The sequence below is a fragment of the Nelumbo lutea genome, chromosome 1 (assembly GCF_056320005.1).
Source record: "Nelumbo lutea isolate HS-2025 chromosome 1, American lotus-T2T, whole genome shotgun sequence".
In the NCBI taxonomy this organism is placed as follows: domain Eukaryota; kingdom Viridiplantae; phylum Streptophyta; class Magnoliopsida; order Proteales; family Nelumbonaceae; genus Nelumbo; species Nelumbo lutea.
In genome coordinates, this window is record NC_142684.1 from 20,539,186 (window position 1) to 20,677,360 (window position 138,175).

At 38.5% G+C, this 138,175-nt stretch overlaps 4 protein-coding genes and 2 pseudogenes across 5 annotated transcripts; 2 read left to right on the forward strand and 4 right to left on the reverse strand.

Annotated features, from left to right (window-relative positions):
- Positions 1-717: 717 nt before the first annotated feature.
- On the forward strand, positions 718-12,955 carry LOC148873864 (pentatricopeptide repeat-containing protein At1g62350-like). The gene is made up of 2 exons (XM_088941334.1): positions 718-1,147; positions 12,009-12,955. Exons 1-2 carry the CDS (start codon positions 770-772, stop codon positions 12,420-12,422), a joined length of 792 nt encoding a protein of 263 aa, XP_088797460.1. The 5' UTR covers positions 718-769; the 3' UTR covers positions 12,423-12,955.
- Positions 12,956-20,208: 7,253 nt separating this feature from the next.
- LOC148873865 (telomere repeat-binding factor 1-like) lies at positions 20,209-22,511 on the reverse strand (annotated as a pseudogene).
- A 2-nt stretch (positions 22,512-22,513) lies between these two features.
- LOC148873866 (adenylate kinase isoenzyme 6 homolog) lies at positions 22,514-33,243 on the reverse strand. 2 transcript variants are annotated; one of them, XM_088956014.1, is made up of 3 exons: positions 32,786-33,243; positions 23,017-23,162; positions 22,514-22,931 (listed from the first exon to the last, which is right to left on the reverse strand). In XM_088956014.1, exons 1-3 carry the CDS (start codon positions 32,978-32,980, stop codon positions 22,745-22,747), a joined length of 528 nt encoding a protein of 175 aa, XP_088812140.1. In that variant the 5' UTR covers positions 32,981-33,243; the 3' UTR covers positions 22,514-22,744. The 2 variants fall into 2 exon arrangements, with proteins under 2 accessions (XP_088812140.1, XP_088812134.1); XM_088956008.1 differs by having other exon boundaries at positions 22,514-22,934; positions 32,786-33,238.
- Positions 33,244-42,268: 9,025 nt separating this feature from the next.
- On the forward strand, positions 42,269-56,271 carry LOC148873867 (BTB/POZ domain-containing protein). The gene is made up of 2 exons (XM_088963667.1): positions 42,269-43,018; positions 55,502-56,271. Exons 1-2 carry the CDS (start codon positions 42,728-42,730, stop codon positions 55,967-55,969), a joined length of 759 nt encoding a protein of 252 aa, XP_088819793.1. The 5' UTR covers positions 42,269-42,727; the 3' UTR covers positions 55,970-56,271.
- Positions 56,272-60,486: 4,215 nt separating this feature from the next.
- LOC148873868 (putative methyltransferase PMT11) lies at positions 60,487-88,755 on the reverse strand. Its single transcript, XM_088963668.1, has 9 exons — positions 87,753-88,755; positions 85,621-85,770; positions 85,244-85,514; positions 84,863-84,973; positions 77,540-77,699; positions 64,496-64,753; positions 64,202-64,324; positions 61,321-61,398; positions 60,487-61,095 (listed from the first exon to the last, which is right to left on the reverse strand). Exons 1-9 carry the CDS (start codon positions 88,422-88,424, stop codon positions 60,891-60,893), a joined length of 2,028 nt encoding a protein of 675 aa, XP_088819794.1. The 5' UTR covers positions 88,425-88,755; the 3' UTR covers positions 60,487-60,890.
- Positions 88,756-108,729: 19,974 nt separating this feature from the next.
- Positions 108,730-109,495, reverse strand: LOC148873869 (putative calcium-binding protein CML44 pseudogene; annotated as a pseudogene).
- Between the last annotated feature and the right edge of the window lie 28,680 nt (positions 109,496-138,175).

Below are 138,175 nucleotides of genomic sequence, written 5' to 3' on the forward strand. Positions count from 1 at the left end.
ATTTTACTAGTTAAACATTATATAATGCCAAAACCACCCTTCTATCAATTAAACTTATATAGTCTCATTAATACCATATATGGTATTAGTCATCATGGGAGAAGTGGCTAGTTTTGGCATTATGTAATATTTAATTGACTAACAGAATGGACTCAAATGTCTATTTTTGAGAGTTTAGGGTATTCAAGTATTGTAATTAAAAGTTAAAGGTACCCATATCTCACTGCCTTTAAAGTATAAGGTACCTATCCATAATTTACCCTTTGATTTTCTAAACTTATCCCAATACATCCGTAGGGCTGTTCATAAAATAAAATAAGCTGACCAAACCAGCTAAACCAGAGGTGGGTCAGCTTTAAAATGAATCAATTTGGTTGCGGGTTATATTACAGTAAACCAAATTGAAACTGAACCGAAGTAATAACCTATATTTCCATTAAAATATGTTGATATGAGATTCAAAAATCAAAATTTTATCATCTCTTACTATTTTTTTTTTGACAGAAATATAAAAAAGTTCAAACTCGGTTTTTTGCAATTATTGATCGGTTTCGGTTGGCCTAATAATGAACCCGACAGTGTCGGTTTGGTTGGCACAAATAGGTAAACCGAACCGACTCGATCCGTGTACAGCCCCAAGACGGTTCAGTTTCCGGGTCGGCTCCTGAACCTCGGTCAGGACTAATAAATGGGACGATACTTTTTCCACTTCTGTATCATTGTATGTGTATCTTCTTCCTCTTTTCCAACATCTGATATACTGAATGCCATGCTGCGTTTAGCCCGAAGTTTACTTGAGAGAACAACAAGTGGGCTTGCAAGACATAGAAGTTCTGCCTTGAAATCCCTAGCCATTGGTTTTCTTCAAAGGGATGAAGGATCAAAAAATGGAAACAGAAAACAGGAAGAAGGCTTTGTCTGTCATTTCTCTGGGTCGGCTTCAAGCCCTAGCTTGTCAATATGGAGGCGGAAAAAAGAGATGGGAAAGGAAGGTCTTATCATTGTTAAAGAACTTAAGAGGTTAATGTCTAATGCAATTAAGCTCGACCGATTTATGCAGTCACATGTCTCTCGCCTCCTTAAGTCTGATCTTTTTGCGGTTCTGGCTGAGCTCCAACGCCAAGATCAAGTTTTTCTCTCTATGAAGGTATGGGTTTTAGTGAATTTGATCATTTCTAGTTTGTCCTTTTTGGAAAAAACAATGTGGAGTATGGTATGGATTGTTTTCTTAGTTGTTGAATTCTTTTTTGCTGTTTTTTTTTTTTTTTAATTTCATTTGTTTTCCTTTTGGTAACTAAAGTTTTTCGAGTTCTTTTATAACATGGCAAAAGAATCGAGTGAATCATTCACTGGTCACCAAGATGGTGTTGTGACTATTAAGCTTTTTCCTTGTTCCTCGTCTTCCTACGTGAATTAGTTCCTATGCTTTTGGCATCTGGGATATGGTTGAGGCGTTGCAATTCAGATTTTCCCTTTTAACACTTTTCTTGAGATCTCTTGACTGTGACTGTGATACTGGAAATTTGGAACCCTCTACGTATCCTAGCTTGTACTCTCCTATATGATAAAACACTAACAATGGACTCAAATTGTTAAATAACAATAAGGTTATGATTTATGCAAATGTTTTTGATCCCCTGCACACAAAATGAAGTAGTTAACCTTTCTTGAGAACTTAACTCAGCTATGCCTTATTCTAATCAATTTGGCTTGACTAGACACATCCTCTCCCACCAGTCTACATTTCATTTTTCAAAGTATCAAGTCCTCAAGGTCCTTAGCAAGCCTCCAATACGAGACGTATAGGGGTTTTGAGTCTTTTCAGGGGGTTGGCAGGCCAAATGCTGATACCCCACCAATTTTGGAAAAAAAATACTAAAAAAAGTTATAGGCTGTCAAACACCTCATACACAGCTTCATGCATATCGGGTGTATTGATACTTTGAACCTTGGCCCTAAGTTCTTTGTTTCTATTTCAACTGGCATTCTTTTGCATCTTTCTTTTCCTTTTAGAGCCTTCGTTCAATGTTTTCTTAGAAAATAAGGAAATTATTTTAGGCATTATGATGATAAGGCCTTAGAGGCTCCGTACTGCTTTTACAAGACAAAGGAAGAGAAATGGAAAGACTTGATGTTAAATGAATCCTGAACATAATCCAGTATAATGGCTTATGACCTTTTTCCTCCTTTTTCTCCTGTATTTTTGTGGCATTCAGATAAATGCTTGATACCGTATTTTGTAAGGACTAAGGAGTTCCCCAATAATATTCTGTATGTAAGGACTAAGGAGAATAAAAATGAGACCCCCGCAGGAGACATATAATAGTAATATCAACAGTCCAAAGAAAATTTTATTACACTTGGAGGATGTTGGATCCACCTTTTGAATGTTTCAACCAGGGGTGAACCATTCCAAATACCAACAAATAGATAGGAACTGTTGAATTATAGTTTCCTATTTGTTAGTCAGCAAGTCATCAAATCACCATGTACAAAGTACAAACCATGCCAAGCAGCAGCTACAGAGTTCTCTGAATTTTCACATTGGTTCCATTGCTTATTCTAGAATGAGTCCTAAATATTTTCAAGTTCTCAGTTCTTCCAAGCTGTTCTGTTATGCCATATTCCAATCCCTTTCTTTCACTTTATTTTCAACATTTAAACTGCAACTGTAATTTGTAATGAATTTCAAACATTTTGTTCTTAATTGTATTTTTTCTAGCACTTGAGATATTTCTAATCCATACTCAGCCTTATTCATGTGCTTAACCTTAGATGTCTCTTTGCGTTTCTATTTGAGTATAGTATAGATCACATCACATATTTTTGTTTTTTGGATGAATAACACTATTCATTAATGAAACAATGAAAGCTCATTTCCCATGAATGAGTTTCTTGTTATTTGACTGGTTATTCATCCTCTTAATTTTGATTTATGAGGATTAAAGTTAGCTAATATCCTTTATGTGGATTTCTATGACTGGAGATTGCTCGTATGCTTAAATATATTAAATCAATTTAAGTTATCTAATTAATTAATTTATTGTGGATTTCTTTTGTGTTACTCAAGGCAGATTTATAATTTTGGGCAATCAGCCCTTTCTATGTATTTCCTCTTATTTGAGAAACTCAGAAAATCATAATTCATAAATAACATTTTTAATGCTTTAGCTCTTGACTTCTCAAGTTCTCATGACATGGACTCTGGTGCATCTCAGTTTTACAAAGTTGAAAACTGATTGGTTAAAGATCTTTGCAATCAGAACTCTTGCATTAAAATTGTTATTCTTTGGCCTAAACTAAGGATTTAAAGCCTAAGTTGCACCCTAATCCATGCTATTGATGTAGCTCAAGTTACAAGAAATAATATGGAAGATATAACTCAAAAAGAAATAAAAGAGAAGAAAGTGGATGGATTTTTTTTTTTTTTCGAGAAAAGGCAAAGTATAGGATTTCATTATCAAAAAGAAACCCTGCACAACTAGAGCTGGGTAATGGGAATGCAAGAAACATCCCTCCTATTTTGTTTAGACATATTGACCCATGGCTGTTTACAAAAAGAGTAGTATCATGTACAAAAAATGAGCTATAATAATTTCCTTTAAAGAACTTATGAGTTGCTATAATAATTTCCTTGTTTTGGAAAATTCTTTCATTCCTTTACAAGCCTTATCCCAACTATATGGGGTTGGCTACATGAATCCTGTTTTGCCAATCTGTTCTATTTAAAGCCATATCCATTGTTAAATTAATAGTGCTGAAATCATTTCTTACTACTTCTACCAATGTCCTTTTTGGTCTACCCCAAGCTCTTCTATCCCCTACAATGTGTAATAAATCACTTCTTCTAATTGGCGTAGTTGGTGATCTTCTACTCTTCTATGCACGTGCCCAAACCATCTTAGTGTACTCTCTCTCTAATTTTACCACCTATTGGAGCTACTCTTAGGTTCCTATGGATAACTTCATTCCTAATCCTATCCTTTCTAGGTTTTCCACTCATCCATATAAGCATTCACATTTCTACCACACTCATATTCTAGAGGTTTTATTTCTTGATCGCCTAATACTTTGCCCCATACAACATAGCCGGCCTTACAACAGTTTTATAAAATTTTCTTTTTAATCTAAGTGTTATTCACCTATCATATAAAAGTCCTACCCCCTCCATTTTTCTCATCCTGCTCTAATTCTTTTGGTGACAACCTCTTCAATTTCTACCTTGTTATGAATTATTGAACCAAGGTACCGGAAATGTTCACATTGAGTTATCTCTTTTTTGTGGTAATAAAATAATTGTTTTTTTGAAAAAGAAAGAAAGTACAAAGGAGAATGACCAGAAGTTACATTGAGTTATCTGTTAGTCTCCAATCCTAAGTGTATCCTCATTTACACTCTTATTATTACTAAATTTACATGTCATATAATCTGTTTTAGTCCTACTTATTTAAAAACCTCTTGTTTTTTAAGGCATTCCTTTCCTGCCATATATCCCAAAAAACCGATGTAGGTAGTATGCTCCATGCAGCCTTACCTTGAAATGTTCACATTGAGTTATCTCTTGGTCTCCAATCCTAAGTGTATCCTTATATATACTCCTATTATTACTAAATTTATATGCCGTATACTCTGTTTTAGTCCTACTTATATAAGAACCTCTTGTTTTTAAGGCATTCCTTTCCTGCCATAACCCAAAAAACCGCTGCAGGTAGTATGTTCCATGCAGCCTTACCCTTCATGCTTAAATCTTGCAACCACCACCTCTTCAAAATTCTGCAACTGATGTTGGCCAGCATGTACCCTTCTCCATTCTCCAAAGTACAAACATAATAAGCAAAATCACAGTGGATGAGAAGGTAATCAACAGTTTCCAATTAACCCTTACAAGACACACAATTTGTTCTGTTCAGATTCATTCCTTTTTTCATTAAGTTTTTTTTTTTTTTTTGGATCAGCAACACAAAGAAGATTTATTAATTATAAAAAGGAGTACAATAAGGAATTGTGGGCAAAGAGAAAGCCCGAAACCACTTTCAATATTTACAAAACAGCCCATAAACATGGAATATCTCTGAATGCCTTGTTTAGCTAACCCATCTGCCATGCTGTTTGCAGACCTCTTAATCCACTTTATTTGGGTTGTCATATCTTTAGAAACCTGCTTGAATCACCTGAATTCATTCTTTAACTGCCAAAGTACTCCTTCCCACTTTTTCAGCCAGTCAACAATTCTGGAATCACCTTCAATAATCAATCTGTCAATCCCCAATTCTTTGGCTTTCTCCACCCCGTACACAGCTGCCAACAGTTCTGATCTCACCGCATCTCCTTGTTGAATAGGGCCTGAAAACATGGCTAGAATATTTCCATTTTCCTCCCTGATTACCCCACCAATACCCGAAGGTCCAGGATTGCCCATGCAGCTGCCATCAAAATTTAATTTCTTCCATCCAGCCCATGGAGGTGTGTTATGGACGCCTTCCTCGGGAAGACGTACCATCGCTGCTGGCAGCAACAGGCCCCGGGCCCACCGCCAGCAGCAGCAAGGATTCAGTGATGCTCATCCTACCCAGTTCAGCAACAACAGCCTTATCTAGATTAGATTAGCTCATTTTGCTTGTTCTTATCTTATTGTTCTTATCTCTTATCTTATCTTGTTAATAGCTTATCAGATTAGGATTAGCTTAGCTTATCTTATCTTGTTAGTAGCTTATCAGATTAGGATTAGATTATCTTATCCTTAGCAAGATAAAACTGGAAGTCTCCCTATTCAGCAAGGAGACTCCCTTTGATTAGGACTCTTGTAATCTCCTATTTAAGGAGACCCCATTATTGAATGAGATATCAAAATATTCAGTCAAGAGTGAGTTAGGAGAGTTGGTGATCTCTTGGACAAATCACCGAAGGTGCCAAGATAGGTTCATCACGAGCAGGAAGGAACAAGGGAAAACAAGAGGTTTTCCCCGTGGGCCGACCCGTGACGAGATCCTATTCCCGGGCCCTCAACAACTTGGTATCAAAGCAAGGCGTCATGGGAGATCTGGAACAGCTACCTTCCAAGGTCCACGACCTCGAGCACCAACTCGTGGAGACCAGCTCCGAAGTTCGTGAGATCAAAGGTGAAGTGCGAGAACTGTGACGACTAATGGAGATGTTTCTTTCCAGCAGGGAAAGGAACTCTGACGGAAATACAACAGCTAACGACTGCCAGCCAGATCTGCCAGAGTCTTCCGGCGAACAGCAGTCCGTCGGCCTTGGAGCAACCATCATCCCCAAGTACAGCAGGCTGGAGTTCCCATCGTACAACGGCAACGGAGACCCCCTAGGCTGGCTGTATCACTGCGAGCAGTTCTTCCGGAATCAACGGACAAATGACCAGGACAAGGTAAGCCTAGTCGCCTTTCATTTAACAGAAGAAGCACAACTTTGGTTTTATCGGTTAGAGCAAGAAGAACCCGGGCTCAGTTGGCCCCAGTTTAAATCCTATTGCCTTCTTCGGTTCGGACCCCCATTGACCAGCAACCCACTGGGCGAGCTAATTAACCTTAAATAGACCGGAACAGTTGCTGAATACCAGCGACAGTTCCAAACCCTCCTCGCGAGGGCATCCTCCGTGCAACCAGACCAGCAAGTCGATATGTTCACAGCAGGGTTAGCAGAACCCCTGCGAGTGGATGTCGAGATGCAGAATCCCCCAAATTTGGTCACAACCATGAACTTAGCCCGCGCATTTGAGCGCAAGCTGCAACTCAGCCGCGGAATCTTTAATGTGGGTCGTCCACCGAACTCGTGGGTACCCCCAAGACCAGTAGCAACGACCCCCTCTTCTGCTACCAGCCGGGAAATGAAGCCTCCCACGACCACCACCTCTAGAGCAGTGACAAGTACAGGCAGTAACATGGTCACTCCACCCATCAAGCGCTTGACCAGGGCAGAAATGGCAGAGCGCCGAGCGAGAGGTCAATGTTTCAACTGTGATGACCTCAACTCGGCAGGACATAGATGCAAGAGGCTTTTTTGCCTTCTCATAGATGAGCAAGAGGAGGAGGAAGGGGAACCCGTCACATTCGAACCAGAGATCTCTCTCCATGCGATCACCGGTATTAAAACCTCTCAGACCATGCAGTTACATGCACAGATCGCAGGTCAGCCGGTGCGCATTCTTGTCGATTCAGGGAGCACACACAGCTTCATAAGTGAACATGCAGCCCTGCAGTTAAAACTACCAATGGAACTCCGGCTGCGACTACAGGTAGTCGTCGCAAATGGTGAAAAAGTTCACAGTCTAGGGATTTGTAAGGACGTCCCAGTACAAGTCAATTCTGAACTAATTCTTGTTGATTTATTTGTACTCTCATTGGATGGGTTCGATATTGTTCTTGGGGTCAAATGGTTAATTACCCTAGGCCCGATTTTGTGGGACTTCAGCGCACTCACCATGACCTTCCATCTGAATGGCAAGCAAGTTTCATGGCACGGTTGCAGGGTTAAAGAAAAGATACCGCAGGTTCATGCACTCCAGACAGAACCAGCAGCCATGGAAAAACTTCTCGCCGAGTTTTCAGATCTGTTCCAGGAACCGAAGGGCCTTCCCCCTTCCCGAGCTTGCGACCATTGTATTCCTCTGGTGGCGGGTTCAGCACCAATCGTTGTCAGGCCTTATTGCTACCCTCACTTACAGAAGGATGAGATAGAAAAACAATGTACAGCGATGTTGAACCAAGGGATCATACGCAAAAGTCACTCTCCCTTCTCTTCGCCGGTTCTGTTGGTGGCGAAGCAGGATGGAACGTGGAGGTTCTGTGTTGACTATAGAGAACTCAATGACCGGACGATCAAAGATAAGTTCCCTATTCCCGTTGTTGACGAACTGCTGGACGAGTCGCATGGTGCCCAGTATTTCTCTAAGTTGGACCTCAGGTCCAGATATTTCCAAGTTCGCATGGCTCCCGGTGACGTGAAGAAGACTGCTTTTTGCACCCACCATGGCCACTTTGAATTTTTAGTCATGCCATTCGGACTCTCCAATGCACCATCTACATTTCAGTCACTAATGAACGAGGTATTCCAGCCCCATCTGCGCAAATTTGTTTTAGTTTTCTTTGATGATATCCTCATTTACAGCAAATCATGGGTAGAGCATGTCCACCATCTGAGGACCGTTTTCGTACTCCTACGCCAACACAGCTTATTCCTGAAACGGTCCAAGTGCTCCTTCGGGGAGCGACAGGTTCTTTACCTCGGCCACATCATCCATGGGCAGGGTGTAACAGTTGATAGTTCCAAGATTCAGGCTATAACAGAATGGCCCAAACCTCAATCCGCCAAGGCCTTATGCGGGTTCCTCGGTTTAACGGGTTACTACCGCAAATTTGTACAGAACTATGGAGTGTTGGCATCCCCGTTAACCAACCTGTTGAAGAGAAACTCCTTCCGGTGGGACGACGCAGCTGATGAAGCTTTTCTGTCACTGCGAAATGCACTGTCTTCAACCCCTGTCCTGCAATTACCTAATTTCGCCCTCGAATTTACAGTCGAGTGCGATGCTTCCGGAGTGGGTATCGGGGCCGTACTACAGCAGCAAGGGCACTCGATCGCCTTCTTCAGCCGCAGATTGGCTGACTGGCATCTGAAGCTTCCAGCCTATGAGCGCGAACTAATTGGCCTTGCCCGAGCCATCCAGCACTGGAGGCCGTATTTGTGGGGGCGGTCGTTCATCGTCAAAACTGATCATTACAGCCTCAAATACCTGTTAGAGCAGCGTCTCACCACTTCCCCTCAGCAGCATTGGGTTAGCAAACTGCTCGGGTTTGACTTCCGGGTGGAATATAAAGCGGGATCCTCTAATCGCGCAGCTGATGCCTTGTCTAGGCGAGAAGAAGACGTGATGGTTCTATGTAGCATTTCCCAACCTCGGATCTCTCTGTTTGATGACATTAAGAAGGCAACACCACAGTCCCCAGAATGGTCGCTCTTACTGCAGAAGATCCAGACCGGCACGGCCGACCCCGATTGGTCACTTCACGACGAGTTGGTACTGTATAAGGGACGAGTCCATCTTCCAGCAGACTGCCCGTTGATTCCCACCATCATCACCAGCATCCATAACTCCACCCACGAGGGCATTCAAAAAACACTATACCGCGTCCGGACTGATTTCCATTGGCGAGGTATGAAGACTTCACTAGTGCCTTCTGGAAAGAGTTATTTCGACTACACGGCACCACCCTGGCCTACTCATCAGCTTACCGGCCACAAACCGACGGTCAGACAGAAGTGGTTAACCGCACTATCGAGATATATCTCCGCTGTTTCGTAGGCGATCAACCTCGACGGTGGTTGGAATGGCTTCCTTAGGCCAAGTACTGCTACAACACAACCTACCATTCCTCCCTCGGCATGACTCCCTTTCGCGTCGTTTATGGTAGGGATCCTCCCCTTTTGCTGTCCTACGAGCCTGGATCTACTCGCTTGGACGCAATCGATCACTCCTTACAGGACCGCGACGCCCTCCTCGCCGACGTCCACATTCGCTTACAGCAGGCCCAGCTCCGCATGAAGCTCCACTATGATAAGCACCACCGGGAACTGTCGTTCGATCCAGGACAATTTGTTTGGTTGAAGCTCCAGCCCTACCGGCAGCGCTCCTTGCGCCACAAGGCTGCCCCGAAGCTGGCTCCTAAGTACTATGGGCCCTACAAGGTTCTGCGACGGATTGGCAGTGTGGCCTACCAGCTGGAATTGCCAGAGACTAGCCGAATTCATGATGTCTTCCACATCTCCTTGCTGAAACCATTTACGGGTGTTCCCCCGAACCAAGTTCCCTCCCTGCCACCCTTGAAAGATGGCAAACTGGTCCCCCAGCCTAAAACTGTCACCCACTCTCGTTTTAATCGTGGAATCCTTGAAGTCTTGGTGGAATGGTGTGATCTACCACCAACAGAAGCCACATGGATCCCATTGGCAGAGTTCCAAGCCACATATCCAGCTTTCTAGCTTGAGGACAAGCTCATAGTCCAGGAGGGGAGTAATGTTATGGACGCCTTCCTCGGGAAGACGTACTATCGCTGCCGGCAGAAACAGGCCCCGGGCCCACCGCCAGCAGCAGCAAGGATTCAGTGATGCTCATCCTACCCAGTTCGGCAACAACAGCCTTATCTAGATTAAATTAGCTCATTTTGCTTGTTCTTATCTTATTGTTCTTATCTCTTATCTTATCCTGTTAATAGCTTATCAGATTAGGATTAGCTTAGCTTATCTTATCTTGTTAGTAGCTTATCAGATTAGGATTAGATTATCTTATCCTTAGCAAGATAAAACTGGAAGTCTCCCTATTCAGCAAGGAGACTCCCTTTGATTAGGACTCTTGTAATCTCCTATTTAAGGAGACCCCATTATTGAATGAGATATCAAATTATTCAGTCAAGAGTGAGTTAGGAGAGTTGGTGATCTCTTGGACAAATCACCGAAGGTGCCAAGATAGGTTCATCACGAGCAGGAAGGAACAAGGGAAAACAGGAGGTTTTCCCCGTGGGCCGACCCGTGACGAGATCCTATTCCCGGGCCCTCAACAAGGTGACTCAGACCTCAATTATTTTTTGTCTTCTAGAGGATGAGTGAGCTATTGATCCCCATGAGCTAAAAGCTTTAAAGTTTTCACCCAATGTGCCACCCTTAACACAGCTTCCTTACTCCTTTCTTCATTAAGTTTTCTCTGGTAAGTACCTGTCTTTTACCCTTTTGCCTTCTCTGTTAAGGTCCACCTGGCTCTGTCATGGGGTCTAATTCCCAGTCATTCACATTTCTTTTGAACTGAAGTGTGCAAACAATGCTTCCATTCTGAACTTGCATGCAGTCTGCTACTCTTGCATCTTTATCCACTGCTATTTCAAAAAGATCCAGAAAAAAACATCCTTCGAGGGACTTGCACCACACCAACAATCCTTCCAGAACTTGACCTTCTGCCCATTTCCAATCTCAAACCTCAATCCTTTGTTGAACAGACTATACACCTGTTCTATTCCCTTCCAAACAGAGCAACCATAAATTTGAAAGACATTTCCAGGTTCCCAGCTCATGTTTTTTTTTTACGGCATACTTAGCCTGAATGGCCCTCTTCCATAATTCACCCTCCTGTTCACCAAACCTCCAGGACTATTTGCTTAGAAGTACTTTATCGATTTCCTTCAATCTCCTTATCCCCAAATCTCTAGCCTTTTTTGGCTTACACACCTTTCTCCAATCAACAAGATGGAACTTCTTTTCCTTCTTCCATCCCTTCTATAAGAAGATGGAATTCACTCTCTCAAGAGGGAACTTATTGAACTTTTAAAAGAAAAATTTTGGATATATAAAAGAAAAGGCAAAATCTACATCTCTCATCTCCCATACTTGAAATTACATGGATTTTGTATGGAAAAAAATATAGCTGTTGGAGCATTTAAAGCAAAACCAGCTGTTGACAATTTGCTACTTAACTAAAGCCCACTTGCAAATTAGCTGTTGGAAAACCATTGACTAAAATAGCTGCTGGAAACCTACTAGTGAGTTCAAATGTGGTTTCATCTGTCCTCTCCTTTGGAAATGATTTGGTGCTTCTTGGCTCATGGTTTTAAGCTGTTTCAATTACCTATGTCAGCTTTTTCTCGGCAAAAAGCTGAAATATGTTTTTTCTTGTAATACCCTAGAGATTACTCTTTTGTGTTTCTTTGGCACATTAGTTGGTGTTTTCTGCATATCTTTTATGGTCAGCATAAATTGTTTGTTGAATCATGTTTCTTTCCCTTTAGTTGTAGGATATTACTCTATTTTTTCTCATAGATATGAAATGTAGAGAATGGCTCATTGTTCTGGTCTCACTCATCCTAGAATATAACAAATGAGCATTATTTTATTTTGTTTTTTTGCTGCGAGCATTACTTGAAAACTAGTTTAGTGCATTTTCAGTTTCATCTTGTGGTATTGTTTTTAGTGTTTATTTCTTTAATCTTTCTTTTTTTCCCCTACAGATATATGATGTGGTGAGAAAAGAAATATGGTACCGCCCAGACATGTTCTTTTACAGGGATATGCTTATGATGCTTGCTAGGAACAGAAAGGTGGATGAGGCCAAGAGAGTATGGGTGGATTTGAGGAGGGAGGAAGTCTTGTTCGATCAGCACACTTATGGAGACATTATCAGGTCCTTCTTAGACAGTGGATTGCCTTCTGAAGCAATGGAGTTGTATGAAGAGATGAGGCAATCTCCTGATCCTCCAATCTCTTTGCCTTACCGTGTTATCTTGAAAGGGCTCATACCATATCCTGAATTGAGGGAGAGGGTAAAGGAAGATTTCCTGGATCTATTTCCTGATATGATCGTCTATGATCCACCAGAAGATCTATTTGATAATTCAGAAATTGATAAGACAGAGCAAAGATGATTAAGGATGCCAAATTCATTACAGATGCACCCAAATTTTTCTTTCTTATGCAGAGTTCTGAAAGGCAAAGGCTCATCAGAGGCAGAACTTTCACAAGGGAGAGATAATATACGGGTACTTGGACATTATTCAGTGTTTATGAAGGCCTTGTAAGAACACACACAGAATCGTGTTTGGTGAATACATCCAATCTAGCAAACATTGTGGGTTGTGGAGCAAGTTATTGAGGGTGAGATGTCTTGTTGTGACAGAAGAAAAGAAGATGGTCAGCCCAATCTATGTTGCCTATACAAGGCAAGGACATGACTGGACAATTGTCTGTTTAAACTAAGAGTTGAAATATCCAACACAATACGACACCCTTGTACAGGTATCTGGGTGTCATAGAACCCAGTATGTTACTTTTAAAACAGTTCTCTCTCTCTCTCTCTCTCTCTCTCTCTCTCTCACTCTCATTTGATTACCTTAATCATTTGATAGGGCAAAGAAAAGTCGAGCATAAAAAAAAAGATTGAAGAAAGGTGTATTTGACATGATTTCATTGTTCTATTATTGTAGGAGAGCTAGAATGGCCTGAGCCAATGCAAATTCGTGCAATCATTCATCAAAAGAAAAAAAAAAAAGCAAATTCATGCAATCTTCTTGATGCTGGTTATCAGTGGATGCCAATTTCTTTGCACTCGAGTGTGGCATTGGCTTCTGCTCTCTAGGATGGAGCCAATAACCTAAATTGAAGTTGGATTTCGTTATCATCATTGGTCACATTATTCCAAGAAAGTTTCAAAGTAAAATCCCGAAGACAATTTTAAAAGATGTGTAATAAATTGGTGGAACTCCCAAAAATCCCACAAATACACCGTTAGTACCAAGTCTAAAGTTTAAATTACACCTAGGGCCTGTTAGATAGCGCTTAGCGCTGAAGTCTTAAAGAGTACAAAAAGTGCATTTAAGAGGGTTCGGTTCACTCTTTAAATCTTCAGCCTTAATTTACAGATCACCCCAATCCTTTCACACAATGTTGTTTTTGTTTTCCAAATATACTCTCGAAACACTTTCTACTTTGAGATCTCATGTGGACATGAAGCAATAATCTCTTTCTTCTTTCTTTCAATGATATTATCAATAATAATGTTTTAAACAAAAATAATAAAATATAAAAATAATATTAAATATTAACATGCTAATAAAAATAATAAAACAATAAAACCCAATGTTTTAAAAACTAACCCAAAATTGAAATCGCTTTGGCCATCAGTTTTTGGGTCAGTAGTTCTACCACCTGATTCGAATGGATGGCCCATCACAATTTAAAAAATAAAAAATAATTAAAATGAAAAACGATAAAAAACCATTCATTGGGTCAAACGAGTTGACTGTTTGAATTAATGAGTCGTTGACCAAGTCAACATTTTGACCATAAGATTGGGTTTGGGGCGAAATGGAACCGATTGCTTGGATGGTTTTTCGGCCGAATAGTACGATTGTTTGTGTCAACAACGGTTTGAAAACCATGACCAAGTCAACACTTTTCATACCCAAGGTTAAATGGTTATTTGTTAATTTTCAGAATTAGGGGAGTAAATGATATTCGAAAATCCAAATTTGTATTCGAGATTGGATATAATCGAATCGAGTTCAGATGATTCGAACGTTATTAACAGTCGGATTCGAATAAGACATCTGTACCGATTAATTTATTGAACCGAATTCGAATAACACTTGATTCGATTCGATAAATATTTGATTCGATTATATAGATTATAACTATATAAATTATACTTATAATAAATGATTATTATAATTATAATTATAATAAATAAATATATTATTTTATTAAAGTACATTGAATGATGGCTTTTAAAAAGCTTTTTTTTTATATTATTTTAATAGCAAAAGTTGAATAAAGACAAACTATTTAAGAGGCTATGATGATTTTTCGAATAAGAGGCATGTCTCATTAATTATCTCCCACCTGTTAGTATTATTTTAACATTTGTTATGATGATTTCTTAAATAAGAAGCATGCCACATTAATTATCTCCCACTTTTAAACATTATTTTAACATTGGTGCTTGTCCCATTTATTATCTCACACTATTTGCATTGGAATCATTTCAACTTTACTATTCACTTTCTTCTTCTTCTTCTTCTTCTTCTTCTTCTTCTTCTTCTTCTTCTTCGATTCAAGCTTGTGTTTCTTCTCAATTCTTCTTCGGTTCATGGCTGCATTTCTTCTTTGCCTTTTATGATTTGTTATAGCTTTACAAGTTTAAACCTTTTTGATTTTTTATTTTTGAATTGCATTCTCTCTTATTCTCTCTCTCTATGCATTTTGTAGAGCTGAATATGGAGATCAACAATCTCTCCATTGTAGAATACACCAATAGTGATCTCTCTATGCTTGTTGCAGAACACACCAACATTACAATACCAAATCGATGGCTATTATTCAAAACTTTTTTTTTTATTTGTATTTTCTTTTTGTTTCTTAGAGGTTGGATGAATAGAGAATGAGAAAAAAATTTGAACTGGGTTTCTTCTTATTCATTTGGTGAAGTTGGGATAGATTGACATTAAAAAAATTTTTGAATTCGAATATTCGATTATATAAACGAATTCGAATTCGACTTAGTGTTTTAAAAAAACATCGAATATCAAGTCGAATTCGAATGTTTATATTTTTAATCGGTTTCAAATTCAAATCAAGCTTGATTCGATTCCAATTCGCTCCATTTACACCCCTATTCAGAATTCAACATTCAGATTTTAGAACCCCATTCTCTACATTCAGACTTTAGTACTAAGAAAAGTTCACCAACTCCAATACACATCTTAAAGTAATTATTACAGTTTCAGAGGCATTCCGACTTCAGAATTCAATGCAAACGAACAAACCCTTAATATATTATTATAATATAATGTAGTGCCCTTTTTTTGAGAAAAGTTTAACCAAATTTCATTAAAGTAGGAAAGAAAAGATGAGAGGAAGTACAAAACGGGGGAGAACCCCAAAGAGATCACAAGGGAGGAAATTTGTCATTATACAACTTTTCTAAGCATGTACCTAGTTTAGCTAAGTCATTTGCAATAGGATTTAGCTCCCTTGGGATCCAAAACAAATTTGCATTTAGATAGTTCAAGGAATCCCTTGCTTTTGCCAAATAATGGCTCAACCTCTAAGGACCCCTTCCTTATCCCTTAGCCATTTAATGGTATTTGCTGAGTCTCCTACTATGGAGAGATTCTAAATACCCAAGCTTTTTACTATTCTGATTCCAGTGAGAGCAACCAACACTTTAGGCTTAGTTGAATTAGTAAATCCAATTGGGCCATTGAAAACCTAGCAAATATTACATCTTTCATCTCTTAAGGTGCCCCCAATTCTAGCTAAACTTGGATTAGCTACAACACTCTTGTCGAACTATAAAATCATCACACTATCATTGAATATTACTGGTTACCTTAAGGGAGTTTGAGTGGAGTGTGAAGATAAAAGAATAGTTTGTATATTTATGTTAAGATATTCAGTTGAGAGATCTTGGAACAACTCTGGATTAGCCACCCGAAAATTACAAAGATAGGAAATATCTGAAATTAACTCATTGAGAGTTCTGAGTTTATTTTCAAATAAACGCTTGTTTCTTTCCTCCCAAACTCCACAAATTACTGCATATAACACCACTTGCTAATAGGCTTTGCCTCTTCTACTTAGGTCATAGCCTTGCCACTAATGAATAAAGTCTTGAATGTGCTTTGGGAAAACCCAATGATAACCTGCTAGGTTTAAGAAGTGCAACCAAACCTTTTGACTGAACTTACAATGAATAAGAAGGTGATCAATTGTTTTTCCATCTTGCATACACAAGCAACGGGCATGAGGAGAAATGTAAAGCCTTCCCAAGATTTTCTTTGTAAGGAGATCACATGTGTTTATACCATGTAGACAAGTTTTCCATACAAAAAAAAAAGGGAACTCTAGAAGGGAGGTTTCTACACTAGATTTTCTTAGAAGGGAACAATGAGTTGTCTTCCCCTATTGTTAGAGCCTTAAATAGACTTAGAAGAGAAATCACCATTTGGGTGTAGGGTCCACACTTAGGTATCAGGGGAGTGGGGGGAAATGTAGACCTCTTTATGACTTTAATGAGGGCCACAAGATCTAAAAATTCTTAGTCCCTTAAGGGTCTCTTTAGCTATAAATTCAGGTTGTTGATAGTAGGAAGGTCATGGATACAAGAGGAAACACTTGAGTCTTTGCCTAGGGAAATGTTGAAAAGTCTGGGAATAGGTCTGCTAAGGTAGAATTCCCCCACCAAAGGTATTTCTAGAATTTTATTTTAGAACCACTCCCCACTCTATTTCTAACAAAAGGAAAGAAGACAGAGTGTGAAGAGACTATACCTTTCCAAGGGTTTGAAGAGTTTACCCAGTTTGAAAGGAGGTTGCTATCCCATCCATTGTTTAATCCATATTTGCTTGTGACGACAACTATCCAAAGAGCATTGGATTCGATGGGGAACCTCCACAACCATTTACCCAGGAGGGAAATGTTTTTTTTTTCTTTTAGACCCCTTCCTCCTTTGGCTTGCAAACTTGAACCTACCTTACAAATGATTTCTTTTTTCTCATCCTCCATCCCACAGAAAGTTTCTTTGAATTTTTTCAATTAGATTTGTTACTTTCATAAGAATTTGAAACATTGAGAGGAAATAGATAGGCAACAAGTTTGCTAGGATGGCCTTTAGAAGTGTAAGTCTTCCCCCTTTAGATAGATCGTTGATAACATCTCTTCTAGGATGCTAACTTCTTCTCACACTTCTTCATCATTGGCCCCTAAAAGTTTTAGGATCTTAGGTTTCCTCCAAGAAGCATCCCTAAATAGGAAATATGGAGGTTTTCCACTTTGCATTCCAACGCTGATTTGAACTATTTTAGAAGATCATCTGTTACAAAATTTATTGCTACAATGCTGCTTTTGCTAAAATTGACCCTCAAACACGTGATTATTAATTCAAAGCATTCAATTATCCTTTTCACACTGGTGGTGTTTTCTATGAAGGCATCTGGAAACAATATGATATCACCAACAAATTGTAAATGAGAAATATGAACCAAATTCCTCCCTATTTCAAACCCTTTCACCAGATTAAGAATGTTGGATTTTTTAGAGAGGTAATTGAAAATGTCCATCACCAGAGTTAAGAGGAAAGTAGAGAGTGGGTAGTCTTGTATGAACCCTTTATTTACCTTAAAGTAACCTTTTAGTTCCCCATTAACCATCACTGGAAACTAGGAAGAACCAATGGAGTCTTTCTTCCACATGATCCATCTACTACCAAATCCTCTAAGTTTTAAGCAGTATAAGATGCAATCCTAATCTACTTCATCATAAGCTTTTTTGATGTCTAATTTAACTAGAAGCTTGGGATTCCTAGAAGCATTTTTGTCTTCTACACACTCATTTTGCAATTAGGATGTCCACAATTTGTCTTCCTTCGACGAAAGCAAATTGGTTTGGGGATATGAGCTCTTAAGACTTCTTGAGCCTCCTTGCTAACACCTTGGCCAAGATTTTGTAAATGTTTCCTACCAAGCTTATTGGTCTAAAATCATTGACCTCTAAAATCCTCATTTCTTTTGGATAAGACAAAGAAAAATTGAATTTAATCCTTTGTTTATAATGGTAGAGGAATGGAAATCCCTAAAGAACTCTATTAGATCTTCTTTAACAATATCCCAACACTTCTGAAAGAAGTACAAGGGTAAACCATCTGGCCAAGGAGCCCTATTTCCATTCATGCTAAACAATATCCCAACACTTCTTTTTAGCTAAGCCTTATTTTCTAAAGGCAAGGTTAGGACTTCTCAATTCCTCAAGAAGTGGTTGCAAGCTCTTAGAGTACAAGCTTCTCAAGAAAAACAAAAAAGCTTATGTAATCTCCTCAACATTCTTCACTTCCCTTTGATCCACTTTCAATTTAGAAATGCAATTTTTACTACGCCTTCCTAAAGTGTAAGCATGAAAGAATCTAGAGCTATTATCTCATTCCTTTAGCCATCTCACTCTCCATCTCTTCCTCCAATAAATTTTTTTCTCTTCTGACTATCTTCTCCCACAATTTCCTCAAATCAACTCTTCTTACTTTACTTTAGTCATTTAGAGATCCATTTTGTTCCTTTATGTCTAAATCTTTTAGCTCTAAAAGAATATTCCTTTTTTCATCTTTAGAGGTTTTAAATTCTTCTTTTCCCCAAGCTTTTAACTTCTTTTTAGAAATTTCAGCTTTTGTAATAACTTGTAACCAACCCATCCCTCCTGAAGATCTTGCTGCAAGAATTGCTATCCATTTCTTACCCCTTATCCCCTACAAGGAGAATAAAAAAAGAGAGAGTAGACAGGAAGCTAGTATAATATAGTTCTATGAACCCGCATTTAAGGATAATTGATAGGAATTGAATAAAAAAGGGGAGCCCAATGCACGAAGCTCATGTCATTGCCGGGTTTGGGGAGTGAATTAAAAGAAGATAGATGGGGAATTAAATAACAAGAATTAATATATCTTAAAAGAAGAGTTAATTATGGGTTGTGGGTGTGAGTTTAAATTTTTAAAATTTTAAATAAATTAGAATCAAAGAAAACATTAAAAATGTAAGTGTCTATGCTTTACCTATAGTAATATGAACTTTAAATTTAGCATTATTAATGCATCTTTGAGATTCTTTGTGAGTTCTTCTACTGTAATCATGTGTATTCTAGTCATATCATTGTATTCAACACAAAATAGAGCTTTATCTAAGCTTTTACTCCAAACTTTCTCTTGGTGTTCAAAATTTGTTGTATGAGAATAGTCAGTGAGTGAAGTCTTAAGTATGTGTTTGGCTTAAGCTGCATATATGAGAGTGGAGTTGAATATGAGATTATGAAATTAGCCCAGGAGGGAAGAGTACTACTAGCCTGCCCCCATAAAGGCATTAAAGTTTTTTTTTTTTTTTTTTTGTAATTTGAGCTTAGTCCACTTCAGAATTTATAATGTGATTGTATAGTTTGGGTCAGTGTTAGGGGAAAAGATTCCCAATTCACCAGGGGGAGGAGGATAAATACATTTGAGGAATTAATTTATGAATTTTGAGGTGGAGTGGACTGTAAAAGGCCCTTTTTTTTTACATATCCTAAGTTTTTAGAAATTGACTTAAATATACCTTGTGCACTAACCCATTGGATTTAAAGATACCCTCCATCAATAAAATGTTACATGTGAATTCATTTACAATTTTTAAAATCCTATTTTACCCTTATATCCCTTTAATAGATGAAATTTTTTCTCTCTAGAATAATCCTCTTCTCTCCACTAGGGGTGGATTTGAGCCGAGCTTAGCCGAACATTTGGCTATTTGAGCTCGACTTGCCAAAACTCGAGCTAGAAACTTGAGCTCGAATCGACTCGACTCAAAAGCTTGTACATTCGAGCTCGACTTGGATTGAGATTGACTATGAGCCACACTTCCTATAAAAAATAAAAATTATTTTTTATTTTACATGCAAAAAATTAAGAATTATAAAAAACTATTTATCATGATACATATAAAAAATAAGAATGTTATTATACTATAGTAAAAATTATTGTATGTATGTATTAGGCACGATTATGTTTGCAAGCCTCTCGAGCTGACCTTCATTGGGCTCGAACTTGTCTCAAAACTCGGTTTAAACAGAACCAAATTGAGTTTTTCACGAGCTAAGCTTGAATAGCTTGTGAAAAAATTGATTCACTTTCACCCCAACTCTCTAGTATTTGCACTCCGAGCATCTTCTTTCTAAGAAAGATGATGACCTTAGTGCGATCATGCGCTTGCCCTTTACCTTAATCAATTTTCCCACTTGCTGTCAAAAACTTCAACTCCTCTGACAACAACCACTTGAAATTTGGCGATGCCCAACACCAGCAATGGTCTTCAATATACAAAACAATAGAAGTCCTGTTAGAATCAGTGGGCTCCTTCAAATTGGTTATAGCTTCCTATATAAGATCATCCAACATTTATGATGCTTTTTTTTCAGGCCTGCCATTTGCAATGTGTCACTACTATTAAATATTGCAAGAGTATTGGCATCATCACTTTGAACTACCGTACTGAGCGCCATTGTGTTATGATCATGCTTTGGGATCTGTTGGCTCCTTTTGAATTGCTAATCTAAGCCTTCTCCTTGAATCCCCACCCATTTGCCATGAAAACAGATTCCTCCATTTGTTTTGTCCTTCAGATCCATTTGAATGCAAAGCCAATGGGTTTTTCAATATTGTGCTCCATGTTTCTTAATCCCAGCCTTTAAGGGCAATTCCTTCTTTTGAGATTCATTTCTTTGGAGAACCCATTAGGAGAAGGCCAAAAATCTTTTTAGGTCCACCCACTAACATATTGAATAGTCATTAAATGTCTTTTTTTTTGTTCTTTTTGAAAATTTGAAATAAAATGAAGCACAGGGTATGTTTAAATCCATTTAAAAATTTAAAGTATGTTTAAATCTAGGGGTGCAAATGAGTCGGATCATGGTCCAATCCTATTTGGTTGAATTTGGATCACCCCTGTTTAGATCTTTGGATCAGATCGGATAATAGGATCCAATCAGAAATCAGATCAGATTTGGATCACCCCTATCCGATCTGAGAATATCCAACTTACCAATAGGATTTGAATTCAAATTGAAGCCTACCATATCGGATCAGAACTTTGGATCAGATCAGATCTGACATAAACAATGTCATAGGATTTGGATATACCCTGATTTAAATCCGATTTGATCCGTTTGCATCCCTATTTAAATCAATTTCTAAAAACTAAAGGTCAAGGTAAGTTTAAGTCTTTTACGGTTTTACCATTTTTCTTTTTAAATCTCCTAGGCTTGGCAATACGTCTGAATCTCATCTTTCATCAAAGGGAAAATCTATAATGCTGGAAAGACATGATACCCCAAGAGTTTTGACCAATCAAAACCCACCCATGAATTTCAATAAATTCCACTTGATTGGTTAACATGTTTATGATACCGGTTGGTCACAATTTATTGTTATAAAAAAAAATCATTAAGAATGCCCAAATTCATCACACTCAGTCTCACAACTACAGAATCCAATCCCATAAATAATTTGCATAAATTTATCACTCACACAACTATAAAACCCAATCTGCTGCGTTTGGTTTGAAAGAAAGAATAAATCTGTAATGCCAGAAAGAATTGCTCCCTGAAGGGCTTTGACCAACCAAATATCCCTGTGAATTTCGATAAATACCATCTGGTTGGTTATTACATTTTGTAACACCGGTTGATTGGTCACAAGTTTTTCTGGTGTCATAGTTGAACGCAATAGGAAAATAACATAAAAACAAGAATTGAAAAAAGTTCTTAAGGTTCAGTTTGGGAGGGGTACAAATACATAAAAAATAATACAAAATACATTATTTTGCACTCTACATATTTTTATTTATACTCCTTCCAAACTGAGCCTAAAGAATTTCACAGATTTTTTCAAGTATTCTTGCTCCGGTATATACTTGAAGATAATATTAAAATTAAGGTGATATTAATACATTATTCTGCACCAGAAAAGGGCTTTCCTATTTTTTGGCATAGCCTACATTACATTGTGGATTTTTTGATACCAATACTGTATCCAAGGTTCAAAATATTACATCGTACAATATATATCGATTTTGAATCTACCGAAATGATATTTACAAGGATCTAGGGCGTTTTCAAACATTACGACACATCCTATGATGTTTTATCATTGAAAGACATCATCATCATCATCCATGCCTTATTTACCACTTCTATCCATGTCCTTTTTTGTCTACCCAAGCTCTTCTAACCCCTTCAACCTGTGACAAATCACTTCCTAAAACCATGAGTTAATTAAAAATAGAAAAAAAGCCATCATTGAAAGTATCAATGAAAGTGGATACTTGCAGTACAGGTGACTCCAAAAACCGATACCTATTAGTCAACATGCACCAATACCTTTCAACCTTGCGGCTGCGTTTGGAAACGATGCAAATGGAGAAACAAATGTAATGCTGCAGGAGAAACATACTAATCCCAACCACCAGCCGAGATAAAACAATATATCAAATATAACCATCTAGCTTTGATATAGCAGACTACCATGCTTGCTTTAACAAGTTTCTCTTAGAGAAACAAACACAAAAAGAGGTATTCCATGCAAACAGCTTTTTTATAAATCTTCCTAGCACTGATAAAGGTTCTATGTAGCTGTTTTAGCATCATATAAGGATATGCCCAGAAGAAAATAGTGATGATGTGACTATGATGCTGGCTGCCAACTCCTCACCCAATCTGTCAAAGTGGCAACGTTGTTACTTATGTCATCAACGCAGTTGCTCTGCATTGCCACCACAATGTCCTCTTGGTAACTTTCTTTTGCCTCTTCCAGCAACACTTGAAAAATTTCACATTCAATATTGTTTGTAAGCTTTCGGCCCATGTAGCCTCTGCTGTGCATGTAAAATTCTAGCCATTAAGGTGGAACCAGAGAGGAATGAATAAAAGAAATAAAGAGAGGTACAAAGTTGTCACCTGTTGCTCAAGCGATCATACAACACTGAATTGTCAGTTTGGAGGACCACTACATGATCAAACCAACGTTCAGGGAAAAAATCACAACCATGGTAATCTATAATGTTTCCCCCTTCTTCCATCAAGTCCTCAAGCTCATCACACACCTGAAATAATTACTTCTCATTATTTGATGCATTAGAGAAGTAACCCCATGGAGGTGAAAGATAACTTTGGCTACTCCAAGATCCAAACAAGCTATGTTACAGATGATTAATGGTTGTTCATATCTAATTTGTAAATTCTAAGAAAAAGTAAAGACCATTAAGTTTTAGAACAGGATCCACTAGAATTTGAATGATCATTGTCAAAAGTAGATAAAGAGAATAGCTTCCTAAGCAGTTTTCATTCATTACTAATTTGGGGCAACTAATAGATGAAATTAAAAGAAGAAACCAAAATGAGTCAATTCAAAATTGAATGTTTACAAAACATAGTGAAGCTGTGGGGGTTCACTTTCCAAGTAAAAAAAAAAATATTGAAGGGACATTGAGAATCTATGCACTGTCTCTAAAGTAGAGGAGGAATCCATCCCACATCTGCTGGCTGCTGCACTGCCATATAGATATGAAATCTGATCTCATTCTCAACTGTTCAGAAGATTGGGTACATCCAGGAATCTTCAGTGCTAATTTCTTCCTGATGATTTAGGGATACAGTGGCACTACCGCACTAGCACCATTTTTTGGAACTTACTTTCATTTTCCATGTATTAGTGTGTTAGACACAACGTTACCTTTAATAGGAGTTCATGTCCTGGTGTTTCTTCTTGGGTGGATAGAAAGACCATCTATTTGTTGGTCTGTCATCCTAAAAGATATCTAGGGTCTAGCTACAATCACTTTGGAGATCATCATCAACTATATGGGATTGGCTACATGAATCCTGTTTCACCATTCAGTTCTGTTCAATGCCAAATCCATTGTTAAATTATGAGTGATTAAATCATTTCTCACTACTTCAATCCATATCCTTTTTGGTCTGCTCCAGTATACATGGGAAATTTTTTTCAAGTACATCTAGAATTGTTTTTTTTTTTTTTTTGAAAAGGTAAGGTAAATTTATTAGACTGAACTTTGAGAGTACAAACAGAAACCTGCCAACAAGGCAGGCCTGGGGACCCCCCATTACATTTACACGTTTGAATTCTGGGGTAACTGAAATCCAGGATATCAGTTTACTAACAGCCATCTGTACTTATTCCTCAGGCCTTCTCACTTTATGATTAAATATTCTGTTTCTCTCAGACGAAATAGCCCAAAGCACTGCATCCGGGATAGAAGTGCAGACCGGCTTCCCTCTTTTCTTCAAATTACTGATCTTCCAGCTACAGAGCATATCCTTAACAATTTTTGGCATGACCCAACATATCCCCACAGCCTCCAAGAAGTGGTACAACACCTGGGCAGCAATCGGGCAGTGAATACAGAGATGGTCCATAGACTCTGGATGTGTTTCACAAAGAGAACAAGAATTATCAGGGATCTGCAAGCCTCTTCTTTCTAGGTTAGTTCTGGACAGGCATTTATTTAAAGCCATGGTTCAGACAAGTAAATTTACTTTTGAAGGACTAATTGAATTTCAAACCTGCATAGAAGGAAAGTCCCTCACTGCTACTCTACTGTTGAGTCTATTGGCCATTGATTTCACTGACAAACTACCCTCATTGGATCAAGTCCAAAATTCCAAATCCACTGGTCATCCTGGTTAAGGTCAATGCTCTGAACCTGTAAGGTTTCCAGCAAGCTCATAGCTTCTTGTACTTCCCAATCAAAAAGGCCTCTTCTGAACCGGGGGACCCAAGTCACCTCATTATCCGAGACTGTATAAATCAGCCACTGAAGTATGCTGGTTGGAAACACACTGATAGAGAAGGGGAAATTCTTCAGCCAAAGGCAAGCACCAATGATCCTTCCAGAATCTAACCCTGTCCCCTCTGCCTACTTTAAGACTGATACCCCCTTCAAACAAGGGGAAGAGCCTCATTATGCTTTTCCATAAAGAGCAGCCCCAGTTAGGAAGAGGATCTCTTGTTCTCCAGTTTCCCCAATCAACCCCAAATTTGGTAGCTATCAGGCTTCTCCACCAGGCTCCCCTTTCAGTGGCAAATCTCCAGATCCATTTTCTAAGCAAAGCCAAATTAGTCACATTAATTTTTCTCAATCCCAGACCCCCTTCCTCCCTAGGGAGACATATTTGATCCCAAGTCACAAGGTGGATTTTCTCTATTTGCCGCTTTTGATGGGATAGGGAAAAGGGAAAGAAAATAAGTAGGAAGGTTGGAGAGGGTACTTTTTAGGAGGGTCACTCTTTCACCAAAAGAAAGGTATTTTGCCTTCCATGATGAAAGTTTCTTTTCCAATCTTTCGATTATCAGATCCCAAATGGCTGAAGAAGAGCATTTAGCTCCCAATGGAAGGCCCAGATATTTCATCGGAAGCAGTTCCACCCAACAAGCCATAACATTGGCACACTCTTCCAAGTTAGGAACCTGACCCACTGGGGTGATTTGGCTTTTGTTGAGGTTAACTTTCAAACCTGTCACTACTTCAAATCAACTGAGAATCCCAAGAAGGTTTTCCAACTGCTCCTGAGAGGCATCAATAAAGCATAAGGTATCATCTGCAAATTGAAGGATATTGACTTTTTCCTCCCCTGGGGAGATTGCAAACCCTTCCACAAACCAGAATCGGCTGCCTTCTGACTAAAGAGAGCTAGAATTTCAGCAATACAAATAAAGAGAAGGGGAGAGAGGGGGTCTCCCTGCCTAAGCCCTCTAGAACTCTCAAAGAAACCTGCTGATTGGCCATTTATCAAAATAGAAAACTTAGGAGAAGACATACAAACTTTCATCCAGTTTCTCCACTTTTGCCCAAAATTCATTTTTTTCTAGAACTCACCCAAGCATCTCCAATTAACATGGTTGTAAGTTTTTTCTATATCCAGCTTACACACCAAACCAGGAATCCCCTCTCTTCCTAGAGTCAATCAACTCATTTGCAACTAGAACCGAGTCAATCATTTGCCTACCTGGAACGAAGGCACTTTGAGTGTCTGATACCACACAATCTAACACCTCCTCCATTCTTTCAGCTAAGACTTTGGCCAGAATCTTGTAGAAGTTGTTCAGAAGGCTTATTGGCCTAAAGTCTTTTAAGTGCACAGCCCCTTCAATTTTGGGAATAAGAATGATAAATGTATTGTTCAAGCTCCTTTGCAGAGAGGCACTTGAGTGGAAGGTTTGAAAAGCATTTAGAATATCTTGCTTCACAAAATCCCAACACTTAACATAAAACATGTTGGAGAAATCATCAGACCCAGGAGATTTTTCATTGTCCAAATTGCTGATTGCCAACTTAATCTCCTCCTTAGAAAAAAGGTCTTTCAAGGGAGCATCTTTGATTTTCACTCAACCTTTTAAAAGAAAGGTTTAGGGGGAAAGGTCTGTATTTCCAACTTTCTTTATAAAGATTTTTATAAAAAGAAGTTGTAATTGCTTTGATTTCTGCAACTGACTCACCCACCTTATCATCCCAAATAAGCTTGCTAATTGATGAGATTCTGTTTCTAGCATTTGCCGACTTATGGAAATAATGTGTTCCTATCCCCTGCTTTCAGCCATTTGCCTACCTGGAACGAAGGCACTTTGAGTGTTTGATACCACACAATCTAACACCTCCTCCATTCTTTCAGCTAAGACTTTGGCCAGAATCTTGTAGAAGTTGTTCAGAAGGCTTATTGGCCTAAAGTCTTTTAAGTGCACAGCCCCTTCAATTTTGGGAATAAGAATGATAAATGTATTGTTCAAGCTCCTTTGCAGAGAGGCACTTGAGTCGAAGGTTTGAAAAGCATTTAGAATATCTTGCTTCACAAAATCCCAACACTTAACATAAAACATGTTGGAGAAATCATCAGACCCAGGAGATTTTTCATTGTCCAAATTGTTGATTGCCAACTTAATCTCCTCCTTAGAAAAAAGGTCTTTCAAGGGAGCATCTTTGATTTTCACTCAACCTTTTAAAAGAAAGGTTTAGGGGGTAAGGTCTGTATTTCCAACTTTCTTTATAAAGATTTTTATAAAAAGAAGTTGTAATTGCTTTGATTTCTGCAACTGACTCACCCACCTTATCATCCCAAATAAGCTTGCTAATTGATGAGATTCTGTTTCTAGCATTTGCCGACTTATGGAAATAATGTGTTCCTATCCCCTGCTTTCAGCCATTTTGATTTGGCTCTCTGTCTCCACTTTAATTCCTCCTTGACTGCCAATTTGCCAAATACAGCCTTTGCTTGGGCTTTTTTCATTCTTAACTCTTTGGGCTTGCTTCCTATGCTCTGTCAATTTCTTCAATTAGGCTAAGGCAAGCTCTCTTTTCTGTTTCTGAGTTCAGATTATTTTCCACTTTCCAGATTTTCAATTTTTCCTTAACTGCACCCAACTTTTTCACTAAAACAAATGAGCTAGACCCCGCCACCTGCACTTCACACCAAAATGATCTTAATAACAGAAGGAAGTCAGCCTCTTCAAACCATGCATTCTCGAACTTAAAAGGTGCTTTGATTCTGTTCCTACTGCCACAGATCAGCTGGATTGGAGCATGGTCTAAGACAGGTCTCGGAAGGATCACTTGCTTGAAATCAGAGAAGTAAAGCTTCCTCCCACTAGAGGTAGATCAATGAGCTCCAAATTGTTTACAAAATTAGCAAATAAGCTCATCCCCCTTGATCTCCTGCCTCTTACATGTTTTCTTCAACTGACAAAGTGATACAGAAATCCCCTCCAATTACCCAAGGGCAAGAAGTAGAGCCTCTCACCTCTGCTAATTCTTCCAAAAATAAGTTCCTAAGGTTTGCTTCAGTAGGACCATACACATCAGTCACTTGACATAGGCTTCCATTAGCAAGTTCCATTATGAGAGAGATGGAAAAAGAACCCACCCTATGTGAAATCACTCTACACACAGTTGGGTCCCAAGGGATGGCCAAGCCCCCAGCACTGCCCCTTGCCGACTTAGCTCTCCACCTCACCTGACCCTCCCCCCAAATACTCCGGACTATCCCTGCATCCATAGATTCCATCTTAGCCTCCTTAAGCATAAGAATCCGAATTTTCGCTTTTTTAACAACCTCACACACTACTAACCTCCTTCTGCCCGACCCCAGCCCTCTAACATTTCAAGACAATATTTTTAAATCCATCAACAACTTGACAGATAAAAAACCAACCGACCACTCCCTTTCTACTTCTTATTCCATCTCACCCCCCCCCCTTCGTAGCTCCCCGCCCTGTCATTTTGCCTCCGATTTAATCTCATCATTTCCTTGTTCTTTTTTGAAGCAGTGCCCCTTTTTTGGCTGCTAATTTTCCCCTTTCCATGAGAATTCTATACTCAATTCCCTCCATGAATGTAGTTGTTTCTTCCTTCAGACCCTCTAACGAAACTCCCAAAAATTTCCCTAACCCCAATAATTTTGAAGAAAACCAAGAAGAGGAAGAAGATGGTTTAGAAGACCTTCTTCCTGTGTCGCCAAGGTTACACCTTTTCCTTTATTGACGATGGGTGGGGAGCTACGAAGGGGGGGGGGGGTCTTCTTCTAGTTAGATGACTCAAACACTGCTATCAGCTGCACCTCCATAGGTTCCTCTTCCACCCGAATAATAGAGAGTTGGTTTGAAGTCAGTCTTGAATCCTCTGAATCTTGCCGCAACGACTGGTTAGGAGTAGAAATTAAACCAAATTCTTTGTCTGTGTTCTCCAAGGTGAAGGAGAGAGGGTTGGACCTTCGCCTTATTGGAGAAGAGTGATTACCTGACCTTCTCTGGGGTTGGCTAAGCCACCGGGGCTCGAGATGAACCTGGTCGCTCTTGACTTGCTCCTGCCAAGGTAATCTGGGTTCCCTTAGGGCTTTCCCAGCTTGAATGGTTTCATTTACCCGCACTGGGTGAGAAACTGGGCAGTTTCGATGTGGGTTTTGGGTTTGGGTATGCTCCACTGTGATCGGGTGTATTTGGAGATTCTCTTCTAACACCTGTCTCCCATCCTCCGAGGCTGCCAATTTGTCCCCCACTACCTTCCCCCTTTGTATCTCCTCAATACATTCTTTAATTAAAGTCTTTAGTTGGTCCACCACCATAAATCCCCTCTCTTGCGAAAAGTTTAAAATTTGAATCTCCCCCTCTTGGTATTCCCCAGGCACCATCTTGACCGTCCGTCTGCGTATAGATCTGACGGTTTGTATTCCCCACCTCTTCGTCTTTCTCCTCCTCCCTTTCACTGGCCTCCAACAGCCAAGACCTCTGCAACTTCCCAGATTGGATCGTTATGGACAGAGTCAGAATCCGATTCCGGGTAGAAGCATCCAACACTTGACCCCCACCAATCGAGAAGAAGCTGATTTCTTCCCATCTGCAATGGGTTGTTTCTAAGTATCCAATCCGCTTCATCTTTCGACGGGAAGATAAATAGGAAGAGATCGTCCCCCCACCAATCGAGAAGAAGCTGATTTCTTCCCATCTGCAATGGGTCGTTTCTAAGTATCCAATCCGCTTCATCTTTCGACGGGAAGATAAATAGGAAGAGATCGTCCACCATTTTCTTTATCTTTACACCTCCCACCTCCCTCCGTATTCTCTTCACCCAATCCCCAACTTCTCTAATCCTTACTCCCCACCGGAATCTCCCCACAAGGCAGCCTCTTAGAAACTCTCTCCTCTCATCTACCCCCTATTGATCTATGAGCACCACCAGATTGTCGCCACACTGTTTCAGCTCTGCTGCACCATACTCTAGCCAAGCTCCTGCTGCCGCCGCTTTACTATAGGAAAAATTCTTTCTCGTTCTTGCATCAAACTCTTCCCAACTATACCAGTTCTCTGACTCCCATCTCCTTCTCCCCACAGGAGTTTTTTGGGATACCCTCTTCGAAACATTTGAGTTCTCTCCCTTCACCAACCTCAAATTTCTCCAGCCTCAAATCTCTCACCGTTAGTCAACTAGCCCAAGTCTCTCCAGCCTCAAACCTCTGGTTTTCTTTTTCAAAACAAAACAAAAAAAAAAAACAAAAAGTGTACAGATAGGCATCCCAAAAGGAGGCACGAGATGCAGCCTCATGTGCAAATCAACTTACAAAAACTGAATTGTCTAACAAAAAACACGTCCCCAAACAAATCTTCCATTTGTGCAGAAGAAGAGAAACCACAGATCTATTCAGAGGACAGATAAGCTGTGCCAGATCCTCTAGAACATAAGGGTTCCACCAAGCTTTGCAGGTTGAATTGGTGCCAATAGCTGTTAAAAGAGCTTTTCAGGCTCTCTCAAGGTCCTTGTACAATCCACTCATGCACACCCTTCCTCTTTTTTTATTACAATACAAGTTACCTTCTTCCAGAAAAATATTTTTGATTTCTTTTGAAGGCAGCGGGGGTAGCCCATACACCCCCCAACCCAAGTGCAGGCGGGTTCGATCCCAAGTCTCCACTACAACCAGCAGGAGACCTTCAGAAAAATATTGGGACTGAAGATGACTACATTTGTTGTCTGGAGTAACCAAGTATGTTGAGCACTATTCTTCTACTGCCCTATACAAAGGTTCTTTAGTATGATTCCCCACTTCCTTTTTTATCTGACTCAATAGTCAATAAGGGAAAGAAGATATCATGAGGGTTATTTCCTAGGTGATGAAGGTGAAGGATTATAATCAGCAAAGGCTTTGCTATGCTGGCAGTTTTGGAAGTTTCCACAATAGGTGTTTTCTAGTACAGGGACTCATCCCAACAGGGCAGTGTATGCATATCATTAGTAAGGAAGAGAATCTGTGCGCTCATGGGCATTCAGTTGCTAATAACGAGTCTAAGGAGTACATGGATAATAGCTAAAGTGGCTGAATTATGACATATTGCTTTGTCTTTTAGTAAACAAGTTATCAAATAGGTTGCGAGTTCCTTAATGGATCAGGCTGAAGCTGGGTTGATTACTATTATACCCTTGAATATTTGTTATTTAATTATTTTATCTATTAAAAGAAAAAGCAATAAGTTGTTCAATTATGCTGCTTCAGTCATTATCAAATGGCCCCTAAGCCTCCAGTTGGCCAGTGGGAGCCTCTCCCATAAGGATGGTCAAAGATAACCTGTGTTACATCATGGACCTGTGAGAATTATTACTGGTTTAGGAATGGCAGTGAGAAACTGGAAAGACAGGGTAGTTTTGCATAAGGAGCCAGGATGAGATGTAAATCAGCCAAAATGAGGAAGAGCCAGGTGTTTATTGTTGTAGTACTAAATTTTGGAGGCTCACTGATGATAGTTGAAAGTAACTATCAACTGTAATATATATTCTAACAACAACATCCATAATCACAATAAACCACTCCTTTTTCAAAGCCTGTCTTCTTAGCTCTCATTCTGAATTCATCTTTGCCTATGCAAGAACAACAGGGGCTGGAAAATGAAAAATGCCCAACATAGGGGACAATAATGCTGCTACTCTGTCACTGACAAACCAAACCTGACATAGATCATCTGTCATGTCGTTGGTGACTTGACCCCAGCAAGGCATTTTGGCTGCATGAAAGCTTTAAGCTTGCAGATAAGCCTTATCCTTACAACTAGTGAATCCTATACAATGTAGATTGTAGGCAACACTACTTCCTCATAATTTGTGGATTCCACAACATAACATGTCTTAATACTAGTGCATTTTACATGCAAGACATATAGAGGTAATAATAGAATCAATTAGATGGAAGAAGTTCGATACATTTTTCTCATAAAAATAACAATCCTTGGATATAAAAGTAAAAGTTCCTTTTGCCAAGTTCAGTGAGTTGATAGTCTGAAATTCATCAAGTAGAAAGATGGTAACATGGAAGACCACATTTACATACCAAAAGAAATTGAGTTTTCATCTTCTCTCACTCATTATAAGAATCCAATCATTAGGCCGAACTAACAAAGGCATAGAAGAAAATACTTGTATTTGGGTTGTGTCAAGTTGCTCAAGGCCTCAATTCTAAATGATGTTACCAATTCAGCTTCACATCAAACTGGCTTAACCATGTTCAGGTTAGGCAAGGATAGAAAAAATCCTCTCAGGTGGTAGCCTTTTTGATTTAGAGAGGTAATCTTGAGAAAAGTGGAAGGATCATGATGTACTGTAACAAGGTTTTGATCTCACATTTGTTAAACCATTATCCTTCATATGCCAGATGAGTTCTAATGCCCTTCTCCATGTTCCCTACAAATACCATCTCTATCCATTTCCCTTTATAAACCTTATCGAGTTATCCCTACGATCAAAGTGCCTATACAAAAGGGAGTTCCCATAATTTCTTTCCTCACCTGTTTCAGCAAATGGAACTCTAGTAGCTCAACCTTCTCCTACTGCACTACTCCCCAAGTTAAGAAGCTTCCGTCATCACTTGCACATCCAACAAATAGAATGTTCTCACCAACCACAACATAAGCATTATTTCCCCTTTGTATCATCAAAAAATCATGAATTTTGACCATCTAGGAGTCACCAAAGATTCCCCGAAAGCATTTTCCATCAACCTATCTTCGAATTTAGCTTATAAACGAACAACCAAGAACTAAAACAAGCAAAAACCCATTAATAGATAACAGCCACTTACTTTCCTAGGAACCCAGTTCTTTATATCAATCAAACAATCACAAGCTATCAGAAGAGAGAAAATGGAATCTAGGGTTTTAAGGTTTTGAATGGCATACCAAGTCTTCGTCGATGACATGACAGTCGAACTCGTCGTCCCATCCCTGATGCAAATTCTTCTCCTTCACCAGTTCACTCACATTTATATGGCGAAGCTGCGTCGCGTCGGCCAGCAGAGATGAGGTCGTAGTTTTGCCCGTTCCTGGGGTTCCCGTTATTAGAATATTGGGCCTCTTCCTGCTATTCTGTGCCATGGAAGGTAAGACCTGTGCTTCAACAACCTTTTACGTTTTCTGCTTTCTCCTTCGTTGAATTTGGGTCAGAGATCAGAAGGCTCAGAACTTGGCAACTTGCAGCTTCACTAGTATCTGCAACTGCAAAAAGAAAGAATGGCGACTAGTAGGGTTCGGTCCGGTTTGGTTATGAGAGACCCGATCTAGCCAAATCCAACCCGGCTGGGGAGTGAAAAACCGTATGAGAGAGTGGTGTTTCGTTTCATTGCTGTTTATCATAGAAAAACAAAATTGAAGATGGAGTTTTATGACATTTTATTATTTTTTTGGGTTACGTTTAGTTTATCCAATTTTAGTGAAAGTGACAAATTTCTTATTCTCTAGATAAATTTGAAAAAAAAAACTTATTTATTAATTTTTATTGGTTTATTATTCTTTTTGTATTATTTCTAGGTAAAATTATAAAAAAAAAACACCTGTTTTAAACAATTCTATAAACGCCCCTTGTGTATTGACCCTAACAAAGGTCTCTCCTATATTTTTGAGAAAAAAAAAGTGCAAATACCTCATTTCCCTTGGCTTTTTGATAACAAAGACATTGAAGTCTTATCATTGTTAATGCATTATCATACATAATTTAAAATTTCAACCTTACCCTTTTGTAATTTATTTTTCCAGATAAATTTTAAGAATAATTATCCTTACTCTTCTTGGACAAAATAAGGTAAAAAGGCTGAAGTGAAGTAGAATTAATGCATTACATCAACTTTTTTTTTATTTAGAATGCTAACGAAAGGAAGGCATTTGCATCTTTTTTCAAAACAATAGGGGAGGTTTTGTTAAGGTCAAAACACTAGGGAGGTTCATAGGATTGTTAGAAAACCCAAACAGGTTTCATAAATTTCCTTATTTTTAAATGAAATTTAAATTAATTTTAAAATAATTAAACTATATTTAAAATTAATATTTTTGTATTAGTTTTTAAATTTAGTAAAAATTTAATTTCTTTAAGTATATTAAGTTTTTATTAAATTTAAAATTTTAATAAGATTTAATTATAAAACTAATAATTGTTTGATAATTTTGTTTAAGTTTTATATTAATTTTAAATCGAAATTAGTTTCTTGTTTATCTTATTCCTTTTATTAATTAATTATTTTTATTATATTAATAAAAGTATTTTTATCAATAACAATAACTAATGATTATTTTTATTTTATTTAAGTAACTTACTAAATTATATTTATTATGGTTGATTAATTTTGAATGGAAATAGATTATTAAATGTAATAATATATCATTGAATATCTCAATTTCAATATAATTAATCTTTACTAATAATTAGAGAGAAAGATAATGATGTATTAATGAGGAGTGCTAAAAAGTCTTAAAGGTGATTGGTCACTTGAATTATTTTGTTCAGTTTTAAAATTATAAAATTCAAAATAAACCAGAAAAAAAAAAAAAGATAAATGCCTTAGGAATAAACCAGGAAGCAGGAAAGTGCCAACTTGGCACATTACCTATATATATGACTTTAACTTTTTTATAAAACCAAAAGGGGCCACACGGGGTAGCACATGAAATGACTCTAGTTCAATGCCAACTACGTGTTTCTTCCCATGAAGCCTAATTTTTTTTTTTTTTTTGTTAGTGTTTATCAAAAAATGCTTTTCTTGAGTTATGTAAGAAAACAACCCTTTTATAAGAGTGATCAAATCATAAACCAAACCGAACCAAATCAAATTTGTGATTTGGTTAGATCTGTATGTAATAAAAAACAGTTTGGTTTGGCTTCATAATTTTGAAAAATATGGTTTATTGTTTAGGTTTGGTTTATTAAATTTTATAAACCAAACTAAATCGTAAACCGTATTAATATAATATAATACATATAATTATATATATTATTTTAGGCTTTAAATTATAAATATATAAATATAGAATAAAAGTATTATTTTATAAAAAAAGATAAGACTAAAGAGTTCTACTTTGAATTTTAATTAATAATCGAATTGATCTTTCTCTCTTCTCTTTGATGTCCTAGTCCTTTCTTTCTCACTTTTCTTTCTCAACCAAAGTTACCCTTTGTATACAACCATTGACGTTGCTACATGCCTCCACCAACCGCCATTGTTGTTTTTTGTGATCACTAAGGCTATCTTTGATTTGAAGGAAAAGGTAGGGAAAGGAAGGGAAACAGAGAAAAACCTATACAAGGTTTGTAAAGGTTTCCCCACATTTCCCTTCATTTTCCTACTTCTTCCTTCAAACCGAACATGGCCTAAGGTTCAAAATTTGGATACATTGGCCAATACGTATCATATCGAGAAGCCACCACTGATACACCTCTACAGGGATGGACACTGGCGTGTTGAAATCAAGGGTGAACACGTCAGTGTTGAAATCGGGGTGTAAAGGGAACAGTATGGGCTACAAATAAAGTGGGATAGGCAATTTAATTATCAAGGGTGAACACGCCAGTGTTGAAATCAGATTCAGTCTTCGCAAAACTGTACTTATACCATGCTTACAGCCACTTGGAGCTGTGCATTACAAATATCTCCCATAAATAAAAACATAGAAATACGGAAATGTTATGCATGGCTGCAAGAGGAAGAGCCTGTGAGTAAAGTGTGAGAATCGTTTCATAAGGATCCAGTCTCGCTAGGGGTAGTCATGAGTAGAGCTGTTTACGAGCTATTCGAGCTCGGTTCGGTTTAAACCAACCTTTGAGTCAAACTTGAGCCTAATATATAGGCTCATTTGCTAATCGAGTTGAGCTCGAGTTTAATAAAGCTTGGCTTGTGAGGCTCGCAGACCTAATCAAGTATATATATACATAGTGTCACCTTGGCTATTGAGGGAGACCTCGGCTCGGCACCTCAGCTGCTAGGGAGACCTTAGCTCAGCACTTCAACAGTTGGAGGAGACCTTGGCTGCTGGGGAGACTTCGGTTCGTCACTTTAGCAAATGAGGGAGACCTACAATCAGAGGTAGCTAAGCTCGAGCCGAGCCGAGTCGAGCTCGAACTTTCAAACTTTTGACTCGAGCTGAGTTTGAGCTCGAGTCTCTAGTTCGAATCAAGCTCAGGCTTGAGTCTGAGCCTGGTAATTTATGAAGGAACTGAACTCGAATAGCCAGATATTTGGCTCGGCTCGACTCAATTCCACCCCTAGGTCTCGCCAGTGTTATGTAAGGTATGCATTAAATGTGTGTCCCATGTGGGTTCATTCATATGAAACACTAGCGTGTTCACTTTTCATAGGCTGCCTAGCCCACTTTGTTTCTGGCCCATCCAGACTGCATGGAAAGACCTCGGTCGTAAGGTACATATTGAGACCCAAGAATACCTACAACTACATCTTGTAATATTGAAGAAAAAACCTTGTCAAAGCCCAATATTGTTGGAAGTTTGAAACAAAATATAGAAAATAAAATCTGACGTAGGTTGCACATAATCAATTTGAACTAAGTTTTACACAACAAATTTGCAATTTGCCCTTACATTTTATCATGTGAAACAAAAACAAAATTTAAAACTGCAGATCCAAATGGGGGAGGTCTGAAGATGTTTTGAGAGAGAAACTAAAAGGTTTGTCCCGAGTCTTAGCATTAGAATGGATAGCACCATGCCAACTCTGAGGGGTTGGCTCTTGGCCTGGAGAAAAGCTGATGAAGAAGCAGTGAAACCAGGCAATATCATTGAGCAAAAACTCCCCACCCCCCGAAGGTGAGTCTGGAGTTCAAATCAGCCCCCCACATGATAGACCCCACAACATCTCACAGTATATCCCTGCTATGTATTGGGAATATCTCTTGATGATGGCATCATCATTTCTGGAATTATCAGTAGGAGATATTCTTAATACACAGCAGGAATGTGCTGTGGGACGTTGTGGGGGGCTGATTTGGTATCGTGAGTCTGAAGCAACAGTTCATTACTCTAGTTGGATAAGACACCCTTGATGGCACCCATAAGTTTAAGTTAAGGAGCCAAGAATGTATCGGTCCAACTCCACCCTTCCCTACAAATAAAAAAAGAAAGAAAAAGGAATTAAAAGAAACAAGTGTAAAACAGAAAGAGGATACCTTCATTACTCTGCGTGATATCTTGTTCTCGAATATCCGGACCTCTAGCATTACAACACCACAAAGAGTAGGGAAGGAAGGCGGTAATGTTGAAAAGATCAATTAAAGCTTTGTTCTCCACTTCTCTTCAACATCATGATCTTCCCTTCCTACAACTATGGTTCTTTCTTTCTCTTCCTCATCAACCGGCCATCCATAGCACAACAACAAGATGGAGAGATGATATGGGTTTCAATCTCTCTCTCTAGATCTCTCTTAGAGAGAGAGAGAGAGATATTTTACTGTTAAAGCATTCTTGATTCTTGGCCTCTTGGCTGGAAATAAAGGATTTAGGTAAACAGGAAAGAAGGGAGTCTTAACCCATGACAAACTGATCAGCCTTGGGCCTTTGATAGCATGGATCAGGCTTAAGTTAGATCAAATTGATGGAACATTGAGTCATTCGACCCATTCCTAGACATATTCGGATGTGGGCAATATCCAATTAAATCCACTCTTTTTTGGTCCATTTTACCTCCTGTCTAATGGGTGGGGCCATGCCTGTACTAATAACTGGCCAGTTCAATACATTCTCTTTTTTGTGTTCGGCACGAGCCTCGAGCAACTTCTCTACACTGAGGTTTGAGCAAAGATAACCGTTAAGCGAAAGGAAGCGGGGCGGGGCACCCCCTCCCCCTCCCCCTCCCCCTCCCTGTCCCATCCCTGATATCGGGGTAAAGGTTCAACCCCCATCCCCCGACACGTCCCCGCCCCGAAACTATTGACATGAGCAAGACAGCGACAGGAATTTTATTCATACAAGAAAAACCATTAATCACACGGTCCAATAGAGCAAGACAGAAATAGGATAACGATGGCTACTAATTAATCGAAGATCAAACTCAATGAAAACCAAGAAACACAGTTACAGAGGGACTGAGAGAGAAATGCAGTTATAGAGATTCAGAAAACTTAAATACAGTTTCAAACTCGAAATGAAAATTTAAATACATACCACTGCTCTCACTGTTACAGGGAGAAACTCGGCGGATGAACAGAGAGAGAGAGGAAGAACAATAGATACGACGGTTCCTTTATAATTGGTCACTGCCGCTACGGTGGCGGCGGCACCCGACAGTCGGCGAACGAACGGAGAGAGGAAGAATGAAACCAAAAGCGCAAAGTGCAAAACCTTCTCTTCTCTAGCAGTCGGCAGGCAAAGTCTGTAATCTTCGAAGTGCGAAGGAAGAGCCAAAGATCTTAAAATTTTCTTTCTAGAAATGTTTATTATTGGACAAATACCATTAGCTCTCTCTACAGGCACAGATGGGATTAACAACTAATTTTGATATTGTATGCCATATTAGTTGAATAATGGCCCAAAAGCTAGAAGTCAAAATATATTTAGAGGCCTTACTCTGGTCCAATGCATTACCATTATGGGTTTGGTTTGGGTTAGTGTTGGGTCTGGTTCAGAAGAGGGTGGGCCATTTTAGTCATTTTATTCTTTGATTCTTCTATAGCTTTGCTTAGCATTAGCAATTTAACATAGATCATCTTGTTAGTTAGTTAATGACATCAACTTTTTACATATTACAACCATTGTCAATCAGTATTATACTGAAGGGGGAACCAAATGGATTGTTAAATTTACATCTCTGGAAACCTTCACCTTGTGAAGGAATTTCACTAGAGAATTTTCAATTTGCATGGAAGTAAACAAGGCCAATAAGGGAATTTCACTAAAGAATTTTCAATGCGATCTTTGTTGATTGGATGGTTACAGTCCTACTCATTATCCTCTTCATATTCAAAGGGAATTTCACTAATTTTCTATGGCATTGTTTTTATACCATCTAATTGAACCTTATCTTAATCATCTGTTCTTCCCTCCTCATAAATAATAGATTCTAGACCAGAATATTGGGTTTCTCATATGAAGCAGACGTTTTTGAATGGCTCATGTATGGTTTTTACTTTTTCTTATATGGTAAGACTTTGAGCTATTTATGTATGATGTGTATGTTCTGTTTATACTAGGACCATTCTGTTTAGCATAAACTCACCTTTTGATTTTTAGGGTTTGATTGATTTGTTACTTCGCTGATGGTTATACACAGGAACTAAGCAAAGTTGGGGACTCTTTTACACCATCTGATGTTGAAAGGGCTCCTCTATAAGTGCTATATGTTTTTGATTTTCAGGTTCAACAATTATGCTAAGTGGATTTGCATTGGAACAATTATGCTACCTTATTTGATAAATTGAATTTTTTAAAGTCTTTGTACTTTTATATGTTTTTTGATTTGGATATTAATTAACCGTTAATTTAATATACTTTGTTTTAAATTGCATTTTTTATTTAAGTTTCATGTATCAATTGTCATGAATTATTTATTAAGTAGGTATTAAAGTGATGAATCAATAAAAAAGTGGAGGTGCCAACAAATATAGGAATTAACCTGGCATAAATATATATATATATATATATATATATAAGTCGGTGGTCATGTAACCGCCGGATTAGCCATAAACAAGACCTAAGGCAGCAGTCATCTAAATCTAAACCAGCAGTTAGACCAGCGCCTGAGTTGGACTAAACCTAAGGTGGCAGTCAACTGGGAACAAAGGCGGTGGTTCAAACTGCTACCTAAAGAACCAAACATTTTTTTGACAAAACCTAAGCAGGCAGTAGAAAACGCCGCCTTTAATAACACTAAGCTAGAAGTTTTGACAGACTGTTGCGTTAAAGAAGTTTGGACCACCTCGGACCAACTACCAAAGGTGGTGGTCTCTTTTATCTAAGGCAGCGGTCTTGATCTAGGCCGGCAGCTACTTAGACGGTGAACATAAAGGGATGAGAGATTCATCATATGGACGCCCAAATCTTGCGGAATAAGGTGAGCGAAACCACCTTGTAACACCTTGTAACATAAAGGGATGAGAGATTCATCATATGGACGCCCAAATCTTGGCACCCGACAGTCGGCGAACTAAACCATATCTGAACAAAAGCAGTAAGAGAGGATTATACTTGATACGGAGAAGTAATATCTCCCAATGAAGGTGTTCACGCCCAAGGAAGGATCCAAAGACTGCTCCCACTGAAGATGACGTAGTGCAAGATGGAGTAGAATCAGCAGCGTTCTTCTCTAAGAACCTAGTCCTTCGTAAGAAATAGCAGGATGGCACGTGAGCACAGCTTCCTATTAGTCATTTCACAAAGAACTGATATCAAGATCAAATCTTGACTTCTCCCATTGAACTGGAGATCGAACTGGCAAGGTAGGCGGCAAGAAGAAGGAGGCGGCAAGAAAGAATTCTGTAGGGTTGCTTAATTCTTTCTTCTATGATTTCAGCTCTAAAGAGGATGTGAATCTGTGTCATCTAAAGGCTGTCGCCCCATCCTTCTTTTGTAACCCTAAAGGATCAGCCCCTAATCCAATTAGGAGTTGCTGATCCAAATCATATTTGGATCAGTCATCTCTTTAGGTGATAAGGATAAACCCTTATCTTATCTGTAGATTAGATCAGCCTTCTCCTAATCTCATTGGGAGGTTTCCAGATCTGAATCACATTCAGATTTGGACTCTCTGAGTGGATAGGGTTAAGACCATATCCCATCTGCTAATCCATCTCAAAATTCGCCCCATATTTAACTCATTAAATTAGCCCAGTTCGAAAATGGGCTTGAGGCCCATTAAGTTATGTGTTCATTTAGCCTTCCTAACTGTTGCCTAGTTGGGCTTCCTTGTATGGCGTGGGACCCAAGCATTGATCTACACATTAGCCACATGGGTTCAGCCTAGCCTTTATTACAAGGACTGGCCGAATACATTGTTATGGACAGTGCACCCCCTGAAACCCATCATATGAGCTCTATGGGCCCAACACTTACCCTAAGTGGTCCTTGGGGCCAAACCACCTTGTAACACCCAGGGACTGTGGGCAGATGCAAGATTAGCCCATCATGTATTATCCTCAATGGTCTTACACTCAACCTCTCAGCCTATGAGATCAAACATTGCCCGACAAGAGAGGACATTTCCCTCGACTGCAAGGAACAGTGTTGCACTCTTTACTTATATGGATCCCGGAAATTAAAACATTTTAGAAACCATAATATATATACTTTTATATCTCATATAAAATATATTTTGAAAGACAAATCTCAATGATTGAAATCGACTGCTGACAGTCTTGGTTTCCATCAGAGAGAGTGCATCATCGATCATTACATTTGTCCGACAAAGGGGCTGATCATGTCACTATGATCACTCACTCAGATGAATTCTCATACTGTCCCAACATACATAGGTTTTGACCCCCGCTAAGGATCTCATTGATTGGTACATCAAAGACAGCACAATCCGGCACCTAGTGCAGTATCATAATTGAGTATAGGGGTTGGGTGTAACTTTCTAGTTTTGCCCATTAATCCCCAAGGTCTAGGGCAATACTAGAAATCTGGTCCGGTTCAAAGATTCAATTGATCATACACTGCATGTGCCTGGGGTCTTACCCTGACAGCTGAGATAGGCCACCCCAACCGACTTGGTGGCACATTAGTGTCAGCCTTATCAAGATAGGTCTCCCTAGACCGACCCACTGATTGTGAACATTCTAAACTAATACGAGTCTCATTAAGTGTCCAAGTTTAAGGGTATTTCACAGAAACATACCAAGGGAACATGAATCGAATATGTACTTTTATTCATTTACAATAAACTCATAGTGTACATCATTCTGATTGAAGCTAAGGGCATACAAAACTGTCTAACAGCTCCCACTTGCACTTAGGTCCAATCAGGTACAAGCTGGAGTCCCATGCTTTCCGCGTGTTTCTCAAGCACTTTATGTGATAATGGTTTCGTCAATGGGTCTGCTATATTTTCCGTTGACGCTACTTTCTAAATCAGGACATCTCCTGGGTAGGTACTCCGGTGCTCAAGTTAGTAGGATATAGAAAGATGTGGCTGGGACAAGCAAGTTGAAATAGCATTGGTTCGAGCTGAAGAGATAATGTGAAGAAGTATTCAAAGAGTGTTCTTCCAAAAGTCCCTTACCTTAAGCGGAAAATACCTATTTATAATTGGGTGTCTGTGTCCCAGATGGATAAGGCTTCTGGGATTGTCGAGATGAGGGCGCATGCCAAGGTCTTCGGAGGATTTCCTCTTCCTTAACGAAGTCCATTTCCTTGTCTATATAGGACACTCGTTAATTGTGCTCTTCCGCTATGTGTGGCATCAACATGGCTAGAGAGTGGAGGACGGTGTAGTGATTGCTGTGTCATCCTTGTTTATCTCAAACATCATCCGAATAGCTGGATTCCTTGCTTTCGTGGTAAATGCAGAGTTCATGCAATTATGCTGAGAGAGAGCCAATCCCATCCCCACAAAGTTGGTCAATAATAAGAAAAAAGGTGGATTCCGGTCTAAAAATTAGTATTTGTACGGCAACGAAACACAACCGAACCAAATTTACATTTACATCATTGTGTATGCTTATTTTACCAAACGAAAGAAAAAGCAAATTTGTATGCATGGAATTGCAAAAACTGATTACCGAGCCAAAAAAGAGAAAAAGAGATGCAAAAACTGAATAATATTTTTTGTCGCAAAAGAGGGAGAAGGGACGTGGCATCCTCCGGTAAATGAACGTTACGACAGGCAACAGACGGTGGTCCACTGATCATCCATGTCCGAATCCGAAACGGAGACGAGGACGAGGAGGATGCGATGCATCTCATGTCGGGAGGAGTATCGGGCATGCGACGCCGGCACCTGCAAGGAGTGCTACGAGGAGGCCAGCGAGACGGAGGAGGAGCTTAAGCGCGAGATCGAAGACCTCAAAGCCAAGGTTGCGTTTCTTAGGTTTTTGTCCCCAGTCGATGACCAATACTCCTCTTGCTTCACTGATGTCGTTCTCGTCGCATCATCAGACGATGACTGCGGCGAAGCCGCTGTCCGAGCCCACAAGGCCGTTCTTGTAAGTACCCTAACCTAAACCACCGAGAAATCAGAAAACTGTCTCCTTTGATGCGTGTAGTTTGGTTTCATCAATTTATCAAAATAAACTAAAGAAATGATTGATTGATTCCAATACGTTTGATCTTTGACCCCATTCAGTGTTTTAAAGCAAACCCTTTCAGCTCTGTTGATAGATGACACCCTTTGCGGTTTTATTAACAATATTCTATTACTTCCTTGCTTTGATTAAAACATTTTTCATCTTTGGTCCAAAACAATGATTTAAGCAAACCTTTGTGCTTGTTTGGTCAACTGATTTTACCCACAGAATTTGTACTTCATTTTTCCTACTGGCTGTTTCTTGTATGTAACCTGACATGATGGCATCCTCCCACTAAAAATGGAAGGGTTGACTATTAGTATAAATGAACAACTAATTATTTTTATCCCCTAGGAGTTGAAGAACTTCCATGTTTCTATTGGTTAGTTGTTTTACCAATGCCCAACAGTTATTTAGCTCCTGCCAATTGGATTTTTCACATTCCTTTACAAACTGAAATACCTATGCCAAGGTTCTCACTTCACGGTTCGATGTTTTCTGCATTTCAGTTTTAGCATTTTATTCAATTTAGATTTTTGTGAGCTTGTGTATCGGGTACTTAAGAAGTTTAATTAATTATGTCAATCAAGACACTACACATTCCTCATTTATTGACTAAACTAATATAGAGAACTAGTATGCTAATCAAGCTGTTTAGTGAGCAAGTGAAAACCACCTAGAAAATCTTCCATGTGGTAGCTTACTTTGGGGCCAAAAAGGTCTCTCAACGTTTAATTCATGGAAATAATGTTGATCCATAACTCCTTGCTACATGTTCCTATATGCCCTTTTCGATGGGCATCTTTTAAATGTAAATTTTGAAAGTTTAACAACTATTATCATTTGTAAAAAAATTCCAATACAAAGTTGGGTATAGGACTGATGTGTAATGTGGACTTAAGAAGAAGACATGGCTGATCCAGAGTCTCGCTCCGATCAATGGTCCAGATTAACCATAGGATTGTACTGCAAGTTACAAATAGGTCAGGACTGTCAGGTTGTCTAAGCAAGTATCTTGGTATATAGAGGAACACAGATGGCATGGAAAGAACAAAATTAAATAAGGTATTGGGGAATTAACTTGTTTAGGGTTCAGGATGACACCCACTTTCTCTTAACCCCCCTAAGAGGGTTAGAAGGTCTTTTTATTTTCCTTTAGTCACATAATAGAGTGAATTTTCACAAAATTATACATAGTTTTCAAGGACTACCTAGATACTGCCTAGGTGAGAAGGCACCCTTGAAACATCCTATCATATATTATATACAGCACATATGCTTTGTTTTAAGGCTTCACTATTAAAATATAAAAGATCAAAGGATTTGGACTTTTGACAAGAGAGAAATAAAGAAGAGAAGGATAGAAGAAGTTTTATTTTTCTACAATTACTCTCTCACACACATTAAATAGAATAGGGGATTCATCCCTTGTCTTTTTTCCTTATTGTTATTCTCTTGAAATTATCTCCTTATTTAGTTGCTAATAATATTTTGAATAGAAATTTTTCTATCAAACACTAACTTATATTATAATATTATGACTGGAATATTGAAATAATAGATTTAAATGCTATGTTCTTTTAGATAAGATAATTTATAATGTATTTAGATGAAATTCAGTGTATAGTAAAGAGTGTTTGTGTTTTTCCTATTCATATGCATGCTGTTAAAAGTTAAATTCTATTGCCCAGATGATGCTTAGGTTTTAGACAAGGCACCTAGGCAACTCATCGCTCCTTGTTGCCTAGAGTCACTTAGATGCCAACCATGCAAAATAGTAATTGCATAGGCACTGATAAGTTGAGCCTTTGCATGAAAGCCATAATGATCAGGAGCCACCTAACTGCCTTGGTTACCTAGTTTTAAGTTAGGTAGCCAAAGTTGTTTGTATATTCACATGGAAGGTGCAGTTCTACTTTTTTTTTTTCAATTTATTGGGATTAGGCGATGCCTAGATAAGCAACAGAAAATTGTAGGTTTATTAGAAACAGACAACTTTATACATTCCTTTAGATAGAAATGTAGGAGACAAGAATAAAATACTTCTGATCTACTCCAAATCAAAAGACCCAAATGGAGCTTATCCCTACATTGGTGTGTTCTTTATAATGCTAATGAAAAAACTTGCTTCCACTTATTAACCTTCCCCTTGCTTCCCAAATGGAGCTTATCCCCACATTGGACTCCCCCACCCAATGTGCAAAGCCTGTTTACCTCTGCTTTCTTTTTGTGGCCTAAGAAGAGAGGTTGAGTGATGTGAAGATGCGTAAGAGCTGCAGTGAACTGGACTATTTGGGAAGAAATTCCAGAATTTTCTCTGAAACTGAAAGAAACAATGAAGGAATTATTGAGACCATTCTGATTAGAGTGGTTCATTGGGTAAAACCTACATGGACTCCACCAGATAATGGTTTTATCAAGTTAAATGTTGATGGGAGTAATGCAATCCAGGTCCTGGGATTGGTGGTGTGCTTAGGAATAAGGATGGAAAGGTTATTGGGTCATTCTCAGGTTCAATTGATGTGGGAGACTCATTAAGAGCTGAGGTTCTGGCTGTCTTGGAAGGGGTGCAAAAGGCAAAGGATATGAGTGTGAGCAAACTGAATATAGAAGGAGATTGAAAGCTGGTAGTGGAGTGGTTGGAAAAGGGACGAAGTGGATTCTGGATCTTCAATGGTGAGATGAAGAAATTCAAATGGCTGACACAAAATATGGAAGTGAAATTCAGCTGGGTTAAAAGGACTACTAATGCTTCTGCTGATGCTCGAGCGAAACAAGGGGTGGGAAGAAATCAAATGTTTTGGGCAGAATTGTAACCTGTGCTATAAAATTAAGGGTTAAATACTTAAATATACCCTATAACTTTACTAAACTACTTAAATATGCCCTGTACTTTCTAAAACTACCATACTTTGTTAATGCATTCAGCTGTTAAGATTAATGAAAAAAGTTACAGGACAAACATGCCCTTGACTGTTCTTTGAAATTTCAAAACATGGTCTTTAAAAACAGGAACTCGATGACTACTGAAGGCTTTGGAAACTTGAAGATTTCTATCTTATGATGTTGAACAGGAAAATTATTGGAAAGATCACCCAGGAGAAGCAGTGCCAGCGTCTCTCATGAAATCAAAGTTCTATTACGGGCCTTGGAAAGCACTGAGAGTGGGTGGGTCTTCTTCTGCCCAACCGGAAAATCAGACCCATTCCATTGGGATATCACTACTGGTTTTTTATCACTTTTTATGCCAATGGGAACCTCATTGGCATATAATATCTCTTCATCTGATCTACTCAAAACTCCAAGTATCGCTACTGAGAGTGGATCTTCTTCTGCCCAACCAGAAAATCAGACCCATTCCGTCGGGATAGCACTACTGGTTTTTTGTCACTTCATATGCCAATGGGAACCTCATTGGCATATAATATCTCTTCATTTGATCTACTCAAAATTCTTAAGTATCACTGACCTGGTTAATAATTTAGCATGTCCTGAAAATGTCTAAGTGGATCGGCCATCGTATGGAACCTGCCATTATACTAAATGGAAGCACTGGAATTTCTGAAGATCAAGTGCTTTGTAATCAGAGGAGATTCTATGCTTTTGGGTAGGCGGTAACAAAGATCTGACACCTTCGATTTGGAAAAGAAACAATAAATTAAATAATGAAATTAAAGAATAAACAAGTAAAAAGGGTAAAACGATGATGGTCCCTTCCATCTTAGCAGGGGTTTTATAAAGGAAACAAAAAACTAATCTATCTGTGGGAAACAAAATATCTATTTGAAATTTTCATTGCCATTTTTCGTTGGCTAGTAAGAGAGAGAGAGAGAGAGAGAGAGAGGTGCTACTGCCTCCTCCCTGAATTCATTCAGTCCTGAGATTGAAGAGGAGAAAATATGAGGGGTAAAAATGGGATTATGAAATGGTTAATGGCTATGTACAAACGGTATTATGCATTTTCTTAACAGATGGCCTATTTGTAGTTTTTGAAACTACAAGGTACATTTAGGTAGTTTCCTGAACACATAGGGTATATATAAGGAATTATCCCTAAAATTAATTCTGGTGAGGAGAGGTAAGAAGGGTTACCTCTCCTCTGCTATATAATTCTTCTTTAGTTTTAATGAAATCCTATTATTGATAAAAAAAAAAAGAAATGTAGTCAACAAGTGCTACAGTGTCTTGCTGATCAAAATGTGTTTTTTTACAATTTTCCTCCTACCCCTGGTACAACCCACAAAACCTTTTCCCTTATGACCCTTGTCTTAGCTAGAAAATCTGCCATACTTTTTGCTGCTCTAGATATCTAGGTGATGTTTAGATATTTGATCAAGCTTCTATTTAGGGTGAATTTCACTATAGGTAAGAGTTGAAAAACAGTCCACTTGATGTATGGAACTGTTTGAGATTAGATGCAAACCAGAAAATAAACAAGCAAGAGAGGAAGAGAAGAGAGAGCTGGCGGTAATGAGTGTTAGAGAGTAAGAGGTTCGAACATAACCCCTCTCTAACACTCTAAACATCTTATTAAGAAGTTAATCTTTGACAAATTACAGAGAGGCCCTTGAGTGGGTAGGAAAATACAAAAAACAGAACATTACAGAGTATGGGCCTAGAATAAGGCCCATAACAGAGAGAAACATAGCATAACATGAAGTGACAGTCTATGGGCCATTCGGCCCATTTCCTCTACACTCCCCCTCAAGCTGAGCATAGATGTTAATCATGCCCAGCTTGCTAGTGTCATGTTGAAGTCTTGCCTTGGAAATGCCCTTGGTGAGGAAATCTGCCAATTGTCTTTCAGAAATAATGAATGGAAGACACTTCACCGGAGGAGACTCTGTCTCGAATAAAGTGTCTATCAACCTCAATATGTTTGGTTCTATCATGTTGTACCGGGTTGTGAGCAATGTTGATGGCAGCCTGATTATCACAGTACAACATCATGGGTTTGTCATGATCAATCCCAAGTTCTTCCATTAAGGACCTTAGCCACAACAGTTTCGAGACTCCATGTGCCATGGTTCTATATTCTGCTTCTGCGGAGGATCGGGCCACAACCGATTGTTTCTTATTCCTCCAAGAGACAACATTACCAGCCACCAGACTGCAATACCCTGAAATAGATCTTCTATCATCAATATTTCCAGCCCAATCAGCATCAGTATAGGCTTCAAGTTTCAGATGACCATGCTTGGTAAATAGAATTCCTTTTCCTGGAGAGCCTTTCAAATAGCACAAAATCCATTCTGCTGCTGCCATATGGGTATCTCTAGGAGCATGCATGAACTGGATGATGCAACTGACAACATACGCAGTATCTGGCCTAGTCATGCACAGGTACAAAAGCTTCCCAAGAAGTCTCTGAAAGACCCTTTTGTCTTCCAACGAAGTTCCATCCGAAACTGAAAGTTTGTGACTCATATCAATAGGAGTTGCAATTGGTCTTGCACCTATTTTTCCAGTTTCAGACAACAATTCAAGGACATATTTCCTATAGGAAATAAGAATCCCATCCCTGGATCTGACAACTTCTATGCCAAGGAAATATCTCAACTCCCCTAGATCCTTAATCTCAAATTCTGTATGGAGGAAAGACTTAAGGGCCAGAATGCCTGAGGCATCATCACCAGTCACTATAATGTCATCAACATACACAATGAGATACACTGCTAGAGATCCACTTTTCTTCACAAAAAGAGTATGATCTGACTGTGTCTGAACATAGTCGAATTTAACAAGTGCAACTCTAAATCTCAAACCAGGCTCTAGGAGATTGTTTGAGGCCATAAAGAGATTTCTTCAGTTTACATACCTTTCCTTGCATATCTTTCTCATACATTCCTGGAGGAAGACACATGTAGACCTCCTCATGCAAGTCACCATTCAGAAATGCATTCTTTACATCTAACTGATAAAGAGGCCAATCAAAGTGAGCTGCCAGAGATAAAAGAACCCTCACAGATGTCATCTTAGCAACAGGGGCAAAAGTCTCTAGGTAGTCAATCCCATATATCTGTGTGTAGCCTTTTGCAACAAGTCTGGCCTTGTACCTCTCAATAGTCCCATCAACCCTATATTTAATGGTAAACACCCACTTGCACCCAACTAGATCCTTCCCTTCAGGCAAATCCACCACCTCCCAAGTACCATTTTCATGTAAAGCATCCATTTTAGTCTACATGGCATTTCTCCATTTTGGAATCCCAAGAGCTTCTGATACAGACCTAGGAATGGGGTTAGAAGCAACTGAAGAGAGGTAGGCACAATATGAAGGGGAAAGTAGGTCATAAGAAAGGTGTTTGGAAATGTAGTGTGCACTGCTTTCCTTTCCTAACAGCAATGGGGACATCAAGATCTGGGAATGATGATTCCAAGGGAGCTGAAACAGTACATGTTATCTCATTTGTGATTGGGAATGTATGAGCCTCATCTGTTGTAAGGGAAACCACTTGCTCATTCCTGGATCTCTGCCTTTGATACACTTTGGGATTATGGGTAGGACGAGGAAGTAAAGAAATAGGGGCATTAGGACAAGAGGGATGAAGTGGCTGATCCTCCTTTGATTCATTTGGTGAGGATACAGGTTTGTCAAGAGACTCAACTGGGATAGGAAGAGGAAGAGCAAAAACTTGTGACAGACCTTCCCCCTGTTGACAATGCCTTTCCTGAGAGGAACCATTAAAAGGAGAAAGTTCATCAAAGGTAACATCCATAGAGACATGTCGGGTGCCGGTCTTTGGATCAAAACAACAATAACCCTTTTGTGTGGGGGAGTAACCAAGGAAGATGCATTTGTGGGCTTTTGGTTCAAACTTATGTCTCTGCACACTTGGAATGTGAACATAACAGGTACAACCAAACACGCGAAGAGGAATTGGGAAGAGATCATTGTCTGGATGAAGAAGACTGAAGGGAGATTTAAACCCTAAAACCCTGAATGGCATACGGTTTATGAGATAGGTAGCAGTAAGTACAACATCACCCCAAAATCTTGTGGGAACATGTGAGGCAAACAAAAGGCTCCTTGCAACTTCAACAATATGTCTATTTTTCCTCTCAGCAACTCCATTTTGTTTAGGGGTTCTAACATAGGAGCTTTGGTGAATAACCCTCGTATCAGAGAGATATAAGGATAAACTCTTCTCAAAATACTCTTTTGCATTATCAGATCTGAAAACCTTAATTCTGGTATCAAATTGAGTTAAAACAAGCTCATGAAATTGCCTCACAAGTCTTGGGACTTCATCCGGGGATTTCATTAAGTATATCCAAGTGAATTAGAAAAGTCATCAATAAACAGGATGAAATATCTGTAACCCCCCATAGAGGATAAGTGGTAAGGACCTCACACATCAGAGTGTACAATATGAAAAGGAAAAGAAGATCTTTTATTGTTCACAGGGTAATTGTTTCTACAATGCTTTGACAACTGACATGACTCACAATTGAGAATGGACACACTGACTCCCTTAAACAGTTTGGGAAGCAAATGACTTAAAGCAGAAAATGGTAAATGACCCAAGCGACAATGACTCAACATAATTTGACTGATAGACTCTGAAGAAGTAGAACCAAAAGCAACATTCTTGGGATGATCAAAGCATTGGCCAGGGGTGTCAAGCAAGTATATTCCATTTGCTTCATGGCCACTCCCAATCACCTTCTGAGACTTCAGTCCTAAAACACACAGTGAGAAGGGAAAAAGGTTACACAACAATTCAATGACTTGGTCAAGCTACTTACAGATAATAAGTTGGTATTTAACTTAGGTACATGAAGAGTGGAAGATAAGAGTAAGGAGTCTATAGGCTTGACAGTTCCCTTGCCAGAAATAGGGGCAAGAGAACCACTAAGGTGGTTTTGTCACGACCAGCAAATCATATGAAACAAACAAAGTGGAAATGTTGGTCATGTGATCAGAAGCACTTGAGTCTATGATCCAAGGAGTCTTGGATTTACCTGAAGTGGATGCATGGTTAGCAGAAGCCCTTATGCCTGAGTGAGCAAATGTGGTGGTGGCTGGACTTCCAAAAGGGTTGGATGATGAAGTTACACCTTCAAGCTGGCTGATCATCTTTCCAAACTTCTCATATTCAGCTTTCATGGCTGCCAATTGTGCACTGGCAGACTCAACCTCTATATCTGTACTTGTGGCTGCATGTGCACTTCCTGCCTTTCTACTATCATTCTTCTTCTGGAATCGGATAGGGACAAGACTGGGATGCAATTTCCAGCACTTGTCCTTGGTGTGTTTCAGCTTCTTGCAATATTCACACACCACCTCCTTCTTTCCTGTGCCACTGGGAGCTTCTGTAACCCCTTTGGGTTTAATTCCCATATTTGCAAAATGATCATTAATACTAACTCCTTGAACCTGCACCTACCTCCTACTTTCTTCACTGCTGACCAAAGCATATGCTTGAGACAATGAAACATCTTCCTTGGACAAAATGCTTTGCTTTGTAATATCATATTCAGGATTCAGCCCTGTCAAGAACTCAAAGACCCTATTCCTTTCAACCAATTTCCTGTATGTTTCAGCATCCTTAGGGGTATCCCATGTCACAGCCTCTATCAAATCAATCTCTTGTCATAGAGATTTTAGGGTTGAGAAGTATGCTGCAAGTGACTTCTCCCCTTGTCTTAGATTCTTCACATCACTTCTCAGTTTGTAGGCTCTGGCAACATTCAACTTCTGGGAGTAAGTTTCTGCAACACTATCCTAGATTTTTTTTTTGTCGAGTTTATCCACAAATAATGCTGACTAATCTGTGGCTGCATTGAGTTCACAAGCCACCAAATCACTGTGTAGTTTTCTTGCACCCATATCTCATAAGATGGATCATCCTTTGGAGGAGCTTTCTTGCTCCCAGAAATAAAACCCCATTTTCCTTTGTTACAAATATGGATTTTCACTGATTGTGACCAACTCAAGTAGTTGGTCCCATCAAGTTTAACTGTAGTTACAGCCAGCATAGAATTGGCTGGGGTTCCCAAAATCTGTCCATATTCAGCAGCATTCTTGTTTTCAAGGCTTGAGAAATCCATCATGTAAAGGCCCCAATTAGGATTTTAATAGGTTTCCCAAATTACTGGGGGTCTTGATGAGCTTAGTTTGAGCTGAATAGGCAACAACAACTAGCTCACAGAATCAGTTCAATCTTGCTAGTTGCGATAGTCCAGCTCGGTGGTAGCTCTTTCTATACTGTTTCAGCCTTCAAAGGGCACCCAACAAACCTCTAATCACAAGGTATTTCAGGGTCCCAACAACCGTTGTCCCAAAGAGAAGAAAAAAGGCCACAGTCCTTAAGAGACTTTTTGTCGAACACTCAGTGTGCAGTAGTTAACAGCCTACTGTTAACTAGAAGAAACCACTTCAAAGTGTTCAGTATAGGTCCAAGAAGAGGCTGGGATGAAGATGAGACTAATACCACTTAGTTTAAATCAGTTTCAGCAGCTTGGCAGTCCAATAATCAGCCGAATAGCACTTCCAAAATAACCCATAAATTTCTGAGTAGAATCAGTCCAGCAACAGTGGGCCGAATGGAGGTGGGCTTTGAATGCTTTAACAGTCCTCCCAAACAACAAAAAATAACCCAGCAAAGGACTGAGAAAAACTTACAGTAAGAGAGTCTCTGGTTTGAACTACAAACCAGGCCGAACACTTGTTCTTTGAGATAATTTCGAAATCCTCTTCTCTGATTTCAAATCAAGCCGAACACTTTGCTCTCTGATTCTTCCTGGTCACCGAACGCTTCTCCAAGTATGTAGAAACTTGGGCACCCTCCAATGACTTCCAAGAACCAGGCGGATGATTGTAAACTTTCAGCCCTAGAACCTCCTCATGCAGTTGGCTGAACTAGAACCACATGAGGGACACGCCAAGCAATGGCCTGCTCTGATACCAAGTTGAAAAGCAGTCCACTTGATGTATGGAACTGTTTGAGATTAGATGCAAACCAGAAAATAAACAAGCAAGAGAGGAAGAGAAGAGAGAGCTGGCGGCAATGAGTGTTAGAGAGTAAGAAGTTCGAACATAACCCCTCTCTAACACTCTAAACATCTTATTAAGAAGTTAATCTTTGACAAATTACAGAGAGGCCCTTGAGTGGGCAAGAAAATACAAAAAACGGAACATTACAGAGTATGGGCCCAGAATAAGGCCCATTACTGAGAGAAACATAACATAACATGAAATGACAGTCTATGGGCCATTTGGCCCATCTCCTCTATAGTAAGGTAGTAACTTGTGGTGTTTTCTGCCTCTACCATCTTTTGTGAAGCTGGAGGAAAAAAGAAACAGAAGGGTGTCAAACAAATGTGAAGCAGTGTTTGGAATAGATGGATATTAATATAATAGTCATCCATGGTAGAGATTCAATTGGGAATCTTATATTAGTTGTCTCTGTTTATTTCTCCTTGTATACGACAGATCTTTTTTTTTTTTTTTATCAGTAATCAAATTAAATTTCATTACTTAGAGAAAAAAGATGATACAGAAACATGGGCAGCCTCGGCTACGAACAATGGAATACATAGACAAATTGATGATCAGTCTCACAATTGAGCCCAGAAGCACTCTGCTCTATCTACCCCTTGCTTTGCTAGATGGTCAGCTAAGCCATTTGCTGACCTAGGAGCCCATTGAAATATCAGCTGCATATCCCTTGAGAACCTCTTGAAATGTTTGAATTTGTTTCTGAAAAACCAAGGAATCTTCTCATTCTACTTTAACCAACTTATTACTATTTTGGAGTCGCCTTCAACTATTAGCTTCCGAAACCCCATTTCCAAAGATTTCTGCATCCCATAAAGTACTGCCTTCAATTCTGCTGTTACAGAGTCACACACTCCAATGGGACCTGTGTACATTCCCAAAATCACTCCAATTCTGGAGGGCCCCGGGTTCCCAAAACTACTTCCATCGAAATTTAATTTCAGGAAACCTACCTCTTCCCAGTCCTTTAGTGTCTTCCACTTAGCTGAAGTTGAGGCTGCAATTGTTCTCCAGTTCCTTAATATATCAATAGAAAAATTTGAGAACAACTCCAATGTCTTTATCTAGAAGGCCACTTTTGCCATAATCCCTTCAATTAGTGCTTCCTTGCTTCTTTTTTTCCTCAAATATACGCTTATTTCTTTCCTCCCATAGGGTCCATATTATTGCTGCTCTTGTGCACCTCCACATCAGTCTTCCCCTCCTTTTTGGCCAGCTGAAAGTGGATCTATCAAACAACCTGTCCAATCTGTCCAGAGTATTCCACTTGCACCCAAAAAGAGAAAGGAACCAATCTGAAATACCACAAGCAAATGGACAGGAAATGAACAAGTGAAGAGCAGATTCACCATTGGATTCACACAAGCAGCACCAATTTGGGGAGAGGCACCATCCAGGTCTCTTCCTCTGTAAAATATCACAAGTGTTGATTGCACCATGGAAGACCTCCCAATAAAAAGCACTCACTTTGAGGGGAATCGGATGATGCCAGATCTCTGACTGGAAAGGGAGTAATTGGTTGAGAAGGCACAGACAGCAACTTGAAAAAAGAAGCACAACTGAAAACCCCAGAAGGATGTAGAGTCCAAATCCTATCATCTTGTTTACTTAGGTCTGGGAAAACCCCTCCAATCTGAGAACAACTCCAATATAAGATTTCTATTTTCTATTAGTGCACAATGAAGATGTGTATGATTCATTGTGCACTAATAGAAAATAGAAATCTTATATTGCTATTTTTGGGGTACAAATATACAAGGTGTACACAAAGAAAAAGAGTCCGGTGACACTGTGACAGTGGTCATCACTTGGGGCTGCTTGGAAGTTGTACACACATTCTTATTTTTCTTGATCAATGAAATTATAAGTTACCAATAAAAAAAACTATATGCTTAAGATTGCTCTTATAACGTTTTTCTGCTCTTGCTTATTTTCTTAGTATTGTTCTTCCACATTTAGTCTTAAAGAGAAAATAAGTGCCATTGACCTCAATTTATTATTTTACTTGTTGGATTTTAGAAAATATGCATAAATTCCAACAAGAGAGGATTTTTTTTTATTCTCTCTCCCTCTCTCTCTCTTTGATAGATAGCATGATAACATTTCATTAATATGAACAGATATTACAAAGAGGAGCCACAAGAGGGAGGTAAAAAACAACCTCACCTCAAAACAATTATTACAATTGAGCCCAATACATATGTCCCCTAGAATTAATAGCTTGGTTATTGTAAGATAACTGTAGATTTAGCAAAATTTATGACATGATTGTCTACATATGATTGATTATACATGGGTGCTTAACTACTAACCTCCGTGCTTTTCTAGTTAACAAAAAACACTCGTTTGTTCTTTCTTTCTTCCTTGCCTTATTCTTTAATTATTTTATTTATAATCAGGTAAGCCGATCTCCAGTGTTTAAAGCAATGCTGGAAAATGAGATGGAGGAGAGAAGGAGTGGGACCATAAAGATCAGTGATGTGTCTTATGATGTCCTTCGTTCCTTTGTCCATTACCTGTACACTGCAGAAGCATTACTTGATGAGCAAATGGCCTATGACCTCTTGGTATTGGCAGAGAAATACCAGGTGAAGCATCTTAAAGGCTTTTGTGAGAAGTTCATAACCTCCAAATTGAACTGGAACAGTGCTGTTATGAGCTATGCCTTCGCTCACCAGCACAATGCCAAGCACCTGCTTGAGACAGCTCTTTCCTTGATCATTGACAACATGGACAAGCTAACAAAACGGGAGGAGTACAAGGAGCTTGTGGAGAAGGATCCTCGCCTTGTTGTGGAAATCTATGAAGCCTATCTTGCCAAGCAGGTCAATACAGCTGCCCCCAAGGATTCATCCTTACTGTTATAAGCAAGTGTAGTCACACTGTTCAAAAATGATAGAGTAATATTGTGTCCACTAGTGGAAAACCATGAATGCTTTCTCACCAAACAAACCAAGACTGCTGCCAAAAAGATTCACCCATGCAGCAGTTGGCAAGAATTGCCATGTGGTTCAGGAGTCTTTTTAATGGTTTGTTTGTGTGTTGCACTCTTCTCAGAAAGTAATATGATACATCAAGAATTTAAGACACATTCAGGTATTCCTTTTTGAAGGTCTTTCATTTGTTTTGTGAACTGTGAGAAACAATCAGAAATTGATTTCTTTCATCATATTATGGTCATTGTGTAATGTCCTGTTGGTGATTGTAACTGGTATTTCTAACTAAGAAAATTCTAAATGCACGTTTAGGCAAAGATTGATACTTATTGATCTTGGTTTTGAAGAACTGCCTACAGAAAAATGTAGAAGGGGCCAGTTCTTGGTTTAATGGTAAAATCTCGAGTGGGCAAGTGTGCAAAGGCAGGTTTAAGTCTGAGAGTGGCCACTTGGTGCAAAAAAATGTCAATAGGTTAAGACCATATCCACTCTACCCCTACCAAGACCCCGATAACTGGGACTAACATTGGATAATGGCCTTTTACCTACAAAGAAATGTAAAATCATGTCTTGCAGCTTCTGACAGTTAATGCCAGGGGCAGAGATTGCACTCTTTAAGTGTACAGTGGAGGTCTGATGATGTAGTAGTTGGATGCTTGAACTGTTTTAGTAACCCCTGTTCTGTGTTCAATATTGTAAAGGTTCAGTTATAAGAATCTGAAAGATGTATAATCCTGCTTTGTCATTCCGTTCTGTTTAGCGTCAAAGTCCATCACTTCTTGGGAACGCCCTAGCACCAGCGGTTCAGCACTAGAAGACAACTCGGTATCCATGACATAAGAGTTTGGCAAAATATTTATGCCAACTGTGACACAACCCATCCAGGTTTGAAATTGGTAGTGTAAGACAAACTCAGAGTTAGATGAACAACACGGATATGTAATCAGGAATTCAAGCAGCTCTACTATTTGGATGCAAGGTTCAAAGTATTGACACGTATTGGCCCATATGTATTGTTCCGGGACCCCTCCGATATGCCTCTATAGTGAGTGTATCGGGGATCTGACTGGTTCAGGGGGTGGAGGAGCTCTAAATCAGCCCCCCTGAACCGGTTTCGAAAAAAAATAAAAAAAGTAAAAAACAAGGGTATCGATTCACCCAATACGCCCCTACTGGCGTATTGGGCGTATATTTTGAACTTTGTTTCAATGTAAATATGTAATTATACTGTGTATAGGTCTGAACCTGTGAAAAGGTTGTAACCAATTGTTCTCCCTCTCTATCTTTTAATCACAAGCTCAACTATCAGCTAGTTACCTTTTCATTCCAGCTCCAGCATACCAATGGTAGGACTGCAAGAATTAGTAGGGGTGGCAATTTTTCATCCAACCCGTTTGAATCCACCCAACCCATTCATTTACTTGGCGGATTGGAAATGGGTTGATCACCCAATGGGTCAATTTAAATGGAATGGATCAGTTAGGTTGTGGATAACCATTGGGTTAACCACTAAAGTATTAATTCTTTAGCCTTTCTTTTTAATTTTCTTCATTTGAATGAAATAATTTATAATTACTGCATTAATTTTCTATTAATTATTTACTAAAATTAGTTTTGTCTTGCATAACCACACTTCACCCAAATCGACATAAATCCAAATCAACTTGACCCGAGTTCGGACCAGCTCAACTTGGTCTAAATATGAACAAATTGATCACCTCAGTTTGACTTGTTTGGGTCGGTCAACCCAATTCGAACCCAACCCGACCTAGGGCAGGCCGATCCGGGTCGAACTGAATACGAAATGGGGCAAGGCAGGATGGTTCGGCTTGGACCTGGTCCGGTCTGACCCAAAATCCGCCTAGCTTGCTTTGACTCGAATTGGATCATCTAGGCCAACTCGTATCTATACAACCCCACCCAAGTCAAGAGCGGTCCAATTTTACTTCCATTGACCCGCTTCAGGCCAGTTTGTTTGGTCCCAAACCCATTTACTAACTTGATATGGGCTGGTCCAAGTCAATCCATCATTGATTGAACCAGTCCAGTCTAGTCCAACTGGACTGATCCAAATCCAAGCGGTTCAACCACTCTTGATGTGATTAGCTTAAAGACAATCCAATTAGATAGTTCAAGTTGGTCTAACCAGTTTGAACCTAAGTGGTTCGGTCAAACACAAAACCCAAACATAGTCAAATGGCTTTGCCACTTGTGTAAAAATAAAAATGCATATAATGTGATTTAAACCTTCACTTGTGTAAATAACAACTACTATTACCAAGCTATGACCAACTTGTTTGTCAAGTGGGATTAAGTTTTTTATTTTAAGTACATAAATATTAGTTTAATGGGTTTGGGTAGGTTGGATTGGGTCAAAGCGAGTTTGAGTTGAACCCAACCCATTTAATTTTATATAACTGGTTCATTAATGGGTTGGCGGGTTAGATGGATTGGGTTGAAGCTCAACCCAAACCAAACCCAACCCAACCCAACTTGCCCAATTGCCACGGCTAGGAATTAGTAACCACACATTTACCTTCATCTAGTAGTGAAGTTTGAGCATCGGTCACTTGTTAGTAGTGAGCTTACATTGAATCTAGCGAGCAAGGTTTAGCTGAACGTGGTGGCTATTGCTGTGGAGCCAATGATAAGGTTTCATGCCAGTAATAAAATACATGGGGGCCACACATTTTGGCAACCTTGTTTAATGTTCCACTCATCTTCATAATTTGTTATTTTTTTACCATTTAAAAGAAAATTGTCGGGTCTTCCTAATCCTACAGGTCAATCATCCACTTAGCATGATGTCTTTACTTTAGAAGTTCTTTTAATCAAAACAAGTTGGGTTCTTGTTCCACTTAGGGCCAGTCCCTTTTTTTTTTTGTATTTTGAGAGGGGGGAAAATTGGCCAATGTGATTTTGGTTACCATCAACCAAGATACCCATATTCTTTTTTCAAATTTATCCATAGCAAATTTATTTTCCCTCTCCCAGGGGTGGATTTGAGCTGGACTCGACTCGAGCTCGATTTGAGAAAAAAATAATTTTTATTTAATAATTAAAAAATTAAGAATTATAATATTTTTACTTTATTTTATTATATATATATATATATATATATAATATATATATGAGGCTCAAGCTTGGCTCGAAGATTGATTGAAACCGAGCTGAGCCAAGCTTTTCCCAAGTCGAGCTTGAGTAGCTAGTGAAGAACTCGGCTCGTGGCTACCCCTCCCCATCTCCTAGGTGGATAAGTAACTTTCCAGCTTAAAAGGAAAGTTGCCAACACTTGGATAAGACAAAATTGGTCCTTTTATTTTTTAATAATGGATTTTTATGGCTAAAATGGTCATTGTCCTATTTACCTGAAAAATAAAAGAATATAGGTAAAAAAACTTACCCAGGAAATACTTGCCAGCAAGAATGGCCTTTGCTTAATAGCAAACATACTGGAGCTTTAAATCCATGAGGTAGGAGGCGGGTAACAAGTAACAACACTTGATCATTAAAAATGGATATCCTATGTGACAACAGTTGCTAATTACTCTGATCTACAAAGTAGAGATCCCTGACATCGAGTATAAACTAGGGTTGTTCATAAGAATGCCCAACCCGACCAAACCGACCAACTCGGACTGACCCAACCCGAGTCGGCCGGGTTTTCATCAGTACCGGTCGGTTTTGGGTTGGGAAAATATATAAATTGATATATTGAATCAGTTTCGGTTTTCTTGTGTAAAAATCGAAACCAACCCGACCCGAACCGAGCTAGTATCCTACTTAACTATAACTAGTTTTCTACTAGAACTAGAAGGCCCATTAGGCAATTACAATTAGAATAGGCAATCTATCCTAGTCTCTAACTTTCTATAATCTTTTACACCAAATAGGCAACCCATTAGACAATTACAATTAGAATTCAATTAAGTGTCCCTTTGTACAAGAGCAAAACCGAAACCGACCCAAACCGATCCAACCCGGCTCAAACCGACCAGGTCGGTTTGGCCTATCAGTGGGTCGGTTTCGGTTTCCACCTCAGGTAACCCGACCAGGTCGGGTCGGTTGGAAAAACCCCAATAAACCGACCCAACCCGACCCATGAACACCCCTAGTATAAACAGAGGAGCATTTCTTTGCTGAGGAATGCAAACTGGAGGAAACTGGAGGAAGGATGCTGTTGCAAAATCTCTAATGTGCCGCACGTTGAGCTGCAGACAAGTTTCTGTCCTACATGATTTGTTGATGTTACATTTGGCATGTTTTCCACTATTAATTCATAAAGATGTTGAGAGCCAAAACTTTCATTTATTGATGTTTAATTGTATACTCCATATTAGTTCATAAAGATGTTCACAGAGACACCAAAAGCATGAACTCATGATTCTCTTGACCATCCAAAAGCATGGAATAGTAGTAACTAGTACCTACAAATATGAAACAGCCAATAACAGTAAGTGCATTGTTTATCTCATTCCTTGACACTTAATATAAATGTCCATAACTGGAAGTTTCATGCTAGAGTCTACCAACTTGTAGGTGACCAAGTTATACTTTGGTTTCAAAGCTTCATATTTTTTTTTGTTACTCCCAAGGTGACCGGGAGTAACTAAATTATTCTGAAAGCCAGTCCCCATTAATATACAGAACATAAGTTACAACAGCAAAATTTAAACGATACTTAGTTGAGAACAACTCAACTACAAAGAGATTTGAACTATCCATCTTTTACTATCCATCAGTTGTTGCAGATCCATCATCCTTAGACTCCCTACAACGCCAAGTAATGCATTCTGCAAAGAGAACAAATGAGAAGCAAAAGTCTAGCTTGTTTTGCTCCATTTTCACCAATTCAAGCATTCAACTGTTTCTCACACATCAAGATCCTCCAGCTAGCATGAGGTCCCTCGGCTGTGTCATATATTACCACATGCCAACCCATGGCTGTCGCAATCTCTTTAAGTTCATCAACAACAGATCTTAAGTCACGAATGTAAACACGTCCACCTGGTCTTAGCATTCGATCCATTTCGAGCATGATAGTTGAGATGTTGCATCTGTGACAGATTTTAAGAAATAGAAAATATTAGAAGTGAGCATTACCTTTAGAAAAGAAATGAGGGTGAAGCATCTGACAAAAAATAAATAGGAGAATGGTAAGACATGCCAGAAGAAAGTGCTATGCGTACCTTATTAAGGCTGTAGTGTCAAACATTCTTTTTTTTTTCTTTTTTTTTTTGTGTACACAAACAACATTCAATATAGGATACAGCAATCAATACCTTTTCTGTTCGGTGGAGAAAAGACCCCATGCATGTAACAGGTCGTAAGTTCTTGGATATGTATCAAAAGGTTCACACCTAAGAAAGGAAGTTTCAGTTAGCAGTGTCATAATAACAAAATCCCATTAAAGTACTAATGCAAACCAGTAAAATAAAGTGAAGTGAATATTAAAAGATAAAAGCCCTTAGGAATTGATTTTGGAAAATAAAGCTTAGACCATCTAAAATAAAATCATGTCTTGAATGGGCACCAAAATCAAGAAATTGTTTATTTGCAGATTCTTATATTTATAAATGAGGGCAATCTTGTCATAGCATAAATTTGTTTAACAACAGTGTTGGGGAAGTAGGAAAACTGAAGTCTTTTCTCTGAAACAAGGTTTTATAGAGAAACTGAAAGGTTTTTCTTTCTTTTCTTTTCTTCTTTTTGAAGAAATGATGAATCCTGGATAGAGCTTGCAAAACCAGAATGCTCTTAGCTTCTTAATGTGATCTTGAAGAAATGGAACTTTATACAGGCGGTTTCATGGAGCTCCAGTTGATTTTTCTACAATGGGAGGTGGAACTCCTGGTAGCTCCTGCATCCTAGAGAGTTTCTTATCCCGCATCCTAGACAGTTCCTGTGGAACCAAATGTCTCCATAGCACCAGTAAAATAGTTTCCATAGACCTAGCTAGCAATTCCTCATAGCTCCCCCATCCATATTTTAGTTTCTTAATATTCATCCTTGATAGAGCTTGCAAAACCAGAATGCTCTTAGCTTCTTAATGTGATCTTGAAGAAATGGAACTTTATACAGGCGGTTTCATGGAGCTCCAGTTGATTTTTCTACAATGGGAGGTGGAACTCCTGGTAGCTCCTGCATCCTAGAGAGTTTCTTATCCCGCATCCTAGACAGTTCCCGTGGAACCAAATGTCTCCATAGCACCAGTAAAATAGTTTCCATAGACCTAGCTAGCAATTCCTCATAGCTCCCCCATCCATATTTTAGTTTCTTAATATTCATCCTTGGCAGTTCCAAGATTGTTTAGAAGCTCTTTATGTTCTCTTCCTATGATCATTTTCATCACAAGAAATTAAGAACAAGGTTATGTTGTTCAGTACTTTTGCAATCACCGCACTTTGGCTGCATGAGAAAAAGGACCTGTGGAGCTGTGATACTCCAACTTATGTTACAATTTTTAGAAGGGAAAAAGAAGTTAAGATATACCATCAGGAGCTGGGTGAAAAATGGTGCTCTTGCTGAGTGCTATGTATAGAAGGGGCAAGAAAAGAATTTCATCACTATGGCATTTCTTATTACTCTATGCAGCTACATGTCACTTGGAAACTTTTGAATTCATATGCTTACAGGCAGCAAAAGAGATATCAAGGAAAGTTTTGTTGTCCTCTATCCACAGAAAAGTAAATGCTGCCTAGACGTTCTTCTACATGCTCAATCTAGAATATGATTGGACAAGAGAATAGTGGCAACTGATGCGCAGTAGAACCTGTCATCAGAATGTACAGTTTTTTTTCCCCTTTTCCCAATTCTACTGGATACAAGAGAATTGCAAACATACAAGCAATACTAGGACATCAAGATAAAAGAAATTGATTGAAAGAACAACCTTTGTTACTGATGCGCAGGTTACCCATAGAGGTTATCAAGAGAGGCTATCCATATTCCACAATTGTGATGATAATCAAAATAGTGGCAACTGATGTGGGGATTAAGAACATCGGTTTCTCCCAGGCAACATGCAACTAATGTAGAAACTGGTTTCAGTGGTGCTTGTGCTCCATAAATTTAACAATTCCATTCACTTGATAGGTTCCATTTCTTTTTTTTTTAATCAGAAAATAGGTTCCATTTCTTCATTGGTACCACTAGATGGTATGCCCTTTTTTCTGGAGAAACCCTTGAAGTGAATAATATAGATAGATAATCTTATAACTTGCATTTCTTCTATAGTCACCCTCTCGATTCTTTAGATAAACCTCCTATGGTTATGTGTCAGTAAAATACTGTTTACACAGTCCAATGCTGAGACAGAATAGAGTAAATGTTTGTGTAGCTTCCGGTCTTTATGGGTGTAATAGCATAAAGAGTTGGCTAAATAGGTCTTTCTCCAGTACCTCTACAGTGACACTCAGACTACAATTCATATTACCAAACACTGATGTCCTGATATGCATTGATATATAAATACATGAAAGTTGATTTCTACTTCAAGAAGAGTCTTGCATAATTTTTCACTACAAAAGACTAACATAATTTCAGATCTTATCTGTGCCAAGTTGGAAATTACTTGCTAAATATACTCTCGATTAAAGTAAATTCTTATTATTACTATTGTAATTGGTGTATCTTGTCACTTCAATAGTTAGTTCAATACTATGAAGAGGATCTTAAAGGCATAAAACCCCCATATACATTTTATTTGCTTCTATATTAACCACTGTTTCGTTTTTTCTTCTCTTCTCTCCTTTATCTTTCTTTTCTTCTTAATTTATTTCTCTTACAGATACAATTCCTCAAGAGGAAAAAAATCACAGGATTATATGCAACAATCATAACAATCTAGAAACTAATTAAGTAGCAACATGCATTCAATCCAAAAAGGGCAGGACATTATAAACTCATCCATCTAAATTCCAAGAATGTAGCCAAGTTGGGGGAAATCCAGCTTTAGCAACATCAGTTGATATTTACTTTGCAAACAAATGCATGTTACAATTCTAAAGAAATTGATTGTAGTTGAGAAAATTGATCTGAGTATATTCACCTAAACAATAAAAGTGTACAACAATGATTCTTCATGCCTCTCATTTAGTCACATATATTCAGCACTAGGCTCACAGAAACATATTTTAAAGCTTGTAAGTGGAATATGCATACCAGTCATGCATTACTCCTATAAGTCCACGGTCATATATAACAGGCAAGGTATTGGGCCCACTAACAGGGACAACATTCATCACCCAACAATCAATCTCTAGATCATGTAATGCTGCTGCAAACCTGAAATGAACACAATATTCAACCAATCACTAAAGAAGAATAATCATAATTGATTTCGCATCTTTCTTTAAAGAAGTATCCAAAACATGAAAAGAATTTGAACCATCTCCAACCCACATGGGATCATAAACTAGGGAAATGTTGAAAGAATACAAATACACTAGTTCATACCCTCCAAACCCAGCCCGCATGTCCATCACATTCCGTAGCTTTAACTTCTTCCAATGGAAAGCACGGATATAGCTTTCTATTACTTCATACCAATATCTTGATTCAGCCTTAAAGAGCTCCTTTCTGGATATATAAGCATCAATTTCTATGCTCTGGAGCCTATCTGGGGGATTATGCAGGCGAGCAGGCCATGCAGTAATATTAGCTCCATACCCGTTCTCAGGTAGTCGGGTTATACATGCTTTAAGACCAACATACCTGCAAGAAGCATGACAACAGTGAAAGCTTTGTTAAACCAACATTTTTTGGGGAAGGGAAGTTTGAAGACTAGCACTATTTCATGCTCATGATAGATTATACTGAAGTACAGGCTAAAAAACCCCATGGAGGGACCTCATCCATCTTTTACTGAACTGAAGTTACAGGTTAAAGACTTCCATTGAGGAGAGAATCAATCCCACACAATCAACTCAACTCACCTTGCCATTTGCAAGACTATCAGCAAAATTGTTGGCTGACCTTGGAATCCATCTGAAAAGAATGTTCATTGTGGTTTGTGGAAGCCAAAGCCTAGCCTATCTGATTTGATAGAATAAACCTCTCAAGGCCCTGTGACAGTGCCAAAATCTTTAATCTAATCAAATTGTTCTGAATAAACCAATTTCAATGACTGGGAAATTGATATTTGGATCCTCTGCTTCAGAAGAGACAGGCTGACTCCCCTAAACCACAAGATATGTTTTTCAGTGTCTGAGCTTGGGATGCAGATAGTGAATCTTCTATTAGTTTGTTATTTCAAGCTCAGAGCACCTAGAAAAGCTCATAATTGATACTTCTTTCCATTTATGTGCTAGGGTGGAGGAGTCACCTATTTTTTTTCCCTTATTGTTCAAGCATAAAGGCTTGATTTTTAACATCTTCAAAGTATATGGGTGCTTCCCATCATTTACTGGAGACTTCTTCCACAGCTAGCAGATCAAGGGCCTTAGTAAGAGGGGAAAGACATAAAGGGACAAACTTCCTTTTGTGGTAATATGGATCATCTGGAATTAAAGGAATGCTGACATTTTTTTTTTACAACAAGAGCACTCCCCAAGAATAAATCTTGAATAAGGCAATTGGAACCACCAGATCATGGCTGACTATTTGCAAAGGTTTCAAGGAAATCCCCTTATCATTATTTACTTTTTACAACTCAGTATAGACAGTACACAGAACTAGCACATGTATACTTTCTGGGCCTTTTTGAGTCCCATCATAGTACTTACACTTGTACTAGTTGTATATGAAATGCAAGTTCCGTTAATATGCAGCATTCTTTTTTCCAAATACATTTCAGATTTACAATGATTTTCTAACTTCATCAAGAAGTGGTACAAGCTACTCTGGCAGCTTGAGATGATTAGGAACTTTGGATACAGTATACGGATTTTATTTTTTGTAAGGTAAAGTAATTTCATTAAAGGGGCAAAATAGACCCCAAAGCTATACAGTCAAACATTGTACAGGGCATTAAGGCCATTACTCGATGTTCATCCCAGCCATCTGGGATCTTGGCAGGGGTAGACTCAGTATGGTCCTAACATTTGGCATTTTTTTCACAGAAAGTAGCTGCCCTCAGACTTGAACCTGTGTTCTCATGCTTGCCAGCCTGAGATTTTACCATTACACCAAGTAATGGCCCCTAGTGAGACACTGAACAAACATATACAAATAATCTTCTGCTGAAAGAAACAAAAAGCATGAAGAGTACCACCCTTTAGCTCACTAAACAGTCTCTCTCGAACAGAGAATGAAACAGTAACATTACTAAATTCATTTCTAACAGAAATCCAAGCATAGGCTAGTGTAGAAGTTCTCATCTTCCCGAGTTGCTTTTCTGTTAAAGATTTGAGAGTTCCTTTCCAATCCATATGCACCAAATAACCATCACTGGTACAACTCTCCATACTGCCCTGCCTTTGTTGTTATATATATATATATATATATTACTTAATTATGACATCACAGATTGATCCATTTGACCCAACTGGTTGAACTGCTAACCCATCATGTGGACAGAAAAGTGGTCCCCTTCTAGGTTGGTCTTAAAAATACTACAAGATGTTTTTTTTTTTTTTTTTATGTTAAACAAGTTCCCCCCTCCTTTCCCACCTTTTTCACACCAAAATAGTGTGATTCTACTTCCCAATAATTTAGAACTACAAATAATCCTACCTTTTCCCATCCCATCTCGTGACATCCCATAGACCAAATGTGGGAAGGGAAATTCAAGAATATTCCTTTTTCTCATTTCATCCCACAAACCAAACACAGCCTAAGGGATCTATGGAAACTCAGCTCACATTCAAAGTGAACAAGAAAAGGGTAGATTTTCATGCCATAAGGGCGGTGTATAAACAGGTGGCCACAAGTCAATGACACAGAACTTAATAGATTTTCTATTACATTATTCTGTGCTAATGATGCCCAAGATTAAATCAAGGGTTCAGACCCATTGCAAAAAGGATTCGATCTGGACAATCCATTGCAGAGTTGCTCAGCTCCTCTGGATAAGGTTTTTGGGGCTGTTTGAAGCTCAGTTCTGTTTACCAGAAAATGTGCTAGCAGTTCTTCAGAGCTGGCATCTGAAGGGGCTTTCGAAAGAAGGCAAGGTAATTTGGAGAGCAGGTCCAGCTTTAGTGGTCTGGACAATATGGACAGAAAGAAACAAAAGAATGTTCGAAAATGTGTTTGTTTCAGAGGATAATTTATGTAAAGGTTTTTGGGATAGGATGTATTCATGGGTAGGGGCTCATAATCCTTTCAGGAATAGATCTTATAGCTCCTTTTGTAATCCTGGAGCTCTTTTTGTATCTACGCTTACAGAGTAATCTTGTAGTTTGACGTACAGCTTCTGGTTGAGCACTGCACAGCTCCTTGTTGTGCAGATTTGGCTATTGCTTTTTGTCTAATATATTACTTTACCTTTTCATAAAAAAAAAGGACTCAATCTATCCCAGATAAGAAAATAGATAATGATAAAAATTTAAACAAAACACAAATACACCCAAGTGTGAACTGTGAAGGAGTGATTACAATTCAAACATACAGGGAAACAAGAAAAGCTAGAGCTGGCAAAGATTATGGAGTAAATTAACTCTTGAAAATATTGGACCGAGGCAAGCAAAATTATCTACCACATAATCTTGGTTGGCATTTTCCTTATCCTAACTTTTTTTTAATAGATGGGACCAAACAGTGTGTTGAGCAGGAGGCCAAGAAGAAGAAGAAAAGGAGAAGGAGAAAAGAAGAAGGAAGAAGGAGAAGAGGAAGAAGAATAAGAGGCAACTGAGTTAAGGCCTCAACAAAACTTAGCTTCAGTCGAGTGAAGCTTTGCATTTATACTATTCTGGCAATACATAACAATATGCCTACAGAATTACAAAAATACCCCTGCGGGTATTAAGTCTGTGAACAATACATATATTACACCTGTTAACACTCCCCCTCAAGTTGGGGCATAGATATCAATCATGCCCAACTTGTCACAGAGACCTTGATGTCTGGAATGGGCCCTTTTGTAAATAAGTCTGCTAGTTGGTCTTCAGAGCTGATGTATGGAGTGCATACTTCGCCTGTGATGATTTGTTCTATCATGTAATACCAGGTTGGCAGCGATACTGATAGCTGCCTTGTTGTCACAGAGTAGAGTCATGGGTTTACCAACTGGAAAACCCAACTCTCCCAATAGATTCTTTATCCACATACCTTCGGCTACTCCGTGTGCCATTGCACGGTACTCAGCTTCAACACCGGATCTAGCTACCACGATTTGCTTCTTACTCCTCCAAGTAACAAGGTTCCCTCCTACAAAGGTGCAGTAACCACTAGTAGATCTTCTGTCACTATGGGATCCAGCCCAATCCGCATCTGTGTAAATTTCAACCCTCAAGTGTCCATGTTTCTGGAATAATAAACCAGCACTCGGGAACTTCTTAAGATACCGAAGTACTCTCTCTGCTGCTTCAAGATGGGTGAACCTAGGTGCATGCATGAACTGGTTGAGGACACCAACAGCATATGCTATGTCTGGACGAGTCATAGAGAGGTACAACAATCTTACTACAAGCCTCTGAAATTACTTCACATCCTTAAGAGGTTCACCTTGGCTGTCACTTAACTTATGGTTGGGGTCAATGGGAGAGTCAGCTGGTTTAATCCCAATCTTTCCAGTGTCCTTAAGCAAGTCTAGGACATATTTCCTTTGGGAGATGAAGATACCCTTTTTTGATCGGGCAACCTCAATTCCAAGGAAGTATTTGGCAAGTCCTAGATCTTTCACTTCGAACTAAGTGGCAAGGAAGCCCTTCAAACTTTGAATTTCATCCTCCCAGTCACCAGTAACAATTATGTCATTCACATATACTATTAGGGCAGCCATTTTACCTTCTACCCTTTTTAAAAATAGTGTTGATCTGACTGACATTGCTTGTATCCCCTCTGCTGAACTGCAGTATGAAATCTGCTAAACCAAGCTCTTGGTGATTGCTTCAGCCCATATAAAGACTTCTTTAACTTGCACACTTTTTGTTCACTTCCTTGAGCCAAAAAACCGGGGGGTTGAGCCATATAAACTTCCTCTTCAAGGTCACCATTCAAGAAGGCATTCTTGATATCGAGCTGATGTAGATCCCAATTCAGATTGGCAGCAAGAGAGAAAAGTACTCTAATAAAGTTCATTTTGGCAATAGGGGCAAAGGTTTCTGCATAATCAACTCCATATACTTGAGTAAAACCGTTTGCCACTAAACGAGCTTTATACCTCTACACAGTTCCATCAGCCCCATGCTTAACAATGAACACCCATTTACATCCAACTATAACCTTACCCTTAGGGAGATCAACAAGTTCCCACGTGCCATTCTTATGAAGAGCATCAATTTCTTCCTTCATGGCATTTGTCCATTTTGGTACTGAGAGAGCTTCTGCCACATTCTTGGGAATAGGGATACTGTCAATGGAGGTAAGGAAGGCACAAAATGAAGGTGAGATGTTCTCATAGGAGACTCTTGACAGTGTAGCCGGTCAGAGAAAGGTGGAAGAGGAGAGAAGAGAAGAGAAGAGAAGAGAGGAGAGAAGAGAGAAGGTTTGCAATGTAACAGTACTGGCGGCGCCAGTGTTTATTTTACTATATATAGGGCGATATAAATAACAAGGAAAAAGACCCTTGTGCCCCTGAGTACAATAACAGACATAACTAAAATAAAAAACGAAATAAAAAACGAAATAAAAAACACTTTAACTAGACAAACAGGCCCTAACAACTGCAACTAAGTTATTTTAACATTATTCCAACACTCCCCCTCAAGTTGGAGCATAGATGTCAATCATGCCCAACTTGTCACACAAATCTTTGTGCCGCACATGATGAAGACCTCTAGTGAAGATATCTGCAAGTTGCTCTTCCGAGTTGACATATGGTGTGCACACTTCTCCAGTTTCAAGTTTCTCTCTGATAAAATGCTTGTCCACTTCAATGTGTTTCGTCCTATCATGCAGAACTGGATTAGCAGCAACATTGATGGTTGCTTTATTGTCACAGCAGAGTGACGTAGGATTGCTTACTGTGAAACCCAATCACCTAACAAATTTCTTATCCACATGAATTCCGCAACCCCATGAGCCATCGCTCTATACTCTGCTTCAGCACTGGATCTAGCCACCACACTTTGTTTTTTGCTTCTCCATGTGACAAGGTTTCCTCCTACAAAGGCACAATAACCACTGATAGACTTTCGGTCATTGACTGCTCCTGGCCAATCTGCATCAGTATATACTTCCACTATTAAGTGACTGTGTTTCTGGAACAACAAACCAGCTCCATGAAACTTCTTGAGATATCTCAAGATCCTCTCTGCAGTCTCAAAGTGAGTTGTCATCGGGCTGTGCATGAATTGACTAAGGACACCCCTGCATAGGCAATACCAGGCCTGGTCATAGACAAATAGAGAAGTCTCCCCACGAGTCTCTGGAACATCTTTACATCTTTCAAAAACTCTCCCTGACTGTCTCCCAGATGGTGATTAGGTTCAATAGGTGAATCAGATGGTTTTACCCCCAACTTGCCTGTATCTTCTAGTAGATCTAGTACATACTTCCATTGGGAAATAAAGATACCCTTGTGAGAGCAGGCAACTTCAATTCCAAGAAAGTATCGTAAGGGGCCTAGATCCTTCACCTCAAATTTAGAGGCTAAGAATTTTTTTAGTCTCTGGATTTCAGCCTCCCAATCTCCTGTGATCACTATGTCGTCCACATACACAATAACTGCAATTTTACCTTCACCTCTTTTTACAAACAATGTATGATTTGACTGGCATTGTTTGAATCTCATTTGTTGGACTGCTACATGGAACTTACTAAACCAAGCCCGAGGTGATTGTTTCAATCCATATAGAGACGTTTTCAACCTGCACACCTTTTGTTCACTGCCTTTGGCACAGAACCCTAGGGGTTGGGTCATGTACACCTGCTCTTCCAAGTCACCATTCAAGAAGGCATTCTTGATGTCCAATTGGTGAAGATCCCAGTCAAGATTTGCCGCCAAGGAAAGGAGAATCCGGATGGAGTTCATCTTCGCTACAGGAGCAAAATTCTCTGCATAGTCCACTCCATATACATGTGTGAAGCCTCTTGCTACCAGTCTAGCCTTGTACCTTTCAACAGTTCCATCAGCTTTGTGTTTCACTGTGAACACCCACTTGCACCCCACTAGTTCCTTCCCCTCAGGAAGATCTACCAACTCCCACGTACCATTTTTGTGTAAGGAATCAATTTCTTCCTACATTGCATATGTCCATTCAGGTTTTGACAAAGCTTCTGCCACGGTCTTAGGGATGGGAACACTATCCACAGAGGAGAGGAAGGCACGGTACGAAGGCAAAACATGCTCATAGGACACAAAGTTAGAGATAGGATGATTAGTGGTACAAGATCTAACACCCTTTCTCTTAGCAATAGGAATTATAAGATCATTGGGGACATGTGAATCAACATTTAAATGAGCAATGAGAGCAAGTGTACCTAGCTGATGAGACGGATCTGCCTCGGGTGAATCCGATGATGTTGGTTGCATAGTGTCCGGCTCCACAGCTCTTGAACTCTGCTGGCTCTTATGACGACGATGGAAAACCCGGAATGGAGGAGGATCGGGTAAAGGAGGTAGTTGAATCTAAGTCGTCGCCTGTTTCTCTTCAACCCTACTCTCCCCCTGAGGAGAAACCGAGAAGAACGGTTGACTCTCAAAGAATGAGACATCAATGGAAACATAGTACTTGCGGGCAATGGGATCATAGCAACGATACCCCTTTTGAGATGAGGGGTAACCAAGAAAAACACAAGGAACAGCCCGAGGGTCAAGTTTACCACGAATAGGTGATAGGTTGTGGACAAAACAACGACACCCAAAAACACTCATCGGAATGATGGACAGCGGGGCTGTAGGGAACAGGAGCTGATGTGGGGCCTTATACTCTAGTAGCCGAGAGGGCATGCGATTGATGATATATGTCGCACACAATACTGCATCCATCCAGAACTGTTTTGGCACATTCATATGAATCAGCAAGCCACGAGCAACTTCGAGAAGGTGACGATTTTTTTGTTCAGCCACACCATTTTGTTGGGGTGTCCTGGCACAAGAGCTTCGCTGAAGTGACCCACTTGAAGCAAAGAACTTCGTGAGATCACTATGGAAATATTCCTTTGCATTGTCCGACTGGAAAATATGAATTTCCATTTGGAACTGAGTGAACACCATGCATTGAAAATCTTTCACAATTTGTGGCACTTCGTCTCGAAATCGCATAGGGTAAACCCAAGTGTATCGAGAATAATCATCAATCAAAGTAACAAAATACTTATAGCCAGTCGCAGTAGGTAGAGTAACAGGGCCCCAAACATCAGAATAAACAATATGAAATGGAAATTCAGATCTTTTATTTCTTAAAGGTAAAGAACTTCTACAATGCTTACTCAACTGACAAGTTTGACACTGTAACTGACTCACTGACAGAGATTAAAACAACTTTGGGAACATAACTTTTAACGACTCAAAAGAAAGATGACCTAAACGACTATGCCATAAATAGGCATGACTCTCACTCAACGAACTTGTGGACTTAGTCGCCACTAGACCAGCATTATTCTCCAACACGTAGAGACCATCCACCATGCTTCCTCTACCAGTCGTCTTCCCCGAGGCCAAATCCTGAAACACACATGAAGACGGAAAAAAGGTGACTGAGCAGTTCAAAGAGTGAGTAATACTACTAATGGACAACAAATTAATAGGTAATTTCGGAACATGAGGACATTAGGAAGAGTAAGGCCAAGTGGGAGAGATATGGTGCCTCAGCCAGCTATGGTAGAAAAAGAACCATCAGCCAATCTTACCTTATCTCTCCCTGAGAGAAGGTTATATGTCTGGAACAAATTTGACTTACCGGTCATGTGATTTGAGGCTCCGGAGTCAATAATCCAAGGTGAATCAGTAGTATGAGATGACACATGGAAGGCTATGGCATTACCTGATGTAGACGCAAATGAGGTAGGAGTAGGCCCAGAATCCACCTGGCGGAGAGTCCTACCATACAATTCCAAATGTTCACGGAAGGAGTTGATAATATCTTCCTTAGGGTCAGAACCGGGATGTCTCTCCTGAGTTACGGAAGGACTAGTCTCTGTCGATGCCAAATTAGCTGAGTTATACCTTCTTTGATTCTGCTGGCCTAGTTTCTTGCCCTGATCCGGTGCTGACTTCTTACCCAAATCCTGTGCCCATTTAGGTTTTCCAATGAAGATCCCAGCATGTATCTTTAGTGTGTCGTGTCTTCTGGCAGTGAGTGCACCAAAGCTTGCTTTTATCTTCTGTTTTTTTCTGAGTGTCACCCCTTTTAAAGCCACCTTCAACATTTATATCTGAATTTCCCCGAACTGTTAGGGCAATTGACTCCCCTTCTACACCATTCATCACACTTCTTCTGCTTTCTTCTGACTGCACCAAGGCATAGACCTCCTGGACTGATGGCAAGTCTTTACTACCCAAGATTTGTACCCTGATGGACTCATATGACTGATTCAGCCCTAGGAGAAAGGCAAACACGCGTTGCTGTGAACAAGTGACTTATAGGCCTTTGCATCTTCATCACACTTCCAATTCACATTCTGATAGTGATCAAGTTCTTTCCATATTGATGTCAAATCAGAATGGTACATCGAAAGACTCCTCTCCCCCTGCTTGCAAGTAGAAGATTCAGCTTGTAGTTGATATATCTTGGCATAGTGTCTCTGTTCTGAATAAGTGGACTTCGCTTGTTCCCATATCTCACAAGCAGTTTCAGCCCACATAAAAGTTTTCCTTGTGGCAGCATTGAAACCAAGAGCCAAGACATCACCATACTGTTCTCTTGGTTCCACCTATCATGCTCAGCACTTCCATGCTTCGGTTCCTTTACTCTCCCATTGATGTATCCTATTCACCCCCTAGTAGTGATGTAGAGTTTTATCCCCCTAGACCACTCAAGGTAATTCAGACCATCAAAGGGAATTACAGCCACGGGAAAGCTCATATACATTCCCCCACTCACTCCATTGTGGCTCCCTGAGATCTCTGAAGTAGCAGAATTCTCAGTCGACATGGTCAAGCAGTTAATCAGTCCCACACACCGGACTTAGGACCCCTCTTTACTCCACAAAGCAATGCTCCACTCAGTTCACACCCACACACTCGGGTTTACCAACTAAATTGAGCACAAACAGTACCAAATTCTGGACAAACCTGAGGTAATATTCGGCAGTTTCAGACCTGTATAGATTTATCAGTCCCCACCTACCAGAATTCCAGAATGGCTAACAGCCCCTAATCAGCAGGAGAGATCCTTCTTGCTTATAGTCAACTCAAACCATTGAGAAGACAGGTCAGCATTGACCTACAGTTGTCTTAACACATGAACAGGATCACACGATCCAAGAAAACTAGGGTTACACAGGTTCGACAGCATTCAGCCGCCCCAGATTCATAGGGTTTTCACTCGGCACATGACCAAGGAGAGTAAAGAAGAGAAAAAATAGGGAGAACTATACCAGTCATAGCTATTCTGTAGTCCAGAATCAGATTTCCTTTCTGCTAGTCTGTTCGATCTATTCTTTGGGTTGATCGATCTTCTCTTGACAGTAGGGTTGATCGATCTGCTCTCTTTTAATCAGCATTCCCCTCTGATACCATCTTTACAGTGTAGCCGGCCAGAGATAGGTGGAAGAGCAGAGAAGAGAAGAGAAGAGAAGAGAGAAGGTTTGCAATGTAACAGTACTGGTGGCGCCAGTGTTTATTTTACTATATATAGGGCAATAGAAATAACAAGGGAAAAGACCCTTGTGCCCCTGAGTACAATAACAGACATAACTGAAATAAAAAACGAAATAAAAAAACACTTTAACTAGACAAACAGGCCCTAACAACTGCAACTAAGTTATTTTAACATTATTCCAACAAAGACAAAGTTGGAAATGGGGTGTTTTGTGGTGCACAACCTAACACCTTTCCTATGAGCAATAGGAAGTTCAACATCATTAGCAACAGGGAGGTCAGAACTATCATTGGGAGTCAAGTTACCTGAGAGGGTATGATCTTCCCCCGAGGAGTTTGATGGCACTTGAGGTACAGCTTCTGGATTCTCCATAGCTCTTGAACTTGGTTGGCCTTTATGACAACGAGAAAAAACACGGAAAGGTGAAGGATCAGAAAGAGAAGGGGGAGAAGGAGAAGGATTAGGAAGAGGAGGAAGTTGAACCAGTTTCTCTTCATGCCTACACTCCCCCTGAGGAGAAACAGGAAAGAAGGGCTCATCTTCAAAGAAGGTAACATCCATGGAGACATAGAATCTCCGAGAAACAGGATCAAAGCAATGATACCCTTTCTGAGAGAATGAGTAGCCAAGAAATATACACAGGATAGCACGAGAGTCCAATTTCCCCCGGGTGGGAGATAGGTTTTGGACAAAGCACCGACAACCAAAAACACGATGAGGGATAGAAAGAAGAGGGGCCTTAGGAAAGAGAAGCTGATGTGGGGCTTTGTACTCTAACCAACGAGAGGGCATTCGGTTAATGAGGTATGTAGAACAAAAGGACAGCCTCAAGCCAAAATCGTTTGGGAACATTCACGTGGAGTAGTAAACCCCGTGCCACTTCAAGGAGGTGTTGGTTCTTCCGTTCAGCCACACCATTTTGTTGTGGCGTACGGGCACAAGAGCTCCGATGAAGAGAGCCATGTGATGTTTCTTGGTACCTTGTTGCTCGGGTCTTCTAATTACATCTGAGCCTTGCTTCTTAGGTAAATCCTGAACCCACTTTGGTTTCCCATGGAGATCCCAACAAGTATCTTTGGTGTGTCGGGGCCTCTGGCAATTAGTGCACCACAATCTTTCCTTATTCATGATTCTAGGTTTAGAAGTACTCAAAAAACACAGGTACACTGCCTTACAAAGCTGTTACAGTCCACAACTAGGCACTTGCTGATTTTCAGTTTCACAGAGAACCAAACACAAACACTGCAACTGCAGTACTAGGGGTTATCACCTACACTATGTAGGAGTTCACAAAAAACACTATACGAACTGCACATGCAGTGTAACCAGGTCTGAAAGACCTACAGTTCACAACTTTGATACAGCTTCTCAGCCCAAAAAAGGCACAGTTGGAGCAGCAATACGAGTGGTAATTCACCACACCTAATCGGCTAATATCCACTTTCCAGGGCAGCCGAACAGTCACTCAAGTTCTAGGGTTCATCAATAGCCCCTTAGAGTGCAAACTAGGGCAACATACAATCGGAGGAAGGGGAACAGTCCCTACTCAGATTCTGGAACATTAATAGTCGTGCAAGAAGCCATAAACAGGAAGAGAGAAAGAAAAATCTTAGTACCAGCAATAGGCAGCACAGTCGTCAGTCATGAACTCGAACTTCCCTTCAGGTCAGATTGCAATAGGTAGTCCAGTCATGAACTCGAACTCCCTTCAGGTCAGAGCCTTCCTTCGAACATCTGGGATGGATTTCTACAGTCCTCTTAGCCGAAGCAACCCAGTTACCAGCAAAAAACATGTAGCTGAACCCTTTTTCTGTGCTAGGAAGTTGAACAGTTAGCATACTTATAGTAGAGCCCTACTCGGCAGTGAAGACTAGCCGCAGACTAGAAAAGCTTCCTCCTCCTTGTCTTCGAGCATCAGTACTATAGCTCCTTCACAGCAGAGGAGAGAGACCTCAGTTAGTTGTTTTCTAGGCCTGGACGAATCTGCTCTGATACTATGTTGAGTAGGAGGCCAAGAAGAAGAAGAAAAGGAGGAGAAAAGAAGAAGGAAGAAGGAGAAGAGGAAGAAGGATAAGAGGCAACTGAGTTAAGGCCTCAACAAAACTTAGCTTTAGTCGAGTGAAGCTTTGCATTTATACTATTCTGGCCGTACATAACAATATGCCTACAGAATTACAAAAATATCCCTATGGGTATTAAGTCTGTGAACAGTACATATATTACACCTGTTAACACAGTGTAATCCCAATGAAGGTGGCACATCTCAGAAAAGGCCTTCTATTTCCTCAGGCCTCTTGATTACGCAGGGTTATTGATATCCTGGTAAACAGGATCTGATTAGTGAAATGGTCCACTGACAGAAGTTACTAGGAGGAGAAAGAAAAAACTCACTGCATGGAGCCAAGCTTTTGAAAGCAAACCAATGTAATAGTCTTGAAATTGCTTTATTCAGAATATTATTTAATATACAGATATTAGAAAATATCTAGAAGAAACAAACAAATAAGAAAAATAATTCCCAAAGCCTAATTTTACAATAAAGTATCCAATGGTTTTCTCTTATGTATTCATAATTGCCAATATAGAAAATCTTTAAACATAAAAAATTATAGAAATTATTATTTTCATTCCAGTGCTACAAATATTCCTTTGTTATGCATTCACATAACTAACAAGTTTATGTCAATGGAGATACCAAACATTGTCAGGGTTGTCACTGAGATCACATAGTGGAGGTTGGGCTCCAGCGCCGCGATTGATGTAGCAGCTGTTGTTTAAAGGCTTCCTCCATATGGCAATATATCCCTCCCTTTTCACAAGTTCCCAACAAAGGCGTAAGGTAAGTTCTTCCATATCTGTGCATAAATAAATCAACATATGCATTACTTGCAAGAGGAGGTCCCATGGCGTTTGTCATTTTCTGATGACATAATATTAATTGATGAAACTAGAGAGGGATTAAAAGAAAAATTGGATTTATGGACAAATGCCTTAGAAACAAGAGGATTTTAAATAAGTAGTATTAAACAGAATATGTGCAATGTAAATTTAATAATAACAGTGGAATCACGATACACTTGGGATTGGAGACCACAAGATATCTCATTGTGTTCTCTTTTGTTACCTTGGTTTGATAGTCCACAACAAGGGAGAGATTGAGGATGTTGCCCACAGAATGAGAGCAAGATGGGTGAAAAGGAGTGCATCAATGGTCCTATGTGATAGGAGAATACCAGTTGGGCTAAAAAGAAAATTTGTAGATAGTTAAAAGGCCAGCAAAGTTGTATGGAGTTGAATTTTTTTTTAATGAATTTGTATGGAATTGAATGTTGCACAATCAAGAAACATGTCCAACAAATGAGTGTAGCAGAGATGTGAATGTTGAGATGAATTAGTGGGAAAACCTAGAAAGGATAGAATTAGAAATGAACTTATTTGAAGGAACCTAGGAGTAGCTCCAATAGGTGATTGTTAAAGTCGACTGTGTAGGGATATTTTAGTCTTTATGTTTATGTTTAAGTTGCTGATGTGTAAAGTTCTGTTAGTACTTGTGTAAGGTGTCCCTTCATGATTAATAGAAATATATAAATAGATCTGGCCAACTAGAGAGAGACTGATTTTCTCTCTTGTTCGAACCAGACTTCTCTCCTTTATTTTCTTCTTTTCTTCTTCTTCCTCTTCTCCTCTTTCTCTTATTTCTACAGTCACTATTCTAACAGAATTCAAAGGCAGATTGGATTATAATATGGTATCAGAGCCAGGTTGAGCTAATCAAATCTGCCCAGGATTCTGATCTTCACGCATCCAGTCTAGGGTTTTCTTCTTTTTTCTTCGCCATCAGTTGGAGATAAGGGAAGGGGCTGATTCGAGTGATTTGTAGGAAGCCCTCCCCTAATCGATGAAGAGAAGAGGGCTGATTCGAGTGATGCAGTGGGTGTTGGTATAGTCTGATTTTCTGGTAATTAGGTAAGTGGTTTTTTATGCAGTTTTTATTGTGAATCAAATGATGAATATGTTCCAGATCGTATGGTGGAAATTCAGGTTGTAGTGTGTTAGGGTTTATGCAAATTTCAGTGTGGTTTGAAGGGGGAGTGATTTTCGAGTAGTGTGGTGAGTTTTCAGGTAGTCGTGTGGTAGGGTTGTGGTGTAGAGAGTGCAGAATTCAGCAATAACAGGTGCTGAGAACAATGTGGTTTAGTGTGCAGTGTGTAGAATTCAGCAATAACAGAATTCAGCAACGGGAGACAATAGTGACAATAAAACTAGTGTGATGGTTCCTACTGACTACCTGAATGTTCAAATGACCTCTATCAAGTTGAATGGAGAAAATTATGTACCTTGGGAAAAATCTGTAGAAGTCTTTCTTAAAGCAAAGAAGAAAGTGAAACACATAAGGGAAGAAAAACCCTCTACTGATTGTCATGAGTATGGTGACTGGAACAAGAAGATGCTTAGATTATTACATGGTTATGGAACAATATGGAACCCAAGATTAGTATGAATTTCATGTTTCTTGATACTGCCAAGGAAGTGTGGGACCATGCTAAGAAACTGTATTCAGGCCAAAACAACACAACTAGAGTATATCAGCTGTATCAGGAATACTTTAATTTGCAACAGGGTAATTAGAGTCTTGAGGAATACTATGCTAGCATGAGAAACACTCGTAATGAGCTGAATGTGTATCACCCCCTCACATCTGATGTTAAAATTCAGCAACAGTAGAGAGAACAACTAGATGTGACCTGATTTTTTGTGGGGATGAAGTCTGAATATGAACCAGTGCGGGCACAGATACTAGGAGGATCAGCTCTCCCTTCCTTAGAAGAGGTGTTTGCTCGACTTAAGAGGATTTCTATTGGATCTAGCGAGAATTCTAGTGTTTCCGATAGATCCGCCTTTGCAGTATCAAGGGGCCATGGTGTTAGAGGTGGAGCTCGGGGAGCTCAATTTGGTTGTAGTGGTAGCAGTGAACCGGTATATGGCCGTAGTGGTGGTGGTGGACCTATGTATAACCGTAGTGGTAATCGTAGTGGAGGTTGAGATTCAGGGGGAGTTCATGGCAGAGGACGTAGTTCAGGTCCAAGAAGATGTACACACTGTGGTATGGATGGACATACCATCAATTATTGCTATGATTTGCACTGCCCACCTTCAACTTGGGCCAATCATTCTATGACTAGTAATAGCAGCTTTAGACAGAAGAGCCATTGAGCTGATCAGATGCCCCCTACATCCACAGATGTTCTCGGGAAGGAGATGATGAGTGTTCCCTTGATGAATATGAGAGGTTTGTTCAAGCCACATCTCAACAAAATACAGCCACTCTTGCACACTCAAGTATGGTTTGTCTGGCATCCACACCCAATCCCTAGATTATTGACTTTGGAACCTCCGATCACATGACTGGAACTCCAAGTGTGTTTTCTTCCCTCTCTCACTACCCAACGTCACAATCTGTTACCCTTGCTAATGGTTCCACATCCTCCATTTGTGGTGTTGGTAATGTTAACATAGACCCTTTACCTTTATCCTTGGTTTTGTATGTCCCCAAATTTCTTTTTAACCTTATGTCTGTTAGTAAGTTGACAAAGTCTCTTAATTGCTCTATCACTTTTTACCCTTCTTCGTGTGTTTTTCAGGATCTCAAGACGGGGATGAAGATTGGTGGAGGGCATGAAACTGGTGGATTGTATTACCTTGATGGTGGTGGAAGTACATCAACAGCTCTCCATACATCCCTTTCTCCTCTCTAGTGGAACTATTGATTTGGTCATCCGTCACTGAATGTTTTGAAGTCTCTTGTTCCTTCATTGAGTCATCTTTCTGTTTTGGATTGTGAGCCATGTCAGTTGGGGAAACATCATTGTGTTTCTTTTACTCCTAGGGTTGATAAACGTATGTCGAATCCTTTTTCTTTAGTTCATTCAGATGTTTGGGGTCCTAATAAAATAATGCCATACAATGGGTATAGATACTTTATTATTTTTGTTGATGAGATATTCAAGGATGACATGGCTTTATTTAATGAAAGAAATGAGTGAATTGTTTACCATTTTCCAAAAATTTTATGCTGAAATTTGCAACCAATTTGGTGTCCACATTACAATTCTTCGTTCCAATAATGGCCGTGAATATTTTTTTACACCATTTCAAGAATATTTGGAACAACATGGCATTATCCATCAGACGTCATGTACCTACACCCCACAACAAAATGAGGTGGCTGAGAGAAAGAATTGTCATCTTTTGGAAACTGCTTGATCCCTCATGCACCATATGAATGTACCCAAACCTTTTTGGAGTGATGTTGTGCTTACTTCTTGCTTCCTGATTAACCGAATGCCCACGTTTATCCTTGATGGTCATTCTCCCTTCACCACTTTGTTTCCTACCTTGTCTCCGTTTCTCCTTTCTCCTCGGGTTTTTGGGTGTGTTTGTTTTGTTTACAATCTAAGACCGGGAAGGGACAAGTTAGATGCATAATCCATTAAGTGCATCTTCCTTGGCTATTCCCAGACCCAGAAAGGGTATAAGTGTTATAATCCTAGTTCTCAATGTTCCTTTGTGTGTACTGATGTTACTTTCTTTAAGTCCATTACATTTTTCTCGAGGCTAGGTAATGTTTCTTCTTACTCACCACCTCCTCCCTTCCACTTCCAGTTGCGGATCCCATTCCACTTGTTTCAGATGTGACTAAATCTTTGCCTCCGGTGCCACCACCTGTTGAATGACCACCTATTCGTCGAGTGCATACACATCGCCAACATGTATTGGCTCCTCCACCAGCTCCATCATCGTCAACAGATCCGGCAATTGTTCCCACACCAGCCCCAACCCCAATTTCTGAACTTGATCTTCCCATTGCCTTGCGAAAAGGTAAATGCAATTGCACCCTTCATCCTATTTCTAATTATGTTTCTCTCACTCACCTTTCTGCTTCCCATCACCAGTTTATCTTCTTGTTATCCTCTGTTGTTGTCCTTACGAATGTCCAGAAAGCTCTTGCCTCTCCAGGGTGGCACCATGCAATGGAAGAAGAACTCTCAACTCTTACTCATAATTATACATGGGACCTCACCACACTTCCTCTTGGTAAGTAGGTTGTCAGTTGTATACACTGCTAAGTACTTACCTGATGGTAGTGTAGAGCAGTTGAAAGCTAAACTGGTTGCCAAAGGGTACTCCCAAACATATGGTATTGACTACACGGATACCTTCTCCCCGATTGCTAAGATTGGTTCAGTTCGTGTTGTGATATCCCTAGCTGCTATGTATGATTGGCCTCTCTTTCAACTTGATATCAAGAATGCTTTCTTACATGGCACTTTACTTAAAGAGGTCTATATGGAGCAACCATCGGGGTTTGTTGCTCAAGGGGAGGATGGTAAGGTGTGCCGACTAAAGAAGGCCATTTATGGACTTAAACAATCTCCTCGTGCATGGTTTGGTAGGTTCAATGAGGTGGTAAAGAAGTTTGGTATGAAACAGTGTCAAGTTGACCACTCAGTCTTTAGTTATCACTCTCAAGCTGGAAAGATCCTATTGGTGCTATATGTAGATGATATTGTTATTACCGGGAATGATAAAGTGGGAATTGATAGGTTGAAGATCTTTCTGCAGGAACACTTTCAGACAAAGGACCTTGGTAAACTAAAGTATTTCTTGGGGATAGAAGTAGCAAGGTCTAAGCATGGTATTAATTTGTGTCAAAGGAAATATGTTCTTGATTTGTTGGAAGAAACAGGATTGTTAGGTGTCAAACCAGTTGAAACACCTATGGAAGCAAATGCTAAGCTGAGCAGTGATATGGGTGAAGAGTTTGAAGACCCTAGCAGGTACCGGCGGCTAGTAGATAAACTAAACTACCTAACCATTACTCGGCTAGATATTTCATTTGCAGTTTGTGTGGTAAGTCAGTTCATGCGGGTTCCACATTGGGATGCAGTTCTAAGGATTGTGAGGTATTTAAAGGGGGCTCCTGGTTGTGGCTTGATATATAAATAGAAGTGGAGGAAAACTTGAAATAAAGGGATATACTAATGCTAATTGGGTTGGTTCTATATCTGATAAGAGATCCACTACATGCAATTGTACTTTTCTTGAGGGTAATCTGGTGACATGGAAAAGTAAGAAACAGACAGTTGTAGCAAGAAGTAGTGTAAAGGCAGAATATAGAGCTATGGCTCATACTACTTGTGAATTAGTGTGGCTGAGGAGCCTTCTACAGGAGATGGATACACCATTGACACTCCAATGAAGCTCTACTGTGACAATCAAGCTGCAGTCCATATCTCTTCTAACCTGATGTTTCATGAGAGAACCAAGCATATAGAGGTTGACTATCACTTTGTGAGAGAGAAGGTGCTAAGTGGAGTGATAGATACTACATATGTTAACACAGGAAACCAATGGGCATAGTTGTTTACCAAAGGGTTGAGTTGGGGAAGAGTGGACTACATATGTAACAAGCTGGGACAATATGATATATACTCACTAGCTTGAGGGGGGAGTGTTAATGTCGACTATGTAGGGGTAGTTTAGTCTTTATGTTTATGTTTAAGTTGTTGATGTGTAAAGTTTTGTTAATACTTGTGTCCCTCACTTAAGTAGCGGCAAAGGTGTCCTTTTATGATTAATAGAAACATATAAATAGATCTGGCCGACTAAAAAGAGACTGAATTTCTCTCTTGTTCGAACCAGACTTCTCTCCTTTATTCTCTTCTCTTCTTCTTCTTCTTCTTCCTCTTCTCCTCTTTCTCTTATTTCTATAGTCACTATTCTAACAGAATTCAAAGGCAGATTGGATTATAATAGTGATAAACAAAATTTTCAACGCGCCAAGGCAAGGCTAGGTGACGGGGGCACCTTGTCGTTTAGTTGCCTAGGCGATGGATTTTTGTAAGTAGAAGCATGTATCCTATGGTAGTTTCCTAGGTTCTATAATCATATTTCCTTAATAAATATCTATAATTTTCATAAGAGAAGTATAAACTTCATGTATAGAAAATCAGCATATTCCAACATATTCATGAGAAGAAAAAGAAGAAAAGAAAAGGTGGAAGAAGAAGAAATTAGTATATAAACACACAAAATTAGTAAAGAAAATAAGAAAATGTGTTGATTGGACAACATTTTATGTTCTTCCTTGATTATTGGTTCAGGTTTTGAAGTTTTTGAGGGTTCAACACAGCACTTAGCAATGTTTGTGTTGATTAAACCCTAACAAATAAGAAAATAATAAAAAGAAATTAGTATATAAACACACAAAATGAATATTTTAGTTTAAAAATGTCTATTTTATAATTATAACCTCAAAGAATTAAGAATACAAAAGTTTTTTATAACACACTATAGAAAACTACTTGGCGATTAGGCGGGGCAAGCCTCCAAGGGCACCTTGTTGCTTAGGCGTTGCCTTGACAACTACATGAGGTATAACTAAGATGGTTTGGTCATGTGCAAAGAAGACCATCTCCCACACCAGTAAAAAGAAATGATAGGTTACCAGTTGAAGAGTCTAGAAGAGTTAGGGACAGACCAAAAAGACCATTGGTTGAGATAGTGAGAAATGATTTAAGGGACCATAACCTAACAATGAATATGATAATCAATAAACTGGAATGGTGGAAAAGGATTCATGTAGCTGACCCCAGATAGTTGGTACAAGACTTGATTGAGTTGAGATTACTTGCAGCATAATCGCAGGTTTGAGAATCATCGGTCATCATCATGGAGTTAGAAACTGAATGTCATTTAATATTCTGCCAGTTGTAATCCCCTTCCTATTTATTTTCAATTACCATTCTAGGTAACATTAATGAGTACTAAGGAGGGATGGACTAAAACACCAAGTGATGATCAGGGATTCTGCAATTACATTAAACAGAACAATGAACAATACAAATTCCTTAATCTGTAACTCTAAAATCACATTCTTTTTTATTGGTAACCGAAACTTTTATTGATTAATAAGTTCTTAAAGCTTACTTTTGACAGCATCTATTTGGATAGCTACCTTTCCATTGTTCTTGTAGGTTCTCATCATGTTTATAAACAGGTTCTGCTGCCCAAACAAAGTATCCTCCAGCTCTTAGCATCCTGTTGACCTCAAGGAGCAAAATACCATCTTCACAACGGGAAAAAAAAGCATGATCAATACTAAAAGGAAAAGTTTTGACAATAAAGCATTGGACAGACATAAACACATAGAGACACATATACATGTACCATGTACGTATATGCATATACAGATGTGCCTATACATGTATATATGTAACTATCATACTTAAATCTGTGTCCAAATTGATGCTATAAATTTACCGGAATAACTACTTTGACCATGTTAAAATAATTATACTTATTTAAAACTTGAAATGTGAAATAAATAAACCCATACCATCTTGGGTCCAATTAATTCTACACATTGAACAGTGTATCAAGTCAAAAGCCTGGCTTGGATATAATAAACGCTGGGTTGCAAAGGTTGCTACCATAGCAGGCGCACCACGCTCTAGAGCAAACTGAATCTGGTTCTCATGAACATCTTTTGGTGCTATGGATAGAGTATTTACATTATGTGCAAGAAGAAAGGCACCAAAACTAGCTACTCCACAATCCACATCCAAGGCAATTTGGGTATGATGACCAAATGCTATATTAGGAACCATCTGCATATTCAGGTCAGAAATGAGAATAAATGTCACATGGAGGAAGACAGAGAGAACTGAATATTTATCTCTCTTCAAACAACTCTGAATTTTGTACACAACAGACCTTCAAAATCTGATCCAAGTATTGGTCTGCCCCATAGATAAACTGGGTTGCACCTCCTAGAAATTTATATTTATCTTTCTCTCTTGATATCCAATTCTGACCCCCTTTGTCTTCAACCAAATGTGTATATGGTACATTGTTGGACCAAACCTGTAATCAATAATTATATCTTTGGTTTTTTATAAGTAAAGAAATTTTATTGCCAAGTGGAGACTGAAACCAGCATACAAGAACAACCCTAAAGGCAAACAAAACAAAGAACCCAAAAAAAAAAAAAAGAAAAAAAGAAAACAGATCCTCAAGGTTCAAAGATTGATCACCACCCACCCATTACAGAAGTTTGAAAATTGAAACCCTTCAATACCCTTGAAGATGGAACCCAAGATACAATAGTTCTTAGAATGCGCCAAGTTAACACCTGGACCTCATGTGTTTTCTCTCCTTCCATATGCATCAACAAATAGCAAAAGGATACAAATTCCATAAGATTCTTCCCCTTTTACTGAAGGTTCTATCCAGCCGGGATTCCACTAGGAAAACTAGGTAGTCAGGAATGACCCAATTTTGTCCAAAGAAGGGTCATTACTTGGAGCAATGGTAAATTCTCAGGATGGAAAGTGTGAAAATGCAGTTTCGAGTCTGAAAATAGCCACTTTGTGCAAAAAAAAAAAAAAAAAAAAGGCAAAGGTTAGGACAATATCCAATCTAACCCACCCAAGACCCCAGACAGCTGGGACCAACATTGAGTAATGGCCTTTTTTAGCTGGGTAAAAGTGCTTTTCTTTGTACTAAATGGTCAATAGTCAAAGTGAATATATAGTGAAGAGAACTTGAAACAATCATTTGCTAGATAGAAGTTTGCTTTAGAACCAATCAAATATAAGAAAGGAGCCTAAAGAAAGCATGGGAAGTATAGTATGAAAACTTAGTTCATAGTGATAAAGGTGCAAAATAAGCGTTTAGGAGATATAATGATGGTTGAAGAAACAAAAAGAGAAGATGGAAAGTTAGTCAATTAGGGTTCATGGTTCCTAGATAAATATGAAAACAAAATTATATAAAAGCATGTACAAAGGCAACCCTGCCTGACTTGCAGAACAATATTTGCAGAAATTATATAATTTCTTCCAAGTATACCAAGGAGTTCCTAAGGAGGAGCTAATAATATTTGCAGAACAATATCACAGGTTTCTCGTGTTTAGTTGTGCTTTTTAAATGGTTTTTGACACAGAAATATGATGAAAAACTGGAACTTAAGTCAGATATGAAAGAAAGGTTTATTTCAATACTTCTCCTAATAATCCAAATGCAGATTACATTTCTGGTTAATTTTAGATTTAGAGTTATAACAATCAGCAATAAATCTATATAAATATTAACTGGCATTTTATACATTGTTTTTTATATAATTGCATCATCTAATACAACTGTTTCATGCTAAATTAAGCAACTCTGAAAAAATAAAAACTTGAGACAAACTGTATGCGGACTCTTTCTATAAACTCATTGTCAACAACCAGCTGGTACTTGGATGGATGAAGATAGCGTTTCCATTTAAAAAGTTTGGAAGTGTCTTTTTGGCTGTCTCAATGAATATTTGTAACTTATTTTTCCTTGATATTAGAAGGTTCAACTCTGTCTAACAGCCTTTTTGCATTTGGCCAAATGGATTTTGTTCCCAATATCCGCTTTTCTTTTCTGGAAAGTATATTTTGTATTCAAGTATAAAACTAGCATTGAAGCAATCTGCCACACAGCCTTTGACATAGAACATTCATATCTTTATTTTCAGATTTCCTTAATATATTTATTTTCCAAAAAAAAAAAGTTCATAAAAATCTATTTCACCAACATCAGGACAAGTCAGGTGCAAGTGCACAGCTTTGGAGTACATACAAGCATTGAACCTGCAAATACCTAGATCCATAGAATAAGCTAAGAGAACTCCCTCTTTGGCTTCAACTGAACTTTCATGTAGATTTAGTATGAACTATAGAGTAGTGTTAATACAAAATTGAAGACTGGAAGTTACAGCCCTGTAGGCTCCGTATATCACATTATCAACTACAATACTGAACAAACAGTAAAACAATCTCAAAGAAATTCAATGAAAAATAGGTGTTTTTCTTTACCTTGTCTCTGCTTTTTGGCCATGGTATTGGAGCCTTGTAATCTTTAGGCGCTGGAACCAAGCAATTCAAGCCTTTTCGCTTCCCAGGACAATGCCGCTCATACTTCTCCCCTCTCTCCGTCGACTTCAGCTTCTGAATCTCCTCCACGTTATCCAAGCAAGGTATATACTCTCTCATACTCTCGGGGCACAGCTCAAATCTCTTCACCTTAAGCCTAACCTTACCTTCCCCACCGTCTGCTTTTCCCTCATTTCGACTCAGACTCTCCCAACTCTCAATCAACTCCGGATCAAACTCCCCCACCTCAAACTCCTCGGACATCCTCCCGTTCTCGTCCAGAATCCCCGTTCTCTGCACCCTCGCTGGCGGTGGCGGTGGCGGCAATGTCGGCGGCGGCGGCGGAGGAGGAGGAGGAGAATTCGTTGTGGTTAGTGTTTGATTGGGTGCGAGAGAGTCGAGGTTGGAAGCTTTGTGGGCGTTTGGGGAGATGGCAACAGATGGGGACTGAACATCAACTGGGTCTTCTTGGCGGGAGTTGTAGAAGAAGAGTTGGTCGTAGCCATCGGAGTAGTGTCTTCCGAAATAGAACAAAGCGAAGGAGATGAGAGCAAAAGCTGAGAGTTTTATAAAGAATGAAGTCTTAAGGATTTCTGGGTTGTTGATGCCTTTCATGGCTTCATGAAACTATGATCCAATCGAAGAAGAAGAAGAGAATGCGTTTATGTTAAGAGGATTTGAATCTATCGGTTCTGCATATTCTTGAAATCTCTTGGTAGTGTGAGAAGAAAACAATTGCAGAACTGGGTTTCGTTTCGTTTCGTTTTCTCCTCGTTAATATGGAAAGCCTCGCAAGTCTCAAAGGTGACGACTGACGAGCAAGAATATTTCGAAAACGAAGAAACGAATCGAACAGAACTGGGCTCATTTGTACCAGCATAAATGTATGGGAGTTGCAACTTGGGAATGCAAATACTGGTTCAATTTTGTTTCATGGTAGTTCAATATATATATATATATATATATATATTATGCTTCATGCAGCTGAACAACCGGGGTAGCCATCCCCCATACGCCTATTTTTGTTATAACTTATTAATTACTTATTGTATTTATTATATTTTTGTTATATTTATTGTATTTGTTGTACTTATTGTATTTTTGTTATAACTTATTAATTACTATTTATTAGAGATTAAACTATTACTTGAGATTATACTATTTATTGACTAAGTTAATATATTTTTAGTACTTATTGTATTTTTTTCATTAACAATATATTTTCAATAATTGTGTATTTTTGTTATAAACTATTGTTATTTATCAAAAATGAGACTATTAATTTAGTTGAAATTATGAGTCTTCATGAGTTGGTTCGGTTAGATTGTAGGCTATTTGGCCAAGCAAATTGACCTAGTCAGGTTGGAGAATTGACCAGCTAAAACTAACTAACCTTTTATGAAAACCAACCCACTCAAGTTGTACTGGTTTGGATTGATTTATTGGTTTGGTCAATCAGTCCAAAAGATTAAAATTAAATTTCATTTTAAAAATTATAGTGCAATTATTTAAAAATTAGATTTATGATATAAAATATCTTATGTGTGTGTGTGTTTATATATATATATATAAATTCATAAGAAAGGGGTGGTATCTCCTTTCACTAAATGGCAGTTATTATTAATTACTATTATTTTAACCCAATTTTAATAACTACTGATTATTATAATAATTTAATAATTATACAATTAGTGATTATAATTAATAATTACTATTATTATAAATATTGTTAATAAATAAATATTTACTTTAATTTTACTTTAAATTAAAATTATAAATATTGTTATTAAATTTAGTAACCCGGTTTTAATAATTACTAATTATTATAGTAATTTAATAAATATATAATTAGTGATTATAATTAATGATTGTTGTTGTTATAAATACTGTTAATAAATAGATATTTACTTTAATTTTAATTTAAATTAAAATTATAAATGTTGTTAATAAATTTAGTAATTATTGTTATCTTAAAAATAATTAAAAATGTTATTAAAAGTATTGTTATTGATTACTTGGTAAAATATTATAATTACTGACTATTGTTGATATATAAATATTGTTAATTTAATTTAATTTTGGTAATTATTAATTTAATGAATATTGCTAATAAATCCTATTCATAAATTTAATAATTATTGTTATAATAAAAATAAATAAATAATATTATTAAAAAATCATTACTAATTATTTAATAAAATATTATAATTATTTACTATTATTGATAAATGTTGTTAATAATTAAATATTTAATAAATAATGTTAACAAAAATAATGTTTGTCTTTTTGCTTATTGAATTTCTTTGGTTTAAATTTCTGGGATTGTTACATAATGTTAGTTAAAAATATTATTTGCATTTAGCTTAATGAATTGCTTCAAGGTTCTAAATATCAGCATGGGCCGATACACCCTATGTTGATGCTTTTTGTTTTTATGTTTTACTTTTTTTTTTTTTTCGAAATCGGTTTAGAGAGTCCAATTTAAGGCCTAGCTACCCTCTAAATCAGTGGCTGACCCGATACAACCCCTATAGGGGTATATCAGGAAGCCACCAACACAATGCGTATCGATTGATACATGTCGATACTTTGGACCTTGAATTATTTTGGTTTACGTTTATAGATTTTGTGCTTTGAATATTGTTACATATTGTAAGTTAAAAATATTGCTTTTTGATTTTTTTTTTGAAAGTTGATAATTGTTATACCTAAAATTGTCAAATAATGTAAGAATAACAATTGTCAAATAATTATAAAAATCATAAAATGTAAATTAAAAGAAATTACCATCATTAGACATAAATTACCAATATTTATAAAAAATTACTAAAAATAAATCAAAAGAAATCATCACAAATTAGTAGACGTTAGGATGATAATTACTTGAAATGATCAAATAATATAATCCTAAACACATTAAAATAATTTGCCAAAATTTATCATAAATTAGTAGAAATGTCCAAAAATAGCCACTAAATTCCATAAAATTGATAGATTACTATAATTTACCGATAAACTACCATATAATAAATATAATACATTAGTATATATTTACCAAGAAATTAGGATATGATAGATATTACAAGAAATTAGTAGAACTTAGCCAAAAATAACCACTAATTTCCATAAAATATTATATTTACCAAGAATTATCATAAATTATTATATAATAGGAATTACTAGAAATTAGTAGAACGTAGGGAAAAATAATCACTAATTTCCATAAAATATTATATTTACCAAGAATTATCATAAATTATTATATAATAGGAATTACTAGAAATTAGTAGAACGTAGGGAAAAATAATTACTAATTTCCATAAAATATGATAAACTAGATGAAATTAGTATAACTTTGTAAAAATAACCATTAAATTCCAAAAATTAGTAGAACTTAGGATGATAGTTACTTCAAATTATCAAATATGAACCTAAATAAATTACAATAATTTGTCAAAATTGAATTTCGTTTTCCCATGCATAATACAGGTCCCCGCTAATTTGCAAATAAAAACATAGACCCTAAAGTTTGAAAATGGGCCACTATAAACCCTAAAAATCTATTAGTTAAAAAATAAATTTTATTAACCTTGAAATAAATTACTTCAGGGATTTTATCAAATTAGAATCATTAAAATAACAATAGCTAATTTGGTAGTAAATGATCAACAACAATTAAGCGTAAATTATTACTTAAACACTAACCTAATTAGTGTAACTAATAGTAAATTAATTTAAATAGTGTAGCTAATTTCTTTAATTACTTTATTTACTTAATTTAGTTTAATTAATTTACGTATTTAGCTTAATTAGCTTTGATTGTTTAATCACTCTATTTGCTTAACTTAATTTGCTTAATTGGTTTAATCAATTAGTTAATTCATTTTAGTTGACTTAATTTACTTATTTAGTTTAATTGACTTAATTACATGATTTTAAAATCATCACTGACCCCCACGATCAAACCATTTAACCCAAGAACTGGTCAATTGTCTACTTGGCCCAAAATTTTTCTAAAAAACATTGACTTGATCAACAAACATTTGACTCAAATGGTTATTGCTAAATGTTCGATCTAGTAAATGGTCTTAGGTTATTTTTATTTTTTAAAATGTCAAGGGTTGATCTGTTCCAATCAGATGGTCGAATGGTTGACCTAGAAACTAGTGGCCGAAATGGTAAATTGGTAAATAAGTAAATCATGTAATTAAAGAAACTAGGTAAATTAGTTTACTTCGAAAATTAAGCTGTTAACTAAGTAAATTAAGTGATTGTTAATTTATTATTTGTTATGTTAATAAAGTTAGTATTTAAGTAATAGTTTACTCTTGATCGTTGTTAATTATTTACTATTAAATTAACTATTGCATTTGATGACTCTAATTCCATAAAATCCTTAAAGTAATTTATAATTCATTTTTAACTAATAGATTTTTAGGGTCTAAAGTGGCATATTTTCAAACTTTATGGTCTAAAATAGCTTTTTTAAACTTTTGCAATGCAACATAAACATTTTTTTTTTATTCATTGTCCAATATATCCATTGACTTAATTCGTTTTTTTTTTTCTTTGAGGGTAGTGACCTTTCCATAAAGTCCAGGGGTTGTCATATCCAAAAATCCTCTAAAAAACTGATGGTACCGGTTCGGTTTCAAAAAAAAAAAAAAAAAAAGCCCATAGTCAGTTAAAGAACCCCTACCCCGAACCCTTGTGCATGACAACAAGATGTGAGATGACTGATCCCAAGTCTCCACTACAACAGTTAAAGAACCTAACTTTCACTTGTAATAGAGTTATCCTTTTAGTTTTAGATTCTAACACTCAAGTTCAGCTGTTTGCATTCCACTAGTTAAGTTGCGAAAAGATTTACCCTATCTTTGATTTCTTCCTTGATATGGTGTGTTCTTCTTTGGTCAAGTGAAAATCTAAAAACACAATGCATGCCAAGACTAACCTATAGGTGACGACTCTTTCCCCATCTTTGCCAACAAGATCCCCTTGGAGGATAGACTCATCACATGTTTGCTCAATGTCCTTATGTCCCCAACAATGGCCATTTTGGTAAATTTATCTTCACGGTAACGTTAGTTAATGGACTTGGACTTTAAAAGCATAAGGTAGCTCTCAATTGCAATTTGCAACTGAAAGTACTATTCTCAAAATTAGGGGTGAGCAAAAAAATCAAAAAATTGATCAAAATCGATTGGAAATTTTGGTTAAACAAATTGGTCGGTTTGGTTTCGGTTCAGTATTTTAACAAAATCAAAGGTATCGGTTCGATTTTGGTTAATCAAAATAGAAAATTGGCGGTTAATCAAACCGATCGTTATATATATTGTGTATATTTATATATTATATATATTTTATATTCTGCATACATTATAAATTAATAAATATGAATTATATATACATATTTATAATATATAATATATAATATATAATATATTATTTAAAATAAAATATTATATATATTTCTAGTATTTTATTATATATTTATATATTTTTCTATAATAAACATTGTAAATAATAAAAAACCGAAAAAACTAATGAACCGGCCAATGGTTAACCAATCGGCTTTGGTTCAGTACCCTGATTCAGTTTAAAAAATTAGCCCATGGTTCGGTTAACCGAACCGTGAGCACCCTTCCCCAAAATAAATAAAAGCTTGCACTCAAACCATTTTGCACTATCATACCTTTGCACAAATGCAAATAAAATTGTATTGCAAACAAACCATGCGTAAAGCTGTATTCAGTTGCAATGCAAATAAATTTGTACTGGTACAAAACTATGACAGTACAAATGATTTGGGTGTAGGTTTTGACCTATTTTTCATTTAAATTTTAACTTATTTTGTTTGATTGCAGTTGAAGTAAATTAAGACGTGAGCCGGAATTAATAAAGTAAAAGCCGAAATAAAACTTTTTTTTTCATCTGCATTCTAATACTAGTGCAAATAAAATTGCACCGCAAACAAACGCAGCCTACACAACGTTTGGCTACAAGGATTACTACTTTATTAAAAACTGAATTATTTGCTGATTTGTCGGAAAAGTCGGTAAATTTTAAATCAACGACTAAGATGTAATCAAGATAGCCAGACGGTCTGAGATACCAGTGTCTAGACTAAATGCTTTTTAGATTTAACGGCGTGATTGATGATGGGCCTTGGGTCAGTTAATCTGCTGCGTGGATCCCGACACGCTGCATGTGGATGGTTTGTGTAATAAAGGTGGCGGGAAGATCAAGGATTTAAAAGTTTGAGACATCGAGAATACGCCGTCTGGTCGTACTCCTCGTAGATCTTTGACTTTTTACATGCCCTAGATTTTATATTATTATTTTGTTTTTTAAAAAATCCATTTTTTTTTATTTTACTGTCAAATGACCACGTGATCAGCAACTGGATCTACTTGTTTGATAGATGAGAATTTTAAAATATTAATTTATATAGACATTTCAAATATTATATATTTCTCAAATAGTTTCTATTGTTATAGAAGTTTCTTAATTAATTTTTATATTTATAAAAAATAAGGAAAATTGATTTCTTTAATTATTTACTTGATATTCTCCACCAAGGTGATGATTTTGCATTTTTTAGTTTTATTTTTGGTATTTATTTATCAATAAAACAATAATTAAAAAAAATACAGGATCATAAATGAACTTATTGAAGAAACCTAGTTAATCTACATAGGTGTTAAAAATAAGAAAATTGTCTAAAACTCACCATGAGTTTTCACTATTTCTCTTAAACTCACTACAACTTTTCAAAATGTCTAAAACTGGTAGTGTTAGTAAGTTTTTATTTTCCAAAACTTACCTTCTGTTACTGTACTATTAATGCTTCTTAATTAACAAAGGTGTCCACATTAGCATAAATAACAATTTTCATGACCAGATTACCCTTGGATGGCGAATTAGAGGAAAAAGGGTCTTTTTTAGTTTTCATTTTTCATGTTTTTTTTGCCTTTTTAGTGTTTTTTATAATTTCCAATGTTTTTTATAATTTGAAAATGCCCTACAGTACTGTTTCGCTGAGTTACTATCAGCTCGAGAGTGGGGGGATAAGGGCAAATTTGGCCCTCTAGTGAAATTGTGACACGTGGCACCTCGTGACAATTAGGAAAACACCCAGCCAACAAACTTACAAAGTTGGTGACCCACCCGAGCATTAGTCTGGCCAGCCAGGCGCGACCTGCGTGCGGCCTGACGCGCGGCACGCGCGACCTGCGTGAACTGCACGCGGCCTAGTGCGCGGCGTGTGCGAACTGCGCACGGCCTGCGTGAACTGTGCACGGCCTACGCGAGTTGCGTGCGGCGTGCGGCCTGCGCGACCTGGCCGACCTGGACTAGCCTAGCGCATGATCCGGCCAAGCCGCCCTTAAGGCGCCCACCGACAAACCTGGCCTAGACACTGACCCGCCGACTGACACAGGCGCCAGCTTGACGACCTGGTCTAGACATTGACCCGCCAACTAACACAGGCGCCGACCTAACGACCTGGCCTAGACACTGACCCGCCGACTGACGCAGGCGCCCCCCTGACAACCCGGCCCAGGCACCGAGCTGGTCGCCTGACACAAGCGCCAACGTGACGACCTCGAGGAGTTTGCCACCGTACCCCGGTTCTGAAAGGATGTGACGAGTCTTACCGTTTGGAGGCTTTTCACCCACCTAACCCGCGATGACTCCGGTATATAAAGACCCCACCCCCCAAAGGGGAGGGGGATGAAAAAAGGGAAGTAACCCTGCTCTCTAGCTCTCTCATATTATCTTCAAAGCTCTCTACAATAAGAGTGCTAACTTAAGCGTCGGAGAGCCCCCACCGGGAAAATACCCCTGGGACCTCTGATTCAGTTCTCGCAGGTCCTTCAGCTCCCACCGCCTACGAAGAGGTGGAAAAGATGGAGTTCTCGCAGGTCCCTCAGCTCCCGCCACCTACAAAGAGGAGGAAAAGATGGAGTTCTCGCAGGTCTCTCAGCTCCCGCCACCTACAAAGAGGAGGAAAAGATGAATTTCTCACAGGTCCCTCAGTTTCTGCTGCCTACAAAGGAAAGAAGACCACCTCATGCTGAGGGTAGTCGGATTGCGCCACACCAGGGAGCTCCAGCATTCTCTAAGTCACTGGCCGCCTAGTAGGCAGTTCGCTACCAGGCAGTTCGCCACCAAGCAGTTCGCCACCAGGCAATTCGCCACCAGGCAGTTCGCCATCGAGCAGCTCACCACCAGGCAGTTCGCCACCAAGCAGTTCCCCACCAGGCAGTTCGCCACCAAGCAGTTCGCCACCAGGCACGCCACCAGGTAGTTTGCCACCAGGGAGCTCGCCACCAGGCAGTTCGCTGCCAAACAGTTCGCCACCGGGCAGTTCGCCACCAGGCAGTTCGCCCCCAGGCAGTTCTCCACCGAGCAGTTCGCCAGTAGGCAGTTCACCACCAAGTAGCTCATCACTAAGGCACGCCACCACCGGGTCAAATAACGCGGTACTTAGCCAAAAAATTTTACATCACAAAACATTGGTACGTGGCCGAAAACGGTTACATCAATTGGCGCCGTCTGTGGGAACACGCTACAAAAAGCTAAGTTCTCATCTTGCCAAAACTAAGTCCTCACTTTTTAGAAATTGAAGCTATCGCTTTATAGTTTACATTTTTTATGAACACAGAGACTATGTAGGGAGCTAACGGGCTAAGTAGCTCTACCAACCTTACTTTCAATTCAGATAATGCCACATCAGTCCTCTCCACAAGGTCCCCCCGACAAAGATGAGCTCTTCGTGGCTTTCGCGGGAGTTGGCGGCCAACTGACTACGTAGGCGCCCTTACTGGTCGAGCCTTCCAAGGCTCCCGTGTGAGTTGGCAACCTAAAGTTAGTAGTGCTGCCCCCGAATGTCAAGCCCCTAGTAGCTTCTTGTAGGAGTAGGTGACCGGCATTATGAAGCTAATGCAGACCAAGCCTACGGGCCACATTACTACTTAAGACTCGGTCGCCTCTCCGGCACGGGCAAAGTCAGAAAAGAGTAGACCACTAGTCACTCCAAAGCCTACGGGCCACATTACTACTTAAGACCCGGTCGCCTCTCTGGCACGGGCAAAGTCAAAAAAGAGTAGACCACTAGTCACTCCAAAGCATACGGGCCACATCACTACCTAAGACCCGGTCGCCTCTCCGGCACGGGCAAAGTCAAAAAAGAGTAGACCACTAGTCACTCCAAAGCCTATGGGCCACATTACTACTTAAGACCCGGTCGCCTCTCTGGCACGAGCAAAGTTAGAAAAGAGTAGACCACTGGTCACTCTCAAAGCCTACGGGCCACATTACTACTAAAGACCTGATCGCCTCTCCGGCACGGGCAAAAGTCAAAGAAGAGTAGACTACGAGTCGCTCCCAAAGCGTACAGGCCACACTAGTAATTGGATCAGCACTTACTAGCTCATCGACTTACGGGCCAAAAGAAATCTACTCCCTTCGCTAAGTTACTATCAGCTCGGGAGTGGGGGGCTATTGATGAGGGCAGATTTGGCCCTCCAGTGAAATTGTGACATGTGGCACCTCGTGACAACTAGGAAAACACCCAGCCAACAAACTTACGAAGTTGGTGACTCACCCGGGCACCAGTCTGGCCGGCCTGGCGCGACCTACGCGCGGCACACGCGACCTACGCGGCGCGCGCGGGGCTTGCGTGACCTACGTGACACGCGCGCGGCTTGCGTGAATTGCACGGCATGCGCGACCTGCGCGCGCGCGGCCTAGCGCACGGCCTGTGTGAACTATGCACGGCCTGCACGAGCTGCGTGTGGCGTGCGGTCTGCGCGACCTGACCGACTTGGACCAGCCTAGCGCATGATCCGGCCAAGCCGCCCATAAGGCACCCACCGACAAACCTGGCCTAGACACTGACCCGCCGACTGACACAGGCGCCAACTTGATGACTTGGTCTAGACACTGACCCGCCAACTGACACAGATGCCGACCTGACGACCTGGCCTAGACACTGACCCACCGACTGACGCAGGCGCCCCCCTGGCAACCCGGCCCAGGCGTCGACCTGGTCACTTGACACAAGCGCCAGCCTGACGACCTCTAGGAGTTCACCACCGTACCCCAGTTCTGACAGGATGCGACGAGTCTTACCGTTTGGAGGCTTTTCACCCACCTAACCCGCGAGGACTCCGGTATATAAAGACCTCACCCACCAAAGGGGAGGGGGATGAAAAAAGGGAAGTAACCCTGCTCTCTAGCTCTCTCATATTATCTTCAAAGCTCTCTACAATAAGAGTGCTAACTTAAGCATCGGAGAGCCCCCACCTGAAAAATACCCCCGGGACCTCTGATTCAGTTCTCGCAGGTCCTTCAGCTCCCGCCGCCTACGAAGAGGAGGAAAAGATGGAGTTCTCGGAGGTCCCTCAGCTCCCGCCACCTACAAAGATGAGGAAAAGATGGAGTTCTCGCAGGTCCCTCAGCTCCCGCCACCTACAAAGAGGAGGAAAAGATGAAGTTCTCGCAGGTCCCTCAGCTCCCACCACTTACAAAGAGGAGGAAAAGATGAAGTTCTCGCAGGTCCCTCAGCTCCCGCTACCTACAAAGGAAAGAAGACCACCTCATGCTGAGGGTAGTCGGATTGCGCCGCACCAGGGAGCTCCAGCATTCTCTAAGTCACCGGCCGCCTAGTAGGCAGTTCGCTACCAGGCAGTTCGCCACCAGGCAATTTGCCACCAAGCAGATCGCCACCAGGCAGTTCGTCACCAGGCAATTCGCCACCAGGCAGTTTGCCACCGAGCAGATCGCCACCGGGCAGTTCGCCACCAGGCAGTTCGCCACCAAGCAGTTTGCCACCAAGCAGTTCGCCACCAGGCAGTTTGCCACCAAGCAGTTCGCCACCAGGCAGTTCGCCACCAGGGAGCTCGCCACCAGGCAATTCGCCACCAGACAGTTCGCCGCCAGGCAGTTCGCCCCCAGGCAGTTCTCCACCGAGCAGTTCGCCATTAGGCAGTTCACCACCAAGTAGTTCATCACTAAGACACGCCACCACGGGTCAAATAACGAGGTAGTTAGACAAAAAATTTTACATCACAAAACATTGGTACGTGACTGAAAACGAGAGGGGACTTGGGGCTTATCTATGTAGTGTGACAAATACCCACTGAAATTAAAATAAATTCATATAAGATTATTATAAGACCAAAATTTTTGTAGGAACAAAGTGTGATGGAATCAATAAACATCTTAACATTAACCCGAATTCAAAATTTTCTACCCATTCCCTTTCATTAATTCCTATTCTTCTCATTAACTCACACTATTCACTTGGTCTCTTCTCAATAACTCATGCCACCAAAGTTTATTTCACCTTTCAATAATTTAATTAAATTTCTTATTTAAATCTATACTATACACGATAAACTTTATACGTTCAAAAAGCTACAAGCAAAGAGATTTAAACCCAAGTGTTGAAGTATTGGGACACGGGGGATCTACCACCATGCCATGCTTAAACCACTTATTATAGCCATATGAGTTTGTCACAAACCCAATAGCTTAATCGGATTACCTTAGCATGCATGATGCCACGTATGGATGGCTCATGCATGAACTTATTGTGACTTAAGAGAATTTTACTTTTATTTTGAACTAGGAATAATGACCCCGTATTAAGTATGGGATCATTAATCTGAATTATTTCAATTTTTTAAATTATTTATATTAAACATTTAGGTTGGGTTTTTTATTTGATTTAAGAGATTTATCATGTTTTATCTAGAGAATGACCCCATATACTAAGTGGCAACTATAGTATTATTTAATTTGAAATTTACTGTTTAAATATAAAAAAATTAAATTAGAAAAATTAGCATGGGTCTTATATCTTTGTAATTGACAATCTATTTTGGCCTATTTTGTCTGGAAATCACTATTAATTAAGAGATTAAATGAGGTCTTATTTGTAAGCAGTGACCCACATTAATTAAGAGATTAAATTTGATAAATTTATTTTTAAAAGTTAAATTAGGTTATGCTTCCAAAAAAAAGTTAAATCTAGTTTGCAGTTAATAAACTATTTCATCTAAAAGAATGAAACTCAAACCATTTGTATTAATTGTTTAGTCATTTTTATGAAATATTTTTATTTTTATCCATTTAATATTTTGAATATTTTTAAGTTAAATAATTTGTTTAATCGTTACTTTTGAAATGGTTGTGTTTGAATAAAATTTAGTTACTACCATAACATTTGAAGATGGCATTTTTTAGGGATTAGGATGTTACTGTGTGTGAAATTTAAGAGAATGGAGTTATCACTTTTTTGTGAGTGGATAGACTCTTTTAAGAGTAAAATTTTAACCTCTTCTAAGATTATGTATATATATATTTCTCAAAATTTATTGAGTGTGGATATCGGGTTTCCTCGAATTAACCTAAACTATCTAGTAACTTCACAAAATAGGGAAGAAGAAGAGATCTTATCCTTCACTAGAAGTGAAAACCGGTTTGTCATCATTTATTACTGGAAGACCAGTCATGAGATCCCAGTACCTGATTCATGACACTTTTATCAGATTGAGGGGGAAGTTGGGTCCTTGGTGGTGAGTCATGAGCAACTAATGGAGAAGATTAACCAGTTGATCAAGACATTCTCTAACAAGTTTGACTGGTTGGAAGGGACGAAGGGGAAAGAGGTTGGAGAGGCATCGAGCTCACCCAAGAGAATTGTTGGAGATTGTGCCAACGGATCCAACGGTACTCTCAACCCAATGTCCAAAAGTCTGAAGCTTGAGTTCCCACGCTATAATGGGAATGAAGATCTAACAAGCTGGCTTAATTTGTAGGATGAGCAGATCTTCGAGTGGCAAGGGGTTCTAGAGGGAGAAAGGGTGCTAACGGTGTCGGTTCATCTTGAGGGAGATGCCCAACTGTGGTTCTAGTTCGTAAAGTAGGATGGGAAGGTTTCAAACGCACTAAGGTCCTACTCAGTACTAGGATTTTTTCGGAGACCTCACAAAACTCTAACAAACCGGTACGGTGCAGGAATACCAAACGCAATTCGAAAAGTTACTGACATGGGTCAATCATCTCACCCCGGTTCACCAAGTCAGCTATTTCGTAAGTGGATTTAAGGAGGCCCTGTGGGCTGAGGTGGTCGCGGCTCAACCAATTAACCTCTCATCAGCTATAAGATTGGCTCCGTTAGACAAAGCAAGAAACTTGTCACTGGTGTGCTGCAACCATAGAAGCTCGTTGATTTGAGGCAGTGAACGAGATAGAGGCCACCTCTTCAGCACTTCCTATAAAACGGATGACACCCAATGAACTGCGGGAATAACACGAGAAGGGTCTTTGATACAATTGTAATGACAAATTTACACCTAGGCACTGATACAAACAGTGACTGTTTGTAATTGAAGGATGTTGGGAGGAGGAGGACAATGATGTTGAGATGGAAATCGACACACCCAGCCTTCACTTTGAGAGACGAGAAGGTGGTGGTTCTCATTGACTTGGGGAGTACACTTAATTTTCTCAGCCCTCAACTCTCTCAATGAGTTGAGCTCATTCCCAATGGTAACTTGTGCTTTGAGGTCTCTATATAGAAAATGGGCAATAGCTGGTCACGTCTGGAAAATGCACAGGTGTGAAGCTGTATTTACAAGGGGAGCCAATGTTGTTGGACTTTTACCTCTAACCATTAGATGGGTATGAGGTTGTATTAGGTATTCAATGGTTATCCACTCTCAGTCCTATATGGTGGGATTTTTTCATTTTAGAAGGTTGCAGATGTGATTTTGCTTAAATGGAGGGAGATTACATTGCATGGTGTACAACCGTTGATTAAGGCCCATGGAAACAAATTACGAGAAGGTTGTTAGAAAGTGTGGAAAGGGAGTGATGTCACAATTACACACCATATATACAATCCAATTCCACTGGATTGAAGTAAGGACTTTCTCCATCATTAAGGTAGGTATTGCATCAGTTCCAGGACGTGTTTAGTGAGCCATGTGGGCTTCCCCCCTATTAGGGCCCATGATCAAAGTCACCCTATATTACAAAAAGGCGGAAATTTAGAGAATTGTTGCAGACCTTCTAGCATCTAGAATGATCCAACTTAGTTGCAGCCCATATTCTTTTCCGGCGATCCTAGTAAAGAAGTAAGATGGCATGTGGCGCATGTGTATGAACTACCATACACTAAATCAAGTCACAGATAAGTTTCCCATTCCTATAAATAGATTAACTACTTGATGAATTACATGATTTTAATTATTTCATTAAGTTGGATTTGATGTCACAAATTGATTGTTTAGTTTGACCAAAAAAGCATCAAGTGCCTTTGGGAGTAAAAAATCACCACTATAGCACATCAGCAGTGGCTCTACAAGATGATGAATATGATGTTTCAATAAAATTTAGAGGGTGTTTGGTTCTTTTTACGTTTATTGAATAAATGTTTTATATTTGTGTGGCTGTAAAATCGAGAAAAACAATTAATGAGAGTATTTATGATACATAGGCGCCATTAGGCACCACATTAGCAAAGATGCCAATAAATGCCCACCTATTGGGGGAAGCTCCAAAATGAAGCTTCTTGAAATGGGAGATACACACAGAATTTTGTAAACATCGATTCGTATGGATGCAACTAATGAGGCCTTTGCTAATGGGGCGCCTATGCACTATAAAGACGATTTAAAGAAGGAAGTGGGGAGGAGGGTTATATAAGACAATCTTTAGCATTGATCCAACCCATATCTTATTGGATAGAAGCCATTCAATCTGAGCATTTAAACAACCTATATGTACAATAGAAGCTATTGGACCTTGGAGCTACAAAGAAGGGGTATTGTTTTTCAAGGGGTGTATTTATTTATTACAAGATATTCTCAGTTGATACTTGACATTATGGCCTAATTTCATAATTCCACTCATGAAGGGGGATATTTGAAAACCATTCAGAGGTTACGATCCACATTCTACTAGAGGGGTATGAGGCAACAAGTCAGGCCTTTATACGAGCATGTAATACTTGCCAAAGAATGAAAGAGCATCAAATTAGGCCAGTTGGATTATTACCATCCTTACCCATTCTCACCGATTCATGGATTGACATTTTCTCTTCTTAATGCATGCATATAGAAAAATTTAAGAAACAATTGATTATTAAAATTTATAAATATTAACAATAATTATATTGGTTTCCTAAGAATTAAAATACACGTGCATATCTTAGTTATTCTATCATTCTCAACTTTTCCCAATCGTTTCACCAATCACTATACTCTTTAAGGCTATGTCTGGAATAGGCAATTCCAATTCCAATTCCAATTTCAAGGGATTCTAATTGTGATTCCAATTTCAATCCTAACTGCAAACCAAACAAACCCTAAATATTTATAAATTCAAAAAAAAAAACATGGATTGTAACAATCCAAAAAAGTGAAAAATACGCTTAAATAACTAAAAAAAATCAACTTTCCAATAAGTCTATTTTTTGGTAACTTTGCTGTTCAATCAATTAAGAATCCCTCCCAAAAGGACCCTCCATATTATTGTGAAGTGGACTAGGGTAGGTCGGACAAGGGCCCAAACTCTACAACTCTATTGGGCTTAAACCTAGCGCAGAAAAAAGAAAAAATTATTCTAGACGGGCTTGGTCCAAAATAATTGGATTTCTCGTTTCTTTTGTAAGCAAGGTTCTAAATATCAATATGCGCAATATGCCGGTAGGGGCGTATTGGACAGTATCGGTACTTTTTTTTTCAAATCCGGTTAAGGAGGACCGGTTTAAGGTTCCTCCACCCCCTGAACAGGTCAAAATCCCGATACATCCTTTGTAGGGGCATATCGGGATGCTCCTGATATAATACCTATCGGCCGATACAGGTCAATATGTATCAATTTTTTGAATCTTGTTTATAAAATCAGTAACCATATCGATAATCTCAGATTCTCAGATAGATATGGGTAAGTTTATTTTTCTATTGTAGCATGGTCTGTAAAACATTGGGCCTTGTCTAGATTAAATTTTGGGCCGTGTAACCTGGCCTACTTTGTCTAATAATCCAGACGCCGAGCCCTATGAGCTATGACCATGAAGGTTTGAATATTTCATGGTAGAGCTGAAAAGCACAGTTCTGAAAACCTGAACCAGATAGGGATTGGGTTGGACAGTTGAACCAGTTTATGTAACCTCATAACTCCTGGTTATAATCGAGTGAGCGACCTTTGATCCGATTAGAAATGCTAGGACATGTCTGGTCATGTGAATCTAGCATCCAAGAAATTGGGCAGAAGGCCACAATATCTACAAAATGACCTAAACGATTATGTTTCTATAGCCTCCCAAGGCTTGTGGAAAGCTGGAAAAGAATTCTATGTATTTGGATGGTTACAATCCGCCTTGTATATTGGCCTTTTTACTTTGACATACTTCTAAGCTGAAAATTGATACTTAAAAGCAATCTTGTAAGTCTGTGTTTGGTTTAAAGGAAAAAATAGGGAAAGGAAGGAAAGGGAGAGAAACCTTTACAAAGCTTGTATAGATTTTCCTGCCTTTCCCTTCCTTTCCCTATCTAATACTTTTTTTTTAGGCTATGTTTTTCCTTCAAACCAAACATAATTTTAGTGAATGGTATAGTCATATTGTCGAATATTTAGAGGTAAAGAAAAGAAATCACCTCAATATGCCGCAATTCTGTCTAGTCAATTCAGCCATTATCAAACAGCCCCTTGCTTTTTTTTATCAATAACAGAAGATTTCATTGAGGAAGATTAAGGATACAATGGGAGGAGATAACCTATCTTGTCTCCCCCAACAAGAAACAAACAAAACTGAAAAATTACAATTGAGCCCAAAACAGAGCACCCCTATTTACCCCTTCTTTTGCTAACCTATCAGCAAAGGAGTGTGCATATCTCTTAACCCACTTTATTTTTCTTTTATTTCCATGTCTTTCGACAGCCAATTGATTTTTTTCTTTTCATTGCTATAAATTCACAGTCCATTTTTGTCTCCTTTCAACCAGCCCAACACTACCTTAGAGTCTCCTCTGATGATTAGTTTTCTCATATTCATCTCTTTAGATCTTTGTACACCTTCCAATGCCGCATGCAATTATTTTCCCTTTCTCATATACTAAAAATAAGGATTAAAATATCGATATGGGCCCGGGAGCGTATCTAACCTCCGTTTGACAACTTCACTACAAAAAAACGCAGCCTGCATGACTTAAACCCAAGACCACAACATTTCAGTGCCAATTAACAATGCATCTCTAACCACTGAGCCAATATTAATTTCGTATTAATAAATGGAATACACTAACTTTTATTACTTAATATCTACATAAAATCATAACAACCAACATACACTTATCTTCAACAACTCCAATTACAAATTAAAAAGAATAATATTTAAAATTAATATTTTATAAACCAATAGAATAAATAATCTACCAAATCCACTTTTATATCAAAAAGTTTAATTTTAATTTAAAGAAATTTTAAAATATTAATAATATAATAATATAATAATTATTTTAATACTTAGAATTTACTAATTTGCACATGATATATATCTCAAAATTTTTATAAATTATTAATTAATATTTTAATTTGCATTAAATAACCATGTATTTATTAGTTTACAAAAATAAAAATATTATTTATAAAATCTTTAAAAATGTAATATAAATTGAATCTATCAAATCCACTAATCTATATTTATATTAAAAATTATTATTTTTTATTTTATAAATTTATAAAAAATTATTAATAATGAAATAATTATTATAGTAATTAAGATTTATGAATTTTCCTATAATATATATCTTTGAAATTTAAATAGATTTGATATATTTTAAGTTATGATTATATATTTTTATAAATTTTCAATTAATTTTGATTTGCATTTTATAATAACATATTTATTGTTTACAAAAATGAAAATATTACCAAAATTTTGAGAATTGATTTTTAGTTAACATTTTTGTTAATGTTAAAAAAGTAGTAAAATAGAAAAAATGATATAATAATTGAAATATAATAGTTGTGTATGTTTTATTCCTTGGACTTTAATATAAAATAAGATAATAATGGCTTTGTGCATGTATTAATTTGTAAAAATCTATATAATATATTTCTTGAAATCTTGATTGATGCATATCAATAAAATTGTATGATATCTATGCATTCTGTTATATTAATTGTAATATATTTCTTCATATATATATTGTCAAAATATACAATTCTTATGTACTTATACATTATTTGTAGATATTTTGACATTAAACCTATTGTTAGTAATATATTTATGGAATTAATATTCATTTTTCTAAAGTATCCAAGTGTTTTCATATTTTTCGTCCGTATCCATGCATTTCCAAAGCATATCCGTATCCATATCCATATCTATATCTGAGTTATCCAATACGATACCCGATAGCAATAGTTTAATCCTTGATTAAAACACCCCGAATATCTGAAAGCTCTAGGTTACCAATACTACCCTCATAGAAATCACCTCCCAGATGGCTTCCTTGCTTTTCTCCTTGTGAATATTCTGGAATTTCTTTCTTCCAAAATGGTCCAACTAACAACAGCCTTTACACATCTCCACATTAATCTTCTCCTTTTCTTTGGCAATTTAAAGAAAGTAGGAGCAAACAAACTTTGCGCATCCAACAGTGGAATCCACCTACATCCAAACAAAGAAAAGAACCATTCTCATAAACCTTTAACAAATGAGCAGGAGATCAAACACCTTTTGTTATAAAATAGGTATGGACAATTATAACCCAAGAAAAAGAGGAAGAGTGAGCACTTAACATGGTTCAGCTGAATTGCCTACATTCATGGGCAGCACCTCAAAGCTTTCTTTTTCACTATAAACAAGAAAAATGCAATAACATGATCTCATTAGAATCTCAGCAGTGCCCATTCTTACAACCCATTACAGACTTGCCATACACTTTCATTCTCTCAACCTAATTCCTTAGGCTCAGTTTGGAAAGAATACAAATACAAATATGTACAGTGCAAATACATACAAAATAATACAAAATATAAGGTTTTGCACCCTACAAATTTGTATTCGTACTCCTTCCAAACTGAGCCTAGTACAAATACAAATATGTATAATACAAATACAAATATATACAATACAAATACATAGAAAATGATACAAAATACAATATTTTATACTCTACATATTTATATTTATACTATTTCCAAACTAAGCCTTATGTACAAAGAAAATGAAGTGATCACAAACAAGTATAGGCATTCCTATTTATAGCTTTACATGAAGAGTACTATGGGAATTACTGAAAAATTTCCAAGTCGGTTAAATAAGCCACCGCATAAAGGGGGTAAGATTAAGCAGAAAAGAAACGGTCTTCATCACTGGTGGGAGCCATAGCAGCACAGGGTTTAAAATTTAGCAACCTATCAGCTGATATGTATCATTCTAGCTGGGGCCCAACCGCCCAATACCTGTATTGGCTGATACGTATATAATTTTTAATATTTAATCCCATCCCATCCCTCTCTCTAAAAATTCTCCTATTCAACTCAAATTTTCAAATTCAAGTTTATCTCATTCCCAGATCCTAATCTTTTTAATTAATTCCTATAATCTATATAATTACTAGACCCGTTAATGGATCAGGCTTGGGCATAGATTTTGCCAAAATTTGAATGGGCTGAATCTGAAAGTTCAATTGCCCAACCTGTGAACAGATCTAATAATTACTCGTTCTCTCTTTCATACACATACACACATAATAACTCAATAACCCAATATTTAAATTCAAAACATGCAATTCTTAACACCTATAATTTTTCATATAAAAACCATAATTATGCAGTAGAAAGACTTTAACTAGGCCACCACTACACATATTAATATATTATATTTGTTTGTTAAAATCAAATATAGTTTGACTATTAAGTAAACCTTCTTTTGGATGTTTGTCCTTAAAATTTATATATAATAAATATTAAGTAAAATTTTATTGATATATTTTTTTTTTGAAAATTGATGCATGGGGTATGTATCTACACATTTTCATAAAATGTTCTGGCCATTGGTTTTTGGGTCGGCGGTTCGACCGTCTATTTCGAATGAATAGCCTATTTTGACAATAAAAATTAAATAAAAATAAAAATAAAAATGACCAAAAACCATTGAATAGGTCGATAGGTCGATGATTCGATCACCTGAGTCAACGGGTCATTGACTGATTCAATGATTTTTGGCTAGAGACCAGGTTTAGAGTAAAATGGAACCAGTTGCTTGGACGATTCCCAGGCCGAACGGTCTGACCATCCGGATCAACAGCAATTCAAAAACCATGCGTTTTATTTCTTCTATCATTTTAAAGTTGTCTCAATATCTTCACACTTTATATATATATATATATATATATATATATATATATATATATATATTTTATTTATTTATTTATTTAATGTTCAAGTAACTTATTTATAGTCGTATGTAAATACATGAAGGTCTTGATCCACGGTTTTAGGATTTTAGCTTAGGGAAATTCGCACGGTCATATCTGACTTTTGGTCATTTTTACCACCATATGTATTTAATGGTTTTGATAGCATTCGGTAGGTCATGAGATATAGTGGACCAATCACCAGTTCACCACCACATCTCTCTCTCTCTCGTTCAGAGATGGAATAACCCACCTCCTACTTTGATATCATTTCTAGGTCTCATGATTGCGGGGTATGATGATTCTTGACAGAGTTCAGTTCTTTACCAAACAAAAAAAAGGCCTTTTAGGGTTCAGTTTTATGATGCATTATTGCCCTTTTAATTTCTTTGGTTTAACTGTTTGTTGGTATGAAAAAGTTGATTATTCTCCTAAGAAAAATAAGAGGAATTGAATAAAAACAAGAAAGAAAATTTAACAACATTGACCCTATATATATATATATTAAACCGATCCATTCCCACCTGAGAGAAACAATTAATGCAATATGTGAAATGATCTCAGTCGTCACCTTGAGAAAGAAATTAACAATGTTTCTTTGAATCTCACAATGCAAAGAATGTCTCTCACTCTCTGTGTATATTGTCATGTAATGGAGAGCAACATCATCTGCTTGAACTCCTCGAAATCAAGCTGCCCGTCCGAGTTTGTGTCAAACCTGCAAACAATCTGCTCGCAGCCTCCGTCGTTCTCCGACCACAGCCCAAGTCTCACCAGCACGCTCTGAAGCTCCTCACAAGAAATGAACCCATCATTGTTCAGGTCGAACACCTTGAATGCCTGCATCAAGTCTTCATCTGCTTCCTCGACTGGATCAGATATCGACTTGCAGAAGAGGATGAATTCTTCTAAGTCTAGGCTCTTTTCTCCCACAATCTCTTCCAGGTCGCCTGGGACAATGTGGCTACCAACCTTGTCAAGGAGCCAAACTAGTTCATCAATGGATAGACGGCCGTCGCCATTGACGTCCAACCTCAAAAATATCCTCTCCAAGTCTGAATGATGAAGGTGGCCACCAGACATGTTTGTACAGATAGTTGCAAGCTGCAGGAGGAAATGAGGATTATATTGTGAAGGAAATCGTCCTAAATACTTGGTGAAGAAGAAAAATAATCAGAGCTCTGTAGTTGGAATTCTCTCAGCTAATTTCCTTGGCTCTTCCTTACTGGGTTCTGGACAAAATTCTATTTGCTTTCATCTTTGTGATAGAAACCGACTCATATATATATATATATATATATATATATACCAATTACCAACTGGGTTTTAATGAAATGACGGGATCCCTCCGGGGAAGGGGGAACGCTTCGCTGTTTGTTGGTTGTTTTCTACAAACAGTCAAACGTCTCCCAGGGAAGAGGGAGTTACTTCAACCTTAAAATGTACGATCAAGACAGGCTTTCTCTACTTAATCTGGATTATATTAGCTGTACTTTATGGCTGTGTTAGGGGCAGTTTAACCTATAATTACACCCCACGTCAGCCATGCAACTAATTAATTAAGTGAGGGATTAATTCTAGTGGAAGAAAATACATGGTTCTACCCCATTGGAGGAAACATGCGCACGTCCCAGCTAACAAGCCATTTTATACGATAAATATAAAGTTTAGGATTGGGGTTTAAGAGATTTATTCTTTATTATGAAGGGTTTAGCTAGAATTTTGATTTTAGGGTTTAGGGTTTAAAGGTTATTTTTGTTGATTAAAGGTTTAAGATTTAAGGGTTTAGAATGTAGAGTTTAGGGTTTAGGTTTTAGGGTTTAAATATGAAAATCAAGAGGTGGTAAGATGCATGTCGTCCAACGGGTAGGAGCTAAGTATTGCCCTAATCCATATCAAATTCTAACTTTATCATAACCACCTTATCTCAAATATGACTATTATGCAAAATTCATTTAATCGGGTTGATACATTTTCTAGGTTTCTATATTAAAACATTTAAAAGTTATTTCTATAATTAATAAAAACAATAAAACTTTACAAGTTATTGCTATAATTAATAATATGAAAATTTTGGTGGAATTCAATAGTTGTTGCAATAGGTGTTTAAAGTGGAATGCAAAATGATTTCTAAAATAAAAATAGATTAATTTTAGGGTGATTTCTCATATTTAATAAAACTTTTGGAGGTAAATGAAATAATCTCAGTCGTCAAGAATCACATTTAGTAGATAAATAGCCAAGTGGATTTACTGAAATGCTGAATGGAGCATCTTTTTCTATTTTGAAAAATTTCCACATTTTTTGTGCAGCACATATTTTAGCAGTTGCAAAACACCACCTTAGACTTTATAACAAAAGCATGATCAATTAATAATTTGCAAGAAAAAAGGCATTCATTCCAAGTTTCTCACCATCAAAATTGATTTTTTTTCCTTTCTAACCCACCGCCTGGAGGGCCCAAAAACTGATGGTCAAATTGGTTCTATTTTCGGGTCAAGCTTTAAAACCTTGATTAAATGCACAATTATTCAATTATTTTTTAATATTTAATTATTAATAATTATTATTTTACTAGTTATTTATTTAATTATTAATTATTTAATTATAATTTATAAATATGTATATATGGGAATATTAATTAATTGTTTGTTTTACATATTTAATACTCTAACTATATAATTATTATTTAACTATTATTTCATAATTATAATAATTATTTTTTATTTTCTTATTTGATTAATTAACTATTTTTATTCAATCACCTATTTAATTATTTTATTGTATAGTAATGATTATTTTATTATTTTGATATTTATTCATGTATTAATTAATGATTATCTATTTATAATTACTACTTACGTATTTATTAAAATAATAATGTAATTATTTATTTTAAATATCCAGGTCATGTAAATACATAGTAATTGTTTAGTATATATCTAATAGTATTAGTTAAATAATTAAAATAATTAATAAATAATTTCTAATTAATATTTTATAAAGTAGGATAATTATTGTTTTAGTTACTAAAATACTTATCAAAATAAATAGTTAATTAAAATACCTATTTTAATTAATTAATTATTAAATAATAATTACCCAATTAATTGTTAAATGCTCAATTCTTTAAATATTATTTAATTATTGATAATTTTTTTATCAATTCCACTATCTTTAATCATTTTATACAAAATTAATTGTTAATTAGTTTATTAAATAGTTAAACAAACTTCTTTATATCCATGGTTAAAATAGTCAATTGTCATTTTTCAAAACTCAACATTCACATGTCAAAAATTAGAACAACATTCTCTACATTCAAATATCAGCACTAAGAAAAGTTCACCAACTCCAATGTACCTTTAAAAGTAGTTATTACATTTTAGAAGCATTGGAATTTCAAAATTTATTACATACAAATGAATACTGACCTTAATTAATTTGTACTTGATTTGTCTTCAAGACTTGAGAAAAAGTGGTTGGCCAACGTTTTTCTGAGATTTGTTGACAAATAGATGCCATTAGGCACCACATCAGTGGAACAGTGAATAAGTGCTTAACCATTGAGGGAAACGTTAAAATGAAGCTTCCCCCAATGGTTGCATGCACATAAATCAAGACCAAATTTTATCAATACCTATGCATACGAATCAGCGTGATGGGATAAATGCTGATTTGGTGATGACATGACACCGTTTATCAAATAAACGGAAGCCATACCAAACACCTCCTAATTGTATTGCTTAGTGTTTATTATGACTTTCTGTCAACTTCTCACATGTGTTGGCTTTCTCATTATACCATTTGGGTTTATAGCTTTATAGGCCAGCATTTAAAGCCAACCATTCAAACCATGAGGTTCCATAATACCTTAAACAGTAGTTAGGGATGGGAAACTACTTTCCTAATAATATCAAAGAAGGTAGGTTGGGTTGGGTCGAGTTGTGGGTACCCACTGGGTTAACCACTAATGATACAAGTGTTAATTACTTAACAATTTTTTATTAATTTTTTTCACTTTAATCTACTCAAAATTATAATTCATAACTAATGCATTAATTTCTAATTAACTATTGCAAAAAATTATTGACTAAAATTATTTTCGTTTTGGACCAAACCTAAACTTGGTCAAAATGGTTCAATGGCTTAATCCGATGTGGGGCAATTCAATTCACCCATACTTTGATCTGAATTAACCTGAATACAACTAGCTGGTGGCCCAACCCAGTACCCAAACCAAATTAACCCAAACACAAGCATGCGATTTGGACTGTCCCAATTTGGGACTAAATGGACCCAACCACATCAAGTCCAAATTGACCTAGATCCGTTTAACATAGTTCAGATTAACCTGGTCATATTTGGTTTGAATATCCCAAATGTAACCAACCAGAAGGGTGGCACATGAACCGGCATGACCAATTTGGTTTGAATCATCCGATCCATATCCGAATGGTTCAACCAGGGACATTATAAAGCAGCCCACACCTGATTGGTTTGGGTTGTTCAATCCAGCATGAGTTTGAATGGCTCAACTGCACTTGATTCAATCTCGACCTATTTACGAACTCAAGCACATGGTTTAGGCTGGCCTGGTCCGGTTCGGACCCAAGCAGCTCAGTCATACCCAAAACCCAAATACAATCAAGTACTCTTAAATTTAATGTACATGTAATGCGATTTGAACCTTGAACACTTGTATAGAAGATAATCACTTTTACCACTAAGCCATGCCCAACTAAGTTCTCAAAAGAAAGTTTTAAGTTTTAAGTAATTCTCATAGAACTCAAGTTGTTCAAAGGTTAATGGGTTGTGCAGGTGAATTGGGTTAAGGCAGGTTTGGGTTGAATCCAACCCATTTACAACCCAACTCAAACCCACCTGGTTACCACCCCTACTAACGTGTGCATGCCTCTTAATGCCAATTATCATTTTGTTGATCATGAATCATTTATTGGATTTCTCTGGGTAAAAGAATGATTAATTTAATGGTTGGTTAAGATTGAAGGGGACCCATGTTGATCGTATGTGTTTTGGTGATAATAATAACGAAAAAGTACGGATAGGCTCAATGCAGATTTTTGAATTCTAATGTAGAGTTATAAACATTTAAAATGTCAAAAACACCCACTCTATACACCAATGCCCGCCCGTGAATGCCATTGGCATCAATTCCATGTTGACACCCACCCCAACTGTACTTTGGGCCTAAAAATTCTGACCCTAGGCTGAACCATCATTCACCCAAATAATAAACTCACTGAAAGTATTAATATCATGAAAAGACAATGAAAAGACAAATGTGCAATTCTATCTAAAGACTCCTTAGATGAATTGAAAAGACTTGCTGATAAACTCATTGACTTAACTAATAATCCAAGTTATAGGGGAACAACAGTATTAGATGATGGAATAAAATTTCTCCAAGCAAGAAATTATGCTACTGTTGAGTTGGGCCGATTTCTAGTTATTGGGCCTAGTTATTTATTTCTTATTTTTAAATTGTTAAGTCAGGAAGTTGTTGGGCTTTAGGCCCATTAATTTATGTTTTTAAGTTGTAATTGTTCAGCTACTTAAGTAGCCGCCCTACTAAGGGTATTCTTGTAAACTCTTATTCTTTTAAGTTGAGTATATAATACAAAGAGAGGTTGGCAGCCATAACTAATTCAATTCTGATTGACATTCTACTCCTTTTCTTCTCCTATTTTCTTCTCTACTGTTGAAATTCTTCACCTTCTTCTTCTTTCTCTTCACAAGGGATTTATCCAAAACTGCAATCAATGATTTCTACTTGGTATCAGAGTAGGCTGAAGGTTCCTTGAACCGTTCTATCATGCAGCCCTAGATTGGCCGATTGCATGGTGATTTAAGAGGCTGATCGAAGATCTTAGGTAAGCCTAGTTTTTGGTGGATCTGTTTGCCCTATAACTGGTCTAGGGTTTCCCATCAAAATTAGGAGAAACTGGAGAAAGGGGGAGAGTCCTGTTTCTGTTGGACTTTTCAATTTTGACCTAGGAAGTGTTGTTCTGATTTTTTAGGGTTCCTTGGAGTTTTCTGAGGGGGACGGTTCAAGTCCTACTTGTTTTGGAGGTTTTTGGAGAGAGCGGTTGCCTTTTCTCTCTCTTCTCCCATCTCGCAGAAAATGAATCTTTTGTGGGAGGACCATCTAGGGCACTAGAAGGGTGTTGGTACCAAAAGTGATTTATTTGATATTCTTGCATATTACAGTAACCTTCCATCCCCATTTTGATAATTATGGAGGGTAATGGAGTTTAAAACAAGCCCGGGAGTGAAATGGGACCACTGGGAGGAGGTACTAGAGACCTTTTCGGTAGGGGTGTTCATGGGTCGGGTTGGGTTGGTTTATTGGGGTTTTCCCAACCGACCCAACCTGGTCGGGTTACCTGAGGTGGAAACCGAAACCAACCCACTGATAGGCCAAACCGACCTGGTCGGTTTGAGTCAGGTTGGGTCAGTTTGAGTCGGTTTCGGTTTTGCTCCTATACAAAAGGACACCTAATTGAATTCTAATTGAAATTGCCTAATGGGTTGCCTATTTGGTGTAAAAGATTATAGAAAGTTAGAACTATGATAGATTGCCTATTCTAATTGTAATTGCCTAATGGGCCTTCTAGTTCTAGTAGAAGACTGGTTATAGTTAAGTAGGAAACTACTCAAACTAGGAACTATCGAACTTGTAGATGACTAGTTCGGTCCGGGTCTAGTTGGTTTCGGTTTTCACACAAGAAAACTGAAACCGACCCGATGTATCGGTTTCTATATTTTCCCAACCCGAAACCGACCGGTACTAATGAAAACCTGGCCGACTCGGGTTGGGTTGGTCTGGGTTAGTCGGTTTGGTCGGGTTGGGCATTCTTATGAACATCCCTATTTTTCGGGGATGGAACCATTACTACAGTTAAGTTGGATGGTTCAAATTACTTAGAATGGTCACAATCTACAAAGATGGCAATTGGTGCTCGTGGAAAATTAGGGTATATCACTAGTGAAGAAGTGAAACACGAAACTAACAGCTCCCGGTGGGTACAGAAAAATTATATGGTGATGACTTGGCTGTGTAATTCGATGTTGCCCCATATAAGTAAAATTTTTTTGTGGGCAAATACAACTAAGGAAATTTGGGATGGGGTTGTAGAAACCTATTCACAGAGGGAGAATGTTGCTAGGACTTATCAGTTGAGAAATTAGATTATTGCTACAAGGTAGAGAGATAGACCTATTGCTGTTTACTTTTCAGCCCTTAAAACCCTATGGCAGGAGATTGACCATCTAGAGACAGTTGTTTAGGAAACCACTAAGGATGCAACAACCTATCAAAAGCTCCTAGAGAAGTATAGGGTTTTTAAATTTCTTGTTGGCTTTAAGCCCGAGTATGATGTTGCAAGACAACACATTTTTTCCAGGGACAATGTTACTCTCACCCAGGCATATGCCTTTGTGTCAGGGGAAGAGAGCAAGAGAAATGTGATGATGAGAAATTCTGTTTTTGATCAATCAGCCATGGTTTGCACTGTGAGACATAAACAAAGTGGAGACCAGGGTGGCAATGAAATCAAGAAGGAAGACAAAAAGGATTTGATTTGTGACTACTGTAAGAAGCCTAAACACACAAGAGATACTTGTTGGAAGCTTCATCCTCATCTGGTGCTGAATAGACTAAAAAACAAGAAGGGAAATGCTAACAAGGCAGTCACTGGTGACATACTGACCCCTCCCACTACAATTACTCTAGAGTTTGTTGCAGCTGTTGCAGTGAGGGCCGAACTTGAGAGATATGGGTAGTTCCAAAATCAGCAGGATACAAACAGTTCTAATTCAGTAACATGTGGACAGCCAGGTACAGGCGGTTCTAGTGGAGCACACACTACTTCCTTTGCTCACATTGGTAGCTCACATGCCACTACAAATTATGTTTCTACTACATGTAAAGAGGGACCTTCTTGGATTATAGATTCTAGAGCCTTAGAGCACATGACCCAAAGTTCCACTATCTGGGAGAGACAAAGTCTCCACAGCTGATGGATCACCTGTTCCCATTGTTGGGAAGGGGACTGTCAAGATTAATGATTCAATTTCCCTTCCCTCTGTCCTTCATATTCCTAGATTGAGTACTAACCTGCTATCTGTTAGTAGTTTGACTAAAAACCTGAACTGTTCAATAATTTTTTATCTTGATCATTGTATTTTGCAAGATCTGGATTCAAAGAGGACGATTGTGAGTGATCGTGAAGTGAATGGAATCTACCTCCTAGACATGCTTCCTCTTCATTAGGGTCATCATGTTAGCAGGGATAGTGAGTAAAGGTCTGTGAGTCAGATTATGCTTTGGCATAATCATTTAGGTCATTTGTCTTTTTTTCTTTAAGTTTCTTATTTCCAAAGCTTTTTGAGTCTGTTAATTTGTCAAGTCTGGAGTGTGAATGTTATCAACTTGGAAAACATTGTAAATATTCTTTTAAAATTAGTAATAAAAGATGTTCATCTCCTTTTGATGTTATTCATTCTAATGTATGGGGACCTTATCATGTTCCTTCTATGGGCGGTTATCGATATTTTTGATAATTTATGGATGATTTTTCTCAATATTATTGGATTTACTTAATGAGATCCTGAGATGAGGTACCATCCTTGGTAAAGCAATTTCATCAGATGGTGCCAACACAATTTGGGATACGAATAAAGGTGTTCAGATCAGACAATGCAAGGGAATATTTTGAAAAACATCTTGTTTTGTATTTGTTAGAATATGGTGTTGTCCATCAGTACAGTTGTTCCTACAGTTCACAGCAAAATGATGTGGCAGAGAGGAAGAATAGGCACATTGTTGATCACATCTACAGTTCCAGTTCATTTTTGGGGTGATGTAGTTCTGACAACAGTCTTTTTGATTAACAGGGTGCTCTCCTGTATACTTGGATTCAGCACCCCATTCAATCTTTTTTTTTTGAGGGGGAGATGTTCCATATTCCTCTCAGAGTGTTTGGGTGTATTTTCTTTGCTCATATTCTTGGTCCTCACCATTCGAAGCTTGATCCGAAGACAAAAAATTGTGTCTTCCTTGGATATGCAGAAAATCAAAAATGGTACTATTGCTATGATCCAATCTCTAGGAGTCGATATGCTACTATGGATGTCACCTTTTTTGAGTCCACATCCTTCTTCTCAAAGAATCCTTCTCAGGGGGAGTGTTTTGGGGAAGTGAGTGAGTAGCCTATCCTTCTTCCAGTTCCAGTTCCTGTGTCCACTCCTATGTTTGATCCTCCTACATCATCTACCTTACCACCTCCCTTGTGTCCTGCTTCTCAACGTTACTCACAACAGAGCCTTCACAAGGAGGTTGATTTCACTACAGTAGTACTCACATCACTTCCTATCGGTTCCTTGGAGACTCTAGATTCAGCTGACGTGGATTCAAGTATTCCTCTTGATCCCTCTACTGTTTCAGTTCCCATTGATTCTACTAATCCTATTACAAATAACCTAGACCTTCCTATTGCTTTCAGAAAATGGAAGAGAAAGTGTACTTCTCACTGTATTTCACAATATTTATCCTACATTGGACTTTCTCCTTCCTACCGTGCTTTCCTTTCCTTTCCTTTGCACCAGTTGCAAAGATGACTTCTATTTGGATGCTTTTTTCTCTTGTTGTCACATACTCTTGGCTCCTGTTTCAACTTGATGTGAAGAATGATTTCCTAAATGAAGATCTGCAAGATAAAGTGTATATGGATCTTCCTGTTGATTTCTACAATGATGCTGAAAAGGGAAAGGTATACAGACTTAAGAAGTCACTCAGAGCATGGTTTGACAGGTCCAAGAAGGCTTTGGTTGCTTTTGTCTACTCTCAGGCTCAATCTGACCATTCCTTGTTTGTGACGTAGAGGGGATCCTTGGTGTCAGCCCTAATTGTTTATGTAGATGATATTGTTGTCATAGGGAATGACCTAAGTGATTTTGGCAGTTTGAAGAAAAATCTACACAGAGAATTTGAAATTAAGGATCTTGGAGAGCTTAAGTATTTCTTGAGCATTGAAGTTGCAAGATTAAAACAGAATCTTTATTTCACAGAGGAAGTATGTTTTGGATCTTCTCCAAGAAACAGAGAAGCTTGGAACAAAGGCAATCAATACTCCTATTAATCAAAATCATAGAATTAATGCATCAGAAAGTGAGCTAGTAAAGGACATTGGGCAATATCAGACTTGTGGGCGGCTGCTGTATTTGTGTATGAAAAGACTAAACATCTCTTATGTAGTGAGTGTGGTGAGTCAATACATGCATTCCCCACGAGTCCATCATTGGGAGGCTATTGACAGGATTCTTGCTTATCAGAAGGGACACCCAGGTAGAGGCATACTATTTGCTAACCATGGACATTTGAAGCTAAAGGCTTATACAGATGCTGATTGGGTAAGATGCCTTGATGACAGGAGATCTACTTCAAGAGTCTACACCCTTGTTGGGGGTAACATAGTCTTGTGGAATAGTAAGAAACAGACAGTGGTGGCAAGATCAAGTGTAGAAGTAGAATACAGGGCTATGGCACATGGAGTTTTAGAACTTCTCTAGATTTGTTCCTTGTTATGAGAGATTGGTGTAAAGGAAAAAGAACCTATGATGTTGTATTGTGATAATCAGGCAGCAATTAGCGTTGCCCATAACCCAGTTCAACATAATCGGACAAAACACATCGAAGTGGATAGACACTTCATCAGAGAAACGATGATTTCTAGGGAAGTTTGTCTCTCATACATTGCTTCTGATCTACAACTTGCTAATGTTCTCACAAAAAGTATTGCAAGAAGCACGTTGGAGCATGATCTACGCAGGTTGGGAATGTGTGACATTTACTCCCAACTTGAGGGGGATTGTTGAGTTGGGCCAATTTCTCGTTATTGGGCCCAATTATTTATTTATTACTTTTAAGTTGTTTAGTTAGGAAGTTGTTGGGCTTTAGGCCCATTAGTTTATGTTTTTAAGTTGTAACTATTCAGCTACTTAGGTAGCCGCCCTACTAAGGGCATTCTTGTAATCTCTTATTCTTTTAAGTTGAGTATATAATACAAAGAGAGGTTGGCGGCCAGAATTAATTCAATTTTGGTTGACATCCTACTCCTTTTCTTCTCTACCACTGAAACTCTTCACCTTCTTCTTCTTCTTTCTCTTCACAAGGAATTTATCCAAAACTACAATAAGTGATTTCTACTGCTACCATGAACAAGAAAAAGAAGACATCAAGCTCTAGAATTTTCAACTTTTTTTGTTGCTTTTAGGATTTAATGTAATCATTTGCAAGATGCTGAACAATGACTTATCTGAGACCTATCTTGATATTTTCAAGACCTTAAATACCAATGGAGAAGTTAGAAAAAAGTGTTTAGGCTTTCCCCAAACTTTAAATTAAGCTTAGAGGTCGAAAAGTTAACCGCCCAGACCTTTGGACTCATCTACCAAAAGGTTCTAAGGTTGGACATAGTGAATAGTTGGCTACCCATAAGGTAGTAGTTGGCTACCTTGATAGTCGAAACTAGTGTCACTAAATAGTTGACTACCCATGAGGCATTAATCGACTACCTATGACAACTGAGTCTGATGCCACATTGGCTCTAGCCTATAGTTAACTATTGAAAAGATAGTATTCGACTATCTATTAACTGAGAATAAGTTGCATCAAGTAGTCAACTACCAAGAGATAGCAATCAACTATGAGAGAAAAAATATTCTCTCTAGTGAATAGTAGTTGCCTACTTGAACACAATAGTTGACTACCTACTTCTGATGGAATTGAAGTAGTTGATCATTTTCTTGTACTAATCAACTACTTCATGAAAATAAATGAGATTTTTGACCATTTAAAGGATCAATTGCTCTCAAGGTTCAAAATATCGATACGCCTGATACGCCGGTAGTAGCATATCAAGCAGTATCGGTAGCTTCTTTTTTAGTATTATTTTTTAATCTAGTTCAGAGGGGCCGGTTTAAGGTTCCTCCACCCTCTGAACCGGTCGGGACCTCGAAACACCCTTTGTATGGGCATATTGGGAAGCCCCCAATATGATATGTACTGGTCAATACGACCTGATCGTATCGATATTTTGACCCTTGATTGTTCTTTTCTCTTCTAGTAAGCCTTTAGCAATGTTGGGAATAAGTTCTAAACATTTTCTAGAGTAAATCTCTTCCCAGCAACTTTATAATGGTCACAAGCTCTCTAAGCTTGATTCTTGCTATATGTACATGAGTTTGTGCTGAAAAACTCAAGTGAATTGGGCTAAGGTCTTGCATGGTTTAAAGTATTGATACACCCAAATGTATTGGCAGGAAAAGCTTGAAAATTTTATTTGTGTTTCATTGATTCTCTCCAAGAATCATTACTCTCTTCAAGTGCATAGCCCATATTTGTTTGTGCTCATTCTTGTATTTGAATAGTTTATTTTGTATTTGCATATATCAGTCTTTGTAAATGAATTATATTGTGTTTTATTTTCATATTTGATTATTTTTGTTAGATTTGATTAGTTAGTGGGTTTCTTGTTGATAGTTGTTGAGTTTTTAAACATTGACCACTATAAAGGTTGAGATAGCACTTGTAAGTTTGTCCAGTTAAAAGACTTATTGACACCAAAGAAGTCAAAGTATTCATTGGATTAATTGGAATTAATTCATCTGTAATGGATTTATATTGGATTGGGTCTGATTGAACCAACATTTGGTCCATTAATAGAAGATAAGAATACAAGTGTCAATAGCTCAGGTTTGATTGGAACAAATCTAAAATAAAACCAATTTCAGAAGATTGGACAATCCAAATATTGAATTGGATTGGTCCAAAATGGTCCAAAGTATTCATCAGATTGGATTGGACCTGGTCCATTTGTAATAGACTTACATTGGACCAGATCAATTGAGCCAAATCCAATCCAATTGACACCCCTACTAGGGAGAGGACGTAGGCATGAGTTGGTCAAATCTCTATAAATCTTGTATGTGCTTTTGATTCTTTGTGATTGTTCTTTAAACTTGTTATTAATCAGGGGCGGAGCCCGGGGGACTGAGGGGAGCCATGCCCCCCCCCCTATGGTTCAAAAAATCCCCACTATAATACAATTTTCCATTTAAATTTTCCCCTCCCCCACTCTCTATCTCAATGGTTGACCCCCCTATGGGCGCATCCATACTTCATTTATGTTTTGGCCCCCCTATAACAATTTCCTGGCTCCACCCCTGTTGTTGATCATTCTACACACAATCACCTCACATTATTGCTCTACATTATTTTTGTATAGCACTCAAATTTGAAAAAAAACATTAGTTAGGGAAGAACCCAATTCAGCCCTATTGAATTAATGTGTTAAACTATTTAGTCAAAAACCCATCCCGCAAGGTACAACTTTTTCTTTGTTTTTTTGGTTTATAGGGCTACACAATGGAGATAGCCCATCCACATCCATAACCCCCATGGGGTGTTTATTTAGTTAAAAATCAAAATCGAATTAATTAAAATTCAAAGATGAACAATCAAACCAAAAGCAAATTAAGGAAATATAGAAATAATTGAACTAATTTCTTATTCAATTATTTCAATTAATCCCACAATGAAATAAGGTTAATCCGGATTTTTTGGTTAATCGATTTTTCAAATATAAAACTTTAATCTGATGACCAAAATACCCTAAAACCGAATTAATTGAACGGAAATACCCTAAAACCGAATTAATTGAACGGAAATACCCTAAAACTAAAATGGTGAAACCAAAAATAACCCAGATATCAACCCGTCCCATATATAGCCTCTTGTATATAAACTGCATGACACATGGATTCGTTCAAACCTCCATCATTAATTTTAATGCTGACCTCTCCTATATATGGGCCTATCTTTTGTAAAAACCTCATAATACACGAGTTCATTTAGACCATAGGCCCATTACTTTTAATGTGAACCGTTCCCATATACAGTCCCATATCTTATATAGAAATGAGAAACCACATAATACATGGACTCATTCAGAATTTCAGACCATAAGAAAATAGTACATGGATATTCATTCTGACCATGGGCCCATTAAGTTTGATGCCAATCCATCTCATATATGCTCTCATATGTTATACCCATGTAATTAACATACTTGCATATAAGTCGATTTAAATTCTATTTAAAAAAATTAATTATTAAGTATTCATAAAATTAATAGAATTTAAAAATAATAAATAATAGAAGATATATAGAAATAGAAAATTAACCATTAAGTAAAACTTGAATTGTAGTTGGACTGACTTAGACATAATCCAAAGTTTGATTTGAACTTGTGATAGGACTCCTTTTATTTTAAAATAGTGAGTTTAATATAATTACTTGCTCTCATTTCTTATTGGGTATGATGGTTTATGATGGTTCTTGATTCAGTTTTACAATGGATGATTGCTCTTTCTTGCGTTTCACTGTTTCAGTGCTCTTTTAATTTGCATGGTTTTTAAAATCGATCCGAAGTCCGAACCGAATGGTCAGCCTGTGCTGATAAAAAACAAATAAAAAAAAAAGGTCAAAACTGTTCAAACGGTTTGCTGACCAAAATCAATGTTTTTTTTTGAGAAAATCTGGATGATTGTTCTTTCTTTCATTTCACTGTTTTAGTGCTCCTTTAATTTGCATGGTTTTTAAAACCGACTTAGAAACTGAATCGGTCAAGGGTCCGGTTACCGGGTCGAACGGTCCAACCGTTCGAACTAAATGATCAGCCTGTTCTAACAAAAAAATTAAAAAAGTAAAAAAATAAAAAGCGGGCAAAACCGTTTGAACAGTTAACTGCTTGGTTCAGCAGTTTATTGACCAAAATCAACGTTTTTTTTTTAGAAAATCCGGTTTAGAGGGAAATGGAACCGGTCACCTAATCAGTTCCTAGTTTTTCTGGTCCAACCGTCCGGTCCGGTCTGGTCCGATTTTGAAAACCATGTTAATTTGGCATGAAATAGTTGATTATTCTCAGAAGAAAAAATAAGAGTAAGAGTAAGAGGAAGAAGGAAGAAAACTTACTTTCATTGACCATTAATCCAATCCATTCCCATCTAATAGAAACAATGAAATGATCTCAATCACCATGAGAAAGAAACAATGTTTTTTGAATCTCACAAAGAATGTCTCTCATTCTCTTTGCATATTGTCATGGAATGTAGAGCAACATAATGAGCTTGAACTCCTCAAAATCAAGCTACTCATCCGAATTGGTATCGAACCTACAAATAATTTGCTCGCAGACCCCATCGTTCTCTGACTACAGGTCAAGTCTCACCAGCACACTTTGAAGCTCCTAATAGAGCTCGAGTTTGAATGAAAATCCTAGTGATTTCATTGATTGAACAATAGATATTTATACATGTATTTTGGAAGAGATAAGTTACAAAGATAAGAGTTAGTGGTTAATTAGGATAAGAATCTATAACAACAATGGGATAAACACTATCCCTAGACAGCCCCCTCAAGGTCAATGGGGGTTGATAGACATTGAGCTTGAGAGTGAGGTCCATAAACCATGAATAAGGTAAGGCTTTAGTGAGGATATCAGTCATCTGATCAAAATTAGAGATGTATTATAGTGGATGATAATAGATTGATCAACAACCTTCTCTCAGATAAAAATGAATATCAAGAGATCAATGTGTTTAGTATGGGAACGCTGAACAGGATTAGAAGCAAGAAATTTGACACCCATGTTATCACACCATAAAGTAGCAAGTTAAGAGGAGGAAAGCCAAGCTCAAAGAGGAGCATCTTTAACTAGAGGACTTCAACAGCAGTAGAAGCAAGGCATTGATATTCAACCTCCGTACTGGAATGAGAGAAAACCGGTTGTTTCCAAGAACTCCAGGAGATGAGATTAGGACCAAGAAAAATTGCATAACTACTCTAGAGCGGCGATCAATAGGGCAACCAACCTAGTCAACATCAGAGAAGCTAGAGAGAGAGAACACAAGGGACAAAGAAATAATCCATGAGTAATCATACACTTCAAATAGTGTAGATTCTCTATAATACTACGAAATTGAGTGGGGTTGTTCAATAAATCTCCACTATCAACAGAAAGTCGAGTAGAGGAAGCCATCGGAGTGAAGGCAGGTTTTGTTTCATACATATGAACCTGTACCAGTAAATCATGCATATACTTGTGTTGAGAGATGAATACCATCTTGAGTGTGATGCATCTCAATACCCAGAAAGTAATGAGCAGGACCAAGATTTCTAAGAGCAAACTAGGATGATAACTCAGAAATGAGAGAAGAGATGGTAGTGGAACTAGAGCCAGTAATTAGTATGTCATCAACATTTACAAGTAAAGTAATCATTTTGGAGTTACATCATGTAATGAAGAGAGAGGTGTCATCCCTTGACTCAACAAATTGGAAAGAGAGGAGAAAATTGCAAAGTCAAGTGAACCAATAACGAGGTACTTGTTTGAGGCCATATAAACTCTTGTGAAGTCGCACGCATGGTTAGGGAATTGGGGATTAGTGAAGTCACTAGGTTGTTTCATAAATACTTATTCATCAAGGACACCATGAAGAAAGGCATTGCTAACATCTAATTGGTGAATATCCCATTGAAAGGACAAGGCGAGTGAGAGAATGGGCCGAATAGTTATAGGCTTAACTACTGGGCTGAACGTCTCAACTTGCTTCAATGCTAGAAAGAAATTCAGCCACATTAAGTATGAGAGATGTTGGTGGAATACACATGAACTTCATGAATTTCTATACAACGGAAGAGGATCCATTCTGATGTTGAGGTAATTAGAGTTGTCTAGACTTATGCTGCAAGAGTGTAGTAGGATTAATTGCCAAATTGATGATGATGAGGTGTATGAGGCACTAAGAAGAGAGCATAGCAAGATGTTCCGAGAACATCTTCTAGAAGAAGTATTTAGATGTAGAATTGATTTCCTTCATCTCATGACTGGAGTTGCCAAACTGAACTTTTATGGCTGTAGTTTTGGAAACCTTGGAAATTCTGGAAACCAAGGTATTTTCATAAATTCAGATGGGAAGATTCATTATACCCAGTGCTCATATCTGATTTGTTATGGAACAACAATTAGAGCTAAGACTTTGCATTATTGCAGTAGTTGAGGTTCATGCTCTCCCTTGACTTTCAAAGGTTGAAGGTGGAGGATGACTCTCAAAATGGCCATCAGACGGATGAACAATGTAGAGAAAGGGCTGTAGCAATTGAGGCACCATATTGAAGAAGGTAAAGCTCTTGCGTCTATAGTGAATATCTTACTCATTTGAGCAAGGATGTTAGTTAACGAATTTAAAAAGAAAGTGGTCCTTGGTGATTCTTATAAATATGTTGGAATTTTGAGTGAAGTGAAAGATTTCCATGCTTAATGCTGAACCCTTGTAAGACTATAGCTTCAATTGTGAAAAATCCAACCTCTTTGGTAAAGTAACTTATGGAGTCTAGAAAATGACTTTCAGGTGATTCTAGTTTGAATTAACCGAATTTGATAACTGAATTTATATATCAAATAAAAAGAAAGGATTAACGGAATCTGATAATTGCTTTACTAGTTATGGGACTAATCACTTAGAAACAATCATAAGCTATTGTTTGAATTTTAAAATATATATTTTGTGTAGAGTCATGGATCGGAAAACAATCTCTACGCCTCTCATGATGCTTCGCCAGCAAACCCGGTAAGTCATCCCAACTTTATTTTTATTTTCCATGCACTTATAATTTTTTGGCATGAAAATAATATTCTATTTTTATTGTCTTCTACAAGACACCCAACAACTTGGATTAGGAGTATCTCATGCACGTGAAAAAAAGTTAGGAGAGGGAAAGAGCATCTCATGCACTTCAAACAAATCAGGAAAGGAAAGGAAAGGAAAGGAGCGTCTCGTCAAACAAGTCGAGAGAGGAAAAGGGGGAATCTGAAGGGGAAGAAGAAAGTCCTTTTTAAATGATGTATAATTTTTCATTTTTTGGTTTCAAATATACAACTATCAAATATTTTATTGTAAAAAAGATTGTTGGGCTTAAAGATTATTTAAAGTTTAATATGTAAGTTTATTTTTAATATTTTAAAAATACAATAAAACCAACCGCTTCCATAATATTTTAAAAACCAACCCTGACCTATTTTTCTCTAGTGTGGCTGGTATGGCTGGTATGTGGTTCAACCATCCAGAATAACCTGTGATGTGATAAATAAATAATAATATATAACCATATAACTATATACATAATTTCATGGATGCCATACATGTACATAAATATAGGAGTTATACCTGTTTATAAACATATATTATAACAATAAAATCAAAATAAATCCAAAATTATTATTAACCATTAACAACTTAATTTTGTATGAGAGAACGAGAAGTCTATAGTTCATATACAGAAAGGCTCAAGGAATCGTTAAGTAGCATCATTCTCTTGAATTCCTCAAAATCAAGCAACCCATCCGAATTGGTATCAAATTCAGAGATCATACTCCGGCAACTGCATCCACTCCTCTCCTCCCAGAGTCCAAGGCTGGACAAAACCTTCTGAAGCTCTTCACAGGATATGAATCCATCCTTGTTCAGGTCAAACACCTTGAACGCCTCGACAAGGTCCTTTTCTTCATCTCCCTCAAAGCCAGCTGCAGGCTCCGCCCCGTCTGGCCTCGATATCTGCTCATAGAAGAAGATGAACTCTTGCAGGTCTAATCTCTCTCGTCCCACGATGGATTCGAGCTCGTCAGGGCCAGTTCGGATGCCAACCTTGTCCAGGAGCCAGCTGAGCTCGCCGAGACTAACGTAGCCATCGTCGTTCTGGTCCAGCTTCTTGAATATCCTGTGCAAGTCAACGGACTTGAGGCTAGCCATGCGGCAGCAGGAGTCATCAGAATTCAGGAACAATATGGAACAGGTGGCACTGCATTTGCAGCCTTGCACACATATTCCGTATGCAAAGCTTCTGTATAAATAGAGGTGCAATGGGGATGATGAAATTTAGGCGAAATTTCCACTTTGTTCTAGCTAGTACCGCATTGAGTACGAAAGTTGACATGATGAAAAAGTCGGCAAGGAAATTTCGGAGAAGCTTCTCAAGAGTTTAAGGGCCGTTTCTCTGCCGGTCAGTCTACATCTATGGACCACAACAACGTAACGTATATGAAAGATTGGTGCCCGAATTAACATAACTGAAGTAGGAGAAACCATTCAGGGGAAAAATCTTATCTTTTTATTGGTTTTCTTGTGGCAAAGAACAGGTTAGGGTTAAGTACTCTGCAACCCTATGCAGAATTCTAAATCACAGCCCCCCCCCCCCTATAAACTACATACTGCCCATGAATTTGGCATCAATTCACACTCAGAATTCTAACCTAGACTGATCAGTCATTCTCCTTTTTTTTTACAAGAATTTACTCAGATAATCATTTTAGTTTTGAGTAGGGATGATAATTTTTCCCATGATCCCCAACCGTGGGGTTGAGGATGGGAACCCCCAAACCCAATATATATTAGGGTAAAATAAAAAAACCTCCCCTAAAGTTTTTGGCAGTCATAAAATCCTCCCCTATAGTTTCATTTTAACATATACCACCTCTGAACTTTTTAGAAACTCGACAAAAACCTCCCTTCTGTCACCGTCCTAGACGGTAAATGTTAGACTGATTCACCAGATTTTTTTCAAATACTCATTCTACTCTTTTATAAATTATTTTACATGCAAAATTACTGAAATAACCTGCTTGAACTCAACAAAAACATCCTTGAACGATCATCTCAGTAATTTTACATACAATACAAAATTACTGAAATATGTATTTTTGTTGAGTTAAAATGGGATCATTTCAGTAATTTTGAATGCAAAATAATTTATAAAAGGGTAGAATGGGTATTTGAAAAAAAAACTAGTGCATCAGTCTAATGTTTTCCATCTGGGACGATGATAGAAGGGAGGTTTTTGTTGAGTTTCTCAAAAGTTCAGGGGAGGTATTTGTTAAATGAAACTATAAGGGAGGTTTTTATGATTGTCAAAAACTTTAGGAGAGGTTTTTGTATTTTACCCTATATATTAAAATAATATAATTTATATATTAAATTTTTTTTTCTATTTTAAGTAAATTTATTTTTCAAAAAAATACTGTTAATTAAAAAATTTTTGGGATTTGGATCCCATGGAGAACCCATTTCCATTGGGAATCAGGGATGGAGCATAACTTTTCTCCCCGATGAGGATAGGGGTTGGGGATAAGGATTTATTTCAAAGTTAAAATCGGAAACAAAGAATGTAATCCCAACCCGAACCAACCTTGTTGCCATTCCTAATTTTGAGTTTTGAAATGCAAAAACTAAAAATGGGCCAAGAAGTGTTTTGAGCATTTGATAAGAATTACTTACAAAAACAATAATATCATTGATCTTGCTAGCAGCAGATCGGACTCTAGTTTAAAACCAAAGTGCTTTTGAAAAACACTAATCCTGAAACCATCCAAACTCGACATTAATTAATCATTTGCAAAAGCTTTAAGCATCAAAGGAGCTTCATTGAAGTTTCATTTAAAGTAAAAAGCATTTTGAAGCTGCTTCCACCCAAAGCTCAAATGGAACCTAGACGGCTAGACCGAGGTGCAACTTTTCTTTCTCTGTTTTTTAGACAGAGGTGCAACTTGGGCGGGCTCGAGTTGAGGAATTGTTAAAATTTCAATGGGCCTAGTTTAAAAGCCCAAAAATGCAAATTCTTCTAGTCGTAGTGGAGACTAGAGATAGAATTTGGGGAATTCACATCTGTGCCCCACAAGGCCCCCCCAACATCCCCGCCGTGTGTTGGGAACATCTCCTGATGATGTACCAGAAATGATGATGTCATCATCAGGAGATATTCCCAATACACGGCGGGGATGTGCTGTGCGACGTTGTGGGGTGCCCCCTTGTGAGGGGGCAGATCTGAACTCAAATTTGGGGGTCTTGGTGTGGTTCGAAGGAGGCTATGGTAGCCCATTTACCTAAAAAAAACATAGAAAGAACGGAGGATTTTCTTGTAATTCTTTGAGATCCAGCAAATGCCAAATTGCCCATCCACTTTCTCCCTTGTAATAATAATTTTCATTTTGTCAAATCTCTAAAAAACTTATGCTCGTTTGTGGAAGGAGGGAGAGGTTCCCTCAAGTGAAAGATATAGCCCTTGAGAGAATCTTAAGCCTTCGTTTGGTGGTGCTTAATTTTAAGCATTTAACGGAAAAGCACTTATTTTAGGTTGGAACCACACCAATAAGCACATATCTTACTAGTAAATGTGTAACAAGTTTAAATAGCAATGATAATTTTAATATCCTTTTTAGAATCCATTAAAAAAGATAAGTAATTAAAGCATGATGTGTTAGTGAAATTAAACTTTGTAATTTATTTGCTTTGTTAATAAAAGTATTACTTATTTTTCATATTTATTTTTGTTTAATATGATAAACATATAATATTAGAGACGTATACAATTTTTCTGACAAATTTCTGTGTTTTGTATAATTTTTCTATTTTTATTTTTATAATTACTTTTAAAAACAATTCTTGCTGTTTATCAGACTTATCTTTGTTTAATATGACAAATTTATAGTATTTGAGATAGTCAAATTTTTCTATATTTCTGTTTTTGTAATTCTATCTATTATTTAATTTTATTCTTTAGCTTTATAACATTATTGGTTGATCCATTTTACCCAAATGATTGGACTGCTAGGCTGCAAGTTGTGCAGGTTGGCCTGAGTTTATGTTCAACATAGGCTGAACCCTATGCATTGGGCCTAAGGCTCAAGCCCAAGGCTTAAACCCATTTTTAATAACCTCAAAATTTTGGTTTTTTTTTTCGAGAACTTTTTGAAAAAGCACTTATTGTGTTCCTGGCCCATCTTGGCCCACCATGTCATTTTCAAAATACTTATACTACCTCCATTTGAAAAAAAGGCACTTTTTCACCAAACACTCATAAGCATTAATCATGATAAGCACTTATCCAATAAGTACTCCCAAACAAGGTGACCTTATACAATTAGGGCCAAGCTAGGATTCTAGAATTCGGTGGGGTCATCGAGAATCTAATCTATAACTTGATTTGATATTAGATAAATATTTTGATATTTCAAAAATTAAAAAATAAACATACAAAATATAAAGGAGTCAAGAGCATAAAGGAATTATAACATGGGAGATAATTGGTAGATTGGTATTGTATTGCCATTGTTTTTTGGATTGATCAATACAAATTTATTGTGTTAGAGATTGAAATGTTTTGAAAACGTTTTGAGTTGATCAATACAAATTTCTATTTTTACCTAAAACGTCAAATTTAATGTTTACCGCACATGCATTTTTCTAGTTAAAATGACACTTTTTAGGATGTTGCAACACATATTTCTCATAAACTTTTATTCATCAACCCAAATGCAATGTCACTATACCAAAGACCCCATGGACACTCCAAGAGTAAGACTTCCCATACTTTGCCTCCAATGCAGTTATCATTTTTGCCATATGGTTGCTGCCTATTATTACTCATTTCCATTTCTCTTATTATCCATATTTCATTTTACTCTTCTTCCTCCTTCAATCAACACTATCTAATGGCCTAATCATCAAAGATTAAATGTATGTTCAAATATCCAATTCAAATTGGGAGATCTTGGAATGGTGGTCACTAGAGGATAATGCCCACTTGAACAAAAGTCTGTGGAACTTAAGTGATGAAAGGTGATTTGGCCCGACCTAGCGAAAAGGGGACACACGGATACGATCTAACCAAGAGATGTCAGTTCATCCTAGCAAGATTAATTCGCAACAATTGAGCTTGAGTATTTAGTCACCTCGGCACAAGGGCCACCTTGGTGCAGGATCACCTCGGCACTCAATCCAGTTTGGAACTAAAAGACTGAAGTATCGGCTCGGGGCTACTGATTTGGACCGTCACGTAATGATCCCGGAAGTCTCTCCAACAAACTCTGAACCTCATGGGATCACGCCACGTAACGGTAGGCCTTATCTTCTCCCTACCCGGTTTGGGCGGAATTGATAATCTTTATTAATTGATAACGTTAATCCCCAATTAAAGCATAAACGGATCCCATCAGGACGAAGATCTCGGAACCGATCCACAAAACCTGCGAGGGCTCAACTATATAAAGGCACCAACCCCAATGACACAAGGTACGCGTGATTTTTCTACTCTTTAGCGCTCTAGCTCTCTAAGCTCTCAAAGCTTTTCAACTCGCATCAGTTTACTGACTTAAGCATCGGAGCGACCTCGCCGAGTTAGCCACCCCGGGTTCTCTAATCCTTTCTTGCAGATTCATCTATCTCGCTGCCTGACTAGAAGCCAAATCATCCTCCAGCAGGGAGTAGTCAGATCACGCTACATCAATTGGCGTCGTCTATGGGAACTCGATCAAAAAGTCATCCCTCTTACAAGCTATCAACCTTCTGAATCAATGGCATCTTCTAGTCACGCCGGACAGAGCAGTGAGATGAATGTCTCTGGGGGACAACCTCTCCTTCCTTCAGTGTGCATTCGCCAATTCACCATCCCGCTTACTGCGGCTGGGGTTCCAACACAGACCATGCCACCAAACACCACACAGGTGAATGCCCCACTTCCTCCAGTGGTAGGCGCAACCTTTTTTGAGCCGTCTGTGGTTCCCCCCGGAGTTGGACAATCACAATTTGACGACCTGGTGCAGTGTGTGCGGGCCATCCAGGTCCAAATGCAGCAAGTTCAACAATTCCAACAGTACCAACAGTACATGCTCTACTAGCAATACCAGCAACAGTTCCCCCCATTGCCACAAAGCTAGCAGTTTGTTCCACCTCGGCTCCCAGGGGCCTAGCAAAATCAAAACAGACCTCGCGTGAACCAAGACATCATTCGATCTCCCCACCAAGGCAAAGAGACTTCGCCTTGCCTGTATCTTCTAGTAGATCTAGTACATACTTCCATTGGGAAATAAAGATACCCTTGTGAGAGCAGGCAACTTCAATTCCAAGAAAGTATCGTAAGGGGCCTAGATCCTTCACCTCAAATTTAGAGGCTAAGAATTTTTTTAGTCTCTGGATTTCAGCCTCCCAATCTCCTGTGATCACTATGTCGTCCACATACACAATAACTGCAATTTTACCTTCACCTCTTTTTACAAACAATGTATGATTTGACTGGCATTGTTTGAATCTCATTTGTTGGACTGCTACATGGAACTTACTAAACCAAGCCCGAGGTGATTGTTTCAATCCATATAGAGACGTTTTCAACCTGCACACCTTTTGTTCACTGCCTTTGGCACAGAACCCTAGGGGTTGGGTCATGTACACCTGCTCTTCCAAGTCACCATTCAAGAAGGCATTCTTGATGTCCAATTGGTGAAGATCCCAGTCAAGATTTGCCGCCAAGGAAAGGAGAATCCGGATGGAGTTCATCTTCGCTACAGGAGCAAAATTCTCTGCATAGTCCACTCCATATACATGTGTGAAGCCTCTTGCTACCAGTCTAGCCTTGTACCTTTCAACAGTTCCATCAGCTTTGTGTTTCACTGTGAACACCCACTTGCACCCCACTAGTTCCTTCCCCTCAGGAAGATCTACCAACTCCCACGTACCATTTTTGTGTAAGGAATCAATTTCTTCCTACATTGCATATGTCCATTCAGGTTTTGACAAAGCTTCTGCCACGGTCTTAGGGATGGGAACACTATCCACAGAGGAGAGGAAGGCACGGTACGAAGGCAAAACATGCTCATAGGACACAAAGTTAGAGATAGGATGATTAGTGGTACAAGATCTAACACCCTTTCTCTTAGCAATAGGAATTATAAGATCATTGGGGACATGTGAATCAACATTTAAATGAGCAATGAGAGCAAGTGTACCTAGCTGATGAGACGGATCTGCCTCGGGTGAATCCGATGATGTTGGTTGCATAGTGTCCGGCTCCACAGCTCTTGAACTCTGCTGGCTCTTATGACGACGATGGAAAACCCGGAATGGAGGAGGATCGGGTAAAGGAGGTAGTTGAATCTAAGTCGTCGCCTGTTTCTCTTCAACCCTACTCTCCCCCTGAGGAGAAACCGAGAAGAACGGTTGACTCTCAAAGAATGAGACATCAATGGAAACATAGTACTTGCGGGCAATGGGATCATAGCAACGATACCCCTTTTGAGATGAGGGGTAACCAAGAAAAACACAAGGAACAGCCCGAGGGTCAAGTTTACCACGAATAGGTGATAGGTTGTGGACAAAACAACGACACCCAAAAACACTCATCGGAATGATGGACAGCGGGGCTGTAGGGAACAGGAGCTGATGTGGGGCCTTATACTCTAGTAGCCGAGAGGGCATGCGATTGATGATATATGTCGCACACAATACTGCATCCATCCAGAACTGTTTTGGCACATTCATATGAATCAGCAAGCCACGAGCAACTTCGAGAAGGTGACGATTTTTTTGTTCAGCCACACCATTTTGTTGGGGTGTCCTGGCACAAGAGCTTCGCTGAAGTGACCCACTTGAAGCAAAGAACTTCGTGAGATCACTATGGAAATATTCCTTTGCATTGTCCGACTGGAAAATATGAATTTCCATTTGGAACTGAGTGAACACCATGCATTGAAAATCTTTCACAATTTGTGGCACTTCGTCTCGAAATCGCATAGGGTAAACCCAAGTGTATCGAGAATAATCATCAATCAAAGTAACAAAATACTTATAGCCAGTCGCAGTAGGTAGAGTAACAGGGCCCCAAACATCAGAATAAACAATATGAAATGGAAATTCAGATCTTTTATTTCTTAAAGGTAAAGAACTTCTACAATGCTTACTCAACTGACAAGTTTGACACTGTAACTGACTCACTGACAGAGATTAAAACAACTTTGGGAACATAACTTTTAACGACTCAAAAGAAAGATGACCTAAACGACTATGCCATAAATAGGCATGACTCTCACTCAACGAACTTGTGGACTTAGTCGCCACTAGACCAGCATTATTCTCCAACACGTAGAGACCATCCACCATGCTTCCTCTACCAGTCGTCTTCCCCGAGGCCAAATCCTGAAACACACATGAAGACGGAAAAAAGGTGACTGAGCAGTTCAAAGAGTGAGTAATACTACTAATGGACAACAAATTAATAGGTAATTTCGGAACATGAGGACATTAGGAAGAGTAAGGCCAAGTGGGAGAGATATGGTGCCTCAGCCAGCTATGGTAGAAAAAGAACCATCAGCCAATCTTACCTTATCTCTCCCTGAGAGAAGGTTATATGTCTGGAACAAATTTGACTTACCGGTCATGTGATTTGAGGCTCCGGAGTCAATAATCCAAGGTGAATCAGTAGTATGAGATGACACATGGAAGGCTATGGCATTACCTGATGTAGACGCAAATGAGGTAGGAGTAGGCCCAGAATCCACCTGGCGGAGAGTCCTACCATACAATTCCAAATGTTCACGGAAGGAGTTGATAATATCTTCCTTAGGGTCAGAACCGGGATGTCTCTCCTGAGTTACGGAAGGACTAGTCTCTGTCGATGCCAAATTAGCTGAGTTATACCTTCTTTGATTCTGCTGGCCTAGTTTCTTGCCCTGATCCGGTGCTGACTTCTTACCCAAATCCTGTGCCCATTTAGGTTTTCCAATGAAGATCCCAGCATGTATCTTTAGTGTGTCGTGTCTTCTGGCAGTGAGTGCACCAAAGCTTGCTTTTATCTTCTGTTTTTTTCTGAGTGTCACCCCTTTTAAAGCCACCTTCAACATTTATATCTGAATTTCCCCGAACTGTTAGGGCAATTGACTCCCCTTCTACACCATTCATCACACTTCTTCTGCTTTCTTCTGACTGCACCAAGGCATAGACCTCCTGGACTGATGGCAAGTCTTTACTACCCAAGATTTGTACCCTGATGGACTCATATGACTGATTCAGCCCTAGGAGAAAGGCAAACACGCGTTGCTGTGAACAAGTGACTTATAGGCCTTTGCATCTTCATCACACTTCCAATTCACATTCTGATAGTGATCAAGTTCTTTCCATATTGATGTCAAATCAGAATGGTACATCGAAAGACTCCTCTCCCCCTGCTTGCAAGTAGAAGATTCAGCTTGTAGTTGATATATCTTGGCATAGTGTCTCTGTTCTGAATAAGTGGACTTCGCTTGTTCCCATATCTCACAAGCAGTTTCAGCCCACATAAAAGTTTTCCTTGTGGCAGCATTGAAACCAAGAGCCAAGACATCACCATACTGTTCTCTTGGTTCCACCTATCATGCTCAGCACTTCCATGCTTCGGTTCCTTTACTCTCCCATTGATGTATCCTATTCACCCCCTAGTAGTGATGTAGAGTTTTATCCCCCTAGACCACTCAAGGTAATTCAGACCATCAAAGGGAATTACAGCCACGGGAAAGCTCATATACATTCCCCCACTCACTCCATTGTGGCTCCCTGAGATCTCTGAAGTAGCAGAATTCTCAGTCGACATGGTCAAGCAGTTAATCAGTCCCACACACCGGACTTAGGACCCCTCTTTACTCCACAAAGCAATGCTCCACTCAGTTCACACCCACACACTCGGGTTTACCAACTAAATTGAGCACAAACAGTACCAAATTCTGGACAAACCTGAGGTAATATTCGGCAGTTTCAGACCTGTATAGATTTATCAGTCCCCACCTACCAGAATTCCAGAATGGCTAACAGCCCCTAATCAGCAGGAGAGATCCTTCTTGCTTATAGTCAACTCAAACCATTGAGAAGACAGGTCAGCATTGACCTACAGTTGTCTTAACACATGAACAGGATCACACGATCCAAGAAAACTAGGGTTACACAGGTTCGACAGCATTCAGCCGCCCCAGATTCATAGGGTTTTCACTCGGCACATGACCAAGGAGAGTAAAGAAGAGAAAAAATAGGGAGAACTATACCAGTCATAGCTATTCTGTAGTCCAGAATCAGATTTCCTTTCTGCTAGTCTGTTCGATCTATTCTTTGGGTTGATCGATCTTCTCTTGACAGTAGGGTTGATCGATCTGCTCTCTTTTAATCAGCATTCCCCTCTGATACCATCTTTACAGTGTAGCCGGCCAGAGATAGGTGGAAGAGCAGAGAAGAGAAGAGAAGAGAAGAGAGAAGGTTTGCAATGTAACAGTACTGGTGGCGCCAGTGTTTATTTTACTATATATAGGGCAATAGAAATAACAAGGGAAAAGACCCTTGTGCCCCTGAGTACAATAACAGACATAACTGAAATAAAAAACGAAATAAAAAAACACTTTAACTAGACAAACAGGCCCTAACAACTGCAACTAAGTTATTTTAACATTATTCCAACAAAGACAAAGTTGGAAATGGGGTGTTTTGTGGTGCACAACCTAACACCTTTCCTATGAGCAATAGGAAGTTCAACATCATTAGCAACAGGGAGGTCAGAACTATCATTGGGAGTCAAGTTACCTGAGAGGGTATGATCTTCCCCCGAGGAGTTTGATGGCACTTGAGGTACAGCTTCTGGATTCTCCATAGCTCTTGAACTTGGTTGGCCTTTATGACAACGAGAAAAAACACGGAAAGGTGAAGGATCAGAAAGAGAAGGGGGAGAAGGAGAAGGATTAGGAAGAGGAGGAAGTTGAACCAGTTTCTCTTCATGCCTACACTCCCCCTGAGGAGAAACAGGAAAGAAGGGCTCATCTTCAAAGAAGGTAACATCCATGGAGACATAGAATCTCCGAGAAACAGGATCAAAGCAATGATACCCTTTCTGAGAGAATGAGTAGCCAAGAAATATACACAGGATAGCACGAGAGTCCAATTTCCCCCGGGTGGGAGATAGGTTTTGGACAAAGCACCGACAACCAAAAACACGATGAGGGATAGAAAGAAGAGGGGCCTTAGGAAAGAGAAGCTGATGTGGGGCTTTGTACTCTAACCAACGAGAGGGCATTCGGTTAATGAGGTATGTAGAACAAAAGGACAGCCTCAAGCCAAAATCGTTTGGGAACATTCACGTGGAGTAGTAAACCCCGTGCCACTTCAAGGAGGTGTTGGTTCTTCCGTTCAGCCACACCATTTTGTTGTGGCGTACGGGCACAAGAGCTCCGATGAAGAGAGCCATGTGATGTTTCTTGGTACCTTGTTGCTCGGGTCTTCTAATTACATCTGAGCCTTGCTTCTTAGGTAAATCCTGAACCCACTTTGGTTTCCCATGGAGATCCCAACAAGTATCTTTGGTGTGTCGGGGCCTCTGGCAATTAGTGCACCACAATCTTTCCTTATTCATGATTCTAGGTTTAGAAGTACTCAAAAAACACAGGTACACTGCCTTACAAAGCTGTTACAGTCCACAACTAGGCACTTGCTGATTTTCAGTTTCACAGAGAACCAAACACAAACACTGCAACTGCAGTACTAGGGGTTATCACCTACACTATGTAGGAGTTCACAAAAAACACTATACGAACTGCACATGCAGTGTAACCAGGTCTGAAAGACCTACAGTTCACAACTTTGATACAGCTTCTCAGCCCAAAAAAGGCACAGTTGGAGCAGCAATACGAGTGGTAATTCACCACACCTAATCGGCTAATATCCACTTTCCAGGGCAGCCGAACAGTCACTCAAGTTCTAGGGTTCATCAATAGCCCCTTAGAGTGCAAACTAGGGCAACATACAATCGGAGGAAGGGGAACAGTCCCTACTCAGATTCTGGAACATTAATAGTCGTGCAAGAAGCCATAAACAGGAAGAGAGAAAGAAAAATCTTAGTACCAGCAATAGGCAGCACAGTCGTCAGTCATGAACTCGAACTTCCCTTCAGGTCAGATTGCAATAGGTAGTCCAGTCATGAACTCGAACTCCCTTCAGGTCAGA

What these genes read in the sequence shown, in the direction of transcription:
- LOC148873868 (XM_088963668.1), bottom strand. Translation starts at nt 88,424, where the DNA reads ATGAAAGGCATCAACAACCCAGAAATCCTTAAGACTTCATTCTTTATA. An exon ending in ACTTGGATCAGATTTTGAAG is followed by an intron (nt 85,515 to 85,620) that starts GTCTGTTGTGTA and finishes CTGAATATGCAG; the next exon opens with ATGGTTCCTAATATAGCATT. An exon ending in AATTAATTGGACCCAAGATG is followed by an intron (nt 84,974 to 85,243) that starts GTATGGGTTTAT and finishes CCCGTTGTGAAG; the next exon opens with ATGGTATTTTGCTCCTTGAG.
- LOC148873866 (XM_088956008.1), bottom strand. Translation starts at nt 32,980, where the DNA reads ATGGCACAGAATAGCAGGAAGAGGCCCAATATTCTAATAACGGGAACC. An exon ending in ATGTCATCGACGAAGACTTG is followed by an intron (nt 23,163 to 32,785) that starts GTATGCCATTCA and finishes TAATTATTTCAG; the next exon opens with GTGTGTGATGAGCTTGAGGA. An exon ending in TATGATCGCTTGAGCAACAG is followed by an intron (nt 22,935 to 23,016) that starts GTGACAACTTTG and finishes TTACATGCACAG; the next exon opens with CAGAGGCTACATGGGCCGAA.
- LOC148873864 (XM_088941334.1), top strand. Translation starts at nt 770, where the DNA reads ATGCTGCGTTTAGCCCGAAGTTTACTTGAGAGAACAACAAGTGGGCTT. An exon ending in AAGTTTTTCTCTCTATGAAG is followed by an intron (nt 1,148 to 12,008) that starts GTATGGGTTTTA and finishes TTTCCCCTACAG; the next exon opens with ATATATGATGTGGTGAGAAA.
- LOC148873867 (XM_088963667.1), top strand. Translation starts at nt 42,728, where the DNA reads ATGTCCGAATCCGAAACGGAGACGAGGACGAGGAGGATGCGATGCATC. An exon ending in GAGCCCACAAGGCCGTTCTT is followed by an intron (nt 43,019 to 55,501) that starts GTAAGTACCCTA and finishes ATTTATAATCAG; the next exon opens with GTAAGCCGATCTCCAGTGTT.